At 44.8% G+C, this 144,179-nt stretch overlaps 1 pseudogene across 1 annotated transcript; it reads left to right on the forward strand.

The window, feature by feature from the left end:
* The first annotated feature begins 17,237 nt into the window (after nt 1-17,237).
* LOC147725244 (nicotinamide N-methyltransferase-like) lies at nt 17,238-112,251 on the forward strand (annotated as a pseudogene). The gene is made up of 5 exons (XR_015310133.1): nt 17,238-17,398; nt 51,225-51,432; nt 72,719-72,767; nt 74,956-75,005; nt 111,363-112,251. The product of XR_015310133.1 is annotated as a nicotinamide N-methyltransferase-like (transcript).
* Nucleotides 112,252-144,179: the final 31,928 nt, after the last annotated feature.

Consider the following 144,179-nt stretch of genomic DNA (forward strand, 5'->3'; position numbering starts at 1 on the left):
TTTAAAATAAGCAATACTAATGTCTGTATAGAAATATGGCCTACCGTTTCCCACATGCCGATCTGTCCATGTCACTATAACAGCGACATACAGGAATTCAACAAAATCTGCACTGTCATGCAAATAATGCCCGTTTTGAAAAAACAACAGAATATAGGAATGTTTCTCAAGTTTTAAAATAATGATAACATCTGCACTGCCATGTAAATAATGCCCGTTTTGATAAAACAACAGAATATAGGAATGATTTTCAGTTACAAAACAATGCTACATAATGTATAAACAATATGTGATGAAGATGTATAGATGGGTTAATTTGCTTAATTATGTATCGCCTGAATATAGAAACTAAGCAAACTCCTCTTAATAGAGATAAACCAGGACTCTGCTACATGTAGGGGATAACCCAATACAAGTCATTAGGACCGTTATCATCTTGACCTAATTACCACTATATGATCTTTTGGATGGCAGCCCTTATGGTACAGGCACAATAGCCATGCTTTAACCAACTGAATAATAGGCACTACTGCCAAAGGGTTAGATATACCTCATGTAAAGATATTATGAACCTGGATACTCATGTTTTGAAAAAAAAAAAAAAAATATGATAATAATTTTTATAGATAGATGCTTTTATATAATGCAAGCTTGTGCTGTATTTTTCACAAAGTTTGATTCAAATATGTTATACAGACTGGATGCTAATATTATCGTACTTATGAATTGTTCTGTTTGATTTGACAGAAATATGTTTTACCTATGAAGAACTATATTTTTGTATTTTGGACACCGTAAATATTTGGAAGTGACAAACTGCTTATGTGATTAAACCAACCTAGGTATTATGATTATATCTCATCTACCAATCTGTACTTTTTTCTACTCACTTACCGTTCTTGTTCTGGCACTTGGGGTTTTTTTCTTGATTGATAAACTGAATACCGTGACACGTCCTTTCACGCTTATCATGCTCTTGTCGTCCCTCAAAAATAATTCTATAAACTTTTATATTGTTTTCCTTTTAAATCTTGCCTTGTGTGGCTCAGGTAATCTCTAAATCACTGCATTTTACTCAAGAATCACCACTTCTCCTCGAGCACCAAGCTAATTTCTTTTCTTGTCATGGCATGACAAAAATAACCCTAACCACTTCCTCACACTAGGTGTTTCCTTTGTTCTTCTTGGGGTCAACTGCTCTCAGACCACATTACTTAAACTTTCTCTCTTATCCCTTTCAACAGCCTTGAGAAAGCCCTGGCGCAAATCGCCAAGAGGGGGCGAAACACGTGTCGGCTGTCCTTGTCCTATGAATAAAAATAAAAATAAAGAAACTTCACTGAAAACAAAAATGTCTCTGTCCTCCCTACTACGATCTGGAAAGAATGGAAATTAATCCTGGAAAATTGTTGTAATTTTAAGTGGAGAACACACTTAACACTTTTCAAAACGGTTTCGGTGCTGTGTTTGGCTCGAAATCCGGATTGAGATGGATCAAGGGAGTTGTTGGATTCAAGGAAGGCGGCGAGCTGGCTGTTGACGGCTTTCTCAATGACTTTGGCGGGGAAAGGGAGGAGGGATATCGGTAGTTTTTAAGTTCAGAGGGGTCTGCTATGGGTTTCTTCAAGAGGGCGCTGAGTTCGGCGTGTTTCCAGCTATCTGGGAAGGTGACAGAGTTGAACGAGCAGTTGATGACATCACGGAGATGGGGTGCGATAATGGAGTCAGCTTTGTTGAAGATGTGGTGGGGGCAGGGGTCGGTTGGCGAGCCCGAGTGGATTGAGTTCATTAGGCGGATGGTGTCTTCAGTGGTGATTGGGTTCCAGGCGCTAAGGTTGTTAGTTGGCGGAGTAGGATCTGAGGGGGGTGGGGAGGGTTGATCGCTGGGGGTGTTCTCAAAGTTGTTGTGGATGTCGGCAATTTTGTTGTAGAAGAAGGAGGATAACGCATCGCAGAGGTCTTGGGAGGGGGTGATGTCGTTAGATGCTGCGGTGGGGTTGGTGAATTCTTTGACGATGTTGAAAAGTTCCTTGCTGTTGTGGGTGTTGTTGTCGAGACGATCCTTGAATGCTTATTTCTTGGTGGATCGAATCAGTTGGTGGTGTTTGCGGGTGGCTGCCTTGAGGATGGCCATGTTGTCGGCGGTTGGGTTTTTTCTCCATGTTTTCTCCAGGGTGCGGCATAGCTTCTTGGATTTTTTAAGGTCATCATTGAACCAGGGAGCCTTTTTGCTGCCTGATTTGATCTGGTGCTTTTTCAAGGGTGCTAATTCGTCAGCACTGTGGGTGATCCATTGCTTGAGATTGGTGGCCGCTTGTTTTGGGTCCGATGAGAGGGTGGGAGGGTTTTGGTTGAGTGATGTGAGGAGTTGGTCGGAGGTGATTTTGTTCCAGTTTCTCCGAGGAATAGGTTGTGGGCGGTTGTGGGTCAAGGTGGTTTTGTAGCTGAAGTGGACACAGCTGTGGTCCGTCCAGTGGAGAGCTGTGGTGCGATCGAAGGAAATGTGCTTGCTGGAGGAGAAGATAGGGTCGAGCGTGTGTCCGGCTACATGGGTGGGGGTGTCAACAAGTTTTTTGAGTCCAAGATTGGCCAGGTTGTCCAGAAGGCTGGAGGTGTTGCTGTCATGTTTGTTTTCAAGGTGGTAGTTGAGGTCTCCTAAAAGAATGTAGTTCTCGGAGGCGAGGGCATGTGGGCTGATGAAGTCAGTGATCTCATCGCTGAATTGCGTGCGGGTTCCTGGAGGTCTGTAGATGAGGGTGCCTCTAAGTGTGGTTCTCGGGTCGGTGTGGATCTGAAAGTGGAGATGTTCGGCGGTTGCAAGATTATCGTCGGAGCTGGTCGTGATTTTGATGGTGTTCCTATGGATGATGGCGATGCCTCCTCCTGTTTGATTGGTGCGGTCTTTTTGAATAATCTTGAAAGCGTCCGGTATGGCTATGGCGATGTCGGGTGCTGATGATGTGTTCATCCATGTTTCTGTAAGGAATGCGATGTCCGGTGACGCAGTGCCGAGTAGGTCCCAGAGTTCAGTTGCATGTCTGTGGACCGAGCGGGTGTTAAGCAGGATGCACTTCAGGTTGTTGGAGTCAGAGCTGTGTATGGTGGAAGTGGATTTGGTGAGGGTCCTGGAGCAGTTGAACTTGCAGGAGAGGCAGGCGAATGGGCCGTGGGTACATCCTGGGGTGGATTCGCAGCATTGTGGTGTGCGTCCGGGGTTGTGTGCGAGGAGAGTTGCGGCATCATATGTGAATCTATTGGGCTGGGTACGGCGGGGGCCAGGGGGTCTGGCGCTGGGCGCGGTCCAGGCGCGGACGGGCGTAGACGGGCTTACCTTTGGCGCACCTTCGGCGCGCAAGGGGCGTGACCGCTGCGAGTGAACGCTGCGCGCAAAAGCATCTGTCATATGTAGGTAGTGGAGGGGGCGGGGGCCAGGGATGGTGAGCTGGGAGGCGGTAGCGGGGAAGAGACACGGGTCAGGAGTGGACACAAACACAACAACAAAATGGACCGGCAATGAATTAATTAACAGTTTGCGGCAATATTATATCCTACAAAGCAGCGCCAACGTGCACTATGCAAATGAGCAGATGAAATTTCTATTTTTAAATGTGCTGGCTACATTGCGCCTAATTCGGCAAATCTATGCAAATGCTTCCTAATCGCACTGTGCAAGCTACGATACCAGGACGGGTCCTGGCAGCAGGGAGGCAGGCAGCGATGAGGCACACGATCAAAGCAGCAAGGAAGGGAGCGTGGGTGAGCGACCGCTTCGGGGCAAGCCCAGGTGGTCACAGCGTTAGGCAGGAAGGGATGTGCTTACTCTGTCTGTGGGAGGGAGGGAGAGCTGGGAGGCGGTAGCGGGGAGGAGACACGGGTCAGGAGTGGACACAAACACAACAACAAAATGGCTGATTCTTACTGAAATCGAAGCGGGGCACAGCTGAGGACCGGCAATGAATTAATTAACAGTTTGCGGTAATATTATATCCTACAAAGCAGCGCCAACGTGCACTATGCAAATGAGCAGATGAAATTTCTATTTTTAAATGCGCTGGCTACGTTGCACCTAATTCGGCAAATCTATGCAAATGCTTCCTAATCGCACTGTGCAAGCTACGATACCAGGATGGGTCCCGGCAGCAGGGAGGCAGGCAGGGATGAGGCACACGATCAAAGCTGCAAGGAAGGGAGCGTGGGTGAGCGACCGCTTCGGGGCAAGCCCAGACCATCAAGAAACAACTCTCCGCCTTCCTCGAGACAAACGGATCGCTCGACCCCTCGCAGTCTGGTTTCCGAGCAAACCACAGCACCGAGACCGCCCTCATCAGGTCCCTGCTCAACAATGGGGAAACAGCTTCCCTCATCCTCCTGGACCTCTCAGCAGCCTTCGACACCCTATGCCACCGCACCCCGATACAGCGCCTCAGCAAACCGGAATCCAAGGAACGGTCTTGGAGTGGATCATCTCGTTCCTCGCCGGAAGAACCCAGAGAGTCCGCCTCCCCCTGTTCCGATCCACGGCCACCGGTCATCAGCGGCGTTCCGCAAGGATCCTCGCTCAGCCCCACCCTCTTCAACGTCTACATGAGCCCCCTCAAAGCCATTGCACGCCAACACAACCTAAACATCATCTCCTACGCTGACGATACCCAGCTGATCCTCTCCCGCAGCAACGACCCCGCCACCGCCAGAGCCAGCCTCCAGGAAGGAATGAAAGACGTTGCGGAATGGATGAAGCTCAGCCGTCTGAAACTGAACACAGACAAGACGGAAGTCCTCATCCTGGACCATCCCCCTCTGTCTGGGACTACTCCTGGTGGCCCCCTGCCCAGGGCACCGCCCCCAAGCCAACCGACCATGCACGCAACCTGGGCTTCATCCTGGACTCCTCCCTCACGATGAACAAGCAAGTCAACGCAGTCTTGTCATCCTGTTTCAACACCCTGCGCATGCTCCGAAAGATCTTCCGGTGGATCCCCACCGAAACCAGGAAAACGGTCACCCAGGCCCTCGTCACCAGCCGACTGGATTACGGGAACACCCTCTATGCTGGAACCACAGCCACACCCATCTGAAAGACCTGCACTGGCTCCCTGTCAGCAAGAGGGTCACCCACGCACACAAGGCTCTCCACGACATGGGCTCCAAATACCTCAACAGCCGCCTCACATTCTACACACCCACTTGCCAGCTCCGATCCGTGAGCCTCGCCCTCGCCACCGTCCCACGAATTCGCAAAGCCATCGCCGGAGGAAGATCCTTCTCCTACCTGGCGGCCAAGACATGAAACTACGGCTGACCAAGGACCCTCTATCCTTCAGGAAACAACTCAAGACCTGGCTGTTCGAGCAGTAGCGACCGCCCCTCCTCCCAGCGCCTTGAGACCCTAGTGGGTGAGTAGCGCGCTTTACAAATTTGTTCGATTGATTGATTGATTGTTCCACCCGCAGGGACATGTGTTTTGAACTTTATCATTGAGCAGGTGTATGCACCCTTAGGGGCACATGTATTGCACCTTTCTGAATGGGGCATATGTGTTTCACCCGCAGGAACATGTGTTTTGCACTTTATCATTGGGCAGGTGTATGGCACCCTTTGGGGCACACGTATTGCACCTTTGTGAATGGGGCATGTGTGTTGCACCTGCAGTTATAGGTGTTTTGCACTTTATCATTGGGCAGGTGTATGGCACCATTGGGAAACACACATTGCACCTTTGTGAATGGGGCATGTGTGTTACACCCACAAGGCCATGTATTTTGCACTTTAAAATTGGGCAAGTGTGTGGCACCCTTTGGGGCACACATGTTGCACCTTTGTGAATGGGGCGTGTGTGTTGCACCTGCAGGGACCTGTGTTTTGCACTTTAATATTGGGCAAGTGTGTGGCACCCTTTGGGGCACATATATTGCACTTTTGTCAACGGGGCATGTGTGTTGCACCCGCAGGGCCATGTGTTTTGCACTTTATCAATGGGCAGGTGAAAGGCACCTGTTGGGGATAACAATCAGTGTCACTCTTGTTGCACCTCCATATTGTATTGTCTGCTGTGGGGGAGAATGTGGGTGTTGCTCTCAAGTAAGGTTTGTATGTGTTCGTCTGATTCTTATATCAGTTTTGTCTTCTGTGGTCCTTTTGTACTCCCTGGCTTGGTTCTCATTTTTACTGATGGTGTGCAATTGCTGTCTTATTTGCAATATTGTTTCCTTTTTCCATAAAGAAGGGAGGTGTGTGGTATCCTCATCTTTGTCATGCATTCTCCTATTAGTGTTATGTCCTCGCTGCTTAGCCAGAGTGACTGTGATGTGATTTAATGCTGGTGTGTGTCTGGTTTGAGTGAGTGTCAAGGATGCTGCTCCTGGTCGGACTTCCTTCATACCTCCTTTACCCGTAACCTGAGAATGGATAAACCTGTTCCTGTTTCATCCATGCTGCTGGAGACCCTGCATCCTCATTTACCACACAAGGCAGCAAAACTAGCAGCCTTACTTCACTCTGCTCCAGGGAGACGTAACATGGGTGGAGTCTGTGTGTTCCCGCACATCTACCCATGGATTCTGAAGCATAGAAATGCATCAGAAAACTATGCCTTCCCAGGAGAGGTGTAACGAGGAGAAAAATCCTAATGTCACATTGTTGTTTCCTCCTTCAAAATGTGCTGCACACAAAGAAATGGGGAGAAGCCTCAGAGTATTGTTTTTGTACTGGTAGGTATCCCTTCCTGCATAAGAACAATCCTGTCAGTCACACAGGTAGCCTTGCACCAGGTGCAAGGGTGGCTACGTTGGCACTAGGCAGCAGTTTGTGCACCAGTGCAAGCAGAGGTACAAAAGGGGGTGGACTGTTCCCATGAGGCACAGGGTCAGACTGATTTGCATATAGCCATGTCTGAACTGGGGTGGCACAGTGGGCTAAAGAACGGTGATGGATTAAACCCAGATCTTTTGACTGGGTGTGAGTGTTTGATTGATTCAGATGCTCCGTCCATCACCACCCCCTTTTGTACCACCAGTGCAAGCAGAGAGCAGGAATGCATGATATTGTAAATGATACAGCGCATTCGTGCCATCTCCCTTTCACAGAGCGCCAGACAGCAAGGTGCTATGCTGCTCTGCATGAAATAATAACTATGGCCCGTAACATCTCTCTCTCTCTCTCGGCCTCTCTCTCTCTCTCTTTCTCTCTCTCTCTTTTCTCTCTCTCTTTTCTCTCTCTCTTTCTCTCTCACCTCTCTCTCTCTCTTTCTCTCTCACCTCTGTCTCTCTCTCTCTCCCTCTCTCTCTCTCTGCCTCTCTCTCTCTTTCTCCTCTCTCTCCTCTCTGTCTCTCTCTTTCTCTCTCCTTCTCTCTCTCTCCCCTCCTCTCTCCTCTCTCTCTCCCTCTCTCTTTCCCTCTCCTCTCCTCTCCTCTCTCTCTCTCTGCATCTCTCTATCTTTCTCCTCTACACTCCTCTCTCTCTCTCCCTCTATCTCCTCTCTCTCTCTTCTCTCTGTCTCCCCTCCTCTCTTCTCTCTCTCTCCCTCTCTCCTCTCTCTCTCCCCCTCTCTCCTCTCCTCTCTTTCTCTCCCTCCTATCTCTCTCAGATTCTCTCTCTCTCTATTTCTCTCTCCTTCTTTCATTCTCCCTCCTCCACCCCCCCTCTCTCTCTCTTCTCTCCTCTCTTTCTCTGTCTCCTAGCTCTCTCTGTTTCTCTCTCTCTCTGTTTCTCTCCTTCTCTCTCTCCACTCTCTCTATCTGTCTTTCTCTTTCACCTCCCTCTCTCTCTCCTCTCTCTCGCTCTCTCTCTCTCTATTTCTCCCTCACCGCTCTCTCTCTCTCTCTCTCCTCGCATCTCTTTCTCTCTCTCCTATCTCTCTGTTTCTCTCTCTCTCTGTTTCTCTCCTGCTCTCTCTCTCCTCTCCTCTCCCTCTCTCTCCATCTGTCTTTCTCTCTCACCTCCCTCTCTTTCTCTCTCCTCTCCTTTCTCTCTCTGCCTCTCTCTCCCTTACTCTCTTACATCTCGCGCTCTCTCCTCTCTCTTCTCTCTCTCCCTCTGTCTCTCTCTGCCTCGCTCTCTCTTTCTCTCCCACCTCTCTCTCTTTCTCTCTCACCTCTCTCTCTCCTCTCCTCTTTCTCTCTTTCTCTATCACCTCTCTCTCTCTCCTCTCTCACCTCTCCACTCTCTCTCTCTCTGCTTCTCTCTCTCTTTCTCCTCTCTCTCCTATCTATCTCTCTCTCTCTCCTCTGTCTCTCCTCTCTCTGTTTCTCTCTCCTCTCTTTCTCCCCTCCTCTCTCTCTCTCTCTCTCTCTCCCTCTCTCTCTTTCTCTCCTCTCTCTCTCTCTCTGCCGCGCTCTCTCGCTCTCCTCTCTGTCTCCTCTCTCTCTGTTTCTCTCTCCTTCTCTCTCTCTCTCTCCTCCTCTCTACTCTCTCTCTCTCCCCCCTCTCTCTCTCCCTCTCTCTCCTCTCACTCCTCTCTCTCCCTTTTCTCTCTCTGTTTCTCTCTCTGTGTTCCTCTCCTCTCTCTGTCCTCTCTCTCTCCCTCTCTCTTCTCTCTCTATCTGTCTTTCTCTCCCACCTCCCTCTCTCTCTCTCCTCTCTCTCGCTCTCTCTCTCTATTTCTCTCTCACTGCGCTCTCTCTCTCTCCTCGCATCTCTTTCTCTTTCTCATATCTCTCTTTTTCTTTCTCTCTCTGTTTCTCTCCTACTCTCTCTCTCCTCTTCCTCTCTCTCCATCTGTCTTTCTCTCTCACCTCCCTCTCTTTCTCTCTCCTCTCCTCTCTCTCTCTGCCTCTCTCTACCTTACTCTCTTACATCTCGCGCTCTCTCCTCTCTCTTCTCTCTCTCCCTCTGTCTCTCTCTCTGCCTCTCTCTCTCTTTCTCTCTCACCTCTCTCTCTTTCTCTCTCACCTCTCTCTCTCCTCTCCTCTTTCTCTCTTTCTCTCTCACCTCTGTCTCTCTCCTCTCTCACCTCTCCACTCTCTCTCTCTCTGCCTCTCTCTCTCTCTTTCTCCTCTCTCTCCTCTCTATCTCTCTCTCTCCTCTCTATCTCCTCTCTCTCTGTTTCTCTCTCCTCTCTTTCTCCCCTCCTCTCTCTCTCTCTCTCCCTTACTCTCTCTCTGCCGCGCTCTCTCGCTTTCCTCTCTGTCTCCTCTCTCTCTGTTTCTCTCTCCTTCTCTCTCTCTCTCCTCCTCTCTACTCTCTCTCTCTCCCCCTCTCTCTCTCTCTCCTCTCACTCCTCTCTCTCCCTTCTCTCTCTCTGTTTCTCTCTCTCTGTTTCTCTCCTCTCTCCGTCCTCTCTCTTCTCTTTCTCTCTCTCTCTCTGTCTTTCTCTCTCACCTCTCTCTCTCTCTGTTTCTCTCTACTTCTCTCTCTTGCCCCTCATCTCTCCTCTCCTTCTTTCTCTCTCACCTCTCTCTCTCTCTCCTCTCTCTCTCTGTCTGCCCCTCTCACTCTTTCATCTCACCTCCATCTCTCTCTCTCTCTTTCTCTCTCACCTCCTTCTCTCTCCCCTCTCTCTGTCTCTCTCTCTCTTACGTCTCTCGCTCTCTCCTCTCGCCGCCGCCATTTTTTGTTGCCGTCACTCAGGCAGAACGGGACCTTGGGTTACTTGAGACTTAAAGCATTGTCTATAACATTTGCCTATGCCTCATGCTCTAGTGTGTTTGTATTTTGCATTGTATTGTACCGTATATAAGCCTGTGCGCCACGGAGTTAAGTGGCAGTCTCTTTTGAACCTCGTTATATCAACGACTTCAATGACCACTGTACTAGCTGCAGCTAATAAATACAATCTTCTATGCCAGACGAAGGGTCCGTGTCTCTGTATTTGACAAGGCTGGTGAATTCCGGGGATTTCAGGAGTACCCTGCGCCGCCGAGCCTAAAGGCTATGGTTCTCCACTCTCTTCTCTCTCCCTCCCTCTCTCTCTCTCTCTCTCTCTCTTTCTCTCTCTTTCCCTCTCTCTCTCTCTGCCTCTCTCTCTCTCTTTCTCTCTCTCTCTCCTCTTTCTCTCTCCTCTCTCTGCCCCTCTCTCTTTCTCTCTAACCTCTATCGCTCTCTCCTCTCTCTTCTCTCTCTCTCTCTCTCTCTCTCTCTCTGCCTCTCTCTCTTTCTCTCTCTCACCTCTCTTTCTCTCTCTCGTTCCATTCCTCTCTTTCTCTTCTCTCTCACCCTCTCTCTTTCTCTCTCTCCTCTCCTCTCCTCTCCTCTCCTCTCTTTCTCTCTCTGTCTTTCTCTCTCACCTCTCTCTCTCTCTTCCTCTCTCCTCTTTTTCTCTCTCTGTCTTCGTCTCTCTCACCTCCCTCTCTCTTTCTCTCTCACCTCTCTCTCTCTTCTCTCTCTCTCACTTTCTCTCTCACCTTTCTCCCCTATCTCTCTCTCCTCCCTCTCTCTGTTTCTATCTCTCCCCCTCCTCTCCCCCCTCTCTCTCTCTCTGTCTTTCTCCCTCTCTCTCTGTCTTTCTCTCTCTCTCTCCCTGTCTGACTCTCTCTTTCTCTCTCTGTCTGTCTCTCTCCTCTCTCCTACCTCTTTCTCTCTCTACTCTCTCTCTTCTCTCTCTCTCTCTCTGTTTTTCTCTCTCTCAGTTTCTATCATTCTCTCTCTCTCTCCCTCTTTCTCTCTCTCCCCTCCTCTCTCTTCTCTTTCTCTTTCTCTCTCTCTCTCTTTGCCTGCTTCTCTCACTGTCTTTCTCTCTTTGCCTCTCTCCCTCCCTGTCTCTCTCTGCCCCTCTCTCTCTCTGCCCCTTTCTCCCAGTCTCTTTCTATTTGCCTGCTTCTCTCACTGTCTCTCTCTCTGCCTCTCTCTCCCTCTCTCTCTTTTCCTGCCTCTCTCACTGTCGCTCTCTCTATTTTAGCCTCTCAATCTCCTTGTCTCTTTCTCTTTGTCTGCCTCCCTCACTGTCTCTTTCTCTGCCTTTCTCTCTCCCTCTCTCTCTCTCTCTTTGCCTGCCTCTCTCACTGTCTCTCTCATATGTTGCCTCTCTCTCTCCCTGTCTCTTTCTCTTTGCCTGCCTCTCTCACTGTCTCTCTCTCTGCCTCTCTCTCTCTCTTTGCCTTCCTCTCTCACTGTCGCTCTATTTGCCTCTCTCCCTCCATGTCTTTCTCTGCCCCTCTCTCTGCCTCTCTCTCTCCCTGTCTCTTTCTCTTTGCCTCCCTCCCTCACAGTTGTAGTATTCCATGTTAGAATTGTTATTGTACATTTCCACTGTAACATTCTCTGTGTGTTCATGAGAACACTTTCTACTGGTATTCTGCTGAAGGTGGTTGTTCAAGCTGTCTCTCTCAATAAACTTCTCAACTACTATTTGGACTGGCTAAGCTATTTACTACATAAATTTGGCGACGATCGGGATCTATGATCTACAAGGTCTAGAAGAGAACCACGCATTCCCATGGATTTACAAAACCTCGCTTTTCCAACAATTTTCTTTGAAGAAGTCAAGAGATAGAGACAGCGTTCACTTTCACAACTTAAGAATATTCAAGGTATTATTTATTCCTTTCATATGTGTATGGAGATTGCACCAGCGGCAGGCTGTTTTGTTTGTGTGCTTTGATCGCACCAGCGGGAGTTGAACCTTTATCTCATGTTATTTTTTTTTTTCTCTCTCCTATGACTGTCGAATTTTGCTGACACGCTTTTCCCTTGGTTTGTTAAAGCGCTTTTGTTTTCTGTGTCTTTTTGCCATTTCTCATTGCACTCAAAACTTTGATCGCATCTTTTAAAAACTCACCGAGGCTTTGGAACGTGCGCTGTCTCTCGTTCTTCACCAACGCGTCTCAAGTGAAGGGTCACTACACGCATCATCTCTACAGCGTCACCACCCGCATCATGTCCTTGCGTGTGCGTTTCAGCGGCCATCTTTGCTGTTTATCGTTTCTATAGTAACATTCATGATCGTATCCTGGCAAAGCAACCCGATTCAGCGTATATTTTCTCTTCGTTTTTATCGAAGATTACAAGGTTTACAATGCTATTTACTCAATAATTTGCATTTTTATTTTTAATACGTTGTTTTAAAAAAAAAAGGGACTTCATATTGGATACTCTATTCTGCATTTCCTGTTATTCTGAGACCACGGTGACTACTTTTATTATTTTGTGGTATCATTTTCATTGTATATTTATTGTCTTTTCCTTATATCTTTCAATCTTTCATCCAAAATGTCAAATAACATTGCTTCTCCTCCACATTTTCTGCCTACAGCTGGAGATCCTAAAGTAGAATGGGATCTTTGGTATCCTACATTTTTAGCTTATGTAGATGTAATTGAGGAAGATGGGTGTTCTCCTAAAAGAAAATTAGCTTTGTTAAAGAACTGTTTAGGTGGTGCAGGGCTCAAAGAATTAGAAAACTTACCTCCTATTGAAAATGTCGGTGCTGGTGATCTAAATATTTTTGAAATTGTCATAAAGCAATTAAGCATTAGATTTGGAAGGAAGATCAATACTGTAATGGAAAGATTTAAATTTTATTCCAGGGTACAGAAAGAGAAGGAATCTATAGAAAATTACGTAGCTGCATTGCGCACTTTGGCTGGGTCTTGTGCTTTTGAAACCATTAATTTTGAACGGGTCTTAAGGGATCAAATTATGATGCGCACAAAAAGTAAAAAAATTCAAGAACGCCTTTGGATGGGTACTGAGTCTTCTCTCAGTGCTGTGTTAAACATTGCCAAAGGCATTGAACAGTCTGAATTATTTGTGAATGAAATCAGAGGTCAGGATGCCAAAAGTAAGGTAGTTATTCCTGAAGTATCATTAGTAAAACATTTTACTAATTATAAGAAAACTTCTTTTCCTCCCAGAAAGGATTTCTCTGGAAGAGAAAATAGATTCCCTGTAAAAAAAATCCCAAATTATTTGCTATAGATGTGGTGCAAATGACCACGTAGGTAATTACAGAGGCTGTCCTACTTGGAACAAGATTTGCATAAAGTGTAAAAGATCTGGCCACTTTAGCAAAATGTGCAAATCTTCTCAAAAAGTATTTTTTTTTGTCTTATGAAGAATGTGAGGACACAGAACAGCCTTCTGAAATTAATACCTTGTTGTGTGTTGGTGATTCGAAATGTAAGGGGTTTCCCACTGATACTATTATTATCAATGGTAAGGAGATTCCCATGCTCATTGATTCCTGCGCATGGTACACTATAATTGGCAAAAATGTTTTTAACCGATATTGGAACTCGACCAAATTATTACCTCCAGATGTACATCCTGGTGGGTATACTGGTCACAAAATTTATATTGTGGGGTACATGTGGGCCGATATTAAGTTTAAAGACAGGACTACCAAAGGGAAAGTTTATGTTGCCACCAAAGGGGCATCCATATTATGTTGGCCTCATCAACATGATCTGGGCATTAAACTTGATCCCAATGCCTCTCCTCCTGTATATGTCGTTCCTCCTGAAAATGATTTTATTGTTCAATTGAAGCACAAGTTTTCATCCATTTTTTCTGATAATTTGGGACTTTTTGTAAACTTTAAACACCGTATCATTCTCAAAGAAACAGCTATTCCCATCCGGCATAAAGTAAGAAATGTTCCATTGGCTTATCGTGATAAATTGAGGGGGATTTTGTCTGATTTGGTTGATAAGAAAATCATAGAACCTGTTGAATCCTCCCCATGGGTTTCGCCAGTAGTTTTGTCCCTTAAGAGCAATGGCGAACTTCGTCTATGTGTTGACCCTTCAAGTCTAAATAAGGAGATTTGGATTGACAGACATCCTTTACCTCATATTCATGAGCTTATATCTACTCTTTCAGGTGCATCTGTATTTTCTACGCTAGATTTAGCTAGTGCATATCACCAAGTAGTGTTGCATGAAGAATCTAAATTCTTAACAACCTTCATCACACCTGAAGGTATGTTTCAATATTGTCGAATGCCTTTTGGCTTAGCCAGTGCGGCTTCTGTTTTCCAAAGGCTTATGAAAACTGTTTTGGAGGGTTGTTTGGGTGCCATCGCCTTTCAGGATGACATTCTTATATATGGCAAAAACTATGAAGAGCATGATGAGAACCTAGAGAAAGTTTTAAAATGTGTTCAAGAAAAGGGTTTAACATTAAAATTGTCAAAATGTAAATTTAGACAAAGCAAAGTCGAATATCTTGGTCACGAAATCTCCTCAGAAGGTATCAAACCTAAACTCAATCACATACAAAGCATCTCAAAAGCACCGGCACCATCGACCAAGGAACAGTTAGTGTCATTTTTGGGACTGACTGAATTTTACAGTAAGTTTGTTCAGAACTACGCCTCAAAAGTACATCCTTTAAGATCCTTGTTAAAAAAAGATGTAAAATTTGTTTGGTGCAATGACCAACAATCTGCTTTTGATTTGCTGAAACAAGAAGTTGTGAATGCTCCTTTTCTTAGACCGTTTGACCTAGGTAAAGAATGCATTGTATGTGTGGATGCAAGCAATGTAGGTTTGGGTGCTGTGTTAATCCAGAAGGATAAAGGTGATGAATATGTAGTTTCGTATGCTTCCATACTTTGCGAGGCGCTGAATATAACTACTCCACCATTGAGAAAGAGCTTTTAGCATGCACTTGGGCTTGTGAGCATTTTAGACAGTTTATTTGGGGAACAAGATTTCGATTAAGGACCGACCACAAGCCTTTAATTAATATGTTGGCAGCTGGTGGTGGTAGAACTTTAACCGTGCGTTTGGCCCGTCTAGCTGCAAAATTGCAGGAATTTCAGTGTATTGTGGAGTACATCCCGGGTCGTTTGAATGTACATGCCGATTGCATGTCCAGGTTACCATTGGTTAATTCCATTAGTTTTGACCAATCCGATTCAGATGTCGTTTTTAACATTGATGATGTCAATGAATGTAACAGTGCAGGTCTATCTGATGGCATATCTGAGATTGCTTGGAGGGAAGCAATGTGTAATGATACTTGTTTGTCTTGTGTTGTGGATTATTTGCAACATGGTTGGCCCCAGGAAAGGTATCTTTCTGGTGATGTTCTTTCTTTCTTTAAAGTTAAGGATGAACTTATGTTTGATCAGGGATTTGTAATTAGAAGTGACAAGATTATTCCTCCTTTTGCTTTGAGAGAAAAGATTGTCTCTATGGCACATGAGGGCCACATGGGGATGTCCAGTACCAAAAGGCGTATCCGTGAATTTTACTGGTGGCCTGGTATTGACAAAATGGTTGATAAATGGGTTAGTTCTTGTTCTCCGTGTGCTAAAAGCGACAAGACGGTCAAACCATTGTCCACAGACATTTCTCCCATTGAATTTGTCATTTGTCCCTGGAAAAAATTAGGCATAGATATCATTGGACCGCTTTCTTTGTCTCCTAACAAGGATGTGTTTGCTTTAGTTTTAATCGACTATTTCTCTAAATGGCCTGAACTTAAGGTTGTGGACAAGGTTGGTTCTACACAGGTCATTCAGTTCCTGGATGAAGTTTTTTGTAGGGAAGGGATTCCAGCCGAAGTTGTGTCTGATAACGGTCTACAGTTTGTCAGTAGAGAATTTGTGTCCTTTCTTGAAAGATGTGGCATTGTGCATAAAAGGGTGTCTAATTACAACCCCCAGGCCAATGGTCAGACGGAACGTTTTAATAGGGTTATAAAGGAATCCATCCAATTGGCCATTAAAAGTAATTTGGATTGGAGAAAAGCTTTGCGTGCTACGTTATTGTCTTATCGAACCTCGCCCAACTCGGTCACAGGGTTGTCTCCTTTTGAGATGCTTAGAGGTAGAAAGCCTGGTTCTAAACTTCTTCCTTGGTGGATGAAAATTAAATTCCCGGGTGAAACTCCTTTTGACTGTGATAAAGTAAAAGATAGAGTTCTGAAATACCAAGAGAAGATGAAAAGCAATTTCTTGTCCTTAAACAACCGTTGTAGGAAGATAAGAGTTGGTGATCTTGTACGTGTCAAGTTTGGAAGGTCTGTTGGGAATAAATGGAACAAATGGTCTGACCCTTGCAAGGTTATAGAAATCTTCTCTGAAGCAGTTCGTGTTCAGGGGGGTAAAGTATGGAATTTCAGAAGAGTGTATCTATGTAAAAATTTGTGTTTGGATGGGGGTCAAGGTTCATCATCTTCCTCTAGTACCCATGAATCGACCTCGGATAACATACCAAAGAATTCTGTTGTGGAAGATCTTGTGCCTTACTCCGCTTTGGTAGACACTTTCATGCATGAGAGTCAAGATTTGAATGTTTCTGTTCCTGTGGTTAATTCTCCTCCTCAAGATGTTTTTCCCACACTTGTGAATGAGGGTAATGATGGTAATACTATCTCTCAAAACACTTCTTCAATTTCTCAAAATCCTGATTTCCGTGACAATGATGTCTCTGATTTAGTTTTGAGGAAGAGTTCTCGTGTCAAGCAGATTCCTGTGAAATTACATGATTATTTGTGTTGAAGGTTTTCTCTGCTTTGTTTTGTTTTATTTTCTTTTATTCTGTTCTTCTTTTGTTTTTTTTTTAGGGGGGAAGGTGTGTAGTATTCCATGTTAGAATTGTTATTGTACATTTCCACTATAACATTCTCTGTGTGTTCATGAGAACACTTTCTACTGGTATTCTGCTGAAGGTGGTTGTTCAAGCTGTCTCTCTCAATAAACTTCTCAACTACTATTTGGACTCGCTAAGCTATTTACTACAACAGTCTCTCTCTCTGTCTCTCTCTCTCTCCCTCTCTCTCTCTTTGCCTGCCTCTCTCGCTGTCTCTCTCTCTTTTTGCCTCTCTCTCTCTCTTTGCCTGCCTGTCTCTCTTTTTTTTTTGCTTCTCTCTCTCCCTGTCTCTCTCTCTTTCTCATAGGGAGGTGAGGGCTCCTAGAAATGTCACAAAGCCTGCACCCCGAGTCTATCAAACATTTGCCACCAATCACTGGTCCAGTAGTCGTGTCTGGGTACAGACATGGCGAGGCACCAGGTTAAAATGTCTTCCACTGGGGCTGGACTTCCCTTTCCTGCAGAAAAGATGGCTTCCACAATGTTTGCCGGGGGCTAGCTAGACGTTGTAAAAAAGAGAGCAGCATGTCACGAGGCTGCTTCAGCAGTGACTTTTAACAGGAAAGGTAAATAATAAACCGGGACACCTCCCCGGAGGTAGCTGTTCGCGCTCTTCAAAAGGCTGTATTATTATTATACACCGAGTTAAAGCTGTCGTGATTTACATATGTAAACATAGTATTTTGTGTTTGAATATTATTTAAAATTCAAACTAATTTCTATATAAAGCGCAAGTGCTGGCGCCACCGTAGAGATTCATATGAATACATCGCTTGAGGAAATGGCGTCTCCCGCTGACATCAAAGCGCTCTATGAACAGAGTTTTGACACCAGGAAAGTGTTAGAGACGTATTATTCCCCTCTGTCGGCCTTCAGAGAAGATTCCTTTATTTTTGTGTATCCTTACGTGCAGAAGATATTCTCAGGTATGTCCTGATCGTTTTCACCAATTCAATCATTGGAACCCGGTGCCTAAATTTCAAACCTGTTTACATGTGTAAGCTCAGCCTACATGCACCTGCAGCCTTTTTAATGACTTTGTAACTGATCTTTGCAATAACAGTGGTAAGCAAATTTTGTGGCATATTTCAAAAACATTTTTCATCCCCCTTCGCGCCAGGCAAAGGGACGCAGGGTAACACCAATCCTAGAATGAGAGTTTCCAAGGCACGCAATGCCACCTGGAGTGGCCAGGGCAGTTTGGTACATCTGGGGTAAAGTAAGGAAGAGCAAGTCCTGCCTTGCATTACTCGGGGCCCGATTCACAGAACAAACTTAAGACAAAATCTTAAACATACTACTTTTGAAAATTCACGGAAGGCATTTAGAAGTAGTAAAGTTAGGATGTTGTCTTAAGTTTGACTTAAGATAAACTTAAGACAAACTTAAGACAGACTTAGGACAGACTTAAGACAAACTTAAGACAGACTTAAGACAGGCTTAAGACAAACTTAAGGCAGACTTAAGACAGACTTAAGACAAACTTAAGACAGACTTAAGACAAACTTAAGACTGACTTAAGACAGACTTAAGTTAGGATTTTGTCTTAAGTTTGTCTTAAGTCTGTCTTAAGTCTGTCTTAAGTTTGCCTTAAGTTTGTCTAAAGTTTCTTAAGTAAAACTTAAGAGAAAATCCTAACGTTACTATATATGCCATATGATCCATATAGTAAATGTATGTGATGTACTATTTTTGTATAATTATTCTTTATGTTTTTAAAGATATTTGGTCAATTATTAGCAGTTAATAAATGTAATGTAATTCATTTTTGTGATTTGTAGTGTTGTAGCAGGTTTAGGATTTTTAGGGGAAAAGGTTGGAAGTAATTTAACTATAATACATTGATGATTATTTTTTAATTCATAATATATATTTAATTGATAATTAATTAAGTTAATTGTGCTATTCATTTTTTTAATGCACATTTTATGTGCCGGTTATGGGGTTTATAGGGGTGCAGGATGGGAAGTAATTTATTTTTAATTAATTACTAATTAGTTGTTAATTATTATTAGTTAGCCCAGAGGATCGATTCCTCTCCCAGTGTGTATAAATGTACTGCATCCAAACAACAAAAATTGTAACAAAGAAAATTGAAGTAAAAGTTAAAGGTCTCATTGTCTGGCCTTCTCACCAGCCCTACGAAAGAGGATCCTGCTTTACCCGAGGGCTCTCTGATGCGATGTGCTCTTCTGCCTCCTAAAGTTCGGGACTCGAGAGTGGTGGTGAACCATCCAGGCACTAATGAAGAGCTTCCCCTGCCCCATCTCCTCAAGTCTGCTGCTGGCACTTCCTGACGCTCTGGCCCCCGGCTTGACGAGTGCTGCCTAGAACAGTTTCCGGCGAGGAGACCTCCTTGTTATCTCTTCTCTGTTATAGCAAGGAGGAAAAACAGTCCGACTCAGTAGAACCTCCAATCTTGCTAAGTGCTCTGAGAACTAGGCCTGGGCGGTAAATTCTGTTCCGCTCACGGAATTTGCAGAATTTGGGTAATTTTGCGTTCCGCGGAGAACGCAGAATAGATTTTTTGCTTGTTTGCGCTTTTAAAATACGTGTTCGCTATATATTTCTCCCCGAGCACGCAAACACCATTCACAAACAGAAAAATAGCATTGCGAACGGGCAGATCAAGCAATACCTGTGTTTGCTGAACTTTTGGTGCTTGGGGAGATTTAATACCGTTTCACTGAGCTTGCTCAAAGCAAATTCCAGCCACCCCTACTGAGAACTCCCAGAACAAAAATTCTGGCTCACATATTTCAACTTCCTTGAAGTTGAATTTTTGCTTCCTCTGATGTTGCTCTCGCCGCGCCACCTCCCGCTCCAGGTCCACTTCCAAGTTGTTCTTGTGCACGTCTGCAACACCATAACCATCACTTCCACTGCTCTGGGCGCTATGTGTAGAGTGATTGCAGTATCTACAACCTATAAGGATTCTTATGCTTTCTTCATCTGAGACTTTGGGACTTGTACTTGCTTTCATAGATTTTAGCAGTCAATTTGTTGTGGAATTCTTTGGATTTTTTGCAGCCAAGCTTATCAAGTGCACCCTGGTTTCATTCAGACATTTCTCCCAGCGACTCATAAAGACGCTACACTTTTTCAATGAAAACAGTTTGATTTTTGAGATTCCATCAGCCTCTTTGAATACATCTACCAGCCTCTTCTAATACATCTACCAAATAACAACAATTCTCATTCAGGTCACATCATTCTATAGGGAAATTTCTACCTATATTGTTGTATTCTCCGGTGCTCGACATGTCATAGCCCTCTCTTCCACTCCCCTACCAATTCATCACAAGATAGATTAATGTCCCTTTTCTCTCTCTTCATTTTCCCTCACTGACTAATTTTTATTTTAACAACATAAGGCCTTCCTCCACCACAACAGCTTGTCATTTGGACACCATTTAAATTGTTCTCACACTGCCACTTGCTTCTCGGCATCCAGCTGTGTAGTTCCATTCTGATGCTCCCATATTCTCCCTTCTCCCCTTGTGTTGTTCCTGACTGTTATTCCCATATTCACCATTGCCTCCCTTGCTCCTCCTCTTTTTGCCTGGCATCATGGAACCTCCACAGCTGGCTAGACAGAACCCATCATTATTAATTGCTGGTCTCACTTTGTTGAATTTTGACTTTCCCCCTAATTTTCCAAATACAAAACAAAATCTTTTAAGCACAAAGCTCTCAAATCTCTTCCTGAAACACTCTTTTTCAATTACTATTTTTACATTAACAAGGGTACATAAATTTTTGACCTTGTCTTCATTTTTCGTCCTGGAGAAATGCCCTATCCTCAGTTCTCAAACACACCACAGCTAAGAAAATACCTCATAGCCATAAACGGACCATTTAGCCCTCCCCTTTTTACAAGGCAGAAGAGAATATCTCCATCTGTAATACTGGCATAGTGCTCATTCAGTCCTCCAACCCTAACATGGAACTCTTTGCCAATCTCTTCGATTTCTTCAAGGACGACCTCAACACTGACTTTACCTATCTCCTCCTATATCAAGCACCTAGGGATCCCCCTCACAATGAAAACACAGCCCATCCATTCCTATCCACCGCACCTCCCACTACTCCCCCTGCACTGATGCCCACATGACCACATCTCCTGTTTTATCATCTCAGAACAGTACCCCCACTTGGATCAGCACCAACCATTCTTCCAGCCCTCACTTACTTAATCCTCATATCCAACCTAATAACAGTATAATTCACAGCACTGCTCCCTCTCAGCTTGGGATCCACATCTCCCTCAACTGCATGTGCAGGGACTCCCACACACCAAATGTCTCCCCCTTCCTCAGCCTTAACATGCTCCTTCTCTGACATCAATACCTCTGGACAGCAGCCTCCCAACATTCTCCCCACCCCTTGTCTCTATGACCTCTCTTCGCTTACCCTCACTCCTCATCACATTACAGTGTCAGACGATAGTCCTTTCACCTCAATATTTTAGATAACTCCCCTCCCTGTCACTTCTCTGCTGTAACACCACTCACACTAATACCCCCATACGCTGGATACTACACGATCTGATATACAGTTGTTGCGGGCTGATATCCGTACTCTTCTATGCATCACCTCTAATCTGGAACTCAATAGGTCAAACGATTCGATCTACCACTAGCATCGTAATCTTCCTTCTCCCACTTGCCCTCCGTCATACTCTGGATCTCAACCTAGATGGAGATGCAAACCTAACGTAGACCATTCCACACGACCAAACAGGCTTGGCAACTACCTTTCGACCACAGATATCCTCTCCCTTCTCTCTCTTTATGGGCCCACTCACCAGTTCCTACCTCCAGTTAGTATTCAAACGATTATCATCCAACCGCCAAGGAAATCACATACCTAACCCTGACTCATTGATAATTGTAACCTCAAACTTGGCCCCATCTTCCACTCTTCAACTATTGTTACCAAAGCCAACCTAAAATGCTTACTATTCAACTGCAGATCAGCAGTGAATCACGTTACCAACATAGAGGACATATTAGTCAACTTAGACCTGGATCTCCTAATTCTCACTGAAACCTGGCTAAATGATGTCTCTTCTACTATACTAGACAACCTTGTACCTCGCAGCGACGCTATCATTCATCAAGATGTCTTGGGGTGGGTATTGCTTGTATTTATCATTCTAAGCTCTATGTTAAACAATCAGATTCCTCTCAAACATCTGGCTGTGAATATATAATGATCAATATCCCTACCAAAGACAGCATCACCTGCACTCTGCACACTTTCTACCATATACCTGGGGATAATCTTACCTTCAATGAAAAAATCATGGAGATCATCTCCACCTTCCTTGCCACATGTAACAACCAGATGTTCCAAGGCGACTTCAACAAACATTGGAATGACATGAATGATCCACTAGTGAATTGCTTCAAGGCCTTCCTCCATGACATCAGACATACTGCAATTGGACCGATCCTCACTGCATCCCCTTTTCCATTGTTGAAAAGGCAACCATCCGCAAAGACCAGCCAGTGAAAACAAAACATTGGATCAGAAACTCCCTCAATCTCATTCCAAACATTATTTCCACCACCACCATTCACCTCTTGTCTCCTCCCACTGATATGGTTGATGCTCAAGACCTCACTAAGCACTACTGTAGCTCTATCTCTAACATCATGGACTGCATTCCCCAAATGATTAAAGACAGTCCCAGTAGGAAGATCCAATGCCTGGTTCAACTGTAGCCTTAATGAGGAACACTGGACACTTACACTTGTAGAAAGAGTATGGAGACAGACCCCATCTCTTTTAAACCTTAAACGGTTGAATAAAAAAAGAAAGAACTTTTAACAAAGTGGAGTCACAGGACCAGGTTGATTTTTGATAAGTTTATTCATAAGAAAAACCCTGAGATGTTGCCACATGCAACTGCTCATCCCGACTGCCCCAGCAATTCCACATTCCAGCCCAGATAGAAATACAAACATTCTAAAGCAATTAAAGGAACTACACCGAATAGCATACATGGATGTAACACATCTCCCTATCTAAAAATAAAAAAATAAAATAAAAGAGAAATTAAAAAAAATATATATATATAAATAAAAGGTAAAATTGATGACAAAATACATGCTAAGTACATTCAAGAATATAAAGTATAGTCATTAAGCTTCACTGTTCCTGTTCAACCAGATGTAACGTTCCAAATCATTGCACAAGGCAACAGTGTTAAGATTCCATTTGCGTCCATCATCTAACAACACACAATTCCCTCTTACCTCCCAAATTTTTTTCGGCTGAGACCATTTGGAAGAATTATCCTTTGATAAACCAAAACGTGAGGATCTCACCCAATCAGCGGCACGAAGGCTTTGCACACTATTCTTAATTTTGTTGTTGTGTCTGTCAACATACTTTTCCTGATATACATTCATTCTATCTCTAAGACACTCCTTGGAAATATGTCTAGAAGAAGTTTTAAGCATCCATGCAGGAGTTACTTTACTACATGCAGAACGTCCCTTAAGAAGATTGAACGGAGACACTAAGGTTGCAGAATGTGGAGTATTGCGATAACTCCAAATCATTTTCTTAACAGCAATTTTACAATCTGCACCTTCAACCACTGCCAACTGTATACACTCCTTCAATACACGGTTGAATCTTTCTACCATTCAGTTTTCCCTTGGACAATATACCGCAGTAGTAACATGTTTTAGACAATGTTAGAAGATCAAATAGGAGAAATCCAGCTTAAAATGCGATTTTTTTTGTTGCCAGTGCTCGGTTGCCTGGAAATGCACCTCAGAATGCATTGCGCACTATCCAGAATGCTTTGCAAGAGATGACGCACCTCCCAAGATTCGGTGCTTTGCTGAACACAATGGCCGTTCGGACGAAGAAACGCTGCTGTACTCTCGAGCACCAGGAACCCACACAGCTCAAAAGATGCAAACACTGGGTTGAGCTCTCGAGCGCTTGAGACTTGAAAAATGCAGGTTAGTCTTACATTGCAACCGCAACTTCGCAAATGCTTACGGAGACAAAATCGGCAAGCCAATTCCGCAGTGCTGTAAACACACTAGTTAGTTCGCATAATTGTCTCAAATATCACAGCGATTTCCATCAGAATAAAATGACATTCAGCACGTATTCCAATGCCGAAAAGAAAAATACTCCCAAATTCACTCCGTGAACATTAAATTTGCAGAGCAGTTTACTCACGGTGAATTTCCGATATTTTCTCCAGAAATAATCAAACTTGTCGAAGTTCTTATTTCATATATTTCCGAATTTTATTCGTAGAATTAAAAAAAAAAAAAAAATCTTCTTTTCTGTGTTCCATATTACATCTCAGGGGTCAATATGGTTGCTTTCTCCCTCGTCGCCACTTTTACAAAGTGGAGTCAAAGGAACAGGTTGATTTTTGATAAGTTTATTCATAAGAAAAACCCCGAGATATTGCCACATGCAACTTCTCATCCCGACTGCCCCAGCAATTCCACATTCCAGCCCAGATAGAGATACAAACATTCTAAAGCAATTAAAGGAACAACACTGAATAGCATACATGGATGTAACAGGAACCACAATAGGTACATCAAAAGTGCCCATCATCATATTTCCATTAGCAACTGGACACAGAATTCAACCATCTCAAAAAAGTCTTTGAACTGGTGAAACAACAAACTAATGGGAAATGTAAATCCTCCACACCTGACACTACAACCCTACCTAATTGTCAAAAATATTCCTCCTTCTATTTTTAGAAAACCAAGTCAATTGACAATGAGCTCCGCATTGCTCTGAATTGCTCACCGCCGGCACCTCCACATCGCAGGAAGTGTGTCCTGGCAACCATCTCTTTACACCTAAAAACAATACCTTGTGGTCCATCTTTTAGACATTCGAGGACTCTGGCATTTCAAAACTACTGTCTTCCACTAAACTTTCCAACCATGTGTTGAAAGTAAGGAATGACAGGAACAGGAAAGTTCTCAGTATTGCTTTATTGGCCATCCGCTCTCCACAACTCACAATAGTGCCCACATTCTAAGGTAAAGTCCAGGTGGGGGAATACAAGGAAAGGGTAAAGGGAGGGGGGAAAGGATCATACAAAGAGGTATAGGAAGAAAATATATAATACACCTCCCTCCTTAGAGGGAAAACAATAACAGCAAGAGAAGTTATTTTACATATCATGTAAACATTTTAGACTTTACAACTTTGTCACACCTCCACCATTGTCCATTATCAAGGAGAACTACATTGTTGAATGATTTTACAATGTGATAAGGAGAGTAGAATTTGCTTTGACTGTGTGGGTCTTTCACGCTTCACCTACTCTCCAACTGGGTGCCTAGACCCCATTCTTTTTGTCGTACCATTCTTTATAGTAGATTGGTGCAGATCTATCTTCCTACTAACCTCCTAAGGGCTAGGGTCTACTGCTCTACCTCCTCCCAACCAACTAGAGTTAAGTTTCATACAGGGCTCTCTCCTTCTGAGGGAAACAAAAGGAGAAACCCCTGTTATCAGGTTAGGTGTAGTGTGGTATGCCCATAAACAGTCACGTAGGGATGACTCTTGGTTATTTGAGTTGGTTATGGCCTGTTGGATGTGTTCCTTGATCATACTATTTGTCCTCTCAACCAGGCCATTAGCTTTAGGGCAATACAGAGCAGTCAATTTGTGTTTGATGTTCATTTTATTTAAGAATTCCTTCATGCGTTGCTATGTTAATTTTACACCATTGTCGGTTACTATGGTGGAAGCTATGCCCTCCTTGGAGAAAACGTCCTTGAGGAAGTCCAGGACAGCATTAGTCTTTATGCAACTTACAAACTTCCGTGTGACCCAACGGGAAGTATATTCAACAAAAACAACATAAACCTCTTCTGGATACTCAGGGAGTCCATGGGTCCAATAATGTCCATGGCTAGTTTACCCCATGGCTTCAGGGGTACAATAACAGAGAAAAAGGTGCCTTGTTTAGGGATTTAGACTTATCACTTCTGGCACAACTGATGCAGTCCTTCACAATCTGCTCTGCCATGGTGTCCATCCTGGGGAACCAGAAGTTAGCACATACTCTACTTTTGGTAACGCTGCATCCCCAAATGTCCTTTGTGCGCAAGTTCGATTATCATCCTTTTGAGACCTGCAGGCGGTACAAATCTATTTTGTCTGTAGAGTTTGTCATCGATGATACTTAATTCAATCCTGACTTCCCAGAATTCCTTGAGTTCGTCCTTCAGATGACTTCACTTGATGGGCCACCCATCTCTCAATGTAATCCTAATTCTGTCCTTTCTTCCATTCTTCCTTTGTAATTGCTGGATCGTCCATCATCATGGTGGGACAGTCTTGCATCTCCAAGGGTTGTTCCACTTCCAAGGGTGTTCTAGACAAGAAGGTGGCAATTGTGTTGTCTTCACCAGAAACATATTCCAATCTGAAATGTGTGGGCCCAATTCACAGAACTAACTTAAGACAAAACCCTAAACTTACTAATTTTGGTATTCACAGAAACAGAAGTCATTTAGTAGTAGTAAAGTTAGGATTTTGTCTTAATTCTGTCCTACGTTTATCATAAGTTTGTCTTAAGTCTGCCTTAAGTCTGTCTTAAGTTTGTCTTAAGTCTGTTATAAGCCTGTCTTAAGTCTGTCTTAAGTCTGTCCTATGTTTGTCTTAAATCTGTTTTAAGTCTGTCTTAAGTCTGTCCAACTACTTTTGGTATTCACAGAAGGCATTTAGTAGTAGTAAAGTTAGGATTTTGTCTTAAGTTTGACTTAAGACAGACTTAAGACAAACCTAATACAAACTTAGGACAGACTTAAGACAGACTTAACACAAACTTAGGACAGACTTAAGACAGACTTAAGACAGACTTTAGACAGACTTTAGACAAAATCCTAACCTTAGCACTACTAAATGCCTTCTGTGAATACCAAAAGTAGTAAGTTTAGGATTTTGACTCAAGTTAGTTCTGTGAATCAGTCCCAAAGTTCTTCTGGCCCAGAATCTATTTCCCAATGCGTGGAGTGCAGTTTTCCATACCTTTCACAGTGATGATGAAGGTGAGGGGCTTGTGATCCATGCGGATGGTGAAGTTTAGCTCCCACAGAAAGAATGTAAAATGCTTCACAGCCCAGAAGCACCCAAGGGCCTCCTTTTCAATTACAGAGTAATTCTTCTCTGCCTTCGTAAGGCACCGTGAAGCATAGGCGATGATCCTTTCTTCCTTTCCATCTCTTTGCGATAGTGTGGCTCCCAATCATTTTTTGGATGCATCCGTGGTAAGAATGGTTTTCCTCCTAGGATCAAAACCCCCAAAGCAGGCAAACTTAGGATCTCTTCTTTGAGCGTATCCACCACCAATTTATGCGACTCACACCATTCAAAGTCCTTTTTGTTTGTGTAACTCTCATACTAGTTCACATATGGATGCAAAGTTCTTTATGTACTTGGCCATGTATTCCATCAGCCCTAGGAAGGACTTGAGTTTGTCTTTGTTTTTTGGATATGGAGCATCCCTCTCAGCACCTAGCAAGTTTCCATTAGGTTTAAACCCTTCTTCAGAAATTGAATGGCCAAGGTATTCCACTGATTTAACCCTTAACCTGCACTTAGACTTCTGTACCGTCAAACTTGCATCCATGTGTTTCTTGAAGACAGTCCTAAGAGTGCAGTCATCGTCCTCCACTGTACTTTCGTACTTCTAGATTTGCTGCATGATCTTCTGGAAGACCGCAGCAGAGGATGCTAACCCAAACAGCATTACCCAAAGGGGTTATAAATGCAGTAAGTGGTGTCGATTAATGGGGCAGCTATACCTGGTGATAAGCCATAGATAGGTCGATGAGGCTGAAATACCTCGTCTGACCCATGGTACTGAGCATCTCATTAATGTTCGGCAGTGGGTGTCTTTCTACCCAGATGCTCATATTGAGGCTCCTTAAGTCTACACATAGACGGATTCCTTCCCCATTGGCCTTGGCGGTGATCACAAAGGGTGCCAACCATTATGAACAGTCCATGGGTTGAATAATTCCTATCTCGCACATAAAGTTCTTTTTCTAGAGGCTCTCTCATTAGTTGTGGAACTGTGCGCAATTTGTGAACCACGGGTTTGGCATTGCCTTTGTTTTTTAGTTTTGTGTAGGAAATTTTGCAAAGGCCCAGCTCTTCTCTAAACAATCTGGTAAATTCATCACAAATGTTGCCCTATCTGGGTTCTCAGGAGTAAGAAGGACCTGTTCTTTCTTGCTGGGATCTAAAATGATCCCTAGTTCTTTTTGGTGCTGCCATCCCAGCGGGTTGGACCTCGACTCTTCAATGTATACTTTACCATATGTATCCCTACCTTTGAATTGAATGGGCATCTTCTTCATTCCTAGAAGGGGTATGGGCTTCTTGTTCTACCTTGTGGGTGATATATCAACCACCTGCAATGTGTTCCCTACCTGTTCCCTAAAGCACTTATAAGCATTTTTGTTCAGAAGTGTAAAAGGGGAACAGGAATGTGCAAACATTGTTATACATTTGTGATTCAACATTACATCACTCTTTGGATAAATGACTAGTTGAATTATCTTTAACCACTTCCATGCGTCAGGCGGCGCCATCCGACGTCACAGTGGGTGTGTGCATCAGACGGACGGGGGTCGTCTGATCTGCGCACGGGTCAAATTCCGCTGTACCGCAGCGGAATTTTCTCCGCGGCGAAGCAAATAGGCTGTAATACAAATTTCTGCTCAAAAGGCTGTACACATTTTACCTCCTTTACCATAGACCCTTCTACACCGCCACCCTCCTTGATTTGGGGGTCACCCTCTCTGCATACGCTTGCGAAATGCACCCTCGTGTTGCATTTTTTGCAAGTTACACCTTTAGCTGGGCAATGCACGTTGTTAGCTAGGTGATTGCTGCTGCCACATCAGTACCACTTTAGTATTATTTCACTATTATTGGTCTTGTTGTTCATGCTTTCCCTATTCTTTAGTTTACACACCTCACTCCTTCCCTTCTCCTCCTGTATGCTAGCTACCATTTCTGCATTGGACTTTATTTCTCTCATGCACTTTGCTGTATGTTCAACTGATTCAGCAATAGCCACCACCTCTCTAAGACTGGGGTTTTTGGCTAACAGCTTCTCCTGGATGAGTACATTATTAGTACAACAAACAAGTTGGTCGCTTATCAGGGAATCAGTGAGGTTGCCAAATTTACACAATTGGGTGAGACCCCTCAATGCAGCCACGTAATTAGGCATGGACTCTTGTTTACCTCGAGTCCTGCTAAAAAATCTGTGGCGCTCTAAAACTACATTCATTTTATCACCAAAGTACCCTTCCAACTTGTTCAAGGTGATCACAAATGTGTCCATATTCTCATCTGCTCCTTCAACTTCATGTTCAGGTTCTGGTAATGTTTCGTAAATCCTGCTCACATGTACACCCAAATTGTGGAGGAGAATATGTTGCTTGCGTGCTGAACTGAATCGTTCCCTTCCATTGGGATAAGATACAATTCAAACACTTTAACCCACTCCGTCCAGCTCATTTATGGCTCTCCTACCTCATTTAAGAAAGGAGGTCGTTGGCTCGTGCTTGCTGCAGCCATGATAGTGAAAATTATACAGCTATGGAAAAATGTACTGGGGGAAAGGAGGATGAACTGGAGGACCCTAGATGAACTTGAGAATATACTATACAAAACATTGCTTCCACAATTGCTTGACACAATATTAAAGGAGACAACCCAAGATTTATATGAAAGTGGGTGAATATATGTTAGACAATACAATGTAATGATGTCACCCAAAATAGTCTTGCTGTATCAACCTAAAAAGTACTAACAGCTTTAAATAAAGTGGTATCTTGAAAAGGTTCTTTGAAAATGTATCTTTCCTTTATGTATCTAATATTTATTTATCGTGTTGAAAATTTCACGCCTCCTCAGCCCCTGACATAGCCATAGCCATCCCGGAGGGACCGCGTTAACCAAACCGGAGGAGGCATCGCCATTGTCCACAGAAACACCATCCACATCACGACCAACTCCGACGACACCCTCACCACCGCCGAGCACCTTCACTTCCAGATACACACCGATCCCAAGACCACCCTCAGAGGCACTCTCATCTACAGACCCCCAGGACCACGCAAACAATTCAGCGAAGCCATCGCAGACTTCATCAGCCCGCACGCCCTCACCTTCTCAGACTACATCTTCCTAGGGGACCTCAACTTCCACCTGGAGAACAACAATGACAACAACACCACCACTCTGCTGGATAACCTCGCCAACCTTGGACTCAAGCAACTGGTGAACACCTCCACCCACTGCGCCGGCCACACGCTTGACCCCATTTTCTCCTCCAGCAAGCACATCTCCTTCAGCCACTCCACCGGTCTTCACTGGACTGACCACAGCTGCGTCCACTTCAACTTCAGGAAAACCATGACCCACCACCACCCGCAACAGGTTCCCCGCAGAAGCTGGATCAAGATCACCGCCGACCAGCTCACCACCTCCCTCAGCCAGAACCCTCCCACCAACACGACGGACCCCAACAAAGAAGCCCGCAACCTCACACAGTGGCTCACCATGTGCGCCGACGACCTCGCACCACTGAAGAACTCACCCAGCAGACCCGGCAGCAAGAAAGCCTCAGGGTTTACCAACAACCTCAAAAACTCCAAGAAAACCTGCCGCACCCTCGAGAAAGTCTGGCGCCACGAGCAAACTACAGAAAACATGACAGCCCTCAAGAACCCCACCCGCAAACACCACCAGCTGATCCGCATCACCAAAAGGACAACATTCAAAGAACAACTGGACAACAACACCCTCAACAGCAAGGAACTCTTCAGCATCGACATAGAACTCACCAACCCCAGCGCCTGCAACAACGACATCACACCCTCACAAGACATCCGCGACTCACTGGCCTCGTTCTTTCACTGCAAGATCGCCGTCATACACAACAGCTTCAGCGCATAGACCACGCTCCCAACCGCTGAACCAGCACACCCAACCACCACCCTCTGCGCCTAGACCTCGGTCAGCATCGAAGACACCACCCGCACAATGAACACCATCCACTCCGGGCTCCCCTACCGACCCATGCCCACACCACATATTTAACAAAGCCGACTCCATCATCGCACCTCAACTCCGGGACATCATCAACAGCTCCTTCGCATCCGCCACCTTCCCGGAGAGCTGGTAACATGCCGAGCTGAGCGCCTTCCTGAAGAAACCCACTGCAGACCCCACGGACCACAAGAACTTCCGCCCATCTCGCTCCTCCCTTTTCCTGCCAAAGTCATCGTGAATACCGTCAACAAACAACTCTCTGCCTTCCTCGAGACTAACGCTTCCCTCGACCCCTCGCAATCCGGTTTCCGAGCAAACCACAGCACCGAGACCACCCTCATCGCAGCAACCGACGACATCAGGTCCCTGCTCGACAACGGGGAAACAGCTGCCTTCATCCTCCGGGACCTCTCAGCAGCCTTCGACACCGTATGCCACCGCACCCTGATACAGCGCCTCAGCAACACCGGAATCCAAGGAAAGGCCTTGGAGTGGATCATCTCGTTTCTCGCCGGAAGAACCCAGAGAGTCCGCCTCCCACCATTCCGATCCGTGGCAACCGAAATCATCTGCGGCGTCCCGCAAGGATCCCCGCTCAGCCCCACCCTCTTCAACGTCTACATGAGCCCTCTCTCGGGCCATCGCACGCCAACACAACCTTAACATCATCACCTACGCCGACGACACCCAGCTGATCCTCTCCCTCACCAACGACCCCGCCACCGCCAGATCCAGCCTCCAGGAAGGAATGAAAGACGTTGCGGAATGGATGAAGCTCAGCCGTCTGAAACTGAACTCAGACAAGACAGAAGTCCTCATCCTGGGACCATCCCCTGTTTTGATCGTATCTAGGACCCTAATTAAATATTCCAGATGTATGCATTTATGTTGTTATAACAAATCATATCCTTATAAAGGTATAAGAATCATATCCATATTTAGTAATAGCCTATGCAATTCAAATACGGTAAGGCTACTTCCTTAGACTCCTAGAAAGTACAACGAGTTCTTTAAACAAACCAAACCTCCAGCAACCTGAGAATTCCACATGCTTTTGTTTTGATTTGTCCTAGAACTCCTGCGAGCACTGAAAGAACGGCCAGTTCTTAGTGACATCTTTTATTGACGTCTTATGTCCAACCTTACGTCAAACTCTGCACCTTCCAGATATAAATATACCAACGTTTGCCTTAAGCAACACACGGTGGTGTGGAGCAGAGCAGCTATCTACTCATCTGAAGCCCAGCTGATGCAAGTGCCGAAGGAAGCCGTCCCTCCCATTTGACGCACTGAGAAAGACGCTGTCTTTTTCTCCTACCGAGAAAATCCAGGTCCAGATCGAGTCCTGAGAGCGAGATACAAGACCTCCTTCATTCTAAAACCAAGGTATGGAGCTGATTAGACCCGTAGAGAATTCTTGAGTCAGATTCTTGGCAAAAACTTACTTAACTTGAACTGCAACTCCCTTACTCCTTCCCACGTACTAGGCTTAGGTTAGGTACACTGGGGTAGGCGTATCTAGAAGCATCAGTTGAGTACGTTTAGTCAAACTTTTATCATTGTATGTGACTGTATATATTTTATACCTTTTAAGTATCATATGGCTCAGAAACCATATCACGCTGTTGGTATCCAAGACACCCATGGGCATTCAAAAGATACTTGATGCTTTTGTGGCCTTCTGTCAGGATAGAGGGCTCGAAATCAATGCCACAAAGACCAAATATATGGTGTTGAGCCCAAGCCCCAAACAGCGCCCGAATCCCCTACTAGGAGCAACGAGACTGGAAAGAGTTGCCACGTTCGAATATCTCGGCGTGACACTCAATGAAAACATGACCTGGGAGACCCATCAAACTAGGGCTAACCTTAAACTAGTACAAATCACCGGGGGCATTTCCCGGATGATGACCGGTTCGACCTATCGCCCATTGGGGGCCCTAATTCAGATATATAAGGCACAGGCAAGGGGGGCGATCTTGTACGGGGCTGAATTGTGGGGCCACATTCCATGTCGGAATTTGTCTTGCACAGAAAATAGGTTTTTAAGACAAATTACCGCACTTCCCTCTAGCACCCCGCTTCTCCCTCTGAGGCTTGATTTAGGGCTACGGCCACTTGCCGACGAGATAAGTCTAAGACCCATTGCCTTCTGGCGCAGGCTATGGAGCGGTGACGATCTCGCCAATTACAGGGCGGAACTGGTCGAACTACTAAAACACCCCAAGGCGCTCAGTATTCCCTGGGTCCAAAACATTCAGTCAGTTTGCACAGATTTGGGGCTCCCCGAGTTGTGGACCGAACCAGCTAATACAGCACCAAGAATCCCTAAGAGAGCACTGGCGAAGCTGTACCACGAACACAAAAGGGTAAGGGTTATAGCTACCCAGACAGAGGGGTCCCTTTCCTCCTTATTCCTGCAAACCAAGGATCTTTATACATTTGAGAAAGCTCTTGATCCCGTTTACCCCATACTCACCAGAAAGTTATTTCTCCAGTGGAGATACGGCACTCTGCCTTTACGGTCCTTTACTAGTACCTGGGCACAAATCCCTTCTACCAAGTTCTGTCCTCTTTGCGTTGACAAAGAGGAAAATGACTTGCATGTGATTTTCTTCTGCCCAGCATACAAGACAGCTAGAAAGTACTGGCTGCTGCCATTGATCAAGAATTTGGGTGGCAGGGAATATGTACCGATGTACAGGATTTTAAAAAGCGATGTTTCCGGCCCAACTGTTTTTGCACTTTCCAAATTCTTCACGAATGTCTGGCATACGCGCAGTCGTCTTTTAAAAAATGCTGGGTAGATTGTAGAATCGCTTACTTTTTAACAATTATTTGTAAAGTCTGGTTTTTATTTGAATAGTATGCATTGATGTTTTAATAACTGTGACAGATTCATGTAATTTTATTGTATGTGTATCTTTTATGACCAAATGGTCGAAATAAAGATTGAATAAATAAATAAATAAATAAATATCAATGCTTTTACAGTATTATTTCATAATACTCCTTTTGCTGAACTCACTTTACTTTATAACAAGTATTGCAATTGTGGCAATTAATTTCTCTTGCATGAGAAAGAAGTCTGCTCAATAAAATAACACCTTTTATTGAAAACGCCTGTGTCTCTATTTCTCTGCACTCTGGTGAAACTAAGTATGCACGATTGACTGCATGAAATAGCTATCTTTTGTTTTCACACGACTCTGGAGATATACTCCTTATTCTGGGGGAGCAACATTGTCATGTTTATGCTGTTGTCAGAAGCTGAATCCCTTCTTGTCTAATCAGGGAAGTTCACTCCTCCCTGTTCATTCGAGAAAGTTTCTAGTGACCTCTGAGCTAGTTGGTAAAGCTAAATTAAGTCTAACATATTCAATAGACACCTAGTCGACCTCAGTCCTACCTCTAAACTATCGTTTATGTTATTCCAATGCACAGAGCCTATTGGGAAAATAGGAACTACACTACACCCCTTGCACATGGGTTCTGTTCCAGCAGTTCCGATGAGGGACACTGACCTCAAACACAGTGAGAAGGTAGTGCAGGCCTTCTCAGGAGTTGCTGAACCACCACTTGTGTTTCTGAGCATATCGGAGTCCGTGGGACCCCAGGGTCAGCAGACCAGTTAGCTGCGTTGCAGTACCTGAAGATGCAGGGTAGTGACTCCTGCACTCCAAGGCTGATATCTTTGGGTGGCTTGGATGACCACTGGCCCTGTGAAGAACCTGTATGGCAAACGGGCACAGATGTTGCAGCAGACTTGCAGGACGATGAGAACCGGAGCAGCCAGAGACTTCCTAGTTGCCAATGCCAAGTCCAGTGATGTCCAGAGTGCCCAGATGGTCGAAGTTGAAGTGGAATATGATCTGAATCTTGTCCTATGATGGACCTAGAGACCCACCCACAGGTAAGCCCTTAAGTACCCTCAGGAAAGGGTTGGAAGGATTCAGAGGTCCTGCACCAGAAGAGTGGCTAGACAGTGGGGAGGATACACCTATGTCCTTTATCCTGTATCACGCCAGAGCGGGAGCCAATGGATCCTTGAACTGGTTTGGCCTGCAGTATGCAAGGAGGCACCAAATGTGCCCTTCAAGCAGCCTGAGTGGCGCTGGCAAGTGCCCCCACCCTGTCTCAATACACAAAGTCCTGTATAGGAGGTGGTAACACCTCCCTGTAACAGGATAACTATTGTCCTGCCTTCCTCTTCTCAAGCTTGGCTCAGCAGCAGGAGGGCAGAATTGTGTCTCTCATCAGCAGCAGCCATAGTTTGCAGTACGGGTCTAGAAGACTGGTACCGGGAGCACTGAGGGCACCCAGGAAGAGCTTTACTGTGCATGGTATCATACCTCCACACCTTTCACGGTGTGGGGTTATGCTTCCAACATGTTTGATAAAAGACATGACAGGGTTAGTTTCTGAAAGTTTAGAGATGGTCATCGCGTAATGACGCATGGCCACTCTATGTATGTTAATGGCTGATGCACTTACAAACCGGGAGAATGGACTCCGAAGTTTGAAGGGGTGACCTGCTCATACAGAGTTACCCTCAAAAATAGAACCAAGCACCCTGCCTTCAGGATTGAAAGGCCTGCCTTGTGGTGACTAATAGGTTTTAACTGCAGTGACCTGAGATATAAGGTTTGTAAGTGGTGCTAGCACCAGCTTACAGACGCTACAATTTTTGGCCTGTAGCTACAATTTGAGTGGGCTCTCATGGTTGGCGTAATACGTGCTTCAGCCCATGGGAGACCCCTGGTATACCTACACCCTGGGTACCTTAGTGCATATGCTAGGGACTTATCAGGATACACCAGTAGTAATTCTGAAGTGTACCTAAGTTCTCACCATGTCCAATTTATGAAAGAAACACAGATTAGCAGGATCCCAGTCAGACTAGTCAGAAAAACATGACGCCAGCCAAAAGTAGGGGTGACCATGAACGCAGATTCTACTTTCCTAGGTGCGGTCAGTCTTGATTTTGGAAAACTGAGTGCAGTGGTAATAAGGGGTATTTCTCACCGCACAAGCAAAGAGTACACACTGTCTGATTGTAAATTAGCATGTGACCTCTTTGAAGTGTCCTTTGTGGCCCAAGGATGATGGTATATGTTATAAACAAAAAGATGACAATTGGCCTCATTGGTGGGTTCATGATATTTGGAGTACTCCATAGTGGGGTTGGAGCAAATTAGACTCCAACCCCACTATGGAGTACTCCAAAATCCTTCGAACCATCATTGACCGAGCACACAACTGTGGCACCATTACCGAGAGGACGAAAAACTTCTTGATTACTTCTAACCCAAGCAGCCCGACATTAAGAATGGTACCAAAAATACACAAGAATATCATGAACCCACCAATGAGGCCAATTGTCTCCACTAGAGGAAGTCTACATCAACCGATTGGACAGATGCTAGATAAATATCTACAACCGGTGGTGCAATCTATGCAAACATACATCAAGGACACCTCCTAGTTTCTATTGAAATTACAGCAAATAACACTGGACCCAACAGAAAAAGTGATCTTATGTACCGCTGATGTATGCAGCCTATATACCAGCATACCCCACGATATGGGAATTGAAGCTATGGAATCAGCACTCTTGAACACGGATCTGGACCAAGACTTACAACTGTTTCTAATGGAATTAATGCATTTTACGTTGTACCATAGTTATTTCAGAGTAAAAGAGGAATGGTACCAACAACTCACTGGGATGGCTATGGGCAATTCGGCCGCCCCCGTGTACGCCAACCTTTTCATGCAATGGTACGAAACACAACACATCCTCAAAAAGACAACATGGACCAATCACTTGAAAATGATAATCCGGTACATTGACGATTTCTTCATAATCTGGACCAACACAGAAGAGACACTGAGAACACAACTCATGAAGTTCAATTCAATTGACCAAAGAATACAATTAACTTGGGACATATCAGACATCTCTGTCAACTTCCTCGATGTGAAAGTATCTGTAACCCCACAGGGATTCATTACTGACCTCTACGTCAAACCCACAGATAGGAACAATATGTTACTATATTCGAGTTTTCACGAACCGAATTTAATACGGAATTTACCATACTCACAGATGGCGAGAGTGAAAAGGATTACCTCAGACACAACCACCCTCAAACTACGTCTCATGGAAATGACTAACAAATTTACCAAACGAGGCTATCCTCAACCTCTAGTTGAAGAAACCAAAGCAAGGATTTATGGAATTGAAAGATCTAAACTTCTAACCCCAATCACAAAGACTGAACAATCACGGACAGTGGTGGTTTCCAAGTACTCTACAGCCAGCAAAAAATTCAAACAGATAATAATGAAACATTGGAAAATCCTTAACATTGAACCGGATTTCAAAAATTCGTTCAGCCAACCTCCATTATTTGCCTTCACCAGGGCAAAGAACCTAGGAGAAATCTTACAACAGGAACCTATGGAAACCACAGTATATACTGGAACGAAACCTTGCCTGAACTGTGGCAATTGCAATAACATCATCAGAGGGAACATTATCCATCACCCTAGACAAGGCAATCCAATTAAACTCAAAGTAAATGCTACTTGTGATACTAGCAACTTGATATATGGGATAAAATGCCCCTGTGGGAAATTGTATGTCGGAAAGACAGAAAGACGAATCAAGGTGCGCCTCACAGAACATAAGTCGAATATTCGACTCAAGAACTTGAAGTCAGCACTATCATCACACTTCGTTGAAACACAACACAACGTCTCGCAAATCAAGTTCATCATCCTGGAGACGGTACATAAACAGGAAGGGAGAGATAACAACAAATATCTCCTGAGAAGAGAAAACTACTGGATCCATAAATTATCAACCCTAAAACCGATGGGTCTAAATGAGAGAATTGAACTGGCTTGTTACCTTTGAATTATGAGAATTGTTTTGCTCAGTTACCTTTGAATTTATTGCTCCTGAGACAGTATTTGTTGTTACTGTGTAAATTCACCATTAACATCTACTTTGACACCATATCCCCCTGTTTTTTCCTCCAACCTCACCACAGCCTACTTCAGCCACACGGTTAGCACACAGCGTTTGCAACCCCCACCTCGTCGGTTCGAATCTCGCCTTGACCTTTTATTTTATCATCCCACATCTGGGTTTCACTCGTGTTTTCTACGACTATTTTAATTATTCCACTTGTCTTCCTCCCCTCTTAAGGATAGATGCCAATGACACATTGTTTAGATGACACTGAGATTTCATACGTATTTCTCAATACCGCGGTCTGTTTACTATGTCCTAGAACCATGTGACCTACCCCGTGACCATTTCACTTTCAAATAAAAAAACGCGGCAAACCATTTTCTTTGCCGGCGTTTTTCGGAGACTACTACCGGACGGAACACTTCTACGAATTTCCACAGGTTAGTGCTCATCACCCGCTAGACCCAACTCTGAGTGCACTACGCGGCACTCCGCGAACATGCACTAATTGGAAACCTCCCTTTTTATTCTTTTTCAGATTGTCCCAGCTTTCACCGACAGGCATGTGAGTGATTCACCAATATAGTTTTCCACTCATTTCCCTTGTAGTTTCTCTTGCTTATGCATGAAAACACACCCTGATACCGCTTGCACTTTAAGTACAAATAAGCATCACTGTTTATTTTCGTTTCTGTTGGCACAGTTATTTTACCTCATTTCATCTCATGTATTCACCAGTGTGTACTGCTTCATTATATATATTTTGAGTAGCCATATTAATGCTTATTTATATTATCATTTTTAGTGTCAATTCCCTGATGAAGGGCAGGTTTGATATGCCCGAAATGCATTGGACACGTTTGAAAGACAATGCCAGAAAACAATGATTATCTATAAAGACATTTGAAAACACATGAATTAATGCTGTTAATCATGATCTCAATCTTCAAACAAATTCAATAAATATACAACAAGATACTCTGTATGAAAGTCTTTCCTTGAATCTACGAAAGACAACCCCGTGTGTGCCTGCGAAGGGATGAGACCAGAGATCCTCTAGCCTCACATCTTTAAGTAGATAAATATAAGACATTCAGGAGGTGAGGACATAGAAATAAATCAAGTAAAACATGAGGTAGTAGTGATGATAAACTAGGTCTCAGGAGAGACTCCTGCACCGCATCATAGTTCAGGGTTTATCTTGGTTCAAAGTTAGCGACTTTCCTTACTAGCGACATCTATGCTCTGTCTTAGGGCAACAATAGATCCTATCTATGACCAGCCTTCATCACTATGTGAGGTATTTACTCATCAGGAAGCTTTTCACTTCCCTCTTAAATGATACTGTATTTTGAATCTTTCTAATGTTTGGAGGGAGTGAATTCCAGATTCTGGGGGCTGCTCACGAGAATGCTCGGTCATAAGTCTTTTTCTTCCAGAAGATGGCTGGCCGCAACAGCAGTTCCTTGGCACTTCTGGCTGGTCTGTTTCCTCCTGATAGTTCAATTTTCCCGGCTAGGTATCTAGGTGTGTTGTAGTGGAGTGCTTTGTGGGTGGTACACGCCATTTTTAGTTGAATTCTGGCTTCATATGGTAGCCAGTTTAATGCTTTCAGGTGCGGAGAGATATGGTCGAATTTCCCTGATCCAGAGATAAGTCATGCTTTTAGTGGTGCTGTGGACGTTTTTGGTAGGCCGGCTAAGGTGATGCACCCATATTCAATTCTTGAGATAACTAAGGATTGGATTGCCAGTTTCAGATCCACCTCTGAGATGAATGGTTTCAGTTTTCTTATATAGTTCAAGTGGAAACTGGCACTTTTAGCCATGGATTTAATGTGGGCTTCCATGTCGAGGTTCTCATCTAATGTGATTCCTAGCGATTTCGCTGAGTTGACTAGGGTAGGGGTGCAATTTAGCTCTGTCACTAGCTTGGTCCATTCCTTCTTTTCCGTTTGGTTCCTTGGTGGTGCAATTAATAGGAACTCAGTTTTGTGAGCATTTAGCTTCAGATGATTGTTTGTTAGCCATTGCAGTGTCATTTTTAACGTGTCATTCATTAGTTCGATGTCTTCCAGGGACGCGATCTTTATGTATATTTGCGTGTCGTCTGCGTACATGTGATACGAAATCTGTGAATTACGGAGAATTTCTGTAAGAGGTTCGACATACAAGTTAAACAGATCAGGGGATAGTGTTGATCCTTGAGGGACCCCAATTGAGTTAGGGCATGATGGTGGGAGTGATTGGTTGACCAGAAATCTCTGTGATCTGTTTTGCAGGAATTATTCGAACCATTTCAACACAATGCCAGATATACCCATCCTATCCTGCAGCCTGGTCAGTAATGCTTCGTGGTTTACTGTGTCAAACGCAGAAGATAGGTCCAGGAGAAAATGTAGGCATGCTCGATTTTGATCTAGGGCTTGTAGTGCGTCCTCAACAATATGGAGGATCGCTGTTTCAGTGCTATGTCCTGCTGTGAATCCTGATTGGTAATCGTCTAGTAGGGAGAAGTTGTTGATGTGTTGACTCAGTTGGCCTTGCACGCATTTCTCAATTAGTTTGGCACGTAAAGGGATATTGGTCACTGGGCGAAAATTATTCGGGTCTGTATCATCCGCTGTGGGGTTTTTGATTATGGGGACAACTTGTCCTGTTTTGACGCAGTCTGGGAGGATCCTTTGAGATAGTTATGCATTTATTATTTTGGTCCAGATTGGAACCATAATATGGCTGATTTCTTTTAGACATTTCGCGGGTAAAGGGTCGTTATAGTGGTTGTTAGGTTTGGTATCCGAGAGCGTTTTGGCGACGGTATTCTGGTCATATAATTTGAAGGTGCTCCACTGTGCTTTGTTTTTGGCCTTATTACAATCTGTTTCCAGGCTGGAGTCGATCAGGGATACTGGTTGGGTGGGTAGGTTATCCGCAGCGCTTTGGAGCTCTTTCTCAAGCGAATTGGCCTTCTCCGTGAAAAATGTTGCGAATTCTTCACAGCTTAGAGGTGTTTTCGTGTTCATTTGGGCAGATTTTGCTAGTTTATTTGATTGTTCCTTTAAGATTTCGAATAATTTCCTTGGTCTGCTTTTGGCCTTATCAAGTTCTGATCTTATGAATTCCTTTTTAGAGTTGATTATCTTTTTGTTATATTGGTTTCTGATTTTTCTGAGGGATTTCAGCTCGGGGGATGAAGGGTGTTGTCTCCATTTTCTTTCAGCCATTCTCAGTTTACGCCTCTCTTCGTTCAGTGACCCATTAAACCATGGATTTTTTATCTTCTCAGTGACTCTTTTGAGCTTTAGTGGCATGGTGTTGTTGACGATTTTCGAGACTGATGTTGTGTAGTGGTCTGTCAGATCGTTTACATTCTGCAGGTTGCCTGGAAGCTTTAGGTCTCTCTCACAGCATTCTACTAGTAGTTCAATATTCTCCTCTTTTGTGTCTCTAATCCATTTTTTGATTTTGATGGGTTGCGAGGACTTGCTCTTTTTCAACGTGGGTATCAAAAATGTTATTGCATGATGGTCTGACCAGTCACATAGGTCTATTGAGAGGATTGATGTGTCTTCGTTTCTTGATATTATCCAGTCTAACGTTGCTCCTTTCAAGTGTGTTGGTTGCTTGCATGCTTGTGTGAGATTTAGTTCCGTTAGGAAATCTTTGAGCGCGTTGATTGATTTGTCATTGCAGTCGTCCCAGTGTAAGTTGAAATCTCCTAGGTAAATGTTATTGGCGTTGGTGTTAGATTTGGCCGTTATGATCTCCATTAACTGGTCGATGAACTTGGCGTTCTCTCCTGGTGGGTGGTACAGCGCATGCAGGTTACATCTCTGATTGGCTGCAGATCTTATATTAAGACCTAGGTATTCACATGATTCTAGTGGGTCCGATTGTATTTGGTTGACCTCAATATCTGATCGTGAATGCAGGCTAAGCCTCCTCCTATCTTCTTTAGTCTGTCTAGTCTTACAATGTTATACTGTGGAGGTACTAAAAGATCCATGGTTGGAGATGAAGACTTTGAAAGCCACGTTTCTGTAAGTATTGCCAAATCGATTTCCTTGTTGATGATGAGGTCTGCTATGTCTGATGCGTGTTTGGTTGCAGAGCGACAGTTGAGTAGAAGGCATATCATAGGTTTCCCTGAATTACTGGGGTTCAGATTCTTCGCTTCAGTAGTTAGCTGAACTTGTTGTAAGTTATTGTGGTTGGATTTTCTTTCATTCTGTTTAGATGTTCTATTGGGGTCAATCGGTACTGTTTTGATTCTCTCTTCTCCCTTTCGGTTTGATGGTTCATATGAATAAAGCAAGGCGAGGGTCTCCTCCTTCGACCAGGAGCTGGTCCTAGCTGGTCGGTTGTGTTAGCTGGAACAGTCTAACGATTCATATGTTTCTCAGTATTAATGGGTATGTTATTTTTAAATATATTAATATTGAACTAGTCAGTATAATTCAGGTGTCTTAAGCAATTAATACTTTGTCCATGGTTTTATATATTAACATAGGCTTCTTGATCAGAAATAGAAATCATGATACTCCTGTTATAACCTGCACAACTCATGTTTTGGTGACCACCGAGTTACACCTTCATCAGGGCGCTCATAAGTGATGTTCCAAAATTCAAAGTGGAGTGGAATACAGGGGGAAAAAGAAAACAGAACAATTGTATCTTACCGCCAAATATAATAGATATATACTGACAATTTGCTACCAAAGCTGTAGCCAATGTGGAGAACCGGGCCTTATGTGCCGGGTTTCGCAGGGCACGCCTTAATCCCCGGGCTCACCTGCCTTGTTACTAACAGAGACACAAGACACTCCGTTGAGCGTGGAAGCCAGGTATATTAGCTGCAGCTGAGCACAGTTGTCCTAGAAGTACATGCAGAGTGTAAGTTCTAAGGAGACTGCCACTTCAATCCGTGGCATACAATCTCTTATACTAAACACATTTACAATATCCCACTCCCCGCACACACAAAACGAACCAATAGGAAAAGTTGGAAAGCAAGTTATCAGGTATCCCAGTATACGCCTCTTTCTCGGACCCCGTGTGTCACCCCTCCCAACAAATTAATCAGTGATGGTGTTCACAATCCCCTCTCGCAGGTGGCAGGACATGCTAGTGTGTTTCAAAGGATAGTTGTGTATTAGGAGTATACAAGGAGAGAATAGCGAAGGCCAGTCGGATAGGATAGTATAAGAGAAGAGTAGGAGAGGGCAAATAGTCGGCTGAGATAGGGATCAATCGAACCAGACATGGATTAGCGAACTCGGCCATACCCTAACATCAGGTTTCATGAACAAGGACAATAGAGTTACTTTTTAACTGAAAGGAGACGTAGCAGCTGGAAAAGCAAAAGCATCGCGTTCGCCGTGCCGCCTGAATGAGGGCAACACAAAATGGTGACAGGACACAAAATGGCGGCTAGATACGGGACGAAATCTGAAATCGCGGAACCTCATATGTTCCAAAGACATTGAGGTGCCCAAATTCCAAGGGCAGAGTCCTCTGTTCGTGAGTCAGCAGGAATACGTTCTCCGATGGTCATCCAATTCTAATGTATTCATAGGAAAAATCCAGAGCTAATGCAAAACGTCATTGTGTAGTGACTTTAAGGGTATGTCGATAAGGAATTTCAGAGTCGGTGAATACAGCATCTGGGATTTCGAGAAGAGCATGTCCCCGGTCATGATCAGGCCAAAGTTAAAAGAAAAAATGCAACTGAGTGAGCACATTTAGCATGAGCTAATACATTGGTTATAGTTTGATTATCTTACTTCAGGTAAACAAAGCCACCTACTAACATTTTGATTAATTCAGGTACATGCATGATAATATTATTACCACCCAGTTAATATGTTTGGTGCATAAATGTTTGGAGCACTCAATTACATAGTATTACACAACAGCCAAAGGGTATTAAGTATACAGGAAAAATTGGCGCTCAAACAAAATTAGCAAGTATATCAAATACAATTTACAACAATCACTGGTGCTGGCAGGGAGGGGAAACCCCAAGAACCCCTCAATTTAAATGTGAAAATTCACATCTAAGAGTTAAGAAACAAAATCCTGCGCACACAGATTAAGTACAAGCAAGTAGAGTGCTGCTTTATATGATTAACAGTAACAAAAGTCCAACGTAGGTTCAATGATGTATATCTCCTTTTATTTGATCGTCACACCAGTAGAAATTCACAGCCAGCCGACACGTGTTTCGTTATAAGTCTATAAAAAATCTAGACACTATAACTCTTCAGGGCTGGAAAGATACAGAAAAACGAGTGACCTATAATCGCTTTAATACCAAGGTAGTTTGTAATCAATGTGTCAACATCAATGTGATATATCCTCATGCCAAAAGATAACACCCATAATGTGGAACCCAAGAGTAAAATAAAATCAAGTTTTAAACGAAATTTACTCATATTTCGTCAAGTCTCAATAAATGCATAGTAATTCAAACAGCAATAATAAATGAAAATCGTCAATGAGATCACAAAAGAGAGGAAAGACACCCGTGCTAACTTAGAAAGATAAATCACATATTCATGGTAAATATAACATGAATACCTACAGTATTAAATAAAACATATTGTAACGTACGTACATGAGCATGGTCAGATTGTATTTATAACCTGCACTAAGGCAAGTGAGAGAAAGCAAACGCGTGATAAATCCACCGCATGCAACCCCATCAGTGCAATGCGTTATACAGAAAGATAAAAAGAGGATGATAAGAAACTACCTCAATGGCTGGATCATTATCTGTAAGGGCTGTGTGTACAGAGGTAAGTAAACAAGAGAAAAAGAAAAAACAGGAAGAGCAAGGTTAAGTAAGTCACGGAGAGCTGTAGTGAGAAAGATCCCAAAAGAAGGGGAAAGGACTAAACATAGTTTCTTACCCCTAGTCCGGTGATAATTCCAACCCGGCAGGGTAACCTATTAGTAGGAGGATGACGGCGTAGTGGTTCTGTAAAATTAATTAGATGCCCCAATTAGGCTTAAAAAATATTTTTTAGGCTGGGAAGTTAAAAACCACTAGTTATCTAAAAGTTACATTTCAGACAATAACACAAATTAAAGGCAAACATATCTAGTCCAGTAACATCATGGTGGTTCTGTAAAATTAATTAGATGCCCCAAATTAGGCATAGGAAATTTTGCATGGGAAGTTAAAAACAACAACTTGTCTAAAAGCTAAATTCTCAGACAAGTACACAAATTAAGCGCAGACATATCTACTCCAGTAAGATCAAGGATGTATCAATTAGGGCACCCAATCTCATGGGGACTACAGAAGTATGTCAAAAATCTAAAAGCAAACTCATGTCGTTGCTGACACAGCCCAATTTATTGCGCTAAAATAACCTGTAACAGGGTAAATGAACCAAGCTGTCCTCAGTAATACCCTGACTCATAAAGGTAATCTCTTACCAGATGAAGTAGTTCAATTCAATCTGTCTTGAAGGGACGCCAAACTGCAATGAGTCTGTTATAAAAACCAATCCATGGTCCAAATCATGAAGTGAAGAAAATATTTCACAGTGCAGCACACGGGTACGTGTGGAGTCCAGATTCTACAAGTAAGACAAAGAGCGCGATCTGTTAATAGATCGGTCCCAAACGTGATAGCTGCTCGTGTCAATAATGCAGTATCACAGGGATTCGAATATAGAAGTCCGCAGTAAAACAGAAAGCCGACCTTACCTGGGTCGAATCATCCTCGGTATTGTTCGCGTCCCCGACCCGGAAGTAGCTCTCACTAACCCGGAAGGTACAGTTATAGTCACCGCAAGAGTAGGATGCCTAGACTGCGAACCTCCGTATGGTAAGGCAAGATAGAAAAAGGACTACAGTGATTTTGCAGAGTAAGGAGTCCCACAGGTATAACTGGGGATATATGAGGTCCCGATTGAAAAAATAAAAAGAAAGCGATACAAATTGAAAGGTTCAAACTGAACCCTCAGCCCTGATACGACTATCATTCCCAGAATGCTCATGCACTACAGAGGCCACCAGTAGCAGCCTCCACCCAGTACCAGTAAAAAGCAAGGAAAGAGGTAAAGACAAGGCATTGTGCATAACGAATAAGATGTAAAGAGAAAGGAAAGTTCTGAAGTACAAAAATGAGAGAAAAATAAATAAAGGATATCTAAAGAGAGGGTGAAGAGGAACATGATAAATCATATTTAGTGTCACAATAATAAGTGAAGTCAAAACGTAACACAGAGTAATAACGGAACACATAAAATAAGCCATTATTCAGACCACGTAACGTATGAGTGTTACAACATCCACTCTACGTCCTGGATATTACAGATATTATAGTGAATACAGCGAATGAGTCGAATGCAAAGGGCAGAGCATAGAGTACTTCCCTATGATAGAGGAACACGTCAAAAAACAAATATTTTTTCCCCCTCTTTTCTCCCCCTTTCCCTGAGAGTGATCAATTCCAATATCCATTCATACAAAGTATTGTTGTAGAGTGTGAATCACAGTAGAAGGAAAAAGGGGAGGCAAAGGACTATGGTGTACCCCTAATGTCAATATTTCAGATCCATCAAAGTCCATCAGTCCCCCAAGAAGAATTGCATCTCATGGTCACAGTTAAGTCACCGTCCCACTGTATGAAGGATAGTTGTGTAATAGGAGCATACAAGGAGAGAATAGCGAAGGCCAGTCGGATAGGATAGTATAAGAGAAGAGAAGGAGAGGGCAAATAGTCGGCTGAGATAGGGATCAATCGAACCAGACATGGATTAGCGAACTCGGCCATACCCTGACATCGGGTTTCATGAACAAGGACAATAGAGTTACTTTTTAACTGAAAGGACACGTAGCAGCTGGAAAAGCAAAAGCATTGCGTTCGCCGTGCCGCCTGAGTGAGGGCCACACAAAATGGCGACAGGACACAAAATGGCAGCTAGATACGGGACGAAATCTGAAATCGCAGAACCTCATATGTTCCAAAGACATTGAGGTGCCCAAATTCCAAGGGCAGAGTCCTCTGTTCGTGAGTCAGCAGGAATACGTTCTCCGATGGTCATCCAATTCTAATGTATTCATAGGAAAGATCCAGAGCTAATGCAAAACGTCATTGTGTAGTTACTTTAAGGGTATGTCAATAAGGAATTTCAGAGTCGGTGAATACAGCATCTGGGATTTCGAGAAGAGCATGTCCCCGGTCATGATCAGGCCAAAGTTAAAAGAAAAAATGCAACTGAGTGAGCACATTTAGCATGAGCTAATACATTGGTTATAGTTTGATTATCTTACTTCAGGTAAACAAAGCCACCTACTAACATTTTGATTAATTCCGTACATGCATGATAATATTATTACCACCCAGTTAATATGTTTGGTGCATAAATGTTTGGAGCACTCAATTACATAGTACCCTTTTTCTAACTGACACAAACTGGAAATCATTTCTGGGTGAGAGTGGGAGGTCCTGTTAGACAGAAATGTGAGCTGCAAGGTTCCTCCAATATATTTCTCAGCTCCTTGTTATGTTCTGTTATTGTGGTTTCATAAAGAACATTCATTTCCCACAGTGAGAAGGAGCAAAGACAGGGAAGAAGGTTCAGCAGAAAAACTGAGATTTTGAGATTTGTTTCTAAGAGTGTAATGGGAGAAGATACATTTCAAGTCAAAGGGGAGGATAGATGCTGTCACTGAGAAGAATCTCCTGCTCAGTGAGGTTTTACAAAACCTGTGAATCATCGAACAGGTTGTTCTACAAAATGCAGGAGCAGCGCCAAAGAAGCATTCATGTCCCAGGCATCTCAGCTTAAAGTAGGTCCTCCTAGACAAATAAATACAGTAAAATGCATGTCCTTTACAATGAACGGAGCTAAAATGTGGGACTAAACCTGGGGCCTGGTTTTCAGTGACCTAAATTCTATAGAGCATGTTTATGGTGATTCCTAGCTTTGAGGAGTTCTAATAATTGATCAAAGAGCCAATACAAGCAGTGAGTACAATTTGTCTGCAGCCCTCAGACAGCAGTGGGATAGTAGACTATAGTTTGAATAAACTATAAACAACATGAACAGGGTAAAATCACCACTGAGATGTGCCTGGCCTTCTTAGGTTAATTGTCAAACTTTGGCAAAAATTTAAATTTGGGGGCAGGGCAGTAAATATAGTGTGTGTGCTGTATTATGTTGCATTGAATGAAAGGGAAACCACAAAAATTATCCATATCCACTATCGACTAAGAAATGGGGCGTATCCATTACCTTGTAGTGCTGGTGCACTGTCGGCTGCCCAGCACCCAAGCAGGCATCTTGCACCATGGCCCATGGGTGCCTACATTACAGGCCTGATTGGTTTTGTACAGGAAGGGATACACCCAAACAGCACAGAAGAGGCTCCCAACACCTTCCCTAAATCCCACCTGGATGCCACAAGATCAGACTCCTTCCTTCTGGATAAATGGTTTTGTGGATCCCCTCACCATGTGGGACCAGTTTCAGCATTTACCCTTCAGGTTGTGGTCTCAAACAAGTGCTAGATACGTGTTGGCACTGACAAATGGATGGGGAAGGGTGCAAAATGAAAAGTCAAGGATTTCTTTTGGAGGAGAGGGGCATAAACGTTTTCTCCATGGTGGCAAGTTTGTGTCAATATGAAAACGAATCCTCACCTTCTAGGTTATTCACTAGGGACTTGCTTGAAATTGTGTATGTTTTTATCCCTCACATTTGTTTCCCTAACAAACTACCTCTTGCAATTAGTTTATTAGCATCTTATTTTCTTTTATTATGATCCAAAGATGCCTGACAAGATGAGACTTTTGGGATATTATATTGCAGACTGTCAAAGATATTGAGTAAGGGCCTGATTACAGGTTTGGCAGTGTGGGAGCGGGCCACCACATCACTGCCCAGCTGCCACACCACCAAACTTGACCACCTGCAGTATTAGGAGTTTTCTCTACAGCGGTCCCACGGCAGTACTGTGCAAAGGCTCATATGTGAGCACTGTGGGAGTGCCAAAGCCCATGTTCTGCACGGCATGGACTGTGAAATCCATGCCAAACAAGAACAGGGGGTACGTGCACACACTGGAGCACACCGTGTGCCTCCCTTCGTGGATTCCCTGGCCTTAAGGAAATAGGGGGCCCTGTGGGGTCCCTTTGTTGCCTCAATGTCACACTTTTCATGGTGGGCTCACTGCCATGAAAACTGTGGTAGTGATGAAACTCGTAATATGCTTGGCGGTGATGCAGGGATCACAGTTCCCCAGCTTTTGTCAGTGTCCCATGGCGTTCTGACCACCAAACATGTATAGGGCAATCAGACCACCAATGCCGTGGTTGCCTCACCGCCACCTTGGGTTTGGCAGTCTATTAGACCGCCAAACTCATAATTTGTCGCTAAGTCTTTCAGGTTTATTATATTCCCTATTAACTCCCACAAGTGGCTGTCACACATCTAAACCTCTATAGCATCCTCTCAATTACCTTAGAGGTATCTTCTGTTGTGTTTATCTTAGTATTCCATATGTATAGGTTTCTAATCCACTTGAAGGTAACCTATTCAACTGCCCTCCTGTACCCTCCTGTGAAGGTTCTATTCAGAGGGAGTCAAGATGACTTTTTTGCAGAGCTAATTTCTAAATGCAAAATCTCACGCTACCTATATTTAACGCTGAAAAGGTGTTGGGCACTTGACACCATGTATTACCTTCAGGAGTCTTTGCCTAAACATGAACAGTCAAAAATCCAATATTTATTTAAGCCAAATGAAGAGAGTTGTTGAGAATTTTTAAGGCTTTAATTTTCTAGTCAAAAGTTCAGTTTTTCTCTGACCCTTTATTCATTAGTAAATGTCAATCAGGTTACAGAATTTGGAAAACAAGAAAAATAGCATTAATACAGAAAATATTACAGTCTGCATATAAGCAGCACATGCAGAAAAGAAAATGTGGCGCAAAATGTCAGTTAAAACTCTTAAAGAGTTTCTAAGAAAAGGAGTTTTGCAAGGCTAATCAATAATTAAATAGTTTGCAAAAATCTCCCATAAAGAGAAATAAATGCACAAGACAAATAAATCTTTCAGACCTAATTAATTAGTCAAAGCATAAATTTAAAGATTAGCATCTAATTCGATCCTAATCAGTTGCACTTTCTGCTCTATTGATGTTCAATCTGTCTCTCTCCCGCTCCAATCTGACAGAAGCTGCTCCTGGAAAGTGCCCCTGCCTTCCCAAGACTTTAAAGGAATGTGGCCAGCTGTGCCAAAAATATGACGTGCAAGGACAAGGACCTCTCTAAAAGAAATATGAGAAAGAAATCTCCACCCTCAGCAATCTCCTCTCATGACGTTTCTCGTACCTAACCCACATGAAGTCTGTTCTAATCTGTTCCGTCTCTCGAGAGCTCACACGGCCCCTGAAGCTCAGGAGCCTAAAGCCTAATGAACCTAAAAAGACAAATGAGCCAAGAAGCCAACCACGCCTCAAAAGAGGTCATTATTTATACTCTAATTCTTGGCAGACTACACAAAAATGTTTCATATTCACAAAAGCTTATTACTGATTGGTCAGTCGCGATGACATGAGGTCTCACCATCCTGACTCATTAAAAATTCTAGAGCATACCAGTTTTAACAAAAGAAGCATCAAATGAATAATACATTTATATGCTCAGCAACATTTACTGGGAAAAATGTTTCATTATAATTTCCTCCTTCCAGTCACATCGCAGCAGGAAGGATACTTTACTTAACACTGGTACATTGGCACAATCACAAAAATGTACAGTTCACAGTGACCTTGACTCCTTCGTGTCTTGAGGCAGGCTGGCACAATCTGCGCATGCTCTCTTCTCTTTAACGCAAGGCAATGCCTTGCTGGATTCACAGGCAGCCATTTAATCTTAGGCCCAAAAAACAAAACAAACACAAAAGAGTATTAATTTCAGGTAAATAGCCCCATTATGTTTACCAACTACATACTAATACTCTTGTATTTTTTTCCCTAGCAAATGCTAATAATTTCAAGCAGCTTTTCTATTTATGTATAACATGCTAAATGCGCAATGTACAACATAGCATTATTATTATTAGCGTAAATTTTAAAAAAGCACACAGTTAATACATACTCATGCTTTAATGTTTTAGATAGCTTTTCATACAAAATAGCATTTAGCCCATGTGTAGAGTTTGGTGCATCCTTAATTCACACACATTATAAAAAGAGGTGTTATAAACTGAATATGTTTGTCAAAATATGCAACAAGCCAAAGTCGATTAAGACAGGAATAGATTGCAAGGGATGAGTTGGGAAGAGAGAACACATTCTATTAATCTTCAAAGCTAAAAAGGTCACTTAAATCACAGGTTTTTCTCTATGCTGCAAAAACACATGTTAATTCAGCACAAGCATTTCGGACTGACTAGTCCTCATTTTCATATTTTCCTGTGCCATGTGTTTTCACTTGCACCAAAATGTGTGTATCAATTTAAATGCAGTCTGTCTGAAGCACAAAAATAAGCAATGCCTGACTCCTGATGAAATCTGCTCCATCAACTGCTACATATGACGCGTAGCTCCTCCTAATGATGAGGGCGCTGCAGATGCATGAACACTCATTTGATAATATTGAAGTCATTTGTCTCATCTTATAGTGTGCAGATTTACTTGTGTGATTTTTTCTATAAACAGGTCATGTACGGAGAGGCACTCTACTTGAAATCTCCCTCGCCCCTTTTTTTCATTGGGCTGTCACTGCCAGTGACCATTTCACAGATGCCTACTTTGCCTGTCCCAGTGATAAAGCCATTGAGGAGGTTCAGATGTGGATGAAGAACGAGCCTGGTTGCTTTGATATTACTGATATTTAAAAAAACTTTATTGCCCTTATAGGCAGTGGGTAAGTTTTCAACTGCATATTCAATTTATCCAACTTTGCTTTCACATAAAGTCTTAATAAAAGTTTCATAAAGAACATTAGAGCTGTTAGACTGAAAAATTGTCTTAAATCCGAACCTTCATAATACCTAAGATAAGCTTTAAAACATCAAACATTGACTAAATCTCTTCTTACAGTTTGCTTGACTCTTTTTTAGATATTTTTACTGAGCCAGAGACCTCACCTGGAAGATGTGATGGATTATGTTATGTGGTGTGTATTTGTAATGCTCACAATCACCTGCAAGAGTATCATGTCTCTGAGCAGGTGTGTGTGCTTGGCTGATGTCATCAGTGTTATCATTTGAGATATCATCAGTGATGTCACTGACCATGTCATGAGTAATGTAATATGTGAGGTCATCAGCAGTGCATTGCGGGGGCGTGAGTTATAGTTACCTCAACTAACTTTAACAGCCACATTTCTCTGGTTTTGTACGACTGAAATGTCTAATTAACTAAAAAGTCCCTGAAACCTATTTTTTTTAGTGAATTTCAAAGGTTCTTTAAATGCTAATTTCTAACTATAAAGTCCCTGAATCCTATGTGTTTTTCAATGAATTTCAACAGGTTTTTAAATGCTAATCGATAACTATAACATCCCTGAAACCTACGTTTTTTTCCGTGAATTTCTAAGGATTTTTAAATGCTAATTTCTAACTATTCCTATATAGGTAGGACATATGCAGAAAGAGGAAGAAAGGCACAGAAATAAGCAAGAGCAATGCAGAAAGAGGCAACAGGAGTCCAGAAAGATGAAGAGAGGTATAGAAAGAAGCAAGAGATAGGCAGAAAGAACGAACAGAGGTGCACCAAGAGGCCTTGTTGCAAAGTCATCCTGTGCCCCCAACATTTGCTCAGTGGTACTGGTGGTAACTGACTGACTGGCAGGAGAATTGCTGAAAGCAGTAAGTGAGGTGTAGAAAGAAGCAAGAGAAGTGCAGAAAGAGGCAAGTGAGGTGAAGAAAGAAGAAAGATTAGTGGAAAAGGAATCGACAGAGATGCAAAAAGATGCAAGATCAGTGCGGAAAGAACCAACAGATGTGCAAAAAGAAGCAAGAGCAGTACAGAAAAAGGTAGAGGAGGTGCACAAAGAGGCAAGAGAGGCACAGAAAGGGGAAGGAGGGGTTCAGAAAGAAGGAAGAAAAATGCAGAAAGAAGCAACAGAGATGTTAAGAGAGGCACCAAGGGTGCAGAAAGAAACAAGAGAGGTGCAGAAAGAGGGAAGAGGAGTACAAAAAGAGGGAAGAGTGGTGTGAAATAGGGTTGAGGTTTGCAGAAAGAAGCAACAGAAATGCAGAAATAAGCAACAGAGGCGCAGAAAGAAGCAAGAGTGGTTTACTCACCATGAGTACCAATTTAATACCCACGTTTAGCAATAAGTAACAGGTGATCATTCTATTTTTGCACAGGGTCTTCCACCTCGCTGTAACACTTGTTGCTGCATTTTTGGTAAGGTTTGAGCTTTATGAGCTAGAAGTAATCTATTTTTGTTCATATCTGCAGATTATGCAGCAGATGATGGATCATATGGCAAATGCAGTAAATGTATAATTTTGCAAAAGTTTGTGCAGTCAATCACATAATTCCAGTGGCCCTGCTCATACCTCTGACTAGGTCCAGAAGTGCTTCTCAGTGGTTCCTTTATTTTTGTCTTATTGAGTTCATAGTTGAGCTTCCATGAAAATGAGGAAGACTAAATCTGAAGTTACCACTCCACAACACAGACTATCATACCACACAATTATTCTCCATAACACATAATCCCACTCCATATAATTCCTACACACTAAATACCACATACTTTCTATCGACATAATTTCGCTTCACAAAAAACTGCATAATTCCACAACACACAATCTACATCCACTCCACTCCAAGAAACATTATTAAAACACTTTTACATTTACAATACCAATAGGTCTAACTCTTGCAAATGCGAAACCTATTACAAAGCAAATGCTTCTTTAACCAGTAGTCGCGTTTGCAGAGTGGTGGAGAAAGGGTGCTGGGCCTCTGACCAATGCCTAGGAATTCCACTGTGTAGGACTTACAGGAGGTACCAGTAGGGCTTTTTATCCCCCAAAATTCCTCAGGAGTAAAGTGGACTTCATCCCCCATCCCGTAGTCTGCCAGGAGGCTCGTTTGCAGAGTGGTGGAGAAAGGGGGCGTTGCCTCCTCCATTGACTTAGCAATCCCACTGTGTGGGGCTTACAGAAGGTAACAAGAGTGGTAGTTGGCCCCAAAGGACATCCTTGGGGGCCAACTATCCCTCCTAATATCTCCAGTAAGTCCCACAAAGCAGGTTTGCTAAGTTCCTTTAGCAGGTCACGCCCCCTTTGCCCACCACTCTGCAAACTCACTCCCTGGCACGTTCTTGGATGGGCATTGAAGTCCCCTTTGCTGCTGAAGGTAGTTTGGGGCCAACTAGCCTACCTCTTACCTCCAGTAAGTCTCACACAGTGGGATTTCTGAAAAGTGGACACAGGTCATGCCCCCTTACTCCACCACTCTACAGACACGCCTCCTGGCACGCTCTTGGTTGGGGGATGAAGTCCCCTTTTGTCCTGGGGGCCCCTGGGGGCCAACTAGCCCTGCTGTTACCTCCAATAAGCCCCTTACAGTTGGTTTGCTGAGAGTGCCTATGGTCATGCCCATTTTTACACCACTTTGCAAATGCAGGTCTTGGTGCACTGCTGCTCGGGGGATGAAGTCCACCCTAGTCTTGAGGTCCTCAGGACACAAGAGGACCTCATTGACCCACTAGAATTGCACCAAGAGGTGTGTTTGCAGAGTAGTGTAAACAGGGGCATGGCCTTGGACCACCTCTCAGCAATCCCACTGTGTGGGGCTTACTGGAGGTACCTTGTCCGCTAGTTGGCCCCCAGGGACCCTCGGGATTCTAGGTGCTTTAATCCCCCAACTTAGAATGTGCCAGGAGGAGCGTTTGCAGAGTGGTACAGGGAGGGGCGGGGCTTTAGCGGATTGTAGCGGTCTCATCAAACATATTACAATTTCCTCTCCGCCAGGGAGACATGGAGGTTTCTCCTCCATGTCAACCCTTGCAGAGAAGAAACAAAGGGAACCTTTCAGGACCCTCTGAGCCTCCTTCGCGTGTGCATGCAGACAGGAGTGCATAACATGTGACCCCCTGTGTGCATGCACAAATGTTCCTGCATGGCATGGACTTTTCAGTCCATGCTGTGCAGGAAACTTGTGAGCCATTCCCACTGCTTTGCGTTGACTTTGATATTTATGTCCAGATATTGTACCACAATATTTTAGGAGGTGATAATTTTATCAGTGAACCCCACAGAACCTTAACCACAAGAAGGCTCATTTGAATTTGTGGTGCAAGCCTCGTAGTGTCACATGTGAGCTTTTCTCCATTGACAGTACTGGTAAGTGTTTGTTCCACTAACAATTGTCTTTCCTTCTTTGACCGCTGTGGTAAATGCTTTTAACAGTATTGTCCACCCACCAGCATTTCTCCATTCCTTAATGTTGAATGTTCAACGGTCATAACGTGCTTAAGGTTTTAGCTCCATTCACTGCCATGGTAAATATATGAAAAGTAATTATTGCATTTATTTGTGAACACCTTGAAAATGTATAACTCTGGTTAGATGAAATACATCGAGTTTATTTTGATGCCTTTATTTATATAGAAATGCAATATGCTTTTCTGAACTGGTGTCAAGGTGTTGTTTGAGTTATTACAATTACTTGTGCACCATAATGGTACTGAAAAATGCTTTACACATACTCCTCCAATAAGGCCTGAATGCTCTTTGCCATACGATCAGCACTGCGACCTCTGGCCCTGCTCGCAGGCAGGTTGCTCCCATCGCTGCTGCACAGCTCTGCCTGCATTGTTTTTACCTAAATCTTGTATTTTTCCCCTCTGCCTAACTTGCTTTCTTGCTCAGACTTCTTTTTAATCTTCTGTGACTGTACTTGCTTTCTTGCCCAGACTTGTTTTTATTCCTCTGTGCCTGTACTTGCTTTCTTGCCCAAACTTGTTTTTATTCCTCTGTCCCTGTACTTGTTTTCTTGCCTAAGTTTGTTTTTCCTTCCTGTGCCCAGTCTTCCCTCGGCCCCTTCCCATTTTTCCCGCAGCTGCGTCCCTGAACCCTGCAATCCCATTTGCCGCCACGCTCCCGCCTCACAGCTGCTCCTCCCTCCCACATCACCTCATGTGGAGGGCGCGCAGCGGCCGCGCTGCTGGTGCACCAAAGGCGTGCCTAAGGCAAGTCCGTCTGCACCCGTCTGCCCCTGGACCACGCCCAGCGCCAGGCACCCTGGTCCCAGCGAACGCCACGACGCCTGACACTGCTAGAATGCCAGAACCCTCCACGCACTCAACACCGGACGATCACACACCTGCTTCCTGGCCGCCCAAAGGGCACCCACGGAGCTTTCACCTGCCGGAACTGCAGCTTCACAAGCATCTGCCCCGCCATGCTGTCGACCAGGAAAGAACCCAACCACCTCAGATGCATCCTTCTCAACTCCGAGTCTGCCTGCAAACACGCTGTTGAACTCTGGGACCTACTCAACTCAACCTCCCCAGATGTCGCCTTCATGACGGAGATCTGGCTGAACACCGCCTCGGCATCCGACATAGCCATAGCCGTCCCGGAAGACAACAAGATCACTCACAGGGACCGCACCAACGATGCAGGAGGAGGAATCGCCCATGTCCACAGGAACACTCTCAGAGTTTTGACCAACACCGACGACACCCTCCGCACCGCCAAACACCTGCACTTGCAGATCCACACCAACCCCAAAAACACCCTCATCTACAGGCCCCCCGGACCCCGACCACAGTTCAGCGACTCCATCGCCGACTTCATCAGCACACACGCCCTCGCCTCCATGGACTACATCCTCCGCGGGGGACCTAAACTTCCACCTCGAGAACAACAACAACACCAATTCCACCACCCTGATCGACAACCTAGCCAACCTCGGACTCAGGCAGCTCGTCACAACACCCACCCACTCTGCTGGTCACACGCTTGACCCATCTTCTCCGCAAGCCCCCACGTCTCCATCAACCACACCACCGAACTCAACTGGACGGACCATCGCTACATCCACTTCACCTTCAAGAAACCCACCACGCACCACCGCACCCAACAGATGCCTCGCTGCTGCTGGAGCAAATTCACCGAAGACCAGCTAACCACCACCCTTGCCCAGAACCCACCCGCCGAACCCACCGACCCCGACACCGCCCCTGCAACCTCAGACAGTGGACCAATGACTGCGCCAACACTCTCGCCCTGAACAAGAAACCCTCCAAGAGTCACACCAACAAGAAAGCCAGCTGGTTCACTGAAGACCTCGGGACCTCCAAGCAAACATGCCGAAAACTGGAGAACATCTGGCTCTGTGAATGCACACTAGATAGCCACGCAGCCCACAAGAACGGCACCCGCAGACACCATCACCTCATCAGATCCGCCAAATGGGCCTCCTTCAAAGACCGCCTGGGCAACAATGTGCACAACAGCAAAGAGCTCTTCAACCCCAGCTCCAACTTCAATGACGTCCCACCCTCGCAAGACCTGTGCAACTCGTTTGCCACCTTATTCCACCACAAGATCGCAGACATCCACGAAAGCTTCAACGCCACGACTGCCCCAAAAACCACCGAGACCCCTGCCCCCACAACCACCATCCGCACCAACCGTCTGCTCACCTGGACCAACAACAACGACGACGACACCATCATGATCATGAGCACCATCCACTTCGGATCTCCGTCAGACCCATGCCCACACCACATCTTCAACAAAGCCAGCGCACCCGATCTCAGGAAATTCGTCAACACCTCCTTTGAGACAGCAACCTTCCCGGAGAGCTGGAAGCACGCCAAGATCAACACCTTACTCTAAAAGGACCTCAAGAACTTCTGGCCCATCTCCCTGCTCCTGTTCCCGGCAAAGGTCATCAAGAAGACCGTCAACAAGCAACTGACCTGCTACCTCGAGGAGAACACCACCCCCTTTTGTACCACCTCAAGGAGAACAGCATCCTGGACCTGTCCTAGTCCAGGTTCCAAAGCAACTACAGCACCAAAACTGCCCTCATCACCACCACCAATGACATTAAGACCCTGCTGGATAACAGAGAAACAGCGGACCTCATCCTCCTGGACCTGTCAGCCATCTTCGACACAGTCTGTCATCACACACTACGAACACGCCTCCACAAAGCCGGGATCCAAAAGAAGGCCCTGGATTGGACCATCTCCTTCCTCTCCTGCAGAACACTGAGTGTCCGCCTCCCCCCTTCTGCTCCAAAGCCACAGAGATCATCTGCGGCGTACCCCAGGGTTCATCCCTCAGCTCTACTCTGTTCAACATCTACATGGCACCGCTCGCCCACATCGCCCGTTGGCATGACCTCAACATCATCTCCTACGCCGATGACACCCCGCTGATCCTCTCTCACACCAAGCACCCCCACACCGCCAAAACCAACCTTTACAAAGGAATGAAGGCCGTCGCTGAATGGATGAGGAACAGCCAGCTGAAGTTGAACTCGGACAAGACGGAGGTCCTCATCCTCAGATCCACCCCTTCCGCCTGGGATGACTCCTGGTGGATGACCGAACTGGGAACCGCCCTAACACCCACCGACCACACACGCAACTTTGGGATCGTCCTCGACTCTACTCTCTCCATGACTTAACAAGTCAACGCCGTCTCCTCCTCCTGCTTCAACACCCTCTGCATACTCCGCAGGATCTACAAGTGGATCCCCACTGAAACAAGAAGAATGGTCACCCAGGACCTCGTCAGCAGCAGGTTGGACTAGGGAAACACCCTCTATGCAGGAGCCTCGGCCAAACTCCTGAGATGACTCCTACTCATCCAGAATGCCTCTGCACGCCTGATCCTCGACTTCCCTAGCTGCAGCCACATCACACCCCACCTGAGTTACCTGCACTGGCTCCCAGTCAACAAGAGGATAACCTTAAAGCTCCTCACCCACCCACACAAGGCACTCCACAACACCGGACCAATGTACCTCAACAGATGACTCAGCTTCTACACCCCCATCCGCCAGCTCCGCTCCGCCGACCTTGCCCTCGCCACAGTCCCCCACTTCCGAAGAGCGACCTCTAGCAGCAGATCGTTCTCCCACCTCGCCGTCAAGACCTGCAATACCCTCCCCATCCGCCTGCGGCAGACCCGGGACCTGCTGACCCTTCAGAAAACTCCTCAAGACCTGGCTGATTGAGCAGTAGCAGCATTCCCCACCCCAGTGCCTGAGACCCTCACGGGTGAGTGGTGTGCTCTACAAAGTATATGATTGATTGATTGAAGGAATATTGCTGTTGAATCTAAGGATCCTGTCATGTGTGTTATAATAATATTGCATTGTAAGGCCTCCCATACAAGCCACATAATGTTCCAAACTTGCAACAAGACCTCTAGGGTGAGCCGCTCAGCCTGTGCACTAATGTTTGATATAGGCCATAATAGGATGTCAGAATAGGGGGTTCTGGGTAGCTAACAGCAACCTGTCCTATTCGATGTGGTCGCCTCAGGGACAGATTAGGTGTAGCTGCTTATTGACCATTAGTCTCCAAACCCCTAACTGCCCTAAATCCAGGATTTAAGGGACACCCCTGACACCAGAATATCAGTTTTGATTGACTAACTACTTAGAAGGGCCTGAAGGAACTCTGCATTACAGACAACTGGGCTTTGTCCACTGCACCAAGGCAAAAGAGGGGTACTCTGCCCCTGAGGCAATAGCCTTGGAACAGCATGAACAACCCTCCTCCTTGGCTTAAACTCGTCACTCTTGACCAGAGGGACCCTTGTGGAAGCCAGAAGTATTTCTCAAACTCCCCTGGACTGGTGGCACTAGTCCCGAGCAAACTGCGGGTAAAATTGCGGGCAGGATCAGAGGTTTTACTATCCATCAGGCCTGCCCCGGGATCAACAAATACCAGGTGGTCCCATTTCTTCTCAGAGTTATTGTCCTGTCTGTCTCCAAGTTTCAGACCCTGAAAAGTTCCAGAAGGATTTCTGCATCTTTTACTGCTGCCCAGTCTTGCTGGATGCCAATCTGGTAACTGACCCTCACACTGATCGCTTCAAGGGCAGGGCACACTATGCGGCCTGCACCCTACATCTGCAACCCAGCCCCTGCTGAGATTTTACATTCCTTTGTCAGCACCGTGGTGTAAATGGTAAAACCAGATCCAGCCCAAGTCTCATTCAGCACCACTGACAGCCTGGACAACTCTGCACCCAAACCTCACAGACCAGGTAGAAGTGAACTGACTGTTGTGATCTGGTATTAAGGACTGCACTACTTTAATCCCAAAAGGGTTCCATGCAACTCACTTTCTAAGTGCTGATTTGCAACTAGTGATTTATCTCCATAGACTACAATGCAATGTTTAAATGCCAGTTCTGTTGTGATTTAATTTTGCAGATTTTTTCCGAGTCATGTCAATTACTTATCGTCCATATTGGATCTCTGAAATAATTAACACAGGTTCCTCAAGTAAAGCCTGACTGTTCTTTGCCACACTCCCAGGACAGAGCTCAGGATTTACATCTTGGGGGTATAGTGACAGCATTACATGGTGAGGACTAACCCCCACACCACGAATGCCCCACTTTCCCGCAGCGCTCAATGTCTCTGATTTCAGGGACCTGGGTTACTGTTCCTGGAGTAAGTGCATGCTCAAATATTGGCCCCTGTCCTAATGTTGCAAAAACCACACAATAAAATCACGCGGGCTCTGAGGCCTTTAGAGAGCAGAGGATCAGGCTGGTGCCCACCTCACCCCACCCTGAACCACGTGAAGATCAATCAGGGCTCCCACCAACAGCTTAGGAAGCTGCCCTGCCCATCAATACCATACTGCCCCTGTACAAAGGACTCTTCTTGGCCTACAGGTCCTGTTTCACCTATTAGGACCAGATCATAAATGAGAACGTTAAAATGATTTGATGAAAACGTGTGACAAAAGATCCTGTGAGTCTGGCAGGTTATTCCCCTTTGCAGGAGTTTAACTTGTGAACCTTGTTAAATCATGAGGGGATACCAGATTGAATTATTAATTCAAGCCTGGCAGAACTAATGAGTCCTCCTGTTTTGCCCTTTAGGTAACTTGTGTTGCTCCATAGTTTGTCTCTGTAAAACATTGGGGGATATTCTCAAGAATGTACAATAATCATCACCAAAAAAGGTTAACACAATTTTTCATATCGCCGTCTATCGCCAGAAAATAACTCTGTGTTAACGTCCTATTCACAACACAGCGGTAACATGCGATAGTTTCCCGACAATGCATCAAATGTCTGCGATAAAATACAGGGACGGCGATAAAAATCTAAACCCGAACGGGAAAAGGTGGCGATGTGCCCAACTGCGATAAAAAAATCTGCGATAAGCAGCGCCAGGCCTGCAAGTCCTACAAGTCTGGCATGAAAAATCACTATAAAAGCAGCAGCAAAAAACACAAGCAAAACAAAATCAACTGCGAAGCACCATCGAGATAGCTGGAGCAAGTTCAGAGGACAACCAGAAACCCACAAGCCCCACGGAGGACCAGCCTAGGACCTTGGGGTCTTGGACGGGGAAAGAGAAGAAGAGGAAGACACGGTTCAGTCCGCACATTCTGCAATTGTGTGGCTGAGGAGTCGTGCCGTTTTTGGAAGGTCAGCTGTCTTGTTCTGCGCTGCCTCGGTTGTAGTCCGGGGTGGGTGTGGTCCCGGGGGCATTGGGGTGGTGGCGATGGGTGTTGTGTTGTGACCCTCTTGGGTCACTGAGCTGCATGATCAGTGTCTCCATTACATGTGACGGTCTTCAGATGGGGCTCTGGGCTGGGCTCCCTTTTATAATTAGGTTTTCATCCTGCTTAACACCAGTAAAAGACAGGTGTTAAATCCCTGCTGCTAACGCGCCTTATCGTCTGTTTTTGGAGCGCATCATGGATCTGGCTGGTCGTTGAGAATATCGCAAAGTTGCGTTTTCATGTGTTTTTGCACGGGAACGCCTAATCTGCATATCATTAGCGTTAGCTGTCGCTCTCATCCATGACAATGTTTTTTGCAGAAGCTATCGCTGGAAAACTGGCGATATCGCCAGTTTGCACCAGCTTGAGAATAGGGCGATTTATCTATTGCCACTTTTGCAGTGCTAAAGTGCCGATAACTCGGCAATAAGTCCTTGAGAATATGCCCCATTGTGACTTCTATAGGTCTGTGAAGCTCAATTGCTAGTTAATGTGGTGAGTACATAACCAAGGGATGCAGAAAACATTACAGCAAGGAATGTCATTTGAAAAAAATCATTTTCTGATGGGTTTAGTCTAACAGCTTTTTATATAAACAAGGGGGACCCAAAAGGTAGCTAGGGACCAAGGGTATAAGTCATTTGAAGAAAACAAAGGTCCTAAGCAAAAATAGGAATATACACCAATGAAATATAGAACACGATAGGTTACTATATATTTTTCCTGTCCAGCCGGACCAGGAATTTATTTTAACTGAAATCACACAATATAATTGAATCCAAAGAAAGCAATTACTTAGAGTAGGGCACAGTCCTGTACGATACTAGCTAAAGAGACACAGTGGTAGAAAAGGGAATTATGGAAATACAGAGAGAGAACATTTTCAGGCAAAGAAAGTGAGCAACCTGGACACTTTTTAAATCAGTGTAGGAAGTGTTCTCCAGAGTAGAGCATACACAATGATACACAATAGTTACATGTATGTCCACTTAAAAGAGTCGACGTTTCGATCCATTGCTCAGATTAGTACGGATCATCATCAGGAATAAGAACAAGATTATATTGCCTGGTATAATTAATACGCCGGTTTAGAGAAAGAACAGGGAAGGAAAAAGGACAATAAAGTTTTTAGGAAGGCCAAGATATGAGAAGTCAGCATTTTAAATGTTTGTACACTTTTACAGTACTCGGAGCCACAGTGAGCCTATTGGTGTTGCACCTCTTGGAGGGCATGTGGACAGGTGAATCGAACCGTGCAATCTACCTGGAACATAAAGTGATAACACATTGTGACCCCCATTGTGAATTGATTATGGATCGATTTTACCGCGTGAGCGAGAATCGCGATATTTAATTCAATTTGGTTCTAGCCTAAAGGTGCGCTAGTTAGGACTGAGTCAATTGTGTCTCTTAACGGATCGGTCGTATATTCACATGCAGTGGCTGAAGCTGTACCCATATTGCTATAGCAGAGTTGAAAAACCATGGCCTTTCTCTTTCATGGGTAAAGAGACAGGCTTACCTCAATTTCAGAGGGAACACAGTGCTAAGGGTATGCGTGAGCAACAACCATTTAGGAGTGCTCAGGCACTGGATCTCAATTTGCTGTTTGAAGGCTTGCGCTGTTAGAGTATAAAAGGTAAGAGGGGTGTTTTTGGATAACCCATAGAAGATGTCATGGTTGCCAATACCGTTGATGCCAGGGGACCTACTAAGGTGATGGCCGATCATCAGCGTGTTAGGGACAAGAAGCAGCTCGGTATCAAGTTACTCGTTGCTGCATGCGGTCTTTAGTTGATAGAAGGTACGCTGTAAGGAGAAAGTTCCCGGGTTATAATGATCAGGATCGGAGCTCCGTGTATAGAGCGGGGAGTCATGGTCATCAAAGAGGGGACTTACCGGGGTTCAGAACAATGTCAGGGTCTGCGGGCCAAGCGCGGATGTGCAAAACAGATTATTTTAGGGAGGCCAATATTCTATCCAACAAGCTGAAAGACCGCGGCTACCTGAGAAGGCTAGTTAAGACTGCATCCAAAAGGGCATTGTATTGCCCCAGAGAGGCTTTATTGACACCGAACGTACGTGACAAATCAGAAAGGATAGCCTGTGTCACCACTTTCTCGCCAGTGTCCACACAAAATCAGAAAATCTATCCTCAAGCACTGGCCTACAATTAATGCTGGCCCCAATAATCTAGAGAGACCCCTTTTTGCCTTTCGGAAGAGTAAGAACCTTAAAGACCATCTAGTTAGAGCGGCCCTACCTGCCCCTGTACCTAGGTCAACCATTGAAGCGAACTGGGGCCTTTCCCCATTGTTGGGACATGTAAAGTGTGGTGGATGTAATGTTTGTGAGTATACAATTGAGGCACGCAATTTCAGTCACAATGATGTCACTGTTGAAATGAAATCTCTTTCCAATTGCAATACTAATAATGTTATTTTCACAATACTGTGCCCTTGCCCTAAAATGTACGTGGGACAGATAACTCAGAAAGCCAAGACCCGTATATGTCAACATAGGAGTTGCATTAAGTGCAGGACTCCCAATGCACCATTGGTCGAACATTTCTCTGAAAAGTACCATTCCGAGGATGATATTCGGTGGACAATTCTAAAGGTTGTCAAATTGCCGCAAAGTGGTGGCAACCTAGCTCAACTGTTGAACCGCGAGGAATTTAAGAGCATAATCCAGTTTGACACCATACGGACCGGCTTGAACAGGAGCGAGGACTGGACCACCTTGCTTTAATACGAAACCCACAGTGAACTTGATCCCAAAATGAACTCTATACCTTTTGAAATGGGCTAGACCGAATCTCTAGCTGGACAATGTAAACTGTACTTTTACCAACTGCCACATTGTCCAAAATGTGAATTTGTATAATAGCTCTGAATCTGTCTATACTCAATGTGATTTTAATTGAATGTCAATATTGGTTGCTATTCACTTGCGTCCTTTTTTATGCACAATTCTGCTCACTTCCCTCCATCACTCACCATTCCAAGATGGCCACTACGCTTGCATGCCTATACAGTTATGCCTACCACACTCCCCAAGCCACGCGGCCCAGACTGGTGATCACCTGACTAAAAACCCCAGGCCCTAATAATATGACTGTGCTTCATGTATCAGGCAGACCAGGCGGCAAGAGCACACCGGCACATCCGCACTCGGCCCGCAGACCCTGTCATTGTTCAGAACCCCGGTAAGTCCCCTCTTCGACGACCATGACTCCCCGCTCTATACACGGAGCCTCGATCCTGATCATTATAACCCCGGGAACTTTCTCCTTACAACTAAAGACCGCATGCAGCAACAAGTAACTTAATACCGAGCTGCTTCTTGTCCCTAATACGCTGATGATTGGCCATCACCTTGGTAGTTCCCCTGGCATCAGCGGTATTGGCGACCATGACATCTTCTATGGGTTATCCAAAAACTCCCCTCTTTCCTTTTATACCCTAACAGCGCAAGCCTTCAAACAGCAAATTGAGATCCAGTGCCCGAGCGCTCCTAAATGGTTGTTGCTCACGCATACCCTTAGCACTGTGTTCCCTCTGAAATTGAGGTAAGCCTGTCTCTTTACCCATGAAACTCACGGCCATGGTTTTCCAACTCTGCTATAGCAATATGGGTACAGCTTCAGCCACTGCATGTGAATATACGACCGATCCGTTAAGAGACACAATTGACTCAGTCCCAACTAGCGCATCTTTAGCCTAGAACCGAATTGAATTAAATATTGCGATTCTCACTCACGTCGCTCACGCAGTAAAATCGATCCATAAGCAATTCACAATGTGGGTCACAATGTGTTATCACTAACTTACCCCAGAAGGTAAGAGCCATGCAACTGCGACCCCGTCCCCTAACAATGCCCATGCCCCCAGAGCTAGCCATTTGATCATCCCAGTAATGCAGTCCATGCACATCAGAAACGCCCTATTTTATTTATTTATTTATTTTATGTAGTTTGTAGAGCGCGCAGCTACCCCCGAAGGGGTGTCCCGGCGCTAAAATCCAGAGTTACCAAGGGAAAGGGGGAGTGAAACAGGGGGAGCAGTAGAGAGACTAAAGTCCGGAAAAGAGCCAGGTTTTAAGTTTGGCTCGGAAGATGGATTCAGAGGGGCAGAATCTCAGCTCAATTGGAAGGGAGTTCCACAATTTGGCAGCAATGACACTGAACCCTCTGCCACCAGTTCTAGATAATCTAAAACGGGGCGAGATCAGGAGGCGGAGGTCATTAGATCTCAGGGATCTGGTGGAGCGGGAAATCGAGACCCGTTTTTTCAGATAAGTAGGTCCACAGTCGTTGACGGCTCGATAGGTGAGGGTGAGGACCTTGAACTGAATGCGGCTAGCCACTGGAAGCCAATGGAGTTCCCTCCGATAAGCAGAAACAGATTGACGGTACGGGATATTACCGATCAGTCTGGCTGCAGCATTCTGGACAATCTGCAGCCGGCCTATCAGGTACTGGGGGGCACCAGCATAGAGGCTATTGGCATAGTCCAAGTGGGACGTGATGAGGGCTTGGGTGACTGTACGGCGGGAATCCAGGGGGAGATAGGGAAGGATTTTTCTTATCATGCGCAGTTTCATAAAGCAGGCGGAGGTGACTTTATTTACCTGGGTTTTGCATGACAGGGAGTCGTCAAATTGGAAACCAAGATTCCGAGCCGAGTGAACGGGGGACGGGGCGGGATCGAGCGCCGTGGGCCACCACCAAGAGGAGGGGATGGAGGTTTTCTGATTAAAAAACAGAACCTCCGTTTTATCTGCATTCAATCTGAGGTGGTTCGCGGTCATCCAGACACTGATGTTGTTAAGGCATTGGCGAAAATTGACGAATGCGGAGTCCGAGTGGTCCCTGAAGGAGAACACCAACTGTGTGTCGTCAGCGTAAGAGACCACCCTGACTCCGTAGGACTCCACAACGTCGGCCAAGGGGGCAAGATAGACATTGAAGAACAGGGGGCTGAGGGCGGAGCCTTGCGGCACCCCACATGACAGAGGCTTTTTCTCAGACTTGAAGGGACGCAGCAGTACCCTTTGACTTCTGGATGAGAGGAAGGACTCGATCCAGCTGAAGGCAGTGCCACCAATGCCTATCTGCTTAAGTCGGTCAAGGAGGATGGGGTGAGAGACCGTATCGAATGCTGCGGACAGGTCGAGGAGAACCAGCATGGCCTCCTCGCCCCTGTCCACGCATTCTCGAATTGTTTCGGATACTTCCAGCAGAGCCGTCTCAGTGCTGAATCCGGCTCTGAATCCGGATTGTGATCCATGCAGCAGAGAATGGTTTTCTAGGTATTCCGTGAGTTGTAGCTGCACGGCTTTTTCCAGAACTTTGGCGGGTTTAGGAAGAAGGGAAATGGGACGATAATTAGCAAAAACAGTGGGATCTGCGTCTGTTTTCTTTAAAATAGGGATCACCAAGGCCTCCTTCCAGGTGGTGGGGAAGAAGCCATGGTGAAGGGAGGCATTCCAGATGGAGAGGAAGGGGCAGGCGAGTGAAGGCGCCAGTTCTCCCATGATTTTAGCGGGGACAGGATCAGAGGGGGCACCGGATTTGCAGTGAATAAGTAGTCTGATAGCCTCGTCCTGGTTAAGTTTGTTAAATGAAAGAAAGGACGGTGACTCTGGGGGACAAGTGGGGGAAGGCAAGGTGACAGGCCCTGTGGGGAAGGAGACACAGAGTTTATTGATCTTTTCAAGAAAGTAGTCTGAGAGTCCCTCGCAAAGAGCCTGGCTCGCTGTATTCTCGGGGGCCCTGGCCGGAGGGTTAATAAAGTCTTTAACAATGCTAAAGAGCGTTTTAGATGAATTTTTAGCTTTATTAATTTGAGAGGCAAAGTGGTCTTTCATCGCGCTTTTTTTTTGTTTAAGGAATTTTTTTAGGGCCGTTCTATATAGAAGTTTGGCTTCGAGGTCGTAGTTTAATCTCCACTTGCGTTCGAGAGCCTTGCATCTGCTTTTCTCCTCCCGGAGGGAGGTGGAAAACCAGGGAGCCGCGGGTCGCGACCTTGAGGAGGTGATGATTTTCTGGGGGGCGATAGACTCAATCGCTTCAACGAGGGTAGCATTCAACCTAGAGACATTTTCATCAATGTCCGAGGAGAGGTACTCCGACTGAAAATGGAATATCGGGTCCAAGGTGGCGCATGTAACCTTGTGCCATTTTCTTCCCAGCTCCTTCCTGGGGGCCATAGGGGCAGATTTTCGTCCTAGGGTGAGAGAGAATGGAATGAGGTAATGATCAGTCCAAGTAAGAGGGAGGGGCGGGAGGACAGAGATAAGTGGAAAATTGGCGAATATGAGGTCCAGAGTGTGGCCAGCCACATGAGTGGGACCTACAACTAATTGCTTGAGATTGAAGCTATCCATAGTTTCCAACAGGTTGGTTGCCTTCACACAGAGCGGGTTGTCTATGTGGAGGTTAAAATCGCCCAGGACAATGAAGTATTGGTGTTTAAGAGATAAGTCAGCCAGTTGGTGGATGAGGGCAGTGAGGGAGGGGGAGGTGACGGGGGGGGGATTATAGACTAGCGTGCCAGCCAGGATAACTGCCGCGGAGTCGGAAATGGAGAAGTACATGGCTTCAATTGTACCAATGTTAATGAGTTTGGTAAAGGTCAGCTGGAAGAGGGATTTAAAAATGACGGCTAGACCGCCTCCAGACTTACCATCAGCCCGGTTCAAGCATTTTATATCATAACCTGGGGGGATAGCCAGATAGATATCCGGAGAGGAGGAGTCGGTGATCCAAGACTCGGTGAGAAAGAGAATATCCCATTCATCAGACGAGATGGACATCCAGATGTCATTGGCATGCCGGGGAAGAGAGCGGCAATTAATCAAACCTGCTTTCACAATCCCCACAGGTCCCACAATGCCTATCACATTGTGGGACCTGTAGTGTGGCAATAGTTCCCTGATAGCCACACACAGCCAGAACTGTCAAGTGAAACATATCCCTAAAGCCAGTCAGGGAATGCAAGCCTGCATGCATGTGCAAGATTCACGTCATTAATCATGCACCCCTTTACATCACAGGTGCTGCAGAACCAGAGAGCACAGACTGTGAGGCACTTCAAATTGAGGAGACCCCAGAGGAGACTGAGGGAGAGAGCCATCCTGCCCCACGACCTGGACCGTCACACACACCTGCACCAGTACCACCACCTCCCCATGCAGATGTACAAGACTGCGTGCAATGTCAATCAGCTCACCGAATTGTGCAGGGGATAACGGCTGCAGTGAGGGAGAACAGACAATTCATGCTTTCGCAGCAGGACGCCAGCTGCTGGCCCGGCTATCAGCATATACCAGGTCGAACCACCTGAATGGGAATGCAACATCCCAACTGTCACGCCGTTCCCTGGCAATGCAAATACAAATGGTTCAATGCTGCCAGGATGTTGCAAGGGCCCTGGAACAGGTCACAACCACAGTCCAAAACCAGCAGGTGTGTGGCCATGGCCATGCAAGGGGGGGGGGGGGGTGATGAGCCAGTGAGGGCACATCCAGCCTGAGCAGCCTGTCCGTGCCGGTGGTAACAGAGCGGCGCCGCAGTACCAGGCCCAGTGCAGCATCACGGCCAGATACTGGCAAAGTGGATGTGGAAAGGCGACAGTGATTGACTGAACGTTAGCAGCAGTGCCATGCTCATGTACCAAGCACGCCTGCTCTGCAATCATGTGGGTAGTCATGTTTTTTGATCAAAAAAATAATTGATAGATCTTGTTCACAAAATTATAACATTTTATTTCAAATGCAATCCCTACTCATGTCATTATTTCATGTTGCGTGCATGAGTACAGTGTTGTGTGAGGGGTATGGGTGCACTGAAATAATTCAGTGTGATGTTGTTGCGGCGCCTGTGTCCTTCAGCAGGATTCTCCCTGCGCGCATGATGCACATGTGCAGGTGGGCTGTTGTACCCACAGGTATCCTCCGCTTGATAGCAATATTGTGGAGTATGGCACACACGGCCACGGTACAGCAGCAGACCTCAAGCTGGTATTTGAGGGCCCCACTAGTCTTATGTAGGATGCGGAATCGGCTCTTTAACATCCCAAATGTCAATTCAAATACATTTCTTGTGAGAATGCGCGGGGCATTTTATACCATTCCTGTGGTGTTGCAGGGTTGAGGTATGGGGTGAGAAGGTACTCATGGAGGCCGTAGATGCTGTTACTTGAAGGATAGGAGCAGAGGGTTAGTGCTTGTTATTCGCAGCTACATGGTCTTGACGTACTGTATGTTGTCATGTGTACTTACCTAGGAGATGTCCTTCACCAAAGTCACCCCTGGCCAAGCGGGTGTGTATGCCGTTGTGCCTGAATATGGAAGAATCATGCTTGCTCCCCGGGTATTGGGCCACTATGTCGGTGATGATTGCAGACCATCTGGATGTTGAGTGAGTGGTTGGAGTTGCGGTTCCAGTACATGTATTCTGTCTCAGCAGGTGGGCAGATGTGGATGTGGGTACAGTCAATGCATCCAATTACATGGGGTAATTGCGCGGTGTTATAGAGGTCAAGCTTTGTTTGATTTAAGTCCTGTTGGGTGGTTGGGAAGGTTATGTAGTGGTGTATCCGGGTCAGCATGACGTTCCGTAAACTCCGTAGGCAGCGTGACAGTGTGCTCTGGGAGATCCCCCCTGCATATGAAACTATCCCCTGGAAACTTCTGGAGGCCAGGAGGTGCAGGCAGCATAGGATCTGGACATGGGTGGGCACGGCATTGGTCCTCCTTGTTGGGTGCTGCATCAGGGGGTCAAGGTCTCGGATGAGCTTGGTTATCATTGCCCCATTCAGCCTGTATTTGGAGTAGATCTCCTCTTCAGTCAGGCCCAGGAGTGTTATCCGCAGCTGGAAATGCGGTCCTGGATTCTGCGTCGGTTCCGAGCTGCAGCCTGGAGCCTCAGCCGCCTTGCCACGATGTAAAGACCTCCATTGTGAATGTCCTCATGCTCCTACTGTGTCTCCTTAAGTGTGTTTGTTTTCCCCCTCCGATTTTTCTTGTTAGAATTTATTATAATTTTGTTTTTCCCAATAGAACTTCATGGTTACCACCTGGTTTGACTTCTCCTGTATTTGCGACTCGCATTTAGCGATTTTGTTTTTTTTCGCAATTTACGATGTTTGATGAATTAAATTTGTGAATTTTTTGTGAATTCGCAAATTAATTCGCAGAATAAGGAGAAAATTGCTGCTACAGGTTCGCTAGGGGGGTTCCACATTGATTCTGCAAATTTATGTTTGCGAATTCGCAATTTACTGTTTTTCTGCTTGATGGATTGCTGGAGCCGTAATTGCGATCGCAATAGCTGTTTCGCAGCTATTGCGATCGCAATTTAGGTTGATGAATCTATGCGTATGCGTATATGCCATATGTGAACTGGCACACATGACCAGCTTGACTCATCTTTCTTCTCTTGAATCACAGCTGGACATAAACTCTAACTTACCTTCACAAAATCACTGGCTCTCAACTAGCTTCTCAAAGCACTTCTTTTGAAGGACTAGCCCTTAATGCTTAGCTAGCTTCTCAAAGCACTACGTTTGAAGGACTAGCCTTAATGCTTTACTAGCTTCTCAAAGCGAAGGAGTAGCCCTCAATGCTTAGCTAGCTTCTTAAAACACTACATTTGAAGGTCTAGCCCTAATGCTTAGCTAGCTTCTCAAAGCACTACATCTGAAGGACTAGCCCTAATGCTTAGCTAGCTTCTCAAAGCACTACATTTGAAGGACTAGCCCTTAATGCTTAGCTAGCTTCTCAAAGCACTACATTTGAAGGACTAGCCTTAATGCTGAACTAGCTTCTCAAAGCACTACATTTGAAGGACTAGCCTTATGCTTAGCTACCTTCTCAAAGCACTACATTTGAAGGACTAGCCTTAATGCTTAGCTAGCTTCTCAAAGTACTACATTGGAAGGGCTAGCCTTAATGCTTAGCTAGCTTCTCAAAGCACTACATTTGAAGGACTAGCCTTATGCTTTGTTAGCTTCTCAAAGCACTACATTTGAACAACTAGCCTTAATGCTTAGCTAGCTTCTCAAAGCACTACATTTGAAGGGCTAGCCTTAATGATTAGCTAGCTTCTCAAAGTGAAGGAGTAGCCCTTAATGCTTAGCTAGCTTCTCAAAGCACTACATTTGAAGGGCTAGCCTTAATGATTAGCTAGCTTCTCAAAGCACTAAATTTGAAGGACTAGCCTTATGCTTAGCTAGCTTCTCAAAGCACTTAATTTGAAGGACTAGCCTTATGCTTAGATAGCTTCTCAAAGCACTACATTTGAAGGACTAGCCTTAATGATTAGCTAGCTTCTCAAAGCACTAAATTTGAAGGACTAGCCTTATGCTTAGCTAGCTTCTCAAAGCACTACATTTGAAGGACTAGCCTTAATGCTTAGGTAGCTTCTCAAAGCACTACATTTGAAGGACTAGCCTTAATGCTTAGCTAGCTTCTCAAAGTACTACATTTTAAGGGTTGGCCCTTAATGCTTAGGTAGCTTCTCAAAGCACTACATTTGAACGACTAGCCTTAATGCTTAGCTAGCTTCTCAAAGCACTACATTTGAAGGGCTAGCCCTTAATGCTTTGGATAGAGTGCTGTCAGAGATGCTGAGATCTCGGGTTTTGGTGTGACACTCCCCGCCAACAGTGTCTAGCAAGTATTCAGAGGCCAAGGAACGCAAGGGTACTTGAACTATGTTCTTGGACACACAGGAACAGGGTGATACTACAAGCTCGCTGAATTGCCCAGTACCTCTTCTTCAGGTCTTGATATTTAGGGATTTGTCAAACAGAAGAGTCATAGCTTGGGGGTGCGGCGGGGTGGCACCCACATCTTAAAATAGATGTAATGTTGAAGCAGAGGTATTCACTGAAGAGTAATAAGAGACTTTATTCAGTAATGATCTCAGAAAGCATCCTTCTTTTTCTGCTGCAGTTATGGCTGTGATTTCATATCTCACTACTGTGATCGGTTTGTGATCTTCTTTGGAGAAGCCTTCTACTTCCTTATGTTGGTAATAACTGCAATAAATTCATCTGAGTCCCAACATACCCTTGCAGCCAATTCCAATAATTAATTTAACCATGAATTATCAGCCCCTGATGAGATGCCTGTGTTTCATTGGACGAGTCAATGTATCTTTTCTGTTTCCATGGAAGCAGCACTACAGCTCAGCCTATATTGCTCTCAGGGAGCTCCTCCCATGATTGACATCCTGTTGAGGGGGGCCGCTGTTAAAGGATTGGATACACAGTCAGGATTTATAAAGACATTTCCAAGGCTATTTACTGGAATGCAGTCTGCTCTTGCTGTGCCCTGTCTCCACGCCTTTGAGATATGATATTTGGCATATATAGTCCAAACTTTAGACACCTTGTTTTAACGTCATTATCTTTATTACACTCCCAATTACTAATGCATAGGATTTTTATTGTCTTCGTAGACTGGAGTCCCTCAGTGGTGTCAACCTTGGACTGAAAAATGTACCTCTGGTAAGTCTGGTGCATCTTGCTCACTCTCTCTCTCTCTCTGTTCTATATCACTTCTCTTTTCCTTATGCTTCTCTTGCTTACTCTGCCTTTCTCTGTTGTAGACTGCTCTCCTTTATTTCCTTGACTCTTTTTATTCATCTAAGGAAAGAAGAGAAAAAGTAAAATGTTGTAAAAAAAAGTGACATAATTTCCCTGCTCAAGGGTTTTGTTTTACTCAATTTTAGCATTTCTCTCTTCTTTACTTTCCTTTTTCTGAGGTTTTCCAGTCAATTGCTTTTGAATTCCTATAACTATATCCTTCCTGGTTGTTTTCTTCTTTTCTTCTTTCCTCTTTCAGTAATAAACTAATACCAGTTCTTTCTCCCCGCACTTGTCCACTCATGCCCCTCCCTATTTCCAGCCTTGGTTGTCCAGCCCCCCTGCTGCCGCAGGATTGTCCCTCTCCTGGCTCCATTGTCCTGTCCAACCCCCTGCCCAGCCTTGAACAGGGTCCCCTCCACTGCTGCCAAGATTCGCACAATGTCACTGTGGCATAACACCAAACTAAGGGGCCACCCTGCAGAATATAAGGTATACAGGGTCCCTAGCACCACAAGGGCTGCAGGGGCCTACAGTACATCATTGCATGGTCGGCACAGGATTCTTTCTTCCTCAGCAATTCAGCCTCTTTTCTCAACTTTTCCCCTGCATCTCCTCTTGTCCTCTCCTTCCTTGTCTCTGTTTCCTCCCTCTCACTCTGTGCCTCTCTTGTCCTCTCCATCCCTTTCTGTGTTTCACTTCCCTATTCTATATGCCTCCTCTTGCCTCTTCTTCCGTGTCTGTGTTTCCTCTTCCACTTCTCCACACCTCCGCTTGTCCTCTATGACTAATCCTGCATTTCCTCTTCCTCTTCTCCATGCCTCTTTTTGCCTTGTCCCTCCTTGTCTCTATTTCCTCTTCTCCACTCCTCTTCTTGTCCTTTTTTACCTTGTCTATGTTTTCTCTTCCTCTTCTCCATGCCTCTTGTCCTCTACCTTCTTGCCTGTGTTTTGTTTTCAACTTCTCCCGACCCCCTCTTGCCTCTCCTTCCTTGTCCGGGTTTCCTCTACCTCTTCTCTTTCCTTTCCTGTGTTACTTCTGCCTGTTTCCTCTTCTTCTCCTCCATGCTACCTCGTGTCCTCCTTTGTTTCCTCTTCCTCTTCTCGACGCCTCCTCTTGTCTTGTCCCTCCTTGTCTCTGCTCTGTTTCCTCTTCTCCATGACTCTTCTTGTCTTCTCCTACCTTGCCTGTGTTTCCTCTTCCTCTTCTCCATGCCTCCTCTTGTCCTCTCCTTCCTTGTGTCTGTTTCCTCTTCCTCTTCTCCATGCCTCCTCTTGTGTTATCCTTCCTTGTCTCTGTTTCCTCTACTCCAAGCCTGGTCTTGTCCTGTTTTTCCTTGCCTGTGTTTCGTTGTCCTCGACTCCATGCCTCCTCTTGTTCTCTCCTTCCTTGCCTGCATTACCTCTTTTCCTTCCTTGCCTGTGTTTCCTTTTCCTCTTCTCCATACCTCCTCTTGTACTCGCCTACCTTGCCTTTGTATTCTCTTCCTCTTCTCCATGCCTCTTGTCCTCTCCATCCTTGCCTGTGTTTCCTCCTCCTCTTCTCCCTGCCACCTCTTGTCCTCTCAATGCTTGTCTGTGTTTCTCTTCCTTTTCTCCCCGCATTCTATTTTCCTCTCCTTCAATGCCTGGGGTTTCTCTTCTCCACACCTCTTATTCTCTCCTTCTTTGCCTGTATTTCCTTCTCCTCTTCTCCATGCCTGCTCTTGTCCTTTGCTTCCTAATCTTTGTTTCCTCTTCTCTCCGCCTTCTCTTGTTCTCTCCTCCAATGCCTGTATTTCCTCTTCTCCTTCTCCTTCCTTGCCTGTGTTTCCTCTTCCTCTTCTCCCTGCCTCCTCTTGTCCTCTCCATGCTTGTCTGCATTTCATCTTCCTTTTCTCCCGCCTTCTATTTTCCTCTCCTTCAATGCCAGCGTTTCATCTTCTTCACGACTCCTTTCCTCTCCTGCTTTGCCTGTGTTTCCTCTACCCCTTCTCCACGCCTCCTTTTCTCCTGTTCTTTATTTCCTATGTTTCCTCTTCTCCACGCCTCCTCTTGTCTTGTCCTTCCTTCCCTGTGTTTCCTCTTCTCTTTCTCGCTCATGAACCTTCCCTGTTTTCTTTCCTTTGAAGGTTGGCTCTCTTATCGGAACTGTTACTCAGACCGTCACATCTGTAGCTTCGTAAGTATTCCCATGAGAGTAACACAATTGCACATATGATTCTTGTGACTCATTGTTTAGTGCTCTAGGTACATGTATCTATTTGGACCTTACTTAATATACCAAAAGCTCCCTTATATCAGGAATCTTCAGAGCCCTGTCTTGGTGTTCCAGATTACCTGCTGAACCCAGTAATTCATAAATCACACATTACTTTACTTCACTTTATATCCTCAAGGCCTGGTTTATCTTTATTTCATGCAACACATTGCAACAAGACAAGGAGATGTGCTGCGCGAAACAGAGAGAGCAGGAATGCACCATATTTACAAATATTTGGCATCATGCCACTCTGTGTGGTGGCTCAGTGAGGGCTGCCTAGCTCCACTACAGGCACCTTGTGTCGTGTTCCAAAGATCTCGGTATTGGAGGTTCGATTTGAGCATTTTCCTCTTTCTATGTGTGCTGAACAATGCAGGTCACAATGAGGAAATAAAGTTGTTAATGAAGTTGTTGGATAGGATAGGAAAGTCCCATCTTTTTATGAGCGGAGTCTCCGCAGTCGAAAAGACTCTACTCATAAAATCCCTTTGTGAATAGCAAACAATAGCAAACTTACACAAAAGTGTAAGATTAACTGTTTGAATCAGGCCCTTTGTAATCTCACATTTTATCAACACCAGCAAATTTGTGGTGCCTAGAGCGGTAGTCTGCATCACTGGCGGTAGGCTGCATCACTGGCACAAGTGCGAATGATTGTAATATTTCCAAGGTGATCATTCTGGACATGTGCATTAGGATTCCTCAATACTAATGGTTAATCCTCTGCTCTTCAAGACATTGAAGACATAGGTACTTCAGTTCTGTCCTTCTCACCTGTGTCCCAATGACTTATGGCAGTCATGCAACACGAGGGGACCAACAGAATTTTTTTCAGTTAGGCTTATTCAGATAGAGTAGGTTTTGCCACATTAGCATATACCCTTAACCTGGCCCCATAATTATCCTGTTACAAAAACTCCGCAAGATAAATTGCTCAGAGTTCCATCAAGGGCTTCATCCCCAACTTACCTGAAAATCAGAAAAGAGCAGTACGAGCTTTGACACATTTCTCCTACTAAACTGCTGTTTCCAAGTGGCACTGCAATTAAAAATGACCCCCAGGTATGAGAATGCATGCAGATGTTTCAAATCGACATATTGAATACTGGAACATCCACCTCTGGGATTGGTTGACCCATGGATCATTAAAAATGACTTGGCAAGATGGACTTTAATCTCCAATAAAGGATGCATATTTATTCATGAAGCCCAATTAAATGTTGGCCTTTTTTGCTGTTGTGTATTTCAAGGGCAATTGTCCCAAGTTAGGACAGTGTTCAAGGTGCCTATACCTCTCCGAATCCTTACAGGGGGCTGCCAAAATATGACATTGTTCCACCCACTCTTTGAAAAAGAAAACCCTGCTGTAACAACTCATGTCACTGCAATTGTCTTTCTTATAAATGGGTAAAATTAAGGATTGTGACCAGATACTTAGTCTCTTTATTCTACAAGCTTCCTTCAGAACATCTGTAAATGGTGCCACCCGGAAATCAATATTAACCGTAAAAGGATCCGTAGGGGAAAAAAATATCATGCACCCCATACCAGACAAAGGCAATAATTAATCAAAGAATATGATTTCTGCATTCAACAATAATTGACAAAGTGAGTCATTGAAATTTCAGCTGGCGTACTCCATGTGCACCCAGCTTTTGTTATATCCATCCCTTGTTAAAAGCGTATCCCAAAATCCCCAACTCTCTTTCTTTCAGGACAGCCAATAAGATAAGTCATTGTGCTCTATAGAGGAAAATGCAAAAGAATAGACTTGATGGAATGATCTGCAAACGCTGCCATAATTAAAGTGCCCCCCAATCCTCTTGCATCAGTGGATGACAGGAACAAAGAACATGGGAAATGCAGATCATGAGGCAAAGTTACTGGAGAAGTGGAGCACCGACGAGGGCTCGGTCCTCAAAGTTACTCAAGAAGTGGAGCACCGACAAGGGCTTGATCCTCAAAGTTACTGCAGAAGTGGAGTACCGACAAGGGCTCGATCCTCAAAGTTGCTGCAGAAGTGGAGCACCGACAACGGCTCGATCCTCAAAGTTACTGCAGAAGTGGAGCACGGACAAAGCTCGATCCTCAAAGTTACTGCAGAAGTGGAGCACCGACGAGGGCTTGGTACTCAAAGTTACTCAAGAAGTGGAGCACAGACGAGGGCTCGGTCCTCAAAGTTACTGAAGAAGTGGAGCACCGACAAGGGCTCGATCCTCAAAGTTACTGCAGAAGTGGAGCACAGACGAGGGCTCGATCCTCAAAGTTACTGCAGAAGTGGAGCACCGACAAGGGCTCGATCCTCAAAGTTACTGCAGAAGTGGAGCACCGAGGAGGGGTCAATCCTCAAAGTTACTGCAGAAGTGGAGCACAGAAGAGGGCTCGATACTCAAAGTTACTCAAGAAGTGGAGCACAGACGTGGGCTCAGTCCTCAAAGTTACTCAAGAAGTGGAGCACCGACAAGGGCCCGATCCTCAAAGTTACTGCAGAAGTGGAGCAAAGACGAGGGCTCGATCCTCAAAGTTACTGCAGGAGTGGAGCACAGATGAGGGTTCGATCCTCAAAGTTACTGCAGAAGTGGAGCACCGAGGAGGGGTCGATCCTCAAAGTTACTGCAGAAGTGGAGCACAGAAGAGGGCTTGATCCTCAAAGTTACTGCAGAAGTGGAGAAAAAAACGAGTGCTCGGTCCTCAAAGTTACTGCAGAAGTGGAGCACCGTCGAGGGCTCGGTCCTCAAAGTTACTGTGGAAGTGGAGCACAGATGACGGCTCAGTCCTTAAATTTACTCAAGAAGTGGAGCACAGATGAGGGGTCAGTCCTCAAAATTACTCAAGAAGTGGAGCACAGACAAGGGCTCGGTCCTCAAAGTTACTCAAGAAGTGGAGCACCGTCGAGGGCTCGGTACTCAAAGTTACTCAAGAAGTGGAGCACAGAGGAGGGCTCGATCCTCAAAGTTACTGCAAAAGTGGAGCATCGAGGAGGGCTTGATCCTCAAAGTTACTACAGAAGTGGAGCACAGACGAGGGCTCGATCCTCAAAGTTACTGCAGGAGTGGAGCACAGATGAGGGTTCAATCCTCAAAGTTACTGCAGAAGTGGAACACCGACAAGGACTCGGTCTTCAGAGTTAATGCAGAAGTGGAGCAAAGATGAGGGCTCAATCCTCAAAGTTACTGTAGAAGTGGAGCACCAATGTGGGCTCAGTCCTCAAAGTTACTGCAGAAGTGGAGCACAGACGAGTGCCCGGTTGTCAAAGTTAAGAGCTGCATACATCTTCATATAGAAGATTCTCTTCCTATCTTTGTTGGTGGGCCGCTTTATTTAACAGACACTCTCCCTGTTGTCTGAATAAAACCAGTGACTGGGACTCTTTGTTAACCAGGGAGCACGTTTTCCACATCGGGTGGAGACTAATGGATTATAAATTAGGCATGGGAAGGGCATCAGCCGAACAACCACTAGTAATCCATGGCTACGCCCCTTCTTGGGTTCCTGTGAAAACAAATGTGTAACGATTGAGCGTTTACTTTCAGCAGTTTAAAGACCACAAATTTTGCAGGGAAGAAGGAACTTGTAACAAATAACACAGACTACATTTGTAATGTAGTAGCCTCACCTCACCCCTATGTATATAAAGTCAATCCCTAGTGCTGAGTGGTCTTTTTGCCCCTCCTGGGGGCATATCAGAGGCTATTGCCCTCATCTGCCTCCTGAAGAGGGCAGAAAGAATATGGCTTTTTTTGGAGGGATAGGCACATTGTAATGCCCATTCTGTTTAGCCCCCACTCCTGAAATTTTAAAAATATAATCCCTGGTGTATTGTGGAATTCTGCAGCCATTCCCCCCCTCCCCCCGGGGTCAGAAAAAGGGATATTTCCTCCGTATATCTTCTGAAAGGGCAGAAAGACTACGTATACAAATATAAAACCTAATCCCTGGTGCCTATTGGTCTTTCTGCTTCCCCTGGGAGTCAGATCATAGGATTTTACCCCATATGCCTCCTGGGGGGCAGAAAGATTTTTGTTTTTTGGGTAGAGGGGGGAATTGGCCTGGCCTTTCTGGGCTGCTTACACCCCTGACTGAAATATAAAACAAATCCCTGCTGTTTAGGGTGCTTTCTTCCCCCGTGCCCCTGATGAAGAATGGGATGCAGTGGTGATCGGTCCATTCACAGAGGAGGATAGATTTCTATTTAAATGAGTTGAACTTTGCGATGATAAGATCTGAGGTTTATCCTTTGTTGGTCTGCCACAGAATTGAGGCAGTTGAAGGTCTGGCTAATCTAGTAATGCCATAGTTAGAAGGGACTTGTATGGCAATGATTGGAGCAGAGGAGTGATTTAGCCAAGTTTCAGTCAAGATCATGTGCGAGGGTAAGGTCAGCAGTGTCTCCTGCATCTCTTGAAGCCGATCCGCAGCTGGTTAGCCTGCATTTCAATGGGGGTCTGTGGTCCGCTGGGAAGGAGTGTGTGAGGGGAATTTACCCGATGTTGTGCTTATTGACCGCTCGATGGTGGAGCCTAGGAGCTCTATGTGGGTTTGCAGGGATGGGATGGATTGCACCCCGATTGCCTGTGATATTAGGAAGTGGTGAGATACATGGCAAGAGGAGGGTTGAATATCACTATCAGATAAAGGGACTTTCCATCTAATTGGAAACGCATAGACCTTTTGTCGTTGTGGTTAGCAAACAAATGAATTTTTATCAGACAATCAAGGCTGGTTGTGTAGTTTGAAACAATTGACTGTGCATTTTTGCCCTGCCCATTCTTGAGGTTGACATATCCAAGCGCATTCAGATAGGGTTTGGTTCTCCAACTCAGTTGAATAGTCATCGTAGAAGGAAACATTAGGTTGGTACGGATGGGTATTAGCCATATGGCGGGGTACAGTTGCGTCCTGAAAAAATACCACTCTTGTCCTTTTAAATCCAAAGGAGTACAGGTAGAGTACAGGTAGTAATAGTTAAAACAGAGCAGATTTCTTACGCTCGAGCGGGCACAAACCAACATGGGATTAGCATGTTCGTGAAGGGTACGAACACATGAAACAATTCTTTGTTCGTATTTATACTAGATACCAAACTCCACTCCACTCCCTACCTCTAATACATTGGAAATGTCCTTCCACTTTATGCATACAAAGAAAGTAGCTAATTATACTACATTTTCAAGGCTAACCTGAGCGAGAAAACTCACAGGGCTTGACTAACTGCAATTTGTCTGGAAACAGCCTGTGGTATCCCATCTTACGATAAACACAAATTATTAGATAGTGTAATTATTTTAGCAACCATCCGGTACTTTCCAAGGGCATGGTGAACAAGAATATGCACAAGCCAGCACGGACACAAAAGGGCTGCAATAGCATGGAAAAACTGAACAGACACGATGTCGGGCACATACAAAAATGGCTGAACTTGTGTTCACATCATACAGCCTTTTCCTCAAATGGGCCTTGAACATAAGTTCAACATGTTGTCATTACCTGTTATACCTAACCTTTAGTATCAGTAGTAGATAGTTCAGATTGGTCCCCCATGATAGTACTCCATTCCCAAATATTCTCCGATATAGGATGTAGCAGAGGAAAATAAGAATCAAATAAAGCTTTGTAATCTGTGGGGGCAGTGACAGTAATGTTCATTAACACCTCGGCTGCTAATGGTTTTCCCCTCCTGTGCTGATAGATCTAGAACAGGTTAAATCCTGTATGCATTCATCTGGCACCATAAGCATATATTGTTTTGGAACAGAAACTGGAGCAGACTGAAAGGCACGTGGTGCAACACATGTGAAGACAATGCACACCTAGACACCATCCTAAAATAATCTTACCTATAATCAAAGCTATTACTAATAGCTTCCAACTCCATGTGCGCAGCACTTCTCTAACCCAACCCGACCAAGACCAATCCCCAGTATCCTGATGTGTCTCAGCTGCAAATTTGTGAAGTTTTTGAATGGCCAGATTTACATTACACACAGCATGAGTTCCCAATAATGCTGCATTCCTCTACTTTTTCCACCAAAAGGATGTCTAAAACCATATGATTTTGAAGGGGAACAAGATGGGTAGCTTGCACTTCTACACTGTTGTCATTGAGGGCACCAGCAGTCTCATTGATAACGGCTTCCACTACCCTGGTCAATCGACGGACCTGAAGGCTACTGGCCATGGACCCCAGAAAGGCATCAGGCCCTTCATTGCATTGGTGAATTGCTGCAGGTTGGTATCTGTCGGGTCAACCTGTGTTTTCTGTTTATTAAGTCGATATGTCTTGTGATAGTCGGAGGGTACAAGGTAAGTGGGAGGGAGAAGAAATGTGATATAGCATCGGCCTGACCCTCCTCTAGAGAGTCAGATGTAAATAAAATGTGTATTTTGCAAGGCCACAAATGATGGGGAAGTAGTTGAATTTAATAGCACTTTAAGGGAACAAGTACAATTACTGACAGCGAGGGGCTCTTCACCTTGAACACAAAAGTGGACTCTATTGGCGTGCACATGAATGGCGAGCATAGCCACTTTGGAGATCTTTCTCTCAGTAAAGGATACTAGCATAGAGGAGTTGTTATAGAAGGTGAATTCCCCCTCTACTCCATGGTGCCAAAGATCCTAAGAGCATTTGGGCAGCATAGATAATAGAGGTGATCCCTAAACTGGCTCTGTACAGGTTTATAAGTGCCTTTGATATAGGACACATGATTCAATTCCCACAAGGCACTGCCAGACCCTTTGCAGGATAAAGGTAGAAGAATAGGAGCACCTTCCTCTTGACTGAAGATGGCAGAATGCCACATATCCATTACCAGAATCATTATAGCCAAGGTGGGCAATATATAAAACCTGAATGAATGTATTATTCACATAATGAAAGTGGTGTGCTTGCTTACGAGGGGCGAGGGTTATGCAATGATGCTCTGCTGGTATTGAGGTGGTGACTGATGGCAATGGCTTGTTTTCTTCTTACCACCAGAACAATACTGACATTCCTAATATTATTATTAGATGGCATAGAAACAGCAACATTTTTACTTTCTAAGTCTGGAATTGTTGTGACTTAATAGGGGTATCAGATACTGGCATCTTCCCCTCCTGCCACAGTTCAGAGGGTGACCTCCCAAACCATCTCAGTTCAATACTCCCAGTCTTACCCATAATGAATTTATCATGTATTATTTACAAAAACCTGTTTTGATGAGCGTTTCATGCTTCTTCTAGTAGTTGTCTTTATGTGCAGACCATTATTTTTCTACCCTTCCTTTCCTTGGACGGATAATCTTTTTTCTGCAGGCCTCTTCTATTACAAAAATAAAACAAATCAAAAGCTCCTAACAGCCAAAAGCAAAGTAACGTGGCTAAGACCTCCTAAAAATCTCTATCTAGTCTAGCAAAGAACATCAAGAGTTCCCAGTGTCCTTTACTTCCAAGTCTCACTGGCCGGCTTATCTACAGGTCCAGATGTTGGCAGTCGCGACCACCAGCATGGGTTGCTATCTCTCTTGAAATCGTCTATAGTTCTTGCCAGCCCTAGGTCTCAAATTATACCTTGGTGAATCACAACCTGGAAGATCTAAAAGAGGTATTGGTATCAATTCGGGCTCAACAGGAGTGAGGGTAATCAATCGATGCGCTACTTCTTCTACTTTGACCAGTACAATCATATCACTAAAAAGCACTTGCTCTGGAATTTGGTCACATTCGACATGAGGAATCCCTTCTTCACCCATTGATCACTGGGCAAAGCCAATGGAGATCTCTTGACGTGATTGCATGCTCACACTCATCTGTTCCAATATCCTTAGGTGTTAGAGCAAGCAAAGGTTTTACAATTAAAGAGAAGCTAGTTATCTATTGTCTTCAAAAGGAAGTCATACCTATAAAGGCACGAACATCAGATTGAGTCTGGGGACATTTCATTTTCTGCACCAAATGATTTTTTTGTGGGTACAATATCCTACCCCCCTTCGAAAGTAGGTGACCTAAATAGGCAACCCTTCTGTTGACAATAGGGCACGTTTTGTCATAAGAATGCTACATGATATAACAAATAGACTGTTGTCTCCTTACAACTTCCTTCTGTATCTGAGGCAAACAACAGAGCCTTAATGTATTGTATATTGTAGTAATACAGAGCCCTTAGAAGGGGTAAAAATGTCTAATTGTTTCTTCAAAGCTTGACTGTACATACTAGGGCTTTCTGCATACCCCTGGGGTTCTCTAGTGAATGTAAAGGAGCACTCTCTCAATGAAAATGAGAAAAGGTATTGACTTTCTTTAGCAATAGGCACACAAAAAATAATTTTTTCCCCAAAAAGCACAGTAAATATTTAGCTGAAGACGGGATCATGGTAAAAATAGGATTCATGTCAGGAACAATGGAATATTGGGGTACTACAGCTTTGTTGATGGATTGAAGATTAATCAATAGTCTGTATTTATCAGGTATTTTCTGTGTGTCTCTTTTAAGAACATGAAGTATAGGAATGTTACATGGGTTACCTTCTATTAGGCCTCAGCGGTGAGTTTTCTGAACTCTTGCACCCTGCAGAGCTCACTGAGTGTAGAAAACTCCTCTTGGCGTAGTGCAGCAGAGATTTTTCCCCACTTGCGAATGGTACGTTGGCGAGCGCGAGCTGCCGCTCGGGTAGAGTTTCTACCCTAGCAGCCGCAATATAAGTGCAAATGGAAGTTCGCACTGCACTCCACCACTTGCAAAACTCTGTTGAGTTGTTTTGTCGCTTGCAGAGTTCCCCGTAGCTTAAATCCGCAAACTATTTCCAGTCCTGCCTTCTATCTCTTTTACTATACCCTTATATCTTAAATTGGAGATACCATTTTTGAGACCTTCCTCCCTGTCACAGGATATTTTATATTGAAGAATAGACTGTAGGGGACCACCTTGTTTAACAGTTATTAATATGAGATATATGTCCATTCTACCATCCCAATTATCTCCTGATGACTAGACTATTTTATCAATTGCCTGTAATTCATGTGGTAGGTGAGTAACATCCATCATTGTAAAACATTTGCTAAAATTAACAGAAGCAATTGAAATATAAACACCAACAGGAGCACAATTAATGTTAGCATTCAATCTTTTCACTATGTCCAAGCCTAATAAATTCTCCACATAGTTTTTAGTGAGCACAAATAGGGGGGAAGTGGTGTATGGATGTGCAGTGACATCTGTTGCTTTGGAGATGGGGCTCTGGGTGGGGATCCCTGAGAATCAAACTGATGTATTCATTCTGCCGGAGAGTGAAACTCCTGGAAATTGCTCATGAACCACATAGGTGCGAGTAGCAACTGTATCAATAAGAAAACAATGTTTTTCCCCTTCTATCCCCATGGTGACATATAGACCTGCTTGATTAACTTGAATCATGATCCTTTTTCTACCCTTTCCATCACTGTCCTGTTGTAAATAGTCAAAGGTACTATAATCATTGTCAACATTTTTGATTTGTCATTAAAGAAACACCTGTGAACTTGTTGGCCATCAAAATATTTATAACGTCTATTGTCATTCTGATGTTGGGTAAAATCTTGCCTGTTTGTGCCATCTCTTCCTGTTCCCCTTGGCACCAAACTACCTCTTCCTCTCTCCACAGTTGCTTGGCCCTGTAGACTAGGGCATTCACTGTTCCAATGACCTTCCTGTAAGCAATAGTCATATCGATTTTGGCTTAATCCTGCTCTATGTTACAGCACAGAAGCCAGAGAGGCACTGCCAGCCACTCTTCCACATCCTCCTCCGCTCACATCTCCCATACCTCTTTGTCTTCTCCTATGTGGGAAACCTTAATTTGAATGCCTTATTTTCTTATTTATTTTCCATATTCATTTTCTGGTAATTCTTATAATATGTACCCATTACCAAAAGGTTTGCAGGTTGTTTAGTTGGCCTGGTGCTCTCAGACACTTTAATCAAGTTTCCTAATTCTTGCATCAAATTATTCACATATTTGTCAGCAAACAGCATTTTCCCTGTGACAGTTTCCCTATAATTACCTCTGTGAGCCCCAAATATTTCCTCCATCATAGTGAAATAGTCAGAAACGTCTTCTGTAAGTTTTTCTTAACACACTGTCATTTTATCCTAGTTTATGTCTTCCATATTAGGAACAATTTACAATAATACGATCAGGATAATCAAGTATACATTGATCCAGTCTGTCTCCTGGCCTTTTCTGTCTGTTTAGATTTTCAAATGTCCCTAGGCATGCCCAGAGTGTACTGCATCATCAGGTCTGCACATTCCATGCCATATTTCTCTGGGGAGTAGGGCATTAAAAAATATATCCAAGTCCCTGAATGTCTTTACACATTCCTAAAGTCTGGCAAACATGTCTTTATTGCCATTAATTCATTCGTGCTCCACTGCATGAATGGGGAATGGGGTTCTGATCAGGAACGCCAGCAGCTGCAGGGGGTACAGGAAGGGGCTTGCATACCCAAGGGCGTCTCCTCCATGTGGGCGGAGGAGCATCGCCCCCGAGAAGCAGAAACATAAAATGGTATCATAAATACCATTTTATGTTTCTGCTTCTTATACTGCAAGAAAGCAGAAGGGTTTGGTTAGGGGGGGGGGGTCTGCTCGAGGGCAGAGGAAGAGTGAGTTTCCCAATGCTGCAGGCCCTGACTGTTTGGTCAGTACTTTGGGGATGACCAAACCAGTCATGTGCACTCTCCCTTTTCTCCATGTAGGCTGCATGCAGCCTCTATGGATAAAAAGGCCTTCCATAGACACGTGTTTGGTCGGCGTCCCAACCAATCACAACGCTACCATTGCAGTGTTGTGATTAGCTTAGGTTAGCGGAAGGAGGCAGGAAAGCAGGAACAGACCGACCTCTGAAGAAATGGGACCCGGTAAATGTATGTTTTATTTTTATTTATTATTTAAACCTCCTCACCCCACGCGCCCCCTCTTCTCTCGCGACCACTCGCTCGTCCCCTCACCCCTCCTCCACCCCTCCACCCGTGAGCCATGCCGGTCGTGACTGCATACATCCCTCATGGGATATTCCACTTCTATTTCTTGATATTTTCTTCTAAAGTTAACAACGCCAATGCAAACAATTTTCAACAGCTCTGGAGCATCTGGGGAAGGAATCACGAGGCCCTTTTCATCATGCCACAATCGTAACACCTCTGGTGGTGTATTCTTATTACACCATGTCCACCAGTCCTCTACCCTAACTGTCATTTATTGAATGAGTACGTTTTGATGAAAAATATCAAATGTATTCACCTTTGGCATGAGAGTATTTCACGTTGACATTATATATGTCATATATCCATCTATGAGCTGTCAATTTCAGTTCTTCCGGGTCAGCTCCCTCTGATCCATATCTGGTATTAGGTCTCTCCATCCAGCTCCCACTCCTTTCTCTCCAATTACCACTGTGTTTGTGAGTCAATGTTGGTGTGCATGCAGGCGTGTTTCCAGCTGATGGGGATGCTGGGGGTATCTCCAGTCACTAGTCTTGGTTGAAAATGCAGCAGGTGGTCGTCAGTATACTCGGTGCAGGTATCGTTTGTGCTGCTTGTGAAGCTGTTAAACAGCAGGTGGATTGAGTATCGGTCCGGGTGGGGCGGGCAATTGTTGACCTCGTAATCCGGCAGGAAGAATTGGTCCATTTGGAACGGGTTCTAGAGACGCATTTCGCTGCTGATCCATCTGTAGTGGTACATTTTGCGCCTCTGGGGCAGGTACAGGGACCTGTGGAACATATGCTTGGGGATTCTCCAGTAGTCTCTCTAATACCTCATCCCCGTCCTCGTGTTGTTTGTCTTGTTTCATATATGTCTTGTTAGTGGTCATTCCTAACTCTCTGTCCTTCCATTCAATACTTTCAGTTTGTTTTAGTTGGTCTACGCCATGGCTTTCTGCAAGACTCCCTGTTTCCTTTCTTGTTCCCTCTTTTTGTTCTTTGTTGCTAATATTTTGGCATGCATTTCCATTTATTGGAAGTTTGCCACTTGATCTTTTTGTCTCAAACAAACATTACTGCAATTCTTGAATGGTACTCAAATCAAATGAACCATCCAGTGGCCATCTCAAATCCTCATGTTCCTTACTACATCAGTGTCTTTGTCCGTTCCACAAGTGGACACGTGCCCCATATTTTGTCATCATCTTCCAGACAGGACTATCCTTGACCGGAAGTGCTTGGGACTCATCCAGGCGTGGACTCAGGAAACAGCAGAACAACTCTGCAAAGTGCATTCTTTTAGTTTGCTGATTGTCCCTTAAAGTCAGACACCATCTAATTACAAAACGTATGAATATAATCAATACAGACATATTTATCGGGTCCAACCTAAGACCCAACCAATTTTATGCAATAGAATTCTCAATACCAACAACCATTCAACAAACCAATGCAACTATTTTAAAATAACTCCAAACAATTTACCCAGGCTATTGTGACGATGTCTGACTCTCTGTACTGGGCAATTCGGCTCCTTTCACTTGGTCGGTTTGGAACCTCTGCTGGGGAGACCCTCCAGCCAGGGGACAGCTGCTCGGGACTTCAGATGGCAGCTGCCAGAAACCAGCTTCCTCTTGGGGGGGTCCCATGATCAGTCGACTCAGGTCCTGTCACCTCAGCCACAGACTCAAATGCTGTTGGATGCCCTATAAAGGTCCCATTGTGCCATTTGTGGAAACAGAACACTTTCTCCCTGGATAATATCACTCTTATCCACTTACATTCAAAGGAGTGCAGGTGTTCAGAGGTAAAACAGAGCAGGTTTTTATGCTTGAGTGGACACAAACCACTTGAAGGAAAAGAAAACTTGAAAGAATTCTCCTTTTGTATTATAATGCCTAATTCATTGCAAACTTCCTTCCAGCTATCCATAAAAAAACTGCTAATCACACTACATTTTCAAGGCAAGCCTGAGGGAGAGACTCACTGGGCTTGAATAACTGCAAGTTGTATGGAAACAGCTGCGTATCCCATCTTATGATGAGTGCAATTGATTAACAGTGTGTCATTATTTTAGCAACCATTTAATACTTTCCAAGGGCATAGTGAACAAGAATATGCACAAGGCAGCACATACAAACCAGTGTTTCAATTCATGGAAAAACTCCAGACACCGATATACAAAAATGTTGGTTAGAAACAGAAATGGATGAACTTGTGTTCACATCATACAACCTTTTCCACAGTTGAAGGATTGGTCGGTGGGGAGGGTCTCCTGTGGACTTTAGTAGGACCCTGCATGCCCTCCATCTCTGTGGGGAGGAGAATGAGTCTGTAAGGCTGCTTTCAGCTCTAGCAGGTTTTGTGTAATCTCATCCAGTCTGGAATTTATTAAGGTCTGGGTCAGGTTGTCAGGTCTTGAAGCAGCAGACAGGAGGGCAAGGGATGGTGAGTGCATTGGAGAATGGGTGCTGGTGTATTGGGGAGAGAAGATAGAGCCATTTTGGAATGGGTGCTAGTGTATTAGAAGAGAGAGGATAGAGCCATTTTGGAATGGGTCCTGATGTATTGGGGGAGAGAGGATGGAGCCATTTTGGAATGGGTGCTGGTGTATTAGGGGAGAGAGGATAGAGCCATTTTGGAATGGGTGCTGGTGTATTAGGGGAGAGAGGATGGAGCCATTTTGGAATGGGTGCTGATGTATTGGGGGAGAAAGGATAGAGCCATTTTGGAATGGGTGCTGATGTATTGGGGAGAGAGGATGGAGCCATTTTGGAATGGGTGCTGATGTATTGGGGGAGAGAGGATAGAGCCATTTTGGAATGGGTGCTGATGTATTGAGGAGAGAAGATGGAGCCATTTTGGAATGGGTGCTGATGTATTGGGGAGAGAGGATGGAGCCATTTTGGAATGGGTGCTGATGTATTGGGGAGAGAGGATAGAGCCATTTTGGAATGGGTGCTGATGTATTGGGGAAAGACGATGGAGCCATTTTGGAATGGGTGCTGATATATTGGGGAGAGAGGATAGAGCCATTTTGGAATGGGTGCTGATGTATTGGGGAGACAGGATGGAGCCATTTTGGAATGGGTGCTGATGTATTGGGGAGAGAGGATGGAGCCATTTTGGAATGGGTGCTGATGTATTGGGGAGAGACGATGGAGCCATTTTGAAATGGGTGCTGATGTATTGGGGAGAGAGGATGGAGCCATTTTGGAATGGGTGCTGATATATTGGGGGAGAGAGGATAGAGCCATTTTTGGAATTGGTGCTGATGTATTGCGGAGAGAGGGTGGAGCCATTTTAGAAAGGGTGCTGATGTATTGAGGAGAGAGCATAAAGGAAAGAGGTAAGCATGACTTTAGGAGGGGGAGAGGCCAGTAGATGGGTGAGAGGGACTGCTAACAGTCATAATAGATGTGATTGGTAGGTCAGCATTCTGGGGGGCAGTGGTTGAGGCAGGTGGGAGTTTAGCTGCGTAGTCAGGTCGAGGGTGTTGGTAACTTGGCTGTGTAAATCTGAGGTAATTGCACTGGCTGCTTTGTGAGGCTGTGATCTAATGTGGTGGGGAGTAGTTTCTTCCCCCTCCCCGGGTGCAGTAGGTGAGTTACTGAGTCCTACAGCGTTAGGTGCAACAGGTGAAGCATCAGACCTCACTACCGTTTTCTTGATAAGAGAGAAACATTCCTCAAATATTTCAAGGTGGTGATCTGATGCCTGGATGAGGCTAAGACCTTTGCTGTATGTGGTGATGGTGACTGCTGCTCTGCATGACGAAGAACAGGATTCTGACAGTGTGAGACCATGGGGCACTTTTCTGTTTGTGGAGATTACTTGTAGAGAAAGAAGGAATTTCCTCCATTGTGACCCTTTTTTGTATAAAAAATGAGGTCACAAGTTATAGTTTTGTATAAAAAATGAGGTCACAAGTTATAGCTCTTTTATTTGTATAAAATAGGGGTAGAGTCCAATGTTTCCGGATAATATTTGAGGGGCCTGTGTTTTAAGGACTTGACTGTTTTTTTGATAAATGAAGGGGGTAGTACATTGTAAGTGTAACGTCCTGCTTTCTTCAGGGTGGCGTTAGTTGTTCTATGTAGACCCATTTCAAAGACTAGATGAGCATAGGGTGGCAGAGGAGTGTGGAGAAAGTGCAACAGCAGGCTCAGGGGTGCTGGAATAAGGGTTAGAAGTGTAATATCTGAGGGTGAGGGTGATGACCCACTCTCGGTCAGTCGCAGGAACCCTGGGCCTCATTTATGAGGCCATGCGTCACTTTTACACTGCTGGTGCGTCTAGGTAGATGCCTCACTTTGTAAACCCCTGCGCCAAATTATACCTGCTCCAGGTATAATGTATGCAAGAGGGGCGTATTGACGCAAGAAAGGTCGTAGAAGTGACGCAGCTAAATCTATGAGATTTCACTGCATCACTTCTAGGATGCTGTTGCGTCAAAATCTTGCGCCTGCCTCACAGCAGGCGTAAGACTGGCGCAGGTCCTTTCACATGGGGCTTGCCCCATGTGAAAGGACACATTGCTGGAGTTGCGTCACTTTTGTGATACACTACTGTAATGCGTCACTTTTTTGCTCTTACAGATATTGTAAATATGACGCATCATTGGGGTCGCAAGGAGAGTGCAATGAAAAGTGACGCATCGCTGTTTTCTCGCAGCGATGCAACACTTTTCATAAATGAGGCCCCATGGAGTTAGGGTGGGTGCAGCTGTAGCCAGCAGAGGGGAAGCAGCCAGGGCTTGTGAACAAGGATAGGTGTGCTTTGCCTTACATTGTGGATGGGCGAGCAGCTGATAGATTCTTCCTTAAAGTGCACACATCTGGAAGGGAAAGTTAAGTGGTGGTTTTGAAAGAAGGTAGCAAGCTCAAATAATTGTGAATTAAAATCCTCATGGCGCAGTGGGGAACAGCTAACTGAAGAATTGAAGACGATCATCCCTGGCGGGGCTGGTTATATACTATGTGAGTCTACATTTAATCTTTCAGATCTTAGTGGTGGCTGCAGGACAAAGTTTATAGCAGGAAGGTGCCATCAACAATTCAGCCACTAGATGGAGGTCCAAGGCTGCAGATAGGTCAAAGTCTGCTTTTTAGTTTTTGCCTACACAGCGCATGCGCTGTGCTTGTGAAATCGCTTGTATTTACTATATCAGTTCCCAAACCAAATTACTGTATTCCTTTCTTTTGTATAGAACCTTTTTTTTTCGTTAACTTCCCCTGGCTGCAAACATTTACCATACTTCTAATAAAGCGGTTCATACTGTTTAAGCCCCATTGACTGTCACAGAAAAGGCAGACACCTTCTAACAGTATGCTGGAATGTTTGCTTTGTATTACTTTGTTGTGTAAAACAGATCCTTGAGCTTTAGAAAGTTTGTGGCATTTCAAAATCCATTTGATCAAATTCGAAATGTTGTAATAAACATTGCACGTTAAGAAGAAAGTTAATATACAAGAGCTATGCTATATTTTGCTAATTAACAGGCAGTCACAAGTGCAGTTCCCTTGCAAACATCAGGGTCATGATTTGAATGGTGCAGTAAGTGCAGTAGCACCAGCCCCAAAAGTTGTCAAAATTCCTCTAAACACCTAATATTGCCATATTTTACTCCTAAACAGGCAGTCATAATTGCAGGTACCTAGCAGTTGAAAGCGGCTTGATTTAAATGGTGCAGCAGGTGCAGCAGCACCACGGCCAACTGTTTTCATAACTCCACTAAACACCAAATATTGATATATTTTATTCCTAAAAAAACAATCATACATGCAGTTACCTTGCAGACAATAGGGTCATGGTTTGAATGGTGCAGCAGGTGCAGTGGCACTGGGCCAAACATTGTCAGAACTCCTCTAAACTCCAAATATTGCTATATGTAACTACTAAATGAGCAGTCACAAGTGTAGTTACATTGCAGGCACTAGAGGCATAATTCAAATGGTGCAGCAGGTACAGTGGTGCCCAGCCCAAAAGTAGTCAGAAGTTAAGAACTCCTTTCATTTGTCAAACGTTTGCTATTACCTAAACTATACCAATAGTAACCACACAGTATGTTGCGTTTTTGTACATAAAGAAGCCCTAACACTTTAACAGACTGTCTGTGACTTATATTGCACAACTACTCAACAAGCTTATATTAATCACATAGGAGAAATATATTGCATTTACCATTGTTTGTTGTTTCCTTTCATGAGATCAGGGCTGGTCTAGGGGTCAAAGTCCTGTTTTCGTTTTTATTGAAAGTATGTGGAAGGTTAAGGGGCAGATGGCTGCCTGAGGAAGGAGAGAGCAAATGGCATGGTAGAGGTAATTAAAGCCAAAATGGCCGTGGTTACAGAACACACGCCTCCACGCCGCAGGGATCCGAGGCAAGGCTCTGGAATGGACCACTTCCTTCCTCTCTGGCAGAACCCAAAGCATCCGCCTCCCCCCATTCCGTTCCAAAGCCTCCAAGATCATCTGCGGCGTACCCCAGGGATCCTCCCTCAGCCCGACACTGTTCAAAGTTTACATTTCCCTGCTCGCACAAGTCGCCCAACAACACAACCTCTACATAATCTCCTACACCGACCACACTCAACTGATCCTCTCCCTTACCAAGAAACCCATCACCGCCAAAGGCAACCTCCACAAAGGAATGAAGGCTGTCGCCGACTGTATGAGGATCAGCCGTCTGAAGCTGAACTCAGACAAGACGGAGGTCCTCATCCTCAGCTCCAAACCCTCAGCCTGGGACGACTCTTGGTGGCCGACGGCACTGGGGGCAGCCCCAACGCCCACCGACCACGCACGCAACCTGGGAATAATCATCGACTCAAAGCTCTCAATGACCAAGCAAGCCAACGCAGTCTCCTCCTCCTGCTTCAACACGCTCTGCAAGATCTACAGATGGATCCCGACAGATACAAGAAAGACAGTCACCCAGGCCCTCGTCAGCAGCAGTTTTGACTATGGATACGCCCTCAACATGGGAGCACAAGCTCATCAAACGACTACAAAGCATCCAAAACACCTCAGCATGACTGATCCTCAACGTACCAGGACACGGCCACATCACCCCCCACTTGAGAAACCTGCACTGGCTCCACGTCAACAAAAGGATATCCTTCAAGCTCCTTACCCATGCACACAAGGCACTCCACAAGACCGGCCCAGTGTACCTCAACAGACGACCCTTCTTCTACATTCCCAACCACCAGCTACGCTCCGCCGACCTCTCACTCGCCACCATCCCGCGCATCCGAAGAACAACCACCAGCGGGAGATCCTTCTCCCACCTCGCCGACCAAGTCCTGGAACACCTTCCCACAGAGCCTACGACAGACCCAAGACCTGCTGCCCTTCAGGAGGATACTCAGACCTGGCTGTTCGATCACTAGTGCCCCCCCTCCCCAGCACCTTGAGACCCTCACGGGTATGTAGTGTGCTTTACAAATGTTTGATTGATTGATTGATAGATTGACATCAGGCCTGTTCAACAAAAATAACCTAGGGGTGTAAGAGTCTCAGCTGATTGTGTGCAAGAAGAATGTAGGTGGGATGCCGAAGAGACCACTGGCTGGATTAAAGAGCGCAATCTTGCATGCGCAGGAGTTCAGGACGAAACTGGATGCGATCTGAAAATAAAGGATCACCACACAGGTACTCTGCGTTGAGTGCTCACACCTTGCTGCAGAAATAAGATTGCAGGGCCATTAATTGGAGAGCAAACATTGGCAGCTTGGGCTCATTGTTATTTATTATTTATGTATTTATTTATTTATGCATTTTTATATAGCGCGGACTTTACCCGAAGGCGTCAGAGCGCTTCACATTAGGAACAGAAAAGAAACATAATGAGAAACATTACAAAAGAGCAGATTACAAAAGCATATGTTACTTACATGAGGTAATAGTGACAATTGTGAGCAAACAAAATACATGAGGTAGTAAAAATTGTGAGCAACCAAAAATACATGAGGTAGTAAAGGTAAAAGTGACAATTGTGAGCAAACAAAATACTTGAGGTAGTAAAAATTGTGAGCAATCAAAAATACATGAGGTAGTAAAGGTAATAGTGATAATTGTGAGCAAACAAAATACTTGAGGTAGTAAAAATTGTGAGCAACCAAAAATACATGAGGTAGTCAAAAGTGCACAAGATGAAAAGTGACAAGTGTGTAGTTATAAGAGAAAACAGAGTATAATTTGAGGTATAATACTGCAATAAGTGCTAGGCGCAAGAACAAGCGTTACGTAGGCAAGGTGGCCCTTGTGCAAGAATCAAAGGTAAAAACATGTGAGAGGTAGCAACCGTGTGTTACAAGGGCAAAGTGGTGTGTGCATGTTGCAAAAGGGCACCGAACACAAGTACATGGAGAATACTGCAAAAATGCAGACACTCCAACCACAGGACAAACACTGGGAAGGCACTTCCAAGGTCATCGAAAGTAGAAAATATCAGTAATGGGAAGTCTTCCTCCAAATAGCAAGAGGACGTGAATTACTTTTGGAGGTGTCTCTGGAGGAGGAGAACTTTGAGTTCCCTTTTGAAGGCCTGGGAGGAGGAGGTGGTCCGGAGCTGAGGCGGAAACGAGTTCCAGATTCTCACTGCGTTGCCTGAAAAGGATTGGGCCATTGTTCTTTCCTTCTTGAAAGTGGGAGGTTCAAGCAGTAGATTCTCCGCATTGCGTGAATGTCTAGAGCCTCCAGAGAGTTTCAGTTTATTCGCCAGGTAGCGGGGAGAGGAGGAGTGCAAGGCTTTGTGGGTGATGCAAGCGGTCTTGTAGATAGCTCTAACCTCGAAGGGAAGCCAGCGGAGGGTGGATAACATCGGTGTGATGTGATCGCTTCTTTTGGCCCCATAAATGAAACGAGCTGCTGAGTGGAAGACAGACTTAAGTGGGGACAGGTGAGATTTGGGGAGGCCAGTAAGAAGAGAATTGCAGTAGTCTAGCCTGGAGAGGACCAGCGCTTGCACCAGGGTTATAAGGTCCTGCTCCGGGAAGAAGCGACGGATTCCCCAAAGAAGGCGCAGTTGGTAGCGAGCAGATTTTGCAATAGAGTTGATGTGGGGAGTTAGATTGAGTTTTTTGTCTAGAATGACACCAAGGGATTTTGCGCTGTCGACAATGATGGGTTTATTGTTGAGTAGATTCATCTGATCCATCCATGATTGAACCGGGGGAGGAGAGAGTGAGGAGGAGAAGAGGAGGAATTCAGTTTTGGAGGGATTCAGAATCAATTGATGAGATGACATCCAGTTTTGAATGGAGTCGAGAGTGGAGCTAAGGATGGAGAGGTCATGAGTGGAGGCAACCTTGAGGTAGAGTTGAGTGTCATCTGCATAGAGATGATAGTGAATCCCGGATTTGCTTAGGAGGTTTCCCAGTGGTTCTAAGTAGAGATTGAACAATGTGGGTGCAAGTATAGAGCCTTGGGGAACACCTTGACCCACCGCCACAGGAGAAGAAAGACTGTTCGCTATTTTGATCATTTGAGATCTGTCAGAGAGGAAGGATGCAAACCATTTAAGCACAGTGCCCTCCATGCCCATTCTCTGTTGAAGAATATTGAGGAGGGTGTTGTGATTAACAGTGTCGAAGGCTGCGGAAAGGTCAAGGAGAATTAGCAGACAGGACCCCCCTGAGTCGAGTATCCTCAGCGCATCATCAACCACTTGTGATGACAATGACCACAGTCTCCAGCTGCCTAGGCTGGGGCCAGCCCAGGATAGCCCTAAGGGGGAAGGCATGGGCAGCAAGTCATGTTCAGAATGACGGGGCCATAGTCCAACATTGCCGGTAACGTGGTTATTGCAGACGCGAGCCACAAGAGGCCGATGTAGGGCTCAGAGCAATGAATGAGAGAAGCAGTAGTTTTCTGAAGGCTGCAGAAGTAGGGAAATGGGTGGCGATAGCGGCTTGTAAATATGCCCCTCCGAGCTCCCAAAAAGTGACTAAGGGCCTGATTACGAGTTTGGCACTTTAACCGTCCAAACATCTCGACAGCTGGGAGACCGCAGTGCTGGCTGTCATCTGACTGCTGTATTCTGAGTTTACTGTGGGGCCAGTGTGGTTGCTGCGGAAATATTGCCGCAGGGGTGAATACTTTTCCACATGTATTGATGCCCTTGTGAACATTTCGACTACATAGTGCAAAGGCCACTATAAATTGAGCATGAAGATTCAGGCAGGTAATTCGATAGTTTTAGTACTCCTGAGGCGGAAGCCGGGAGCTAGGCGATTTATTTTGCATTGCAGCTGCTAGCCACTGATTTTCGTCGTATTTAAAATAAAAGCACACCAAGCTCCCTCCGTGCACTTTCAACCCCTTTTTAATTGCATTTACCTTCTAGTCTGTGTTCCCCTCATGGGACCCCTGCCATCATTTTCGAGCCGATTTGTGGGCTTGATAGGACCACGGTCCTCTCCTCCCCAGGCGCAGACAGCGGGCGCCATCTTGCGTGAGGAGCAGGACAGCGCTCTAGTGCAACGGCCGATTTGGGGCCCTCGCACTTTAAAATGAATGGCACTTCCCGTCCGCACAGCGGGTGGGCGCAGCGGGCGCGCCGATGGCGTGCCGGAGGCGCACCAGAGGCAAGCCTGTCTGGGTCTGTCCGGGCACTGCCGGGCTCAGGGCTAGAACTAATGCCTGTTTCTGCAGACGGCCTTATTTCATATTCTCAGAGTGACCTCCTCCTACTGAGACCCCATAGGAATATACGCTGTCATTATGTACACAAGCAAGAGGACACGTAAACGCAGTGCGATCTCTGTAGTCCAGACTCATGGGGATCACGTATTAACTCTACAGCCCCTTCTCACCTGCGTATGGCCGTTCTGAATTGTAGGTCACTTCCCAAGCATTCCCTGGAGATTAACTTTTTGCTACAGGACCACAATTTAGACATCTTGTTTCTTACCGAAATGTGGTTAACCCCTAATTCTGAGGCCGACATTGTTTGTGCTCTCCCACCAGGGTAGCTTATCCACTCGCATATCAGACCCTCTGGTAAAGAGGGTGGCTTGGCCATATTGTATAAAGATCATTTTACTGGCAGGATCAAAGAGGGGGGCATTTTGGAATCCGAAAATTGCCACTTCCACTTTCAACTATCTCCGACCATGTCCTTCACAGGCCTCTTAGTTTATCGCTCTCCAGGGATTTCCAAAACTTTGTTAGTTCTCTCCTAGAAACAGTCACCGTTCTGGCTTCTTCCACTGCCAATTTCACTATCGTAGGTGATCTTAACCTTCATTTTAATGACCCTTTAGATAAAGTGGCGGCGGACCTTTTACTCGATTTCAGATCTTTTGAGATCCACTTAGTGAACTCAGGTGCAACACATAATAAGGGCCACCTTCTTGACCCGGTTCTCACCAATATTAGGTCACTCCAGGCCAGCCCCTCTTTCCCCCTTCCTTGGTCAGACCATTTTTTGATTACCTTTACCTGGCAGGTCGAGTTAAAAACATTGCAAATTACCAGTACATCTAATTATGAGAGGGCGTGGTCCAAGCTCTCGGTTGAGGATTGGATTCACTCTCTTGAACTCTCCACTCCCCCCCTTGATCTGGACCCCGTGATAGCGGACACCAATTTTAAAAACTGGCTTACGAGCTCACTGGACTCAGTCCTACCTAAGAAAATACTGTGCAAAAAGACTGCCAGAGTTAGCTCTGCCCCCTGGTACACTCCTGAGCTCAGAATTCTAAGGAAACGCTGCAAGAAGCTTGAGTGTATCTGGAGAAAAGACTGGGATAAAGCAAACAAAGATATCTACTGTGATGCTATTAGAGCGTATAAAGTTGCCCTCAGAAGCGCCAAAACAGTATTCTATGACGAGAGAATTAAAAACTCCTCTAACTCCACGAGAGAAACCTATACGATTGTCAGAGAATTACTGAAGATCCCCGACCCTCCGTTATCTCAAGATACGTCAGGATCCAAATGTAATGAACTAGCCAATTACTTTGACCTAAAAATTAAAAACATTGTATCTATTATACCCCAAACAGAGGGTCTTGCCTTCGGCGGCAAACCGCCCCCCCCAGACATGGGCCCCCAGCTTAATGCCTTCAACCCAGTCTCTGTAGAGGAATTCTGTAAAATCCTATCCGGTACTGAAAGTGGCTCCCCTAGTGACCCAGTCCCTATGCGGTTCCTCAAACAGGTAGCCACTACCATTGCTATCCCGGCTACGGAGCTCATTAACACTTCTCTTTCCCATGGCATTGTCCCGCCCAGTTGGAAAGGGGCCATTGTGAAGGCCCTTCTAAAGAAACCGCATCTCGACCCCCTGGAGCTTGCCAACTTCAGGCCTATTTTATTACTCCCGGGACTCAGTAAGATCACAGAAAGAGTGGTGAACTACCAACCTTCCCACTTTCTGGAGTCTAATGATCGGTTGCGTAACTCCCAAACCGGATTCCGCCCAGGCCAGGGTACTGATACGGCCCTCCTCTCTGTCATAGAGGAGGCAAGGTGCATCCTAGACTCAGGGGGATCAGTGGCAGTGATCCTCCTGGATCTGAGTGCAGCCTTCGATACGGTGAATCACCGTATCCTTATTCAGCGCCTGGCCGAAGCAGGAATACGGGGGCTCGCCCTGACTTGGTTAACATCATATCTTTCCAACCGCACCTTTTAAGTCTGGGAAGGCAACTCACGATTTGCCTTAATACCCCTCCAATGTGGTGTGCCGCAGGGCTCATCCCTAAGCCCCACACTGTTTAATGTGTACAAGGCCCCCCTGGAGGTCTTCTCCGGTCTGCCCGGAAAATCTTCCCTCTCCTCCCGGAGCATTCAAGGAAGCTACTGGTACAAGGACTAGTTCTATCCAGACTAGATTTTAGCAATGCGATTTTCTTAGGAGCCCCCGAAGCCACTATCAATAAGCTTAAACAAACCCAAAATGATGCAGCAAGGCTTTTAATGGGTATTTCACCTAGGACGTCCGCTGAACCTGCTCCCAAATCGCTCCATTGGCTCCCTATATGGGAGAGGATTATGTTTAAATCCCTATGCATTACCCACAAACTTCTGCAAGGTAAAGGACCCCCGATTATGAGGAGCCTAGTCACGCCCTACAAGGCTAATAGACCCCTGCGCTCCGATAATGGGTACCTGGCGACAGTGCCCAGAGTCAAGAAAGCACGCACAGGAGGCGGTTGATTCTCTGTGAATGCGGCATCGCTATGGAATTCTCTTCCTTTGAAACTGCGGGCGGAACCTGGCCATCTGAGCTTTCGGAAGCTCCTGAAGACCTTCCTCTTCCCTAAGTGATCTCCGGTTCTCCTTTTCCCTTCTTGAGCCTGATTCTATCGCAGCGCTGGGATGCCTTCTGGTAACCATGCGCTATCTAAAAAACGTGTTACATTACATTACATAGGTTTTGAATGCACACATATCCATTGCCGGAGTCTGACCCATATGTGTCCAGGCGATTGGAATATGTATAAAAAGGACTTACCTGTATTTTTTCAAAAACGGGGTCAGATTACCCAGAATGAAGATGCTGCTGTGTAAGGGAGGCCTGGAGAAAGTTATTCACGATGAATGCTGATGGAAAGCACAGGAAAGGGGTAAGTATGCACCCCAAATCCGTATTTTCCACCAACTTGAAGCAGGCTGTCCCACTGCTGTGGTTGGCCGCTCGGAAAGCCAACTTGTAATACACATGGAGGTGAAACTCTTCAATACCTTCCTATGGCAGTGGCTTTTCCCCAACTACAGCTGCAGCAGTCAGCAGTTGGCTGGCAGTTTCGATGGTTCGGCCGCGGTCTTTGCAAAGAAAACCCTCCCATCTCGTAATAAGGTGGTACAACCACTAAGCTCAAGGTGGTTGGACCACAACCACAGGTATGGTAGACAACGGACCGTAAAACTTGTAATAAGACCATAAGTTTGAATGTACAACCCTTGACCAGGGGAATACACCAATAGTATCTGGCTGGCTAGAGGACATCCTAGGGTGCAAATCAAAATTTCTCCCTCTCTGACCTTTTCCTACCAAAATCAACAGCTTTACTGGGACAGGATTCAATGGCTGCCCAACCTCGTGGAGTCCTCTTTGGCTACCGCCTGCTGTCTTGAAAGCTTGAGGATTTTTGTCTTGCATTTTTGAATTTTTAAACCTGGTTTCAGTATCTGAGCTGCTCTCCATCTTGGTCTGTGTCAAATCACACCCACATTCCGGCCAACAACTAACAATTGTTAGTGCTTAATACTTTGAGGGTTTGAAGTCAGGTTAATTTGTTGACTTTGAGGGGTCCCCCTAAAAAAATGTTTTATTATGACTCAACTGTGGTATTCTTCCCCCTGACTAATAGCCCAAATTGCTACATTGGTTGCCCCCACAGGAGTCCTGGATCTTTACTTTGCAGGAGCACACGATGTAAGTTGAAATATTTTTTTAAACTCTTTTAAAATTGAGATAAAAAATTTACTGTTTGGATTTGTAACTGGCTTTTGATTTTTATTAGATCATTTTTTATTTGTTCTTAAATTCATTCTCTCTCCCAATGTTAGGCCCTTGAGTTCTTGGTAACACGGGGAGCTTCAGCTTGATAGAGATGGAGACAATGTACAATGAAAGGGGTTGAGGTGGAAGAGCTATGAGGACAGCATTGAGGAAGATCCAGTATCAGAGGAGAGTGCAACCCTGGGAGCATCATCATCTGAGATGCCTAGAGCAGGGAGCAGTGTATCAGCCCACAGTTTGCCCTCCTCCCCAAGATCTGGATACAGACAGGCCGGATTATCTCAGCCTAGGTTCCTCCTGAGACTCAGAGACAGGTGAGAGTTCAGTGCTACAAGAGAGTTGGGAAATGAGAACATTTTTGACACTGGCTGAACTCCCATCAAAGAAGCAAAGTAGAAATGTGGTCTGGGCATTAACTGTAACTTAACTCTAATTTGCTAACTGTCCCCAGATTCAGAAAGTGTAGATATGGAGACCATATATTTTTGGTTCCTTCTTCTAAAAGTTGGAATATTCTTCTGAGCACAATTCAGACTCTGTCGCATACTCTGTCCTTTAAAAAAAGTATGAAGACCTAGCTTTTTAAACAAGTGTATGGGTGTTAGTGATTCAGCTTAAGCTGGTCATCTAGCGCCAAGAGATGTATGGTGGATGCGCGTTAACATTAACTTGTCAGGAGCCACTTAACTCCCTGAAGGAGGCCATATAGTTAGTAACGGTCTGGAAGGCACCGTACTTCAGTAAATAATTCATCATGCTGAGAGAGATGCTTCAGTGTGCCAGGACTCTCCTCTCCTTGGAGCAACAGAGCGCTGTATTCATCCATTCATGTTTCAGAGCATGGCATTGGGGCAGTTCTCTACTTTATTCAGCATAGATATGATTTAGAACCCTGCATCACTGGATTGTCATAAAAAGTGACGCTCCTGCATAAGGTCGAGAAAAGAGATTCCACAGGATATTAGCCCAAATCGGACGATAATTTCTTAAATATTATTTCAAATCGCAGGATCTGAAAAATATTATATATTTTTTATGTAAAGATCTGTAGTCACTGTCTTAGTCACGAACCAAGATATATGAAGTGTTGCACTCTCAATCGCATGCCTGTTCACGCGGCCATTGAGGAAACTCCTGTCACGTTGAGTATTTCAAGCTTAACGAATTTGTGGACTACTTACTTGCCCTGAAGAAGCCCGCAAGGGTGAAACACGTTGGCTGTTGTGTATGAAATAATGAATAAAAGGATCTACAACACCACCTAGTTAAAGAATGATTATTTCTGTCATAGCTTTCCTTTATCCTCTGTGTGATTAAAACCCTATGAAAGTTTGTCTCTCTCATCTCTTGTTTTCTCGTGTTGTATTTCAAATCAGAGTGGATGGCTGATTTCGAGAGGTGGGCATTGTTTGTTAGCAACTGTCTGAAGTGTTATTGAATTCAATAAACAAACAAACTCTGGTAGTATATACAGCAAGATATACCCTGTCACCGTGCCTGTATGTACTAGATTGTCATAGATGGCCTTGATTTTGTGATGGAGATTTAATTACGGAGATGCCAGTCCTTAAACCTCGTGTTAGGGCTGTGCTGTGGATGCTTGTCCATTCCAATCACAAATATTATGCCGGACCTTCCACCACCATCATCCAACTGTGGTACATTTACAGAACTATCCAGTGCACATGGTGCATGCACTGCTGTTTAAGACTTTGTGCAAGCCGGAGGTCCCTCAGAAGGGATTGAGCCAGAAAAACAGTGTGATATATGGTATGCAGATAACACTATGGCTATAGGGGATGTAGGTCAATTGAATCACAGAACATTCTGACAGGATTTCATTGCCCTCTCTCGGCCCATCTTTTGATGGTGCTCATGATTTGTGTCTGTTCTGTGACAATGCCTCTACCAGTTTTTTTAGACCTTCTCTTGCCGACCGCATGTAGTGAGACAGAGGAGATCTGTTGCAGGAGTTGGCCTTCCCAGGATGATGCTCAGTATACTCCTCCATCGTTGGGATGGAGATGGACTATGCATCCTGAGATTCTGTCTTTATGGATGGCATTGGTTTGAGTGCAAGTCATCTGAAAGTTCTTCTTGATCATGAAATTTCATGGCCCAACTATGGAAGGTGATGATCTCAGTTGTGAGTTGGCCTCAAAGCGAAGAAGTTTTATATTTCATTGCTGCATTGCAGGGAAAATCTGCCACAATGTGGGTCTGTTAACATTTAAACTGTTTTCTTGCTGCTTGTAGAATCATTTGTGCACGTCTATGTCAAAGCAAACAGGATAAAATTGCTTTGGGGTAAGAAGAGTCCTGAGGTCATAGAGGGTTAATTCTGTGTGCCCCTTGAATCTTTAAAATGTCAACAACTTGGATTCCCGTAATCTTTGGAAAAATGGCTTGTAGGAAGGTGGTTATATATTTCTTTCTCAACGGTTTCTCGTATCCCATGGATGCAGGATTTGTTCAACCAGAGGCAGTCTTCCAGGTCTTTGACCCCCTGGCTAAGGTGTCACGATTCTGGCAACCACTCCGGCTGCTGAAGCATTTATCTATCCAGTTTCCTAATCTTCCTATCCTCCACATTAACTTGTTTGTGCACTGAAGTAAAGTGAGAACACATAGATTTCATTTCTGTCAATAAACTTCATAGTGGGGGCATCGAAGCCTGCCACTTTATTAACCACAGCATCAATATATTTAAGGATAGTGTGTAGTACTAATTCTGCCATAGTGTCCTGTTTCAGATTCAAAGTGGTTCACGTGCACACACACACACACACCCATACACACACACATACCTACACAAACACATACGCACAGAAAGCACCCACACACACACACTGATTAAAACTATGAATTTAGCATTATATTTTTCAACCAAGCTACTATTTTAAATAAATCACTTTAACCCGTTGGCTGCAGGGGTTATTCCCCCGCTGTGCTGGGGGGTGGGGCTGGGGGTGCACACAGCTCAGCGGTACTCATGACGAGCTCAGTTCGTCATGAGCTACGGTGGCTGTGTGCTCATGACGAGCTGAGCTCGTCACAGCCACACCCGTTTTCTCAGTACGTTCAGCACAGCGGGGGAATTAGCCCCGCGTGCGAGCGTTCTGACCGTTATGACGAGCTCAGCTTGTCATGAGCACATGGCCACCGTGGTTCATGACGAGCTGAGCTCGTCATGAGCATAGGAGGGGTTAAAGTCTATATTTATTCAAAATAAATATATTTTTACCTTCTTGGGAGATATATTGTGGCAGAAATATTATGCAAGAGAATAGTTTGCATTTCAATCCATAGGAACACAATATTCTGTTTATGACTCGATATTCATGTCTCAGTATTTGTGTTCAAAATATTTTCCATACAACTTCTTGTAAGCAGTGTTGTTTGTTGTGTTGTTCAAAACAAACTTTCAATATTGGTGGGACAAATAAAGTGAGATATTGCTGAATGGAAAAAAAGAATTTATCGACTCTCAATATAGAGAACAATTCAGACTATTAAAATGGTCCTCCCCTCCCCCTGATTTAGCTTTGTTTGGCTTGCTGCTGCTATCTATCCTATACATGCAAATGGAAATCTATTGAGGAACAAATAAAAAAAAATATTGGGATGGCAACAAACACAGAAAGGTCTAGCAAAATTATAGGCAGAATTTGTTTTGCGCAGGAAGTGATACCTTCCTACACAAATAAAATCCTTGGAGACATTTGCCTCCTTTATCTGTGCTGCAGAATGCAACCAACATGGAAAGAGAGGAAGTAATAGGAGATATTTTTCCTTGTTACTCCTATCTGGTAGCACACCATTTTGGCACAAATCCAGGTGTACAGGTCTTTTAAATCTGGATTTATGTTGTTAGTTGTAGTGAGAAGGGACCCTCTCCTCTAGTCAGGATGAAGGGATCACCCTCTAAAATAACCCCTGCTCACCCTTTAGGTACTGTGTCGCAAGCAGACAAGTGTTATCTCAGAGCGTCATAGGTTAAGCATTTATGAACACAAACAGTAATTCAATGACAACACCACACATGGACACAACACTAATATTTGTATACAAATAAGGTAGTTTATATAAATATATTTAATCAGGCTTATGACATGTAAAGGGAAGATTTAGGGACTGGCAAGTGGGTGCACTTGGCAAGTCAGCATGGCAGTACCAGACTGCACGCAGGTTCTGCAATGGCAGACCTTAGACACACTTTAAAGAGCTGCTTCTGTGGGTGGCACAACCAGTGCTGCAAGCCCACCAGCTGCATTTGTATTTACAAGCCCTGGCACTCCTGGTGCACTTAACTGGGGTCTGACAGTATACAAAATAAGCCAATCATGGAAACCAATCAATGTAGACATTTTTATGTAGGGAGCACTTGCACTGTGGCACTGATTGGCAGTGGCACAGTGCTCTGAGCAGCTAACACCAGCAAAACACATTATGCACATCAGCAAAAAGTGGAAGGGAGACTCACGCCAATGGTGCCAGGTCTAACATATCTCAACATCCAAGGGTGGATGCATAAGAATTCACATGCTCCACCCATATAACGCCTTCCCAGCGCTGAGTCATCCAATGCAGCTCCATGTGCTGTGTGGCTTTGTATTTACTAAACCACACAAAGCCGTGCAAAGTGGGTTGTGTAGCTCAGTAAATGTCAAAAATGATTTGCGTCAAGCTGAAAATGATGCAATGCTGATGCAAAATGTAAGCAAATCTGGGCTTTCGTTTATAATGATGACTCCTCAGTTCAGTCTGGTGTTGGAAACATTCAGCACGTGTCCGATCCGCTAAAGAGCTGCTGGCTTTAGAGCGTCTGAATGCTCGCTCATTTGGGGTTAGTTGTTCTGATGCTTTTCTTACTGGTCACCATGGAAATATTTGTTGTTCCAAGCACGAAAATAAGGAAACATATTTATGAAATAGTGGCACAGTGCAGAGCAGCAAGTTATCTTGCTGTGCAGCCCTGCCAAACATAGAAAGTGCAGAAATGCACGTATTTATCCAATATGGCACATTCCTGTCCTTTCGCCTTGTGCTGGCCCCATTACAGCAGTCTTGGGGCAATATTGGAACCCTTACACCATGCAAGGTGCATCAGTTACATGCAGGATTGTTTTTTGCACGAAGGGGCACTTTCTGCTGAAAACAATCCTGAGAGGCTTTTTCCTCTTTCTAAGTCAGCTGCAGAACGCAGCACGGGTAGAAAGAGGAAGAAAACGGAGAAATAAACAATTTCCTTGTTGTTACGCCTCACCTGAGGAGGTGTACGATATTGGCGCATTCCCAGGTTTACAAGTCCTTGAGAATCTAGGAACGCATTCAAAGCCCTTGGAGTTGCAAAGGAACACCCAACTCCACACCCATGCAATGCCACATCCAACGCTACACCCATGGAACGCCACACCCATGGAACGCCTGCCTTCATAGAGTGAGGCAACGCAGCGAGTCATGCTGCGTTGTCTTACTCCAGGTTCATTGAGCCAGTAGGCTCTCTGTGGCTTTATAAATCTGATTCAGAGCCCTGCAAACCGCAAGTACCACTTTGTGTGGTGCAAACGTGACGCAAGGCTCTTAAATATGGCCCTAAATTACTGTGCGCACTCTATGGCGAGCTCTGTTGAAAATGGGGGTCCCAGGCAACCTTGTACATATAATTAAAAAATTACATGAGAATAATTATGCCCATGTTCGCTGGGGCCAAATGGAGAGCTAACGGACCACCTTCCCATTGAGAGAGGAGTGCACCACGGCTGCGTCCTTGCACCCACCTTGTTCTCCTTATACATTAATGATGTTTTAGAAGCCCTGGAGCAATGTCGAAATGATTCCCGGGCTGGAATATTAGGAAGATGCCAACTCTTCTTTTTGCCGATGACTCCCTTCTTATCGCTAAAACACCCATCGGCGTGCAGATTGTAATTGATACGTTTTTCAATTTCTGTAACGCCAGGGATTTAGAGCTTAACATGAGTAAAACCAAGGACATGGTGTTTGAGAAGAGTAAAGGGAAGTGTCCGATTGTCCGTGTAGGTAGTGATGTTCTTGAAAGAGTACACATATTCGATTACCTGGGCGTTAAACTATAACTATAGGTGGGCACGCCAAATGAGCAAGAGGACCTTAACAATAGAGCAAGGATCTAACGCCGTTATAAGATTTTATAATACAACATCATCACATTTAATTTCACCTGCGCTGGAAGTCCATCACGCTGAGATCTGAGGCCATGCTCACCCTCACTTACTGACAAGAGCAGAAAACAATTTCATTAGGAAATTGCTTTGTCTTCCACCTAGCTCAACCCTCACCTTCCTGTATTCAAAATGTTTACTCTATTGGGCCCTTTGGACCACACCCAAACATGGGGTCTACAAAGATTCACTTACTGACTTATTAAAATTTCCAAGTACTAGGGATCTCCCATTGGTTAAACTTGTCTCTGTTTGGCTGGGGAAATTGGGTTTGCAGAGATACTGGGTTGACCATCTATGATGGGTAAAGACGTTCCCAAGATGGTGAAAGCTCGGTATATAAATGCCGGATTATAACAAACAGCTCAAACGGCTCCTTGACGACCTTGTTTGTAGATTTTAAGCCTTTTCCTGCCTTTGAGAAGTGTTTAGATGTAATATCTCGCCTCTCGCTAGAAGTCTGTACATAAGTTTTCACCACGGAGCTCGTCCTTCGTGATCTTTTACATGTAAAGCAAGGGTCTATTGTTTATCCGGCATGTGGGCTGAATGACGAAAACGAGATACACAGAGGGGCATATTAACAAGGAACCTCATTAAAATTATCGCCGTTTTATCACCAGTTTCCTGCCGATAAAACGGCAATAACGGGCTTTCTAATATGCGTTATAGAATGCCAATAGAATCCCAGGATAGATGTGCAGGACATCTAACCTGGGATTCTATAGGAATTCTATAACGCATATTAGCAAGCCCATTATCGCCGTTTTATTGGCAGTTTCCTGCCGCTAAAACTGTGATAATTTTAAGGAGGTTCATTGCTAATATGCCCTTTAATGTTTTTTTCGCCGACATTTTTTAATTTACATCACAAATGGATTGTGCCCATCTGCCGTGATATAGGAACTCACAGACATTTGGTAGCTTTTAGGATTTGAAAAACTGATACAACTCCATTAAGAGTATTTGCAGTTAATACATTTTTACAAGCAGTTTGGTTCAAGAGAACTAACATTTTGAAGCCTACTGTCCAGGGTTGTGCTAACTAAATTGTTAAACTATCTTCTTTTTTGCACACTACTATTGGTTGCACTATCCACAGCAAACTTTTTCCACTTTTTTCACTGTCTATTAATCTGCTCCTGCGAGAACGCCGTTTTACGAGATATAATGACTTTGTCTGGATGTTCTCACCTTAAGAGATTGATGATGTATTTCTGCCTGTTTTTAGTCTTGAGTACGAGATGATTACTGTTATTTTGATATTCTCTTTTAACATAAGATGAAATATATGTACTTTTATGGTATATGTTTTAATGTTCTTGTACTTATGGATGTATACGCTTTGATGGTTACTTAAAACTGAATAAAGTATTAGTACTACCACTGCATGCGTCAAGTGGGAGTTTGCCTACTACTGGCACCAAGTGGTATTGCTTTTTAATTTCAGAAACCACCTATTTTTGCAAGATTGAGTCTGAACATCAATCAAAATCACAAAGCAATCCAACACTAAGGAATCCCTTTTCTATGGCTGTCACCTTGGCCCACTTCTTACGTGAACTTGCTGCAACCAAGAACAAGCATTTAGGCCACGTTCACACAAAGGGGCAGCATGTGCTAAGGCAGAAACAGACAAGCATTGGTAATGCAACCGTTTCGCCTGGGTAATGAATAAAGAGCTGTTTTCATTAATCATTGTCCGGGAGAATGAAAGAGCTTCCGGATAAATAACATGGGAGTGGAGAATATGTGGCACAGTGGCCAGAGCTGCTGACTCAACAGCTGGGGATGCTGGTTGGAGTCTTGGTAGTGCCACGCACCATCCTTTAAATGTTGTATACTTGTAAAGCGCACAGCTGCCCACACCGCGGGCGTCCCAGCGCTGTGTACCGCTGGGGAACCCGTCCTGGCTTTCCCTGTGAGATGGTCCCTTCTGGGCACCCCCAAGGTGAGACCAGGCATCCCCGGCGTTGAAGGGGCCGTTGTGAAGATTAAGTAAGCTATTGCCCAGAGTTGCAGAGTGGGACCCAAGTTTAGAGTAGGCGCCGAGGCGAGAATTATCAGGTCCGCTGACATTTTGACCCAAGACCCTGCCGCGTTGGGTATCGAACCCTGGTCCCGTGCCGATCTCAGCTTCCGGGTATGCTGCCTCTAACCAGTGAGCCACACTTCTCCTGCGATTCTATGCAAATCACTTAGGGGCCAATTACGATACAGCCATGAAAGGCTCCTACCATCTTCTGGGCGGCATCGTAACCACCTCAGTTAACTTTCTGCCCGCAGCATTACAGTGTTGGCGGTTGGAAACTAAATGGGCTGGGCATTCCAGCTGGCTTCTGATGGGCTCAAGCAGCCCATCGGCACCTCGGAAGTGGCTCGTCATCCCAACGGGTGGGCCTTTCCCTCGTTGAAATGGCTTCCGGCATGATTTTCATGCCTGCCTGTCCAACATGGAAACCATGTCGGGAAGCATGTTTGGGGGCTGACAGCAGGGCATCCTTTTGTGTGCACCCTCTGGTTGGGGGCAGAGGAGGCACCTATGGTACCCCCTGTTTACACCTGCACGACCCGTACAACCAAAAGAAATGGAGTAAAGGTAATTCTCCCTCACATGAACCAATGAGAAGCCAGGATAGAAAGGAGGCAGGATATAAGTCCCTTTTAAGTTTATATTAAAAACAATATATTTTTCAAGCACAGATTTTTCGCGGGAGAAACCTAAAAACCTGTGGGCCAACCAGACACGCACAGAAGCAGAAAAAGGCAAACAGCAGAAGATGTGCCCTCCCAGTGGTTTTGCATCTGTGCAGAGGGGGAGGCAGGAGCTTTCTGAGGTCCCATGTGAGCTGAAAATGACAAAGGACAGTGCTGTGCACGAGGCGTGTCACCTCAGCTGTCTCAGCAGCTGCCTCAGCAGTGATCTGTGTTTACTTCAACTGTGGTTCAGCTCTGATTTGCCTTTCATATTTACTCCTACCTCATAAGGTAACCCCTTGCCTCTCTAGGCTATCTGAGAGAATTTAGAATTGATTACTTTAGCAACAGAAAAAAAACACAAGAGGAGGAGAGGGGCAATAAGACAGACTTCATACAGAATGCCCCGAGTCAGGGAGCAGGCAACTCTACCGCCAATAACCTGCTGCCACTGTCCGAAAGCCTGCATCTGCTGAGTGCATTTGATAATGTACATAAAACACAAGGCATTTCAATTGTATGCTCTTGGTAGATGGAATGAAGTGCAGATGGTAAGTGGGATATGACTCAGATCATCAATAACAGAAATACTCTTCCATCTAAATATGGAGGCACACATATTGTTTACAAACGTTTGGCTCCATTGGGTGTAGATTTTCTTATGGGATGGCATAATTATATTTCATATTTAGGCCACACTGGGGCAAATGTACAAGGGAATGGTGGCGCGTGGTGTTAAGATTAGAATGAAAAAGGCACCCTCTGAAGCTAATTTGTAGGTGTGGGGGCAAGGGGGACAAAACCACTAAATAATCAGTGTGGCGTTAAGTACAAAATGCAAACGCCACGTGCTGCGGAATGAAAACTCTGGGATGAGTCATATTTACAAAGATACGGCACTTCACTGCGCTTCCCCAAGAGCTGGTGCTAAATTAAGCTGCACAGTGCCAACGCCGGCACCCTTGCACCTGAGTGCAAGCGTGCCTGCATTCACTGAATGATTGGTTATGCACAGGAAGGTGTCTCTTCCTGCACATAAACAATCCAGAATGGCTATTGTTAACTTCTATTTGTGCTGCTTTGTGCGTCACACGTAGAAGTTGCAACTCATCATTTGTTTAATGGTTGTTTATGTGCAGTACGGGAAACCTTCCTACATATAAACAATCATTCATAGTGTTTTGATGTTACTATGTTTGCTGCGCAATGTAACACACATAGAAACTGCAGAAACAAGGCGAAATATGGCAGTTCTCCTCGGTTCGCCATGTTAAGACCAGTTTTTTCCTGGTCTTAATTTTGGCGCTGCCTTCTATTTAGGCCACCCTTGTAAATAGAGCGGAGCTCAAAATCAATGGGTGTTACGGGGAATGCCCGCTGCAACACCAATTGCCACCCCCTTTCACGCTCAGTCTAGCTTGAAAGAGGGCCTTATTTACAAGGCTGTGTTAAGCCATGTCAGGTGTCTTAACGCCACCTTGTAAAAAGGTGAAGCCCCTATCGCCACAGGATCATTGCTAAAAGTGACGTTCCTGTGGCGATAGGGGCTTGTAAGTATGACCCACTATTTCTGTGACACTAGAAGTGGCCTCAAGGTGATGATGCCAGGTAGTGTATGTGGCAAGTGTATAATATCTTGTGCATCGGCTGTTGGGTGTCAACTCCGTTATAAAATCAAACAGGTGAACTGTTCCAGAGACGTCTGTGATACAAAGTGTACAACAGAAATGCTGGTGGAACATTACTTTTATATTACAGAAGAATCTCATACTTTCAGAAACAATAAAAACAGAAAATCAAACAGGGAAGTGAGTGATACAAAGTGCACAGCAGAGCCCATCTTAAACCTTACTCCTCGTTTTGTTTTATCTAATCATGATGGTAGCTTATGCTACAAGAACTGGTGATGAATAATTAATTGCATGTTAGTAATGACATATATCTTTATTTTCAGTGGTATTTTGAATGAGATACAAATTGCTTTCCGAAGACAAGTCAAACATGTTCTCCGATGTCATTTCATGAGCAGCACTCCAGTGGCGCCCACCGTGCTGCCCCCCGTGGACTGTCTGGCCTTGTCCTACTCACTGGAGTACTTTGCTACAGATGAGACGTCCTACAGTGATGCTTTGAGAAATGTCTCCCCTCTGTTAAAAAAGGGGGGATATCTAATGATGTATGCTTTCCTTGGAGCAACATTTTACAAGGTTGGGGGTGTCACGTTTCCTCTGTTCTGCCTCAAGGAGGATTTTCTTAGAAAGACTTTCATAGAAAATGGTTATAACATTCTAGAATCTTACATTTTGAAACGGAAAACACAAGGTTTATACAATGTATGTGATGTTCAAAGTTTTATCATTTTAAAGGCAAAAAAAGAAAGAGACATGTAGAATCACTGTGGGGGCAGTGACAGAGAGACCAGCTCTTACCTGCATCGCATTCCTTCATATTACACCCTTATCATGATGATTTTGAATTGTAATCTTGAAAATAATATGCAACATAGGCAACTATAATAACTCAGTTTAATGATATAAATTAGAACAATTGAAAAGCATTCAGCACTAAAGCTTGGTAATCAATGGGTGTGGATTAAAATCAATCCGGCGAGCAGTGAACTTACTTTACTTCACAGCCTTGTTCATGCCCTCATGAACTTTCTTGGTTCTTGTGGACCCTGCTTCACTCAGGAGGTCTTCAGCTTTCTTCCCCTCTCCCTTCTTCTTCTTGGTTCTTGTGGACCATGTTTCCCTCAGGGAGTCTGCCAGCTTCTTCCCCTCTCCCTTCTTCTTCTTGGTTCTTGTGGACCATGCTTCACTCAGGAAGTCTCCAGCTTCCTTCTCCTCTCCCTTCTTCTTGGTTCTTGTGGACCATGTTTCCCTCAGGGAGTCTGCCAGCTTCTTCCTCTCTCCCTTCTTCTTCTTGGTTCTTGTGGACCATGCTTTACTCAGGAAGCCTCCAGCTTCTCCCCCTCTCCCTTTTTCTTCTTGGTTCTTGTGGACCCTGCTTCACTCAGGAAGTCTCAAGCTTCTCCCCCTCTCCCTTTTTCTTCTTGGTTCTTGTGGACCATGTTTCACTCAGGGAGTCTGCCAGCTTCCTTCTCCTCTCCCTTCTTCTTCTTGGTTCTTGTGGACCATGCTTCACTCAGGAAGTCTCCAGCTTTCTTCTCCTCTCCCTTTTTCTTCTTGGTTCTTGTGGACCATGCTTCACTCGGGGATTCTCCAGCTTCCTTCTCCTCTATATTCTTTTTCTTTGTTCTTGTGGACCATGCTTCCCTCAGGGAGTCTGCCAGCTTCCTTCTCCTCTCCCTTCTTCTTCTTGGTTCTTGTGGACCATGCTTCTCTAAGGGAGTCTGCCACCTTCCTTCTCCTCTCCCTTCTTCTTCTTGGATCTTGTGGACCATGCTTCTCTAAGGGAGTCTGCCACCTTCCTTCTCCTCTCCCTTCTTCTTCTTAGTTCTTGTGCACCATGCTTCCCTAAGGGAGTCTGCCACCTTCCTTCTCCTCTCCCTTCTTCTTCTTAGTTCTTGTGCACCATGCTTCCCTAAGGGAGTCTGCCAGCTTCCTTCTCCTCTCCCTTCTTCTTTGTTATTTTGGACCATGCTTCTCTAAGGGAGTCTGCCACCTTCCTTCTCCTCTCCCTTCTTCTTCTTAGTTCTTGTGCACCATGCTTCCCTCGGGGAGTCTCCAGCCTCCTTTTTCTATCCCTTCTTCTTCTTGGTTCTCGTGGACCTTGCTTCATTCAGGGAGTCTGCTAGCATCCTTCCTCCTCTCTTTTCTTCCTATTGGTTTCTCACCACCTAAGCTATGGTATGTGTGGCCTTTGTTTCTTCTCCGTCAAATCCGCAAACAGCTTTCCACTGGTGCTCAACTTCTCATAATGACGAGAACATCAGGAGGGGCTTCAAACCATCTTTCATCAAATTTAAGCAAACACATGTTGGGTCAGAACCTGCTTTGTTCTATAATTTCTCAAACGTCAGCACCCTAAGACAAGATATTATTTTATGCTCTGAAGCAATGGGAAACTTTTATCTGGTTAGGTGTGAGGCAGCATTATAGTTCACTCTTTATTGCTCACTCCTTATCTCATTAATTTTGAATCTGAAACAGGAATGGGAAGTAATGTGTGATTTATATTACAACATATATGTGACATAATAAAACTTGTGAACTCCATTTTTCTGTGCCTGGTCTTTTTTTGTCTTACATTCAAGATAAAGCCATTAAGAAACAGGTAAATTGCAATTATAGTATTTACACAATACATTGTAGATGACATCGTTCATTGCATGTAAACTCCCTTGAAGGTCTGGCAAAGCAGGTAAATATTTTGAGTATACTGGATGGCACTGTGCTATATATATATATATATATATATATATTACCTACTGGCGGTCGCCAGTAGGTATATATAGTTAGGACCTAGTTACCATAGGAAATTCCGAACATTCTATTGGGAATAACTTTGGCGCCAATTGAGGGATCTGCCTGTAATTTTCCTTAAATTTGTCTCGCTGTGCTCCGCTCCTTCCCTTAAAGTTTCGGGGGGATTCGTCAAGCGGGGGATGAGAAAAAAGGGGGGTCCCAAAACGTGTTTTCCCCATGTTAATTTCCATGGGGACATTCTGACAAGGCTACAGCTTGAACGGCTGAACGGAATTACACCAGATTTGGCAAAATGGTAGGGACTGGTATGCAGCAGTGCCTTTTGTATGTTTGGTGTAAATCCCTCTTGTAGTTTTTGAGAAAATTGAATGTGAAATTGAGTCCAATGCAATTTTCCATAAGACCTTTAGACACAGCTACAGCCCAAACGGCTGAATGGAATTACTGCAAACTTGGCAAAATGGTAGAGCCTGGTATGCAGAAGTGCCTTTTGTATATTTGGTGAAAATCCATTCAATAATTGTTGAGAAAATCGACTATTTTCAAAGTATATATCTATGGGCGGGACACGGTGCGCGCACCGGCTTGCACCGTCCTTGCACTGTCCTTGCACGTGCACGGCACTTAGCGTGCGTGTGCGGAATTCTGATTAGCTGTTGGACGTCTGTCAACATTCCAGTCAGTCGAAATGAGGAAGTGTTGTCCGCCATCTTGTTTTTGTGGCAGATGATAGTGGTTGTAAACAGAAGTGTAATAGTTGACAAAGAGGCAGGGTAGAGATTCCTGAGCCCCCTAGGTTTTGTCATGCGGTCTGTAAAGGACCCCCAAGGTTAAAAAAAATAAAACAAAATTTTAGAAGAAATCGCGGGGTTCGCGCACTGTGCGCGGACTACGGCTCAAAAAGACAAAAAAGAAATACATTTAAATAACAAGTTTCAGTGTTTAGATGTTGGTTGAGTGCAACATTGAGTGATGACTCTTTCACCTTTGGGTTTAGGTAGGTGTTTTGTGGAGAGTTAGTATGGTAATTGGGAGAGAGCATTGGGGGTAGGTTGAACATTATGTGAGTTTGAAAGTGTTGATAATTTGAACCAATTAAAATGTTACTTTGGTTTTGTGTGTGATAAAATGTGATTGGCTGGGTATTTGAATATGTATGAAAAATGAGAGGGAAGCACAGCCATTTTGAGATTTTAGTGTTTGAGGTATACTTCTGAGGTGTGAGATTGAGACAGAATTTACTGTTCAACAGTTTTCTAGAAGGTGAGTTGTTAATTTGTAAGGAGAACTCTGTTGTTCACTTTAAGTTAATAGGAAAAATGTTTTCTGTTAGTTATTTAATGTTTTTCTGTTATACTTATGGATTGAGTAGGGCAACATCAGATGCAGTGCTTTATATTTCTAATTCTTACTTGATACTATACACTGTCCAAGGAAACACTGCCATTTTGTGATTATAGTGTCTGAGGTAGTTTTGTGAGGAAATTTTGGTGTTCAATTTCTGGTGTGAGATTTACACAGTAGTGACTCTTCTAATAGAATTTAATAGTTTTTCTCTGCCCTATCTCACTCTTGCTAGGCGCTGTTTCTCTTTCTTTTAACAGTACACTAACATAAAATGATGAATGAAAATGAGGAGCCTACCAACATCTACTTTGAAATATCAGCAACGTTTATTGAGGCAACTTGTTCTGTGGTGTTTATTGATACTATAGATGAAACAAATCATGAAGAACATGAAGGAGATACCATGGAAGATTTTTTTGATGAAACACTAGATATGGAATTAATGGAATGTGTAGACATTGTTGAGTTTGACGAATCATTTTCAGACACTTTGACGGATGAAATTCCTGATGAAGAAATGCTACAAGTTCTTTTAGATTTTGAAAATTCTGATAAATAAATTTTAATTTAGTGAAGAAAAATTGTTTTGAAAATTATACTTCTTTAAATGTAATTTATGAGGTAGTAGCAAAGTGATACAATTTTGTGTTCTTCATGTCCTGCATCCTTTCTTTCACTGACTGTCTCTGATTCACTAGTTTACAACATAAGTAAGTATATAAAACAGCAAGTGTGTTTCACCAGAGTAGGAACTCATGTCCCCTTATGCCAATTCTGACCACACATTGAGAAAGGAAGGAATCATGTGAACAAATCTGTGTCTGCTTTCCTGAAAGACTACAGTATGGATTCAATATACCACAATAACTTGCATTACAACATACAAGGTATCTACAGAGGAGACGCTGTCCATTTCCATTTAGTTTTGTTTTTAAATAAAAATTCCAATAGGTCCGTGCACCGTGAGTGCTCGGTAAATGCACGGTGCGCGAACCCTAGCGCCGCCATTTTGTGGTTTCAGAAGAGAGTGAAAAACATAACTTAAAAACGTGGGAAGGGGGTAGGCTAGAGTGTCCCTGACCCCTTAGGCCTTCTCAGGGGGTCCTTCAAGGACTCCTAAGGTTAAAAATAATGTTCTTTTAAAAAAAAATAACAGGAAACACGATTGGTCCGCGCACAGGGAGTGCTAGGTGAGTGCTCGGTGCGAGGACCTCTGTAAAAATTAATAAAAAAAAGAAAGTTAAAAATCATATTTGAGTGTTTACATGTTAGTTGGCTCTAAAAAGAGCTGTTGTGTTCATTGTGTTTTTTTTGGTACCTACAAGTAAGTACCAATGCAGAGTCTGATGTTACAGAGATAGACTCTGTTCCCTTCATCAGTGAAATGTACACCATCTGTCCTATAGATGCCTTGCATGTTGTAACGCAAGTTGTTGTGGTATATACAACCCATTCCATAGTCTCTCATGTATGCAGAAACAGATTTATTTACATGTGTCCTTGCTTTCTCAATCTGCGGACCAAATTGATTGGACCAATTCCATTTTTGAGAAGAAGTTCCCTTGAATGAGATATTCAATAAAACAACTTAATTAACAAATCAATTAGGACAATAAAGTTAAGAAAATTGTACACAATTTATTAATATTACAAAATATGTTAAAAAACACAAGTGGGCAAAAGCGCCACTGTACACAAATAAAAACGAATAAATTGGAGGAAAAATTGTTAAAACGGTTTTTTGACATACATGGAGATCAAAATCGATCAGCAATATTGATACAAGGAAGGGGGAACAGACAACAGTACAACATCCAATTGTGACAGTACTAGGTGTACATTCGAACTCAATGTGATACCATGTGCTGTGCACAGTTTTTATATTGTATCAACACAGGTATCCGAGTCTAGGAATTGTACTTGAAAGTGCGTCGACGCGTTTCGGTGGTTGAAATAGTTTTGGACCACCTTTATAAAGACTCTATCTTTTGTCTGTCGTGTATCTGGGGTCAAGAACGATCACCCTAAAGAGTGAATATACAGAGGAATTAAAATTGATGTAACATTATATTTTTAGTTAAAACAGAAATTCGCAAGTATTATACATTGTCAAAACCCTTTTTCTTAACTATGCATTTTAAGTTTATAACAATATTCACCTTTAGTCAGAGTGTACCCAATATAATTTAGAAACTCTATCTTGATGGTACAACATGGCTGCTAAAGAAATGTGTCGATGAAAAACATTTTACGGGGACAATCCACCTAATGTCCTTCAACATTATTTCACTAACAGTATAAAGTTACATTTTTTAGAAAAACAACCATTCTGTAATTTATCCAAAATCTTGTTTAGCACATACAATGATACTGTTGGTATCGGTCTCAGAAAAATCGCTACAAAACATATGGCATTGTACAATAGGCATTTGGCATAGAGACAATGTATTGCGTGGGGAGTTGTGATCTTTGATACTGTAAAATATGAGAACAAGATGAGAGATCTTTTAAGTATCAAAGAACACTATGAAAAAAACAGATTCCAAGAGCTCAGTAAGTTAAAAAGTGAAGTAGCCCATCTCTTAAGAGACGGTAAAGAAAGGGGAGCCATAAGTGATAATGAATATAAATTTCTGCTCAATCAAAATCCGATCACCCCAGCTATGTATGGACTTCCAAAGATTCACAAAGACCTTTATGATCCACCCATGAGACCCATAATTAGTGGACTAGGATCCATCCTTGAGCCCCTCAGTCGGTATGTAGACTTCTTTCTACAACCGATTGTGAAAAAACAGAAGTCTTACCTCAAAGACACCTCTCATGCAATATCGGTGTTTGAAGGCAGAGAGTTCAATAGGGTGACCCAGTTCTTGGTCACCCTAGATATAGAAGCTCTCTATACCAATATCCCCCAAAATAACACCTTGGAAGTGATAGCCTCAATACTTGAAAATGAAGATCTCCATGGAGGTGAAGACCATTTCATCATGTCCTGCATCCATCTAATTCTTAAAAGAAACTTCTTCCTGTTCAAGGATGATCTGTACCTTCAGATCAAGGGCAAGAGCATGGGGGCTACCTGTGCCCCCAGTCTGGCATGTCTGTACGTTGGGAACTTCGAACTAAAACACATCTTCAATGAGGTAGCCCCTTTTTTCGAAAATGTTTCCTGCTGGCACCGCTATATTGATGATATCATCTTCATCTGGAGCGGTGCCAGAGAGGAATTACTCAAATTCCTGCAATGGATTAATTTGGGAGACCCTAACCTGAGATTTACAGAACATCATAGTAATACAAGCGTAGAATTCCTTGATATTAAGATCAAAGATCAGGAAGGTAGTCTTAAAGTAGAGCTCTTCAACAAACCAACCGATAAGAACACCCTTTTACATTACTCAAGCAACCACCCAAAGGCGCAAAAAGACAATGTGCCATTCAGTGAATTTTTAAGATTGAGGCGAAATTGTTCTGACCTAGATGATTTTTATAAGCATTCAGACAACATGAAGAAAAAACTTAAAGAGAGAGGGTACCCCAACAAACTGATTAAAAATTCCTTCAAAAGGGCAAGATTTTATAATCGTGACAGTCTATTAGACCAAAATAAAATTAAAACCAATAATAAAATGGACAGAATTGTATTTGTAACCCAATTCTCACATCTGAGTAATCAGATTAAGAATATAGTTTACAGAAACTGGTGCATAATAAATTATGATACCGATAACAACTTGGACAAACCTTTGTTCTCTTTTCGGAGAAACAAAACCCTTCGGAATAGCCTAGTACACACCTATAAGTCTCCAAATGAATCCCAACTCACTCTGAATGGATCTAGAGCACTAGGCAGCTACAAATGCGGCACGTGTTCTATATGCCCGCATTGTATCACAAGATCCAGCCTTGAATACAATGGCAAAACGCTCAGCTCCAAAACATTTAACAACTGTAGGAGCCAAAATGTAGTGTATTTGCTATTATGCCCCTGCAACCTGGGCTATGTAGGTGAAACTAGCAGGGAGCTCAGATTACGAATACTAGAACACAAATCTGCTATCCGAACAAATAAAAGTAATGCACCTTTGACAGAACATTATAAAGAAAAAAATCACACTTGTGATGATATACGGTGGTATATCATCGAAAAGATTAGAACCACCAGACGTGGTGGGGACATTAATAAACTCAGAAAAACCAGGGAACAGTGTTTTTTCTGCTTTCTGGATACTATTCGCAATGGCCTCAATACCAGAGAAGACTGGACCCAATGCATTTAGTTCCCAACATAATGCATTTAGTTCCCAACATAATGCATTTCTCTGAGTCAAAAAATAATCCAAACCGTCCACTGCAAAAATCATGTCTTTTCTTAATGATAAATATAGTCCCCTCGATAGCCATCAAAACAACATTGAGTCCTAAAAACATCTAAAATCGCCATTTCTGAATGTCAGAGACAATTGTATACCCTTTTGGACCTGTAACAAACATAATTAGTCCACTTAAACTTATTCAATTTAAACTCACTAAACATAGAAAGCGCGCCGTTTTCTCCAGCTACAATAAACAGCAGTTTACTAGAGTAAGTTTGTCAATATAATGCCTTTATTCTAACTTACTAAAAGGCCCACTGCCTCAGTGAGTCCGTTGTATATGTCAGTCAATAATCATAGGTTCACAGATAGCGGTTAAATACACTGGAACACCCGTTAAATCCTTAGTTTTTTCAACCTTAGTTACTCTAGTTATAACCCAAATAAAAGTAGACTCGGTTTAATTGGTTCGAATATCTCGCCTTCACAACATGGCCATAGAATAGGGTATGAGAGCATAGATGACTAAACCAATCATAGACCTTAATCTTGGGCCAATGGCAGTCGAGCTTTCCAAGCCCGGACATGCAAACTCCTGGGATTAAAATACAAGTTCCTGATTGGTCTAGAAACGGGAACCAATCAAACGGCAGATTAAAACATAAGTTCCTGATTGGCCTAAAATCGGGAACCAATTAAACAGTAGTTATTGTATTTAAACCGACCCTTCAGTGGTCTCCAGTAACCGGACTGAAACCAGAGAAGCAGGCAGTTCTCTTCGGCCAAATAGGTAAGCGTTACATGCATCGTAGGAATCCCTTATAAATGTGTTAAACGCTAATTCCTCAACCACCAAAAGCAGCTTTACAACCTTATGCCGCCCTTTAGGGAAACAATTGTTTTCGCCGGGAGGACAAGACGAAAGCGCCCCTGGTTTCCACTTCTTTTAAACAGAAAAAGACGCTCTTTAACAAGCAGTATCGCCAAGCACATCGCGTTTATCTGCAGGTAGGATAAAACACATTATAAATTTGCGAAAAACAACATAGTTTAAAGCCACATTCTAACTGCCTCTATAATTGTATTTACCAGGTGTTTAAACCGATAAACTGAAGTCAGCCATATGAAGGAAAACTGATGTCAACCCACTTATCCTTAAGCGCACATTTCCACAACTGAACGTATAGGGAGTTTATCCAAACAAGAATTTAAAGGTATTTAGACAAATTACCAGTTTAATTGAACTACATGAAACTAACTCATCTGAATTAGAACAAGTAGGTCTTCTTAAACCTCTAGTTAAGGATCCAACTAACAGGGACCCGTATTTAACAAAAGCTTAGAGCATTTATATACCAGACCGCTTCTAGTGCTGAATTTCATTATTTATAGTACCTTGTTTTAAGAAAATCGCCGAAAATTGTCGCAATACATTGTCTCTATGCCAAATGCCTATTGTACAATGCCATATGTTTTGTAGCGATTTTTCTGAGACCGATACCAACAGTATCATTGTATGTGCTAAACAAGATTTTGGATAAATTACAGAATGGTTGTTTTTCTAAAAAACGTAACTTTATACTGTTAGTGAAATAATGTTGAAGGACATTAGGTGGATTGTCCCCGTAAAATGTTTTTTATGAATTTGAATTTGAATTTAAAAACATTTATATAGCGCACTTATACCATGCGGTTTCATGGCGCTTCAGATTGCGAGGGGATGGCAAGCGAGGAGAAATTAGGCAGCAAAAGCACGAGAAAAAAGGAAGGTTTTGAGGTTTTTCCTAAATTCAGTGTAGGAGGGTGTTGTGCGGAGTGCCGCGGGCAGGGAGTTCCAAAACACAGGGGCCAGAACAGAAAACTTGGTGCCGCCAGCCTTTTTCTTTTTGAATCGGGGGACAGTTAAGAGGGCCAGGTGAGAGGAGCGAAGCTCTCTCCCTGGGGTGTAAGGCTTGATAGCCGAGCAGATGAACTCTGGTGCAGTGCCCATTCTAGCCTGAAAGGTGAGGCACCCAAGCTTGAACAGGGCCCGCTCTTTCACCGGCAGCCAGTGCAGTGCCTGCAGTAAAGGGGTGGCCCGATGATATTTAGGCAGGCCATAGATAAGTCGGGCCGCCTGGTTCTGCACTAGTTGCAGCCGGTGAATGGCGTAGGCAGGCGCGCCATTGTAAATGATGTTGCCGTAGTCGAGGCGCGACAACACCATTGCCAGCACTATGATCTTTAGGGCGGGGAGTGAAAAGAACCGAGAGATCTTCCTGATGGTTCTGAGGGAGAAGAAACAAGAGGAGACAACAGAACTAACCTGTGAGTGAACAGAAAGTGAGGGATTAAGGAAGATACCAAGGGTTTTGACTTTGGGGACCGGGAGTGGGGGAGCACCGAGTGGGGAGGGCCAGTGAGAAGGGGACCAAGGACTGCAACCACCTCCGGTCAAGACTAGTTCAGTCTTGTCCGGATTGAGTTTGAGGTGGTTGCAGTTCATCCAATCCTGAATGAACAACATGACAGATTGGACATTCTGGAAGGATGAAGGGGAATGAGAAAGGTTGAAAATTAGCTGGAGGTCGTCGGCGTAATTGTACACCGTGACCTCGAGCTGCTGTAACATAAAAATGAGGGGGAAAATGTATAAGTTAAACAAAAGGGGGGAGAGTGAGGAACCCTGGGGGACCCCACACGTCACCTTGTCGACAAATTTCTTTAGCAGCCATGTTGTACCATCAAGATAGAGTTTCTAAATTATATTGGGTACACTCTGACTAAAGGTGAATATTGTTATAAACTTAAAATGAATAGTTAAGAAAAAGGGTTTTGACAATGTATAATACTTGCGAATTTCTGTTTTAACTAAAAATATAATGTTACATCAATTTTAATTCCTCTGTATATTTACTCTTTAGGGTGATCATTCTTGACCCCAGGTACACGACAGACAAAAGATAGAGTCTTGATAAATGTGGTCCAAAACTATTTCAACCACCGAAACACGTCAACGCACTTTCAAGTACAATTCCTAGACTCGGATACCTGTGTTGATACAATATAAAAACTGTGCACAGCACATGGGTATCACATTGAGTTTGAATGTACACCTAGTACTGTAACAATTGGATGTCGTACTGTTGTCTGTTCCCCCTTCCTTGTATCAATATTGCTAGTTGATTTTGATCTCCATGTATGTCAAAAAACCGTTTTAACAATTTTTCCTCCAATTTATTAGTTTTTATTTGTGTACAGTGGCGCTTTTTCCCACTTGTGTTTTTTAACATATTTTGTAATATTAATAAATTGTGTACAATTTTCTTAACTTTATTGTCCTAATTGATTTGTTAATTAAGTTGTTTTATTGAATATCTCATTCAAGGGAACTTCTTCTCAGTATAACCCTACTTCCTTTATTTAAGGGGTACCTCTCACTTTGTTCCAATTCCATTTTTGCCTTTGGCATATATTGGAATAGACAAAGGCAGTTTGAGGAAAAAGTGACATCAATTGTCCAAAGATGTCCTTCAATAGCATTTCCAGACCAACCCCAGTCAAAGTGCATAAGTCATTTCCACCACAGTGCACAATTATGAGGTCAGGGTGTGGGAGATTCATGAAGGATTTCACCAATGGTATCAATTGGTGACATCTCAATCCGCTCTGGCCAATCCATAAAATATCCACATTTGGTAAACTAAGGTTTAAAATTCCTCTGTTTGTTGCATACCTTTTAGACCAGAATACAAAGTTGTGTCCTACAAACCATACTGAAAGCATGTTCAAGGCAGATCTGGTTGTACTCAGATGAAGGATGTAAATGAAATGGCAGTTGGAAAGCTTGCAGTTTTGAAAAAAAAGAGGAGCACATTCACTGCACTTGAAGCTTAAGAAATGATTGGTGCTTTCTGAAAATGCAAAAGAGCATATTAGGGTGCATAGTTTTGTTTTTCAAAAGAAGCAATTCTAATGGTTCAGAAAAGGTCATTGAAAGGAACATTGCACATAATTAGCTGTTATATTGAAAGCTCTAACAACCTTGCTGGATTCATTTGCAACATAGTATGATAAACTTGTAAACTCTGTTCTTCCTTAGGTGGGAGTTACCATGGTAACAGGTTGAATGAGCAGTAGGGGGATGGGTGAATATTATGTGGGTTTGAAAGTGTGGAAATGTAGAACCAATTGAAATGTTATTTTAGTTTTGAAATAGTGTGGGAAGACATTTCATTGGTTATGAGCAGAAATAAGTGAGAAGAATGAGTGGGAAACTGTGCCATTTCTGTTTCCAGTGTCTGAGCTGCAGTTCAGAGATTATGCTTAAGAAAATCTGGTGTGTGTTTCACACTATTCTACATTTTCAAAAGTGATTTTACAGGTGTGTAATCATTCATTTAATATGGAGAGAGTGCTGTTTGCAGTATTGGGAAGCATAACAAGCATATTGGACTTCATTACTGTTGTATTTTGAAAATGAGTCAGGTTGTATATTGTATCTCAATTTATGCCATTAGTAAAATACTTTACGCTTCTCTCAAGGCATTTTATATTCTTGTCTGTGTGCCAATTTTATTACTCTGCATGCATTTTCTGCTTGCACCCATGTGAAACATTGCGCAAGGGGCTTGTAAATATGCCTCTCTTTTTTGTATATTGTATCTCAGTTTATGCATTAGTAAAATCATTTACGCATCTCTCACAGCATTTTATATTCTTGTCTGTGTGGCAATTTTATTACTCTGCATGCATTTTCTGCTTGCACCCATGTCAAACATTGCGCAAGGGGCTTGTAATTATGCCTCTCTTTTTTGTATATTGTATCTCAATTTATGCCATTAGTAAAATCCTTTACGCATCTCTCACAGCATTTAATATTCTTGTCTGTGTGGCAATTTTATTACTCTGCATGCATTTTCTGCTTGCATCCATGTCAAAGATTGGGCAGGAGGCTTGTAAATATGCCTCTCTTTTTTGTAAATTCTATCTCAATTTATGCCATTAGTAAAACCCTTTACGCATCTCTTAAGGCATTTCATATTCTTGTCTGTGTGCCGATTTTATTGCTCTGCATGCATTTTCTGCTTGCACCCATGTCAAACATTGTGCAAGGGGCTTGTAAATATGCCTCTCTTTTTTGTACATTGTATCTCAATTTATCCCATTAGTAAAATCCTTTACGCATCTCTCAAGGCATTTCATATTCTTGTCTGTGTGGCAATTTTATTACTCTGCATGCATTTTCTGCTTGCACTCATGTCAAACATTGCGCAAGGGGCTTGTAAATATGCCTCTCTTTTTTGTATATTATATCTCAATTTATGCCATTAGTAAAATCCTTTACGCATCTCTCACAGCATTTCATATTCTTGTCTGTGTGTCAATGTTATTACTCTGCATGCATTTTCTGCTTGCACCCATGTCAAACATTGCGCAAGGGGCTTGTAAATATGCCTCTCTTTTTTGTATATTGTATCTCAATTTATGCCATTAGTAAAATCCTTTACGCATCTCTCACAGCATTTCATATTCTTGTCTGTGTGGCAATTTTATTACTCTGCATGCATTTTCTGCTTGCACCCATGTCAAACATTGCGCAAGAGGCTTGTAAATATGCCTCTCTTTTTTGTATATTCTATCTCAATTTATGCCATTAGTAAAATCCTTTACGCATCTCTCAAGGCATTTCATATTCTTGTCTGTGGGCCAATTTTATTACTCTGCATGCATTTTCTGCTTGCATCCATGTCAAAGATTGTGCAAGAGGCTTGTAAATATACCTCTCTTTTTTGTATATTCTATCTCAATTTATGCCATTAGTAAAATCCTTTACGCATCTCTTAAGGCATTTCATTTTCTTGTCTGTGTGCCAATTTTATTACACTGCATGCATTTTCCGCTTGCACCCATGTCAAATATTGCGCAAGGGGCTTGTAAATATGCCTCTCTTTTTTGTATATATTTTATCTCAATTTATGCCATTAGTAAAAATCCTTTACGCAACTCTCACAGCATTTCATATTCTTGTCTGTGTGCCAATTTTATTACTCTGCATGCATTTTCTGCTTGCACCCGTGTCAAACTATGAAATTGAAAGAAAAAATTATTTGCTGCATCTGTGGTTCCTGTTCTTCTGCAAAATTACTTCAATGGACTGTTGTCCGAAGGCTACTAATTTATTGCAATGTATGCATGCATCATTAAATTTTTCGGTTCTGGCTGAATGTTCGCCACCATTGAAGATGGCATTGGTGGTACTCCGGTTCTTGCTGTAGTCAAGTCAAGTCAAGTCAAGTCAAAAAGGCTTTATTTCGACATATAACAATATCTTAAAAAGCATACATACAATTAAAATTCATTTCAATTCCTTTAAAAAATAAAAACTACAAATTCTTACTGTTAATAAATTTCCTAAAATAAGCATGGTTTTTAAACAGACCATGGTAAAAAACGTAATTAAACAATTTGTCTGAGTCTTTTTGACCGAATTCGCCATGCCCACCCAAGGTACTTCGAGGTGGCACATGCGTAAAAGGTACGGGTGTCTGAAAGAAGAATCCTTAGAGCCACGTTACAATGCCTAGTACCCAGTGTGCGGCACATGGGTTTTAGCCATTTTGACCGTGGGACTTTATATGCAGGACACTCAAATAAAAGGTGGGGGGAGATTCTTGGCGCTGTGGGCAGAAGGGACACCACGGGGCAGTCTGGTATGGAATTTTCCAATGACTAGTAAATTCCATTACGGGGAGGAGACCAGTTCTAAATTTAAAGTACAGGGACCTTTCCAAAGGGACTAAGATTATGTCCAAGTACAGTTCTCTAAAGGGAGTGTCTTTGAACTCCATGAAGTTTCTGGCCGACTTGCAGATCGAGGTAGAAGAATTCCTTCTAATTGTCACCCAATTCCAATAAAGCTGTTTTATCATCGCTTTGGGCGGGGCTGTCTGGTGGTACCATGCTTCTTCCAGCTCCAGGTTGGTGAGCAAAGCCTTGATATCCGTTAACCACTTTATTTTCGCCCAACCTGTCGATCTTAATATCTCCCGCAGTCCATCCGCATAGCTTGAGAGTTCGGGGACTCTCCAGATGCGGGCCCACAGAAGCAAAGGGCGTAACTTTGCTAGATCCTCAATCGCCCGACAGCCCATGTCCAATTGCAAAGGCAAGATGGGGACAGAAGGGCCGAGCGACATCAGGCTTCTCAAGAAGATGTTCTCAGCTCGAGTGAGGTCTTTCAAGTTCGACATTCCCCACAGTTCCGCCCCGTACAAAGCGGCACTTACTCCTCTAGCAGAGTAGATGTCCAAAACTGCGGCTATGGGTTTAATTGAGGCTGCTCTCTGCTCTTTCAGCAGGATCCCGGTTACTCTTTTTAAGTTTAACAGCATTTTCGTCAGGTGCTGGTCCCATTTCATGGAATCCACCAGCCTGATAGCCAGATAATCGAAGGTCTTAGTCCTATCCAGTGCCACGGAGCCCAATGTTGGCGGAGGGCCAAGTTTTTGCGGAGGGTTCAAGATGAGATACTTTGTTTTGTCAGTGTTTATACAGAGTCCTCTTTGTTTACAAAAATCGTCAAAGCCCGAAAGAAGCTGTTGTAGGCCCATTGGCGATTTTGACAAAAGCAAAGTATCGTCCGCAAAAAGCAGGGTGGGAATAGAACGACCTGCCAGGCGAGGAGCATCTGCTGGTATCCTTGACAAGTGGTCCACCACCCCATTAACATAGAGCGAAAAGAGTGTTGGGGCAAGAACACACCCTTGCCGCACTCCTCTATTCACTTCTATTCTTCGGGTCTTTTGACCATTAGGACCCCAGCGGATTTGGGCATAATTGTTTTCGTGGAACTTCATGACCAAGTGAAGCAGGTAAGGAGGCAAGCCAAGATCACTAAGGACCTTCCATAAGTTGTTTCTGGGGACCAAATCGAAGGCCGTCCGGAGGTCGATAAAAGCAAGGTATAGTGTGCCCTTCCCAATCGTAACGACCTTCCAGTAAATCATAAATAGCCTTAACGATTGTTCAATAGTTCCTGTGCCAGTTCGGAACCCTGCCTGAAGATCCGAAAGTATCCTGTTTTCATCTGCCCATTGCTGTATTCTATTTAGTAGGACCTTGCCTGCTACTTTTTGTGAGCAGTCTATTAGGCTAATTGGCCTGTAGTTCCCTGGGTCTTCTCTTGAGCCTTTTTTATGCAGGGGGACCACTTCGGCGGCCATCCAAGAGGCAGGCAGAGGAGCACCCGCCATGGCAGCGTTCAATACAGATGAAATCAACGTACTCCAATGGTCTAGGTCAACACGGAGCAGGTCACCCGGGAGACCATCCGGGCCAGCCGCCTTGCGCGGGACGAGAGATTTTATTGCACCTTCCGCTTCTTTCTTAGTAAACAGACTTTCCTCAGGACACTTCTCCACTCGGGAGGGCTGTGGTAATGCGAAATCCATCGCTTCAGCTGTGGTTGCTGTATACAATTTCGAAAAATGTGTGTACCATAGGTCCTCGGTTATGTTACAGGTGATGACTGTATCAAGGGGTCTGTTTTTTTTACGTACTAAGTCCCAGAAACCTTTGGCGTTTTTTCCGGCACTTGCAATCCGGAGATCCTGCCAAAATTTGTCTTCCCAGTCTCTCCTTGCTGTTTTAAGCTCCGTTTTATAGCTCTTCCGTTTGGTGGCTATTTGGGTAGCATCTCCACTTTTTACAGCCGATATCAGAGCTCTCTTCATAGCACGACACTCCTTCGAGTACCATCCTGGTTTGCCCTGCCGGTTAACACGATTGGGGTTTCCCTTTTTTACTTTAGCCTTGAAAAGGTCCCCAATTGACAGCGAGACTTCGCAGAACAATGCTGTAATCTGATTTGGGCAAATAGGCTCACTTTCTAAAATGGCACAGGCTGTAGAAGTAACAGCTTTGATACATGCCAATTTCTCCTCATCTATTGCCACTTTGTCCCATTTCAGACGTCTTAGGCAGTTTGATGGAACCACCCCTCCCAATGGCCCTATCGCTAGTGTGTCATGGTTTCCACTTGCTGGGGTAATCTCTTTCCACCAATTTGATAGGGTCAAAGAAAGAGCATTATGGTCACTATCCAGCGAGGGTAGGACTATCATATCCTTCATATGTGCCCACAAGGAAAAGTTTAGAAGGATATAATCAATCCGGGATGAATGACCGACCCTATTGTATGTGTGGGCCCCCGCTAAGTCTGATGGTGTCCTCCCATTGGCTGCTCTTAAGCCGTGCTCCAGAGTGAGGGAATTTAGCTGGATGATTCTGGGGGACCAGCTGTTTATGATGGGAAGATCAAGTGACGGGACACCTCTCCTAGAATCTTCGTCATATAAATCCAGGGATTCATCGGGCAACAGAGGCTCGAATGTGCAGTTGAAGTCCCCCATAACCAAAATTAAGGAATCGCTACTACAGTCACCCAGGGCTACCTCCAGATCCGAGAGCGTTGGTGACAAGGCTCTCCCAGAGGCCCCTCGTGTGTAGATATTAATAATCTCCAGTTTTTCAGCTCTCCTCGGGCAAGTTACAGTGAGGCGCATCAAATCTGGGGATTTTTGGGGGTGATGGCCTACCCTCCATCCCAAGGAGATGTCTACCCAAACCAAGAGACCTCCATAGGGGCGACCTCTTCCCGAAATTGGGATTTCTGCCGGGACAAAGAAGGTAGCATGACCCACTCGGTACCTTGGTTCTACGCACCAAGTCTCTTGGAATGCACAGACTGAGTGGGGTTCAATGAGCGCCACCCAGTCCGGGATGTCTAACTTGCTGTTTAAGCCTGCCACATTCCAACTAATGGTCTTCAGGGATGCTAGATGCTGGGACTCATTGCAACCCCCATTCCCACCCTGTGGACCTGGAGTTTGAGTTCCAACCACTAACTCAATTTTATCTAACCCATCGCCTAATAGAACGGGCTGGATTGGGGTGGGCGGGGATTGGGGCACAACATTATTGGACAAGGGTACCTCCCCAACTATGCGTAATGTATTGACCCTAGGGGGGGAGACATTGTTTGCCACTAAATTATCAAGTCACCAGCCCCAACCCTGAGGAGTAGCTGATTGAGTAGGAGTCCATACCCTTACTCTGGGGTCCAAGGTTGGGTAATGAGGAAACCATGCTCCTCTGCCCCCATCTTGAAGGGATTTGTTATGCCCCATTAAAGGAGGGGGGTGATAGAAGTACCCCAAATCCCTAGTTTGTATGTCGCAGAAATTGCGATACGACTGTTGGCTACAGATCATACCAGCTGCTCTAGGATCGTTGAAGTTGATCAACACACAGTCCCCGGTAATAGCCTTACGTCTGTTGCCAATCCAACCCACACGTCGGACGAAGGCTATTCTACCATCAATGTGCCCTGGGAGAGGTCTATTAGCTTTTAGCCAAGAAAGCGTCTTGTGTTTGAGGTCTGAGTAGGACTCACAAGAACCCTCTTCAAGCTCGGGGACCCCTGTTAATATTACCACATAAGGCTTACAGCCAGGGGGAAGGCTAGCATTTGGCGTATGCCGTTTTTCCCTGTCTTTGGCCGGAGATTTTACCGTGGTTTTTGCTTGAGGTTTGGGCGCGGCCTGTGTAACAGGAGTTGGAGGAGATGGGGTTGTAACATCCTTACTTGCGGTCACTGTATTTCCAGTTACCTTAGTGTTAGGGACTATAGGCTTGGGATTTGCAGCAGGTTTGACCTTAAGTGCCTTGGGAGCCTGGGTAGAAGATTTATTCATTGAGCGGGCCAAACTGGACTCAGGGGTAGAAACAGGTGGGGGGGGTATGGTTCCAGTGTTGGATTGCTGCGATTGGGGAACCTTTGCAATGGCGAGCGTTGAAGTGGAGGGAACTAATGGGACAGCGCAACTCCTTAGCCCTCCATTTTCTTCAACCTGCGACTTAGCGTGAAATTTGACTAACGATTTCACTGCATAAAAGTTGTCCAGCATTGACTGCTCAAGTGAGGCTAGTTTGCGAGTGAGGCCGTCAATCTTATCTACGAGAGGCATCACCACAGACTTAATGATGCTCTCGACTTGAGGGAAAATGCTGGTATCTATAGGAGCCATTTGACCAGGAATACCCTCCGATGCAGGATCTCCGGTATGGGATGCGTGAGGTTTTGGGGAAGGGACCTGCTTCGAAAAGGAACCCCCTTTTGGTACAATGTTCCTACTTACTTTACTGTAGGGTTTTAGAGAGCCTCCCCTGCGGGGGCTAGCGGGACGCTTTCTCTTTTTTTGTGGGACTATGCCTAGGGCTGGGTTCCCTGCAGGCGCCGTTTGGGAGGCTACTACTCTAAGCGTGTTGTCGGTATGTCCTGCAGTGGATGGGGAGTTCGCAGCTTCACTAGTAGGCACAGGGTAGCTAGGGACGTCAAGGATTTCGGGATTGCAATCTAGAGTCTGACCCCCTGGTGATGGGATACTAAGAACGGAGGAAATGGAGTGTGTCGGGTCAAGTACAATACTTGGTGCTGTGGTGGTTACCCTTTCTAAACTGGCCCTAATCCGACTCACTCTCTCGTCGATAGTTGGGGAATCAATTATCAACAAGGGAGCTGGGGGAATTTGGCCAGGGCTATCAGCTAGGGCAATGGCGCCCAGGGATGAGCGCTTGTTTGACATACTCAGAGAATCCCGGGATAACCTTCTTTCTGCCAAGATTATCTCCTTCTCAACTATGGAAACTGCTCGGGTTATGAACTGGTCCATAGTTCCTAAAACAACATCTCCAGCAGATTTCTTTGTCTTACAGGATCGAGTACCTGAAGCCATAGTCCTGGTAGCTGGATATCCACTTTACGAAGCCAAAGGATGTGGCCCAGCCCGGCCTCCTCCGGCCCCGGACGGCCACAGACGGTCCCGCCCTTGTCCCGGGCTTCTCCCGGCGCGCTCCCGCACGCTCCCGCGCAGCGGGGGCGACTCACTCCTTTTGAGCCTACAACTGATAGTACGTGAGGTGATAGGCGGGGGGCGTGGCCAGCGGGGAGAGCAGCCCAGGTGTTGCAGGTTGGGCGCGCAGGGGCTCCTGGATGCTGGAGTCCCTGCCTGCGCTCGCAGCCCCGCTGGTCGACTCGCCTTTCCCCGCGCTCCTCCTCAGCAACCAGCAGTCACAGGCAGCAGATGGCGCGCTGCGGGACCCGCGAAGCGGGTCCGGCGAGGTGTTGGTAGGTCGGGAGGTGATGAAGGTCCGTTTCCCGCTAAGGACAGCAGAGAGTCCACACTCCTTCGTGATCCGGGTAAGAACAACAGAAGGAACAGCTTCCAAGGGTCCCACAGGTGCGAGAGTGAAGCCCGGTTTTCACTCTGTTGGCGGGGGGCGTGGCCAGCGGGGAGAGCAGCCCAGGTGTTGCAGGTTGGGCGCGCAGGGGCTCCTGGATGCTGGAGTCCCTGCCTGCGCTCGCAGCCCCGCTGGTCGACTCGCCTTTCCCCGCGCTCCTCCTCAGCAACCAGCAGTCACCAGCAGCAGATGGCGCGCTGCGGGACCCGCGAAGCGGGTCCGGCGAGGTGTTGGTAGGTCGGGAGGTGATGAAGGTCCGTTTCCCGCTAAGGACAGCAGAGAGTCCACACTCCTTCGTGATCCGGGTAAGAACAACAGAAGGAACAGCTTCCAAGGTTCTTGCTGTAGATGTACTAGGAGAAGAGTCCTGCTCCTGAGATCTTTGCACCACAACTCTACTCCAATTGTTGGGGTGTATATTTTTTACATGGCGTTCCATGCTGTGGGTTCCGAAAGAATATTTCTTATTAGGATTTCCTCTAGATAACACTGTGTCACAGATCTTGCAGGTGACCAGTGGTACATTTACTTTCTTCTGATGTTCTGGAAAGCTAAAAAACTTCCAGACTATGGACTCCTTCTTCTTACTTGGGCGAGGGTCCTCTTCTACAAAGTCTTTAGTAGAAGAATGGTCAGACTCTGGATGTTCAGCCATTTGGAAGTATTTTTTTGTAGCTAGGAGCTGTAGAAAAAAGGTGTTGCTTCTCTGAAACCCAAAGAAAAATGATGAACATGGGACGGGTCTTTCAACAAATCGAGTAGGAAGTATTATAAACCAATTAAATCTTTTGTTTTAGGGTCACATGGTTGGACGTAAGCTTACGGAGCACTTACAGAGCGTTTACGGAGCGCATACGTAAGCTTACGTTGCGTTTACGGTCTATTTACGGAGCGCTAACGTCATCTTACGATGCGTTTACGTAGTACGCACCCTCGCAAGATTTATAATTGCTTAAATAAAGTTATATATGGTCTTTAAAAGTTTAAATTAACATGTTCTTTATTATCCCAGATAATGTGTACCTTTACATTGCGCAATGAATACGTAGATATAACGATTTAAAGTTTATAAAACTTTCAGGGGTAAGAGCTCGAAGCTTTTACGGTGCGTGGACGGAGCTCTTACGTTGCGTGCACGTGCGACGTACCCTTATGAGATTTGTTACTACTTCAAAAAGTAATATACTGTTGTTAAAAGTTTTAAAAAAAACATTTTCTACATTAAATCAGATATTGTCTACCTTTAAAATCTACGTTAAAAAAGTAGATATTATGTTTTAGAAATGTAAAAAAATGTTGGGGGTAAGAGCTCAGAGCGTTTACGGTGCGCGGACCCTGTAATCATATAAAAAAAAACTTGAAAATAAAAATGATATATATATATTATATTAAATATATATATTGACTGAAAAAAACATAGGTTTCAAGCCTTACATAGTTAGGTATTAGGATTTAAAAAACCTTGCAAATTCACTAAAAAAATAGGTTTCAGGTCATATATAGTTAGGAATTAGCATTTAAAAAACCTTGCAAATTCACTGAAAAAACCATAGGTTTCAGGTCATATATAGTTAGGAATTAGCATTTAAAAAACCATTGAAATTGCTCCTATGTAGTTAGTTGTACTAACTATATTTCGTGCACCCACAATCCACTGCTGATGATGTCACATATTACATCATTCATGACATGGTCAGTGACATCACTGATGACATCACTGATGACATCTCAAATGACATCACTGATGAAATCACTGATGACATCTCAATTGACATCACTGATCACATCACTGATGATATCATTTATGTGATAATACGATAATTACGATCGGCCTGGTCACCCCCACGCTCCGGTGCCTGCTGCCGCTCCCGCTGCACCAGCCTCCCGAGGGCCGCCGAGCCCACACCAGCTTTTCCCGCCGCCCCAGCCTCCCGAGGGCTGCCGAGCCCACACCTGCTTTTCCCGCCGCCCCAGCCTCCCTAGGGCGGCCGAGCCCACACCAGCCTTTCGCGCCGCCCAGCCACCCGACGGCCGCAAAGCCGGCTCCAGCTTTTCCCGCCGCCCCAGCCTCCCGAGGGCCGCCGAGCCAACACCAGCCTTTCGTGCCGCCCCAGCCAACCGAGGGCCGCCAAGCCGGCTCCAGCTTTTCCCGCCGCCCCAGCCCGTGGCCCCGCCCCCCCGACAGCCGACTGGATCGTGCTCCCGCCTCCCCGCAGACCCTCCAGACCGGCTCCCTTCTTTTGTCGTCCCCAGAGCGACCGCGCAGTGGACGCGCGCAGCGGGAGCACCGATTGAGCGCCGAAGGTGCGCCAAAGGTAAGCCCGTCTGCACCCGTTCGCGCCTGGACCGCGCCCAGTGCCAGGACCCCTGGCCCACGAGGACCCCGGCCGACCCGCCTGAGGTACACCTCCGCCACCCTCACCGCACTCAACACCGGCCGAATCCCAGGATGCCACCGAGCCACCCCGAGACGCTCCCACGGACCCTTCAGCTGCCACGCCTGCAAGTTCACCTGCATCCGGACCTGCCCGGCACCAGCACCCGCCAAGCCGAACACCAGCAGCAACCACCTCAAGTGCATCCTGCTCAACACCCGCTCCGTCCACAGACACGCCATCGAACTCTGGAACCTCCTCGACACCACAGCCCCGGACGTTACCTTCCTCACGGAGACCTGGATGAACGCCTCCTCAGCACCCGACATCGCCATCGCCATCCCAGAGGGCTACAAGATCACCCGGAGAGACCGCAACGCCAACCAGGTGGGAGGAGGCATCGCCATCATCCACAGGAACACCATCCGCATCACGACCAGCACCGACAACACCCCACCCTCCGGCGAACACCTACATTTCCAGATCCACACCGAACCGAAGACCACCCTCAGAGGCACCCTGATCTACCGACCTCCGGGACCATGCACTCAATTCAGCGAGGACATCGCCGACTTCGTCAGCCCGCATGCCCTCCCCTCCACTGACTACATCCTCCTGAGGGACTTCAACTTCCACCTGGAGAACAACAACGACTGCAACACCAGCACCCTGCTCGACAACCTCGCCAACCTTGGACTCAAGCAACTGGTGAGCACCCCCACCCACCTCGCCGGACACACACTCGACGCCATCTTCTCATCCAGCAAAGACATCGCCTTCAGCCACGCCACAGAACTCCACTGGACGGACCACAGCTGCGTCCACTTCACCTTCAAAAGAACGACGATCCACCACCACCAGCAACAGGTTGCTCGAAGAAGCTGGAACATTCCTAATAACGCGCCATCTGTGTACGCAGCAATAACAAGGCTCCACAAGATTGCTCATGATATACATCAAGACCCAAGCCCATGGACTTGGTCCAGTTGGCTCTGGGGTGTAATATCGACATGGGGAAGGAAAGTGTTGTCGTTCCTAGGAATGATACTGCTTATGATATTCGGCTGCTGTCTCTGTCTGCAGTGTGGCCCGGCGATTTGCGGCCTGTGTGCTACTGTGTGTGTTCCACATCCACGTATACAAAGGATCAAAGATGAACAAATGATGCTGTATGATCAAATATACGGTCTCATGAAAATAGATGTGTCCTGAAGGGTACAGTAGGGGACAAGGAGGGAATGAGGAAAAAGAAATTTTACATGGCCAATATGTCCCCTGCGTGTACCCCAACGTTTAGTGTATGTGCATGTCACCCATGCATTTTCCCTCTATGGCCTGCAATAATGATGCCTCTGCATTTACGTCTCACATTAGGATGCCAGTCACCAAGTCTTCCATAAAAGAAACGTTAATTTTGCATTGAGGCCCATGTGTTTGCATTGTGCACTTTTAATATATCGCGAAGAACCCATTTCTCTATTTTGTGGCTCAGTCAGCCAGTCCCTGAATTAAGGTTTCATGCCTCCAGACACTCTGAGGGCTGCAGCTACGTATCCCTGACCCCTCGCATACTTTTGGCCAAGCCGAGAGGGGCCCAGCCCGGGGTGCCAAGACAGTATTGTGCATAACAGTTATCTGCTTGCTCTACAGAATCACATTCCTGCCTGGTGAAGACGGTAAACAGAACCCGTCTGCAGAGATAGGGCCTAGCCTTTCTGTCTCAGTTTAAGTGATTTGCAGCGCTCGCATCCATAGAAAGCCCAAGGCCCCCACGCAATGAACGAAGAAATATATGCCCACACTGACCTTTGCTTCAGATACTACATCCCCGGACTTAAGATATCAGATAATACCAGACGTGCTGGTCGTCCTGACACTGAAGGCCTCCCTACTAGACCGAAAGTCATCTCCCCCCCAGTCCCCCAGTTACACGTCAGTTGCACGTCATGATCAAGTTGCGCACACAAGTAGGTCAAAGTTCCAGCTGGCCATGCAACCCCCTCCATGTATCCACCCACCTATGACTCACCTATGACTCCTCAAGTGAATGCCCCAATGAACACCCACATGTACGCCCTCATGCACGCCCACATGTTCTTATCTCTCTTTCTCTTGCTCTGCCTGGAGCGCTCCTCCCTATGATGCGAAATTGAATGTATAAATATTGTACTCTGTGAATAAAGTTTAGAAGACCCTTCCTGAACCTTAGTGGTGATGGAACCGATTCTCCCCTAACTCGAGTTATTGAAATAAAGCCCTTTTGAATCGGACACCACGGACTCTGCCTCTCATTTTATGCATGACCCTTTGTTTAACTATAGAAATTATGACAGGGTAATACTTTATTTACCACACTGCGCTGCATGGCTCATTCCTCGGAACAGGAGAGACGTAATCATTAGGGCATACTGCAATGTGGAGGGTAAGCAACATTGAAAAATACCTTCCGTAGACCATGCTGCTCGTGCACACCTCTCCCCATCTCTTGAACTGTCTCTGCCGATGAGCCCTGTACAGTGCTCTTTGCTTCCTTAATCTTTATGACTGAGACCTAGCTAGGAAGCTGTCCTGGGAACAGGCACGCCGGGAACAGATGATGGTCAGAAAGACCCCCAGGCAGTTATAAGCTGATTGCTGAAGACGCAGGAGGTGCTGTGGGATGACACGGATAGATGAGGTGAAGTGCGGCATCCAGTGCCATGGTAAAGAGCGACAAATTGTAAAACACAACAAAGATTTTTTGGGAAAGGACTGATAAAGCTATTAGTTTGATTTGAGGAGGAAAACCAGCTGCCGGAAATGGATAGTGATTAAGCACACAGCACGTCCTCTTTGCACAGAGCAAACATGTTGTGTATTATATGAACAAGCATTTGCAATAAATAGGACTCACATTTACGCAAGACGTATTGCATTGCAAACATGAGTGCGGGTGGGAGGGGGAAAGAAGGCATGAAAAACGGGAGTGCGAACGGAGAGGGGGCGAGAAGGCATGGTCTGCGGGAGGGAAGACGCGGGAGGGAAGAGGAGGCTCACAATCCAAATATCACATACCGTGAAATACTCTAAGTAAAGGGGCCAGTAGCCAAGGAAGGATACAAATTACGACATGGCTGTCATAAGAAGGGACTAATAAGCCTATAAACCAATCAGAAGGTAGTATTTAGGAAGGACAAAGACACAAGCCAATGAAAAAGATGGGCGGGCAGTGGGCGGGACTTCCCTCATATAATCACCTACCACAGATCAACCCCAGAGCAGCGCTCAGGGCTTGGCCAATACATGGTTACTGGGAATGTGGAAGAAGTAATAGCTAAAGAAGTTCAAGGGGGAGTACACACGCTCCTGTATATAAGTGGGATTGAGCAGTATTTGTAGAATTTGACAGGAATCGATTGACATATTATGAAATTCTTTACTAGAATATCCCCAAAATATGTTAATCTGAGGATTAAGATGATACAAAGACTATATCCATGTAAAATATGAAAATATACTAAGTTGCAGGATCATTCTCTGGCTTGTCTTTCAAGAAAAGTGTGTCAAAGTACTTTTCGTCATTTAAAAATGCTAGCAGTACACCACTCTGAAACGCAGACGTTAGTATGCAGACTTTACTATGCTTCAGCATTATGTTTAAGTGAAATGAATACAGCTCTTTTGCACGGTTCTACAGAAAGTTTGTGATGATATACAGTTTTGATTTTTTAGTTCTGAAGAGGAGAGTGGAGAAACTGAGAGTTTAATAAGTGTAGGTGTTGAAGAAGGTGTTGAAGAAGAGGATAAGGAGATTAGTATTGATGATTTAACAGTTTCATCAGAAAAAACAAACTATATTTGTATTTGTTGTCAATGTACTCACTATAGAAGTAAAATTATAAATGTCGATTTATTTTTGGAAATTGAAAAAGAAAACAATGATAAGTGGCAGCAATTTAGTCTTTTTTTTTTTTAGAAGATTCAGTTGACCAGTCATCGATTTATTTGTAAATACTGTTATAATAGAAGAGAACACAATGCCATCTAGAGCAGTACATAACAACTTAGAGTTTGTACCTATTCCTCAGGAACTTGCAGATTTAAATGTATATGAGTCTATTCTTATTCAATCTGTACACCAATTTCAGGCTATAGTTCGTATGGAGCCTAAAACAGATAAGCTGATACCAACAGATTTACAAAAAAGGTCTCAAAGGAAGAGTTGTGTACTTACCTTTAGATTTTAAGAAAAACATTGAAACTTTTGGTGTAGAAAGAGAGGAAAATGAGCCAATAGTTATTGTAGTAAATGGTGAACCAACAAATGGCCTGATTACGATGTTGGACGAACCGGAGTCCGTCCAACATCGATTGAGTACTGGGATCGACCGACCTCCTGTCGGTGATCCCAACCGAGCATTTAAAATGCGACAAAAACACTGTTCTGTTGCACTCCTATTCTTTACAATGGGAGCATGCATTCTGACTGGAATGCATGCTCTCAGTGTAAAGAGAAGAGGTGCTGTACAACTGTGCACTCAGTGGATGGTACCTCAAGGTGCTCGTCACATGGTGCAGGGATCAACAGGGGGCTCTGTAGGTGCCCTCTCAGCCTCCATCCAGAGGCCTTGCACCCATGGGGCGCTGCTGGGGGCCCCCAATGTGGTCTTTTGACATCCTTTCTTTGTCAGAAAGGCCAGCACAGAAAGACTGTCAGAATCCGAGATTGTAATCTCTCAGGTGGAAATAGCCACCCTTGGGATTAATGGATGTTTTCTGAATGGCAGACAGAGCCAGTTGGAAATCATTCAGAAATCCAGTTTGGATTCCTTTCCGAACGCCTCCATTCAAATTGGTGAGTCGGAAATTAATCTGAACAGGAGATTACTATGCCGTTTGAACGGCTCTGACCGAGGGTCGGAGCTGGTTTCCACAGCATCGTCATTGGCCCTAAAAAAGAGCAGAGTGGGCTGAGTGAATACCGACTCCGAGTTCCTTACTGTAAAAATTACCGAAGGATAAGTGACTCACACCTGGAGTAAACTTGTAAACTTGTAAACTTGAAAATTTATAGAGCGCAATTGTTGCCCGAAGGCGTCCAAGCGCTGGGATAACCATGACCTACTGAAAACAAGTGGGAGGAGCAGCAGTTAGTAGGCGGATGTAAATAAGTAAGTCTTTAATTGCTTGCGGAACACAGTGAGGTTCGGAATGGCTCTGAGATGGAGTGGCAGAGTGTTCCAAGTCTTGGACGCGTTGTAAGTAAACGTCCTTCCGCCAGCTCTAGATCTTTTTATTCTTGGAACCACTGCCAAGAGAGTCTGGCTGGAACGAAGACTTTGGTTTGGGGTGTAGTGGGTGACCAGGTCACGGGTGATGATGGGTCCCATGTCCCAGAAGGCTTGATGTGCTATGCATAGCGCCTTAAACAAAACACTCTGCCGAACCGGTAGCCAATGAAGGCTAGTCAGTCCGGCCCTCACTAAGTGTCTACGAGGGATTTTGAGTAGAAGGCGAGCTGCGCAGTTCTGTACAGTCTGTAACCTGCGAAGGGTGTATTCTGGTGCGCCCAGATAGAGTACGTTATTAAAATCAAGGCGTGAATGAATGAGACCTTGAATGGCTGTCTGCTTGGCTTCCATAGGAAGGAGGGGGAAAATGTTATTTAGCACTCTCATGATGCCAAAACAGGTAGCTGAAAGTTTTGTGGCTTGGACATTGAAAGATAAAGAACTGTCCAGCCACACTCCGAGGCTTTTGATGGTGTTTTTAGGAGTTGGAGGGGGACATAGGGATGGGGGCCAAAGAGAGGGGGGAAGGGCCGGCTCTGAAGGTCCTAAGAGCATCAGCTCAGTTTTGTCCACGTTCAACTTCAGGGATGATGACGACATCCAGTTCCTCACTTCCTCCAGGCATTCTCTAAGCCCGCCTGGCACAGTTCGGCATGCCTCCTGCGCCAGTGAGACCACCAGCTGTGTGTCGTCCGCGTATGAGATGATCTTGACTCCAAATGGGCGGACGACACTGGCCAGCGGTCTCATATATAGGTTGAATAGAGCAGGGCTCAGAGAGGAGCCCTGAGGAACACCACAATTTAGAGGTCTGCTGGAGGAAACGGATTTGCCATCAAAAACCCTGAAGGATCTGTTCTCCAGGAAGGACTTAAACCATGCCCAGGCTTTATCCTTAATCCCCGCACAGGACAGGCGGCTCAGTAAGGAGTCATGACTGACCGTGTCAAATGCCGCACTTAGATCAAGGAGGATCACTGCCACTGATCCTCCTTGATCCAAGATTTTTCTTGTTTCCTCCATGACCATGAGGAGAGCGGTCTCAGTCCCGTGCTTAGGTCTGAAGCCCGTCTGAGTTGGGTCTAGTATATGATGGTCTTCTAGAAAGTTCACTAACTGTTGGTTCACATATTTCTCCAGAACCTTGCTCAACCAAGGGAGCAGAGAAATAGGGCGATAGTTAGCCAAGTCAGACGAGTCCAGATTGGGTTTCTTGATCAACGACCTAACCATGGCTTGTTTCCAGGCAGTTGGAACCGTGCTAGAGGAGATGGAAGTGTTTAGTACCTCCCTGATGACGGGCAAGGTGGTCTGGGATGCTGCCATTAGGATGTCAGGAGGGGCAGGGTCGTCCGGAGAACCTGATTTGACACTGAGAGCTAGTGACTCCAGGGTGGAAAGGTTCAGTGGGGGGAAGTTGGTTAAGCTGTGTGAAGCGGAGGGGTGTGGTGGGCTAGAGAGGATATTAGGTTGATTAGATGAGCTGATGTTTGGGGAAGAAAATGCTGAATAGATTTTGTTAATTTTCTGGTAAAAAAATTCGGCAATGTTGTTGCATTGGGTGACAGATTTCTCGACATGCACCGCGGGGGATGGGTTTGTTAGCTTTTTAATGATCTGGAAAATCTCTCTGGGTTTAGATTTAGCCTTCAAAATTTTGTCGGCGAAGTATGTCGACTGAGCTTCTTTTATTTTGGTTTTATACTCATTGATGGTTTCACGGTACCGGGTTTTGTTGTCTGCTGAGTTGTCTAGACGCCAGCGTCTTTCCGCCCTTCTACAAAGACGCTTTTTGTCCCTAAGAGACTGCGTATACCAAGGGGCGGTTTTGTGTGACCGCTTCAGTAGAGTCTTGCTCATTGGGAGAGTGGAGTCGAGAGTGTGAGTGATCCAGTTGATATAAGCCTGATTTGCTAGGGCAGGATCCTCCTGTATCTCTGGTTGTGAGCTGGCAAGTTTGATGCACTAGTTGTCAACTTCGAGGCGCGGCCAGGCTCGCCTGAGCCTAGTGGTGGGGGCAGGTGGAGAGATTTTAAGCGTGGTCCATTTGAAGGGGATTAAAAAGTGGTCGGTCCAGGGCAAGGGAATGCCTGGGTCCACTGTGATGTCAGGACAGTTCGTAAAAATTGGATCCAGTAAGTGGCCTTTTACATGAGTAGGGGAGGGGACATGTTGGGTGAGTTGTAGAGCTGCTAGATCCTCTAGTAAGATGGTGGCTGTGTGGTCCGAGGGGGAGTCAAAATGGAAGTTTAAGTCACCTAACACGGTAAAGTTAGAAGAGGTACTGACTCTATTGACCACACTAGATGGCAGTGTTTCAAGGAACTGCTTCGGGAGGCCGGGCGGGCGATAGATAAGGGTGCCCGAAAAGCAAATGTTGGGTGAGAGGTTGATGTTAAAACCGATGCTCTCGCAGTCCGAGATGGTCTCAGAGGAGACTCTGCAGTGATATTGTTCCTTATGGATAATAGCAAGGCCTCCTCCTCTCCCTTTTGGCCGGTCTTGCTGTGTGATTTGGTAGCCAGTGGGGAGGGCCTCTACTATCGCCGGGTTAGAATCACTAGTGAGCCAGGTTTCCGTAAGGAACAGTATGTCCGGGGTATATTCCTCTATCAATAATCAATCAATCAATCAATCAATCATTGCATTTATATAGCGCACTACTTACCCAGAGGGTCTCAAGGCGCTGGGGGGGGGGGTCTGCTACTGCTCGAACAACCAGGTCTTGAGTTGCTTCCTGAAGGCGAGGTGGTCCTGGGTCAGGCGGAGGTGGGTCGGGAGGAAGTTCCAAGTCTTGGCGGCCAGGTAGGAGAAGGACCGTCCTCCTGTGGTGGCTCTTCGGATGCGGGGGACGGCGGCGAGGGCGTGGCTGGTCGATCGAAGCTGGCGTTTGGGAGCGTAGAAGTTGAGGCGGCTGTTGAGGTATCCTGGGCCTTGGCTGTGTAGGGCTTTGTGTGCGTGGGTGAAGATACGGAAGGTGATTCTCTTGTTGACCGGGAGCCAATGCAGATCCCTCAGGTGTCCGGAGATGTGGCTGCAATGGGGGATGTCCAGGATGAGTCGTGCTGAGGCGTTCTGGATCCGCTGGAGTCTCTTCTGGAGTTTGGCGGTGGTTCCGGCATAGAGGGTGTTGCCGTAGTCCAGATGCCTGGTGACGAGGGCCTGGGTGACCGTCTTCCTGGTCTCGGTGGGGATCCACCGGAAGATCTTTCGTAGCATGCGCAGGATGTTGAAGCACGATGAGGAGACCGCATTGACTTGTCTGGTCATGGAGAGGGAGGAGTCCAGGATGAAGCCCAGGTTGCGTGCGTGGTCTGTTGGTTTGGGTGCACTGCCTAGGGTGGGGGGCCACCAGGAGTCGTCCCAAGCGGCGGGTGAGGATCCCAGGATGAGGACTTCCGTCTTATCTGAGTTCAGTTTCAGGCGGCTGTTCTTCATCCATTCGGCTACCTCTTTCATCCCTTCGTGAAGGTTGGCTCTGGCGGTGGCGGGGTCGTTGGTAAGGGAGAGGATCAGCTGGGTGTTGTCGGCGTAGTAGATGATGTTGAGGTGGTGCTGGCGTGCGATGTCTGCGAGGGGGCTCATGTAGATGTTGAAGAGGGTTGGACTGAGCGAGGAGCCTTGAAGGACGCCGCAGATGACTTCGGTGGCTTCAGACCTGAACGGAGGGAGGCAGACCCTCTGTGTCCTTCCGGCGAGGAAGGAGATGATCCACTCCAGTGCCTTCTCCTGGACAACGACGTTGCTGAGGCGTTGTACTAGGGTACGATGGCAGACAGTGTCGAAGGCCGCGGAGAGGTCGAGGAGGATGAGGGCCGCTGTTTCTCCGTTGTCGAGCAGCGCTCAATAAGGCCATTTTGCCGCTGTGCTTGGGCAGTGAGCGGCAGTTTAGTAGGAACATATAGAATTCATGTGTGGACGTTGAGCACGTGTTAGGTTTGAGAGGTGCAGAGCAAGTAGGGCAGGTTGATGGTAGGTCCATGGCTTGAAGGGAATGCCGAGTGCAAGTGTTGGCGGGGGGACTTAATTTATAAAGGGTTGCCGGCGTGTAGCTTCACCGAGAAACCTATCAGGGTTTGGACCTCTCGACTAGTATGCGCCATGGTGGTCGACTGAGGTTGTGAAGACAACGCATGTCCAATGCAGTGGCTTAAAAATTTGTGACGCCCTGAAGAAATTGCCTAAATTTGAATTGGCAATGAAACATGTCGGCAAGTGGAGTGTGGCTAGATAGGTATTAGCCATTCTCACTTTTTTAACATCCCGCAACCAACACAAAAGTGACAGAATAAAGCTAAGTACTGTGTTGTTTGTGGTTTTTATATGTTTTTCGTTTGACACGATTTGTGTTGTTCGTGGTTCCTACACACTGCATTCCCTTACAAACACTGTTTTGTTTGTTTTTGGGCACCTGTCTTTCTTTTGAGCTTGATGGTGCCAATGATAAGATCAGGGCAATCCTGGTGAGTACCTGCCAGGTTCCCGTTGGTGGTTCGCCCTTGAGGCGCCATCTCTCTCACACACACTTTTTTCTGTCTACCTGAATTTGGCACATAGGTGTGTGTTATTTGTTGTCTCACAGATGTCTTCACTTTTTTTCATGGAATTGGGCATATATGTTTTTATACATGGCATAACATGGATGTACCTCCTACCTCATCAAGAAAAAGAGAGGAGTTATTTGTAAAAGCTTTGCATGTGACGGTACACCATTAAGCGATTTATTCTTGGATGCCTTTGTGGTCTAGGTCTTGTTTTGTGAATACCCAAAAAAGAGCAGAACATTTGGC

The sequence above is a fragment of the Lissotriton vulgaris genome, chromosome 4_1 (assembly GCF_964263255.1).
Source record: "Lissotriton vulgaris chromosome 4_1, aLisVul1.2, whole genome shotgun sequence".
Lineage (NCBI taxonomy): Eukaryota > Metazoa > Chordata > Amphibia > Caudata > Salamandridae > Lissotriton > Lissotriton vulgaris.